The following is a 144,179-nucleotide window of genomic DNA, read 5'->3' as shown; positions in this document are numbered from 1 at the left end:
GAAGAAAAGGTGGCAACCCTAGTAATAGGTCATCCCTGTACAGTATAATGAACTGCTGCTCTGCTAGTGTTATATGCAGGACGGAGCTGTCGATTTGACAGCCATTCTACAGTGAGTGCCAAGTGTGAGAAGTCTGTGAAAGCCCATTCACTGATCTCCTCTGAGTACTTTAAGGTTCTTACCTTCAGTCTGCCAGTGCACTGAGCTGGCTACGATTCAGATGGAGGACTCTCTGTTTCCAGCCTGTATCTGAATGTCACAGAGGGGGCATCAGTGGTCTAATAGATGATTTTTTATAAAGAGTACTTTTCAGCCACAGAAAAAGCTAATACTGCTAATACTCTCTCACACCCCACCTGCACACACTGCACCATGTCAGACCTTCTGCACTCCTCCTCAGTCTATACTGTCTACCCTCAGCACTCCTCTCCTGTACATACAGTGCCATCTCACACCCTGCACATTCCTATACTATACATACTGACCCCCATCATACCCTCCACATTCTTGTACTTACTACTCACTGCCATACGTAAGACCCTCCACACTCCTCTCCTGCCCAGAATGTTTTTTGTCATACATTCTGCATTTGGTCGCTGCAGATACTGCCTGATGTAATACCCCCACACACACACACCTCTCCTACAGATGCTGCCTGCCTGCACTCTCCTCCAGCACATTTTGTCTGCTGTTATGTCTTCCTACTTCTCTCCTGCACGTTCTGACCCACTTTGGAGACTCTGCACTACATTTCTGCACATATTGCCTGCCATCATGTCCACTTTACTCCTCTCCTGCACATATTACCTGCCGTCATGTCCTCTTTACTCCTCTCCTGCACATATTGCCTGCCGTCATGTCCTCTTTACTCCTCTCCTGCACATATTGCCTGCCGTCATGTCCTCTTTACTCCTCTCCTGCACATATTACCTGCCGTCATGTCCTCTTTACTCCTCTCCTGCACATATTGCCTGCCATCATGTCCACTTTACTCCTCTCCTGCACATATTGCCTGCCGTCATGTCCTCTTTACTCCTCTCCTGCACATATTGTCTGCCATCATGTCCTCTTTACTCCTCTCCTGCACATATTACCTGCCGTCATGTCCTCTTTACTCCTCTCCTGCACATATTGCCTGCCATCATGTCCACTTTACTCCTCTCCTGCACATATTGCCTGCCATCATGTCCACTTTACTCCTCTCCTGCACATATTGCCTGCCGTCATGTCCTCTTTACTCCTCTCCTGCACATATTGTCTGCCGTCATGTCCTCTTTACTCCTCTCCTGCATATATTGCCTGCCGTCATGTCCTCTTTACTCCTCTCCTGCACATATTCCCTGCCATCATGTCCTCTTTACACCTCTCCTGCACATATTGCCTGTCGTGCCGTCATGTCCTCTGTACTCCTCTCCTGCACATACTGCCTGCCGTGCCGTCATGTCCTCTGTACTCCTCTCCTGCACATACTGCCTGCCACCATGTCCTCTGTACTCCTCTCCTCCACATACTGCCTGCCATCATGTCCTCTGTACTCCTCTCCTGCACATACTGCCTGTCGTGCCATCATGTCCTCTGTACTCCTCTCCTGCACATACTGCCTGCCATGCCGTCATGTCCTCTGTACTCCTCTCCTGCACAAACTGCCAACTACCATGTCCTCTGTACTCCTCTCCTGCACATACTGCCTACTATTATGTCTTCTGTACTCCTCTCCTGCACATACTGCCTACCATCATATCCTCTGTACTCCTCTCCTGCACATACAGCCTGTCATCATGTCCTCTGTATTCCTCTCCTGCACATACTACCTGCCATCATGTCCTCTGTACTCCTCTCCTGCACTTACTGCCTGCCATGCCGTCATGTCCTCTGTACTCCTCTCCTGCAGATACTGCCTACCACTATGTCCTCTGTACTCCTCTCCTGCACATACTGCCTTTCGTGCCATCATGTCCTCTGTACTCCTCTCCTGCACATACTGCCTATCACTATGTCCTCTGTACTCCTCTCCTGCACATACTGCCTACTATTATGTCTTCTGTACTCCTCTCCTGCACATACTGCCTACCATCATATCCTCTGTACTCCTCTCCTGCACATACTGCCTATCACCATGTCCTCTGTACTCCTCTCCTGCACATACTGCCTGCCATCATGTTATCTGTACTCCTCTCCTGCACATACTGCCTGTCATCATGTCATCTGTACTCCTTTCCTGCACATACTGCCTGTCATCATGTCATCTGTACTCCTCTCCTGCACATACTGCCTGTCATCATGTCATCTGTACTCCTCTCCTGCACATACTGCCTGCCATCATGTCATCTGTACTCCTCTCCTGCACATACTGCCTACCATCATATCCTCTGTACTCCTCTCCTGCACATACAGCCTGTCATCATGTCCTCTGTATTCCTCTCCTGCACATACTACCTGCCATCATGTCCTCTGTACTCCTCTCCTGCACATACTGCCTGCCATGCCGTCATGTCCTCTGTACTCCTCTTCTGCAGATACTGCCTACCACTATGTCCTCTGTACTCCTCTCCTGCACATACTGCCTTTCGTGCCACCATGTCCTCTGTACTCCTCTCCTGCACATACTGCCTATCACTATGTCCTCTGTACTCCTCTCCTGCACATACTGCCTACTATTATGTCTTCTGTACTCCTCTCCTGCACATACTGCCTACCATCATATCCTCTGTACTCCTCTCCTGCACATACTGCCTATCACCATGTCCTCTGTACTCCTCTCCTGCACATACTGCCTGCCATCATGTTATCTGTACTCCTCTCCTGCACATACTGCTTTCCATCATGTCCTCTGCACTCCTCTCCTGCACATACTGCCTGCCATCATGTCCTCTGTACTCCTCTCCTGCACATACTGCCTGCCATCATGTCCTCTGTACTCCTCTCCTGCACATACAGCCTGTCATCATGTCCTCTGTATTCCTCTCCTGCACATACTACCTGCCATCATGTCCTCTGTACTCCTCTCCTGCACATACTGCCTGCCATGCCGTCATGTCCTCTGTACTCCTCTCCTGCAGATACTGCCTACCACTATGTCCTCTGTACTCCTCTCCTGCACATACTGCCTTTCGTGCCACCATGTCCTCTGTACTCCTCTCCTGCACATACTGCCTATCACTATGTCCTCTGTACTCCTCTCCTGCACATACTGCCTACTATTATGTCTTCTGTACTCCTCTCCTGCACATACTGCCTACCATCATATCCTCTGTACTCCTCTCCTGCACATACTGCCTATCACCATGTCCTCTGTACTCCTTTCCTGCACATACTGCCTGCCATCATGTTATCTGTACTCCTCTCCTGCACATACTGCTTTCCATCATGTCCTCTGCACTCCTCTCCTGCACATACTGCCTGCCATCATGTCCTCTGTACTCCTCTCCTGCACATACTGCCTGCCATCATGTCATCTGTACTCCTCTCCTGCACATACTGCCTGTCATCATGTCATCTGTACTCCTTTCCTGCACATACTGCCTGTCATCATGTCATCTGTACTCCTCTCCTGCACATACTGCCTGCCATCATGTCATCTGTACTCCTCTCCTGCACATACTGCCTGCCATCATGTCATCTGTACTCCTCTCCTGCACATACTGCCTACCATCATATCCTCTGTACTCCTCTCCTGCACATACAGCCTGTCATCATGTCCTCTGTATTCCTCTCCTGCACATACTGCCTGTCATCATGTCCTCTGTACTCCTCTCCTGCACATACTGCCTGCCATCATGTCATCTGTACTCCTCTCCTGCACATACTGCCTACCATCATATCCTCTGTACTCCTCTCCTGCACATACAGCCTGTCATCATGTCCTCTGTACTCCTCTCCTGCACATACAGCCTGCCATCATGTCCTCTGTACTCCTCTCCTGCACATACTGCCTGCCATGCCGTCATGTCCTCTGTACTCCTCTCCTGCAGATACTGCCTACCACTATGTCCTCTGTACTCCTCTCCTGCACATACTGCCTTTCGTGCCACCATGTCCTCTGTACTCCTCTCCTGCACATACTGCCTATCACTATGTCCTCTGTACTCCTCTCCTGCACATACTGCCTACTATTATGTCTTCTGTACTCCTCTCCTGCACATACTGCCTACCATCATATCCTCTGTACTCCTCTCCTGCACATACTGCCTATCACCATGTCCTCTGTACTCCTCTCCTGCACATACTGCCTGCCATCATGTTATCTGTACTCCTCTCCTGCACATACTGCTTTCCATCATGTCCTCTGCACTCCTCTCCTGCACATACTGCCTGCCATCATGTCCTCTGTACTCCTCTCCTGCACATACTGCCTGTCATCATGTCATCTGTACTCCTCTCCTGCACATACTGCCTGCCATCATGTCATCTGTACTCCTCTCCTGCACATACTGCCTGTCATCATGTCATCTGTACTCCTCTCCTGCACATACTGCCTGTCATCATGTCATCTGTACTCCTCTCCTGCACATACTGCCTGTCATCATGTCATCTGTACTCCTCTCCTGCACATACTGCCTGCCATCATGTCCTCTGTACTCCTCTCCTGCACATACTGCCTGCCATAATGCATACCTCCCAACATTTTGAGATGGTAATGAGGGACATCTACTAACAAATGTATGTAGGCATAAGACACGCCCCCTGCCACACCCCCTTAAAGGAGAATTGACAAAAAAAAAGGTTAATTAAATAAACAAGGACTTTTTCTTCACCACTATTATTTCATTATATTGGCTTTTAAAATGTACAAATGCAGCAATTTAGAAATTGGATAAATAGTTTAGCACTGGGAAACACTTTTTGAAAGATAAAAAGTGCATTTTATATACATGAGACAGCAGAAGTGAGTGTGCCTTGTGCTAAGCTCCCCAGCAATCCTCAGAGCCAGCCAGACAAGAGTTTCTCCCCAACCTGACATATCTGTCACAGATCTTTGTAAAAAAATGTTTTAAGCTAACATGACAAGAGTGTGGCTTGAGGTATGGCATGTTTGTTTGGTGGGGCTTAGGTTGGCGGTCTTTGTCTGGCTAAAACTTCTGTCACTGGGACAATGAATGAGGGGAAACCTCTCTAAAGATCACCATATATGTTACAATCTGATTAAACAATCTCTGTACAATTAGTCTTAGCTCCACCAAAACTATGTCATATGAGGACCTACCTAAACTATCCACTCAATGTGGCAGGCAGGCCCTTCCACCACATAGATAGCTTTAAGGGAGATTGTACATTCAGACTGTAACACATGTGGTAAGCTTAACCACTTGGCGATCGCCCACCCACAATGTACCGCGTGTGATCCGGCGCTGTAGGCAAAGCGATATATTGGTACATCACTGCCAGGTTTAGGGCGTGCGCACACGCACCTCCGGACCAGCACCTGCTGTGATTGTACACAGTGGCAGCCTATCAGCAAGTCCCGGCCAATGTTTCACGGCCAGAACCTGCTGATCGGCTATGTGCAATCACAGCCCAGAGCTCTATGTTGGTAAACAACACAGAGCTGTGTACAGAGGGAGTAATCTATCCGTTTCTCATGCCTGCAATGATTTCCGAAACGTGTCGGGACATATCCAGGCCGTATACTTGAGAAGGCTGGTCTGGTGCTCCAGTTTTATGAGTAGCAGGGTACTCTTTACTGTGATTGTACATGGTTATGTAATTTGTTTTTAACTGGTTTTGTACCCACCTTTCATATTGACTTTCAGTTGTTTTTATATTGTTTTTACATAAAGATTGGTATCTTTTATTCTATTACATATGGTTATAACTCTTTATTCTGCCTTAAAGTCCCATTGGGGTCAAATATTTTGGTTTTGTGTGCATATATAGGGATGTTGACAGAATACAACCTATAGGAACAGCACCTAGCCCCTGTTGCATTTTGATTGTATTCGGAGATGAAATCTCTTTTTCCTCAAGATATAGAGTGCCCCCTTGTCCTCTGTGATGACCTTAAAGTGAATAACTCAACACCAAGTTGACTATATGGACCACTTATGTATTTATACATGTTGATCATATCCCCCCCTTATCTCCTCTTCTCAAAAGAGAATAAATTCAGTTCCTCTAATCCAGGGGTGTCAAACTCAATTTCATTGCGGACCACATCAGCATTATGGTCACCCTCAAAGGGCCAGTGGTACAGTTTCTGTAAGAATAGATGTCCAGAGCACCCCCCCCCCCCCTTACATAGCAAGTCAAGAGTCCAACACCCTCCCTTAAATCACAGTGCACCCCCCTTACCATGTGCTGCTGCTGGGAAGAAGCTGGTGGCGCTGGGAAGAGGGCTGGAGTGAGCTGCCAGAGTCTGCTGAATGCTGAGACCGGGGGAGGTGGAGACGAGGGTGTGCTGCGGCTGCACAGAGAGGTGCAGGATCTGTAGGAGGAGTTCTGACCTCTTCTCTGCTGCTGACTGCTGAGACAAGGTGGAGACAAGGTGGAGGTGGAGATGAGGAGCATGCCACCGCTGCAAGAAAAGTGCAAGGGCCACATGAAATGGTCTGCCGTGGGCCCTGTGTTTGAAACATGTGCTTTAATCTTTCCTCATAGCTAAACTCCTCCATGCCTTTTATCAGTTTGGTTGCCCTTCTCTGCAATTTCTCTTTGGAACTTGTTATTAGAAACTATGCGATTGTCACATACCCACATGAAACTTGTCTCCATTTAATAACCCACACTAATGTAGAAGAAAGACTCCAGACTTCAAAAAGTTAGAGATCAATAGCAGCTCTTGATGACAAAGACTTGAGGGAGTTTTCCATTTCTTACTTACGGTCATCTCAGATATACTTACTCAGCTTAGGTACTTTCACAGAGTTTATTTTACACCATTCAGACTATATCAAATAAATAAACATGACATACCTGTTTGTCACAAATGTCAGAGAGCTAAAGCGTGACTGTGATTTGGAGTTGTAGCAAAGCTAAACCGTTTTGGTCAGCGGTCAAAGAGTTCATGTGTGACAACTTTTCCATCTCTAATGCCCAGTACACACGATCGGATTTTCCGATGGAAAATGTCCGATCGGAGCGTGTTGTCGGAAATTCCGACCGTGTGTGGGCTCCATCGGACATTTTCCATCGGATTTTCTGACACACAAAGTTTGAGAGCAGGATATAAAATTTTCCGACAACAAATTTCCGTTGTTGGAAATTCCGATCGTGTGTACACAAATCCGATGGACAAAGTGCCACGCATGCTCAGAATAAATAAAGAGATGAAAGCTATTGGCCACTGCCACGTTTATAGTCCTGACGTACGTGTTTTACGTCAACGCGTTCAGAACGATCGGATTTTCCGACAACTTTGTGTGACCGTGTGTATGCAAGACAAGTTTGAGCCAACATCCGTCGGAAAAAATCCTAGGATTTTGTTGTCGGAATGTCCGAACAAAGTCCGACCGTGTGTACGGGGCATAATACTTGCACTCCTGGGAGATGTTTGTTGGGTCTGCTGGGAGAAAGATGAGCTTTGCTAAAAAAGCAATGTACAGTGGTACCTTGGATTAATTTGTTCCAGAAGAATGCTTGTAATCCAAAGCACTCATATATCAAAGCGAGTTTCCCCATAGGAGTCAATGGAAACTCAGATAATTTGTTCCACAGTGACTGCTATTGTATGCAGTACCGGATGTGGCCAGAGGTGCGGGGGCGTCGGAGACACTCGGAAACACTCGGAGATGGAGTGTTTCCGAGTGTCTCTGAGCAGCTCTGAGTGTCCCCGGCGCCCCCGCACCTCTGGCCAAATGCGGTACTGCACACCCCATTGGCTTGAATCCTGCTCGTCTTGCGAGACAACGCTTGCAAACTGAGTCAGGATTTAAAAAAAATAATAGCTCGTATTGTGTAACGCTCGTAAACCGCGTTACTCGCAATCTGAGGTATTACTGTACCAGCTTACTGTACTTTAATGCAAAAAAGAAAAACTGGTGGTCTTACAATGGACCAACACTGTTCCCAATCAATCATTATTGCTATATCAGTTGACTTATAAAGCCAGAGGGTGCCCTAAGAAATTTTAGAAGATATAGTCAGAGTGGGTATCAAGAAGAACCCCTAAACTATACAACTAATAGGACTTTTAACAGTATCAGACCAGAAAAAAATTAAAAAAGAAAATTACTTTATAAAATTAAATACATTTTATTACATCATTCCAAAAAAAAATCCCTGGAACAGGGATTATGTTACACATATAATGAAATACATGTTAAAATATAAACAGTTACACCATAGGTTACATTAATCCTTCATAGTAAATCCTTCCAAAGTGTGACTCCAAAGTAGAAGGTTCCATTTATAACATCTTGGTTGTTTCTCCGACGTGTTTCGCAGGGCAGAGCTTGCTTCTTCAGGGAGATAACTTTTACATGCATAGCTGTCTGTTAAAACTGAAAGCATACAGACATATCAAAACACCACCCTGGGCTGGGTGCTGGAGAAAAGTTCCACCAAGTCCAACAAATACGGCTCAATAATACTCCATCCATCACCACCCTTGCGTGAGGATTTTAAAATGTGTTTCATTGAAACATAGTTCCAGTTACCAGGTTTTTTTATGTAATGATGTAATACATAAAAAAACCTGGGAACTGGAACTATGTTTCAATGAAACACATTTTAAAATCCTCACACAAGGGTGGTGATGGATGGAGTATTATTGAGCCGTATTTGTTGGACTTGGTGGAACTTTTCTCCAGGACCCAGCCCAGGGTGGTGTTTTGATATGTCTGTATGCTTTCAGTTTTAACAGAATTATCTTTCTGATTATCTTTCTCTTTCAAATATTTTTATTGAGAATTATACAGTACAAGTTATTTGTCAAGAACATTTGTAAGAAAACAAAGTGAGCAGGCACAGATAGCGAGGCTTCTCAATAAATATGATTCATTTTCTTTTTTCATTTTTTCTTGTCTGGTACCGTTAAAGTCCTATTGCATTGTATACTTTAGGAGTTCTTCTTTGTGCAAATGTTATTGTAAAGGATGTGCTACCAGTAACTCCATAAAACATAGGAGGAGGCATGGTAGCCATCCTACCCTCCAATTTCAATAGTTTGCAATGGTCAAAGTGGGGAGCCGTTATTAACAACTGTGAGCTCATATTACTCCTGTTACTCATTATCAAGCAGGTCTTTTTTTCTTTGCAACTTTATTTTGTAGCTCAACATAGCTCAGTGAAAATTATAAAACCTAGATAATAGAAGTAAGAATTTTCACCCATTCACAGATACCCATTGACAGAGAGCCCGACTCACTTTCAGAGTCATTGCTGCTTTAAAGCATTACTGACTTCTTTTTCCACCATTTGTTATGTTTTACTTTAGCTATTTATCATGCTTTTCTGTACTACTATCGTATAGAAAAGCATGATAAACAGCTAGAGTACACTTGTGGTTGGAGGACTTTAAACACTTAAGGGCCGAGCCTCTTTCTGAGACTTGTTGTTTACGAGTTAAAAACAGTTTTTTTTTGCTAGAAAATTACTTAGAACCCCCAAACATTATACATTTTTTTTCTAACACCCTAGAGAATAAAATGGCGGTCGTTGCAATACCTTCTGTCACACCGTATTTGTGCAGCTGTCTTACAAGCGCACTTTTTTTGAAAAAATACACTTTTTTGAAATGTGAAATGTGAAATTTTTAAAAATAAGACAACAGTAAAGTTAGTTTTTTGATATTGTGAAAGAAACTGTTCCGCCGAGTAAATTGATACCCAACACGTCACGCTTCAAAATTGCACCCGCTCGTAGAATGGCGAAAAACTTTTACCTTTATAAAATCTCCATAAGTGACGTTTAAAAAAAATCTACAGGTTGCATGTTTTGAGTTACAGAGGAGGTCTAGGGCTAGAATTATTGCTCTCACTCTACCGATCGTGGTGATACCTCAAATGTGTGGTTTGAACACCGTTTTCATATGCGGGCACTACTCACTTATGCGTTCGCTTCTGCACGCAAGCTCGTCGGGACGGGGCGCGTTTAAATTTTTTATTTTTTTTTTTCTTATTTATTATACCTTTTATTTTTTATTTTTACACTGTTCTTAAAAAAAAAGTGTCACTTTTATTCCTATTACAAGGAATGTAAACATCCCTTGTAATAGAAAAAAAGCATGACAGGACCTCTTAAATATGAGATCTGGGGTCAAAAAGACCTCAGATCTCATATTTACACTCTGTTACCCTGAAAAATCTATATTTAAGATTTTTCATATCTCATAGATATGATGTGGGTTAAATAAGAGTTCTTTTCGACCAAGAGTGAAAGCTTCAAATATAATAACATTTATTAGGAAGCAGTTGAAAGTCTAGCTATTCATTTGTAATTAACAAAGCTCTATCCAGAATGTATAGGATTCATTCTAAATGAATGGGTGTGTCTGAGTGATGGAATGCATGGGTATGAACGGTCCATGTGTAATCAAAGATTTTTTTTTTTTTGTAGGGATGTACTCACCATTTTTTGGCCATCAATAAGTGTGATCACACTAATGCGCATGCTTTGTACTGTTTATGATTATTTTAATATTTTTTTTTTCTCGTTTGTAATGAGCTCAATACTGGTACCAGTTTAAATTAATACTTTTTTTTTGGTTTACACGTATTCGCGAATAAATAACCTGTGCACAGATATGAGATCTCGATCCCTATGACTCTGAGAAACTGTAGGGATATTTTATTTTATTTTTTATTTTTTCCTTTCCTGTGGCTTAGAGTGAAGTTTCATTCACTCTGATACGTGGAAAATACATAACAATGCATTGCTTTGCACCTTGTGGCATCTTATGGATTCAGTAGGTCTGGTGTTTTGTTTTTCCTTCCAAATTGACGCATGTGCTGTTAATATGTGTAAAGGTTTTATGTCTACATGTTGTCTTCTTAAACTTTAAGTTCTTACAAACACACCAGGTTTTCCTATAACTTTTTGTTTGTCAGAGTACAGATATGTGGGTGTGTCTGTACATTTTTGACTGTACTTACTGTGGATGGACGCATTATCTCAGCTGGAAGACTGTTCCAATCATCCACTACTAGTTTAGTCCATTATGAACCTCTCAGAGAGGTACAGTGAGGTGTTATTAATTTTTGAGTTTTGTATTTTAGGAGAAATACACAGACAAGGACGAATGATTGGACCCAGACTGGACAAAGTACTTTGAAACACAGAGGACCTTAAAACATAATTTTTATTTTTGTTTTAAGGAGAAGCCTTGAATCTAATTAATTGCAGTCAGGCCCAAATAAATTCTAAAAAGAAAAAATTTAAACTTTTTTTTTTGTTAAACAGAGATCCTGCTCTCTGTAATACAAGTTCTTGTGGCCTGCTTGATTTGCACTGAGAGTCAATTAATATGTTAATCACCACCGACAGAGGGTGTTGCCTTTTGAATAGCTACAATGTTTGAAGGCAGTTTCAATGGGTTTTTTTTTACAGAATACAGATTCAATTTTTTTTTTAATTTGTTAAATTTTTTTTCTCTCATTTTTATTCTTTTTTCTTAACGGTAACTTTTTTTTTGTTTACAAAAAAACAAAGGGGGGAAGAAAGATTTTTAATTTTTTTTTTAATTCTTTTTTTTAATGTTTACTATTTTTCTTTCTTTCCTATAGTACCTTTATTTTTGTTTTATTTTTTTTATTTATTTTTTTTTTTTTGTATGGTGATTCTTGAGTTTGGTGTCACCAGGGTGAAATAAATAAATAAATAAATAAATAAAAAGAGAGGGGAGTAGGGGGAACATTATATGGAGAACATTTAAAATGGTTAGAAATGCTGATATAGAATATTAAAGCTTCCCTATAGCATTTTGGGGATGGACCAAGTTCCAACAGTTTTTCTTCTCTCTTTCGACATTGGATAATTGTTATATAAATGTATGTGATTGTAGCTATTACCAACTATGACAGTAACACCTGGGTGTTAGCAACAGTCATGTGACTATTTTCTTTATATATGTGACATACAATCCTCTCTACAGTTCTAATATTGGGCAGTCATCATATGTGGTCATTGATCAATTTTTTTTTTTTGTTTTTGGTCAGTTTTCTTTTTGTGCCATAACCAAGTTCAAAGAGCATTGCGTGAATATCATATAGATATACTGGGACTTGTGAGACTCATAGTGATTGGCAAATAGCAGGGAGTATAGTACAATTGTACTTAAGAGTAATTTAGTTTGATTGTTCCTGAAGCCACTAGTGACTGATGACATCACACTTATCCGTATTCTGAAATCAAGTTATTTTTGTCTGCGTAGGCGACACTGCCTAATCTGCACGGAGAACTCTTAAAGTGATGACCTCTTCTGTAGCCTGCTAAAGGCAGGACTCATACAGTAGCTACACACGGTAGCCAAGGACGGAGGTATATGCCCAAAGGTTTGGCACCAGCCAAGGTTGAACTGAACCCAGTTCCAGTAAAAGGGGTTAGTGGTGAGTTGCGATAGCAACAAAATTCCCCTGAACACGTGAAGAGTCATACACACACACACAACGTGGTATTCCACAGAAGGTGGGGCAGAGGTATTTGCAGGCATATGACAATGGAGGAAGAAAGATGGGGGGATGAAAATCAGACACCTGGCTGAAGGGCGTAACCATTCAAATTGTTACACATGTCACTGGGAAAGGGGTCTCATTAGTATGTCGCAGTATATCTATGGCAATTCTAATCAAAGGTCCTTATGGCTCAGACTTACCAGACAAGCATTCAGTTGAATGCATATGTCTTAAATGTACTTGTGTTTTTCTTTCTCTACCTTTGTCCACATTAATAAAGTATAATCTTAGAAAGCCAGGAAAGCAGGTCCCCAGGCCATTATTGTATGCTGTATCCACTTGGAATCACCAGTGTAGGCCGTCCCAGAAGCAAGGGCAACAGGACCAGATTCGCCTTATGGACTTTCGTACTGTTATTATCGGACTATTGTTATTATTGGACTGTTGAGAACAAGGATCCTCATGTTTTTGGTTTTTTTTTTCTCCTTATTGTTTTGTTTGGGTGCTGTTTCTCATGATTTTTATTATGAACTTATGACATCCAGAACAAGTGATGACTACTGATACTGGGATCCAGAAGTGTGAACTGTAGAGATGGAGAGTTTAAAAGTTTTTTTTTTTCTTCTCAATGAGTTTTATTTCATTTCAGAGGGTAAAGTCAAAAGGGTCAAATATTAAAGGAGATTGCACATAAACCATTATTCTAGGTGTGGCCGAGTCTCATATTCTCAACTGGCCACAAGGGGCCATCTGTTGCCTTATGAGTTTATATGAAATCTCCATTAATAACTGTAAAATATTGTAATAATGAATATATTTCATGTAGCTGGCATCTATGAAAGCCGGGCAAAAAGGGTTTCATTTAAGCTTGTGCTAAGAGCAGAGAATGTGGGCCAAGACTTGTATATACAAACAATGCAGAGCCAATTCAATTGTTTTACACCTACTCCTTTGAAAGGATCCCATGTTGGGATATGCATTGGAGGGGGCCCAACCCATAATCAACACCTAACTTCCTGGGGAAATTCAATTAACTCCTGGCCAGCATAGTCACAAAGATTTGCATGAAAAGGGGCCGACTTATGGAGTCAGTCCTCCAATCATGATCCAAGCTAGGTCAACCAATGAGACATCAGCCTGGTTTGATATACTCAGAGCCAAGGGGGAGATAACGGTCTCTTTCTGATAGACCAGCAAGCTGAAAGGAACTTTGGTAAGGATGGGTAATTATGGGAAAGGAATGCCCTTTTACTTGTAACTGAATATGTGTGCAGATTACTGTATTGAGGAATATACCCTGTATTCCTTCATGGAAATACTTTATTTCAACCTAATATTTTCTTCCTTGGTGTAAGACTATAGATAGATGATTGTGTATTAGCTAGACTTTCAACTGCTTCCTAATAAATGTTATTATATTTGAAGCTTTCACTCTTGGTCGAAAAGAACTCTTATTTAACCCACATCATATCTATGAGATATGAAAAATCTTAAATATAGATTTTTCAGGGTGACAAATGCAATAAAAAAAAAATGTTGTTATTTAAAAAAATACAAAAAAAAATGTCCCTTAAACCTCCCTGGCGGTATTCCCGAGCGTGACTCGGGGCTGATTTTCTCTGCCAGGAGCGGTAACCCCGAGTCATGCTCTGGGTAACATTGCAGAGCTGTCAGCGGAGTCCCCTTACCTTCTCCTGGCGATCCAGCTACGTCCTCCGCTGTGATCGCCGGCGAGATCACCGGCGAGAGCGCCGACCGGCATCTGACTTCCTGGTTCCGTTCCCTGCGAGCAGCAGCGGTGCATGGAAGCGGAACTGGGTGGGTAATTCAAAAGTGACACACACATTCAAAAGTGACACACACATAAAAGAGGTTGTAATCTGAGAGGATTACACTGTATCATCTCAGATCTGACACTTGATCACTGTACAGTGCCCCTTGCCTGCCATTTTACTGTCATTTGTGCCCATAAAATATTTATAACATGGCATCAAAAAAGCGGCACTTTACTACAAAAGCACTTTTGGACCAGTTGAGTGACAGCGACACGGAGTTGCTCGCAGAACTGAGCGATAGTGAGTCGTGGGGAGATTTGTCGTCTGACACTAATCTGGCAAGTGTCAACGGTGATGATCCTGCACCTGACCTCAGCGATGTGCGCACTTGGTGCCCTATTGACTGCGATACTGACCAGGTAGCACCCCCAAGATTCCCCTTCACTGGATCACCTCGGATGAAGGTAGATGTTGAGCGTGACAACCCTCTGGCATACCTGCAATTATTCCTCACTGAGTATGTAATTGAAAAAATTGTCACAGAGACAAATTGCTACCAAGAGCAGCAATCCGCTACGCTGCATGCCAGGTTTTCCAGAAGCAGAAAGTGGGAACCGGTGACCAAAGAGCACATCTGACAGTTTCTGGTCTGGGACTCATCATTCCTCAGGGGGTGGTGGGGAAACTGCTCCAAAAATGGTACTGGGCCACCAATAAGTTACTGGCCACTCCGTCTTTTGGCACCGTGAAGTCAGAGTACCGGTTTTCCCTCATCATGAAGTATTTCCACTTCACGAACAATGAAGAATTTGATTAGGCCACGCATCCTGCGCCCAAACTAAGAAAAATCTGGGAGGTATGGTAAAGTATTGTGACCAATTTCCAGCAGACCTACGTGCCAGAAAGGGACATCAGCGTGGATGAAAGTTTGATGGCCTACAAGGGATGCCTAAGCTGGATACAGTTTATTGCATCCAAAAGAGCGTGGTTTGGCATCAAATCCTACATGCTCTGCGAGTCATCCACTGGGTACATCTGGAATTCGGTCATTTACACCGGTAAAGGCATGAAGTTCAACCCCAGGTACAGCGGCTATGGGATGGCCACATCATCTGTCCTTACACTGCTGGAGCCATTGCTGAACCAGGGATATTGTGTGACCATGGACAATTTCTACACGTCTCCAGAACTGTATGAGGTTTTGCTACAAAAACAAGACTGATGCGTATGGTACCGTTAGGCCTAACCGACGTGACATGCCATCTATGTTTGCCAAGAAAAAACGAAAAACCGGAGAAATGGTTGCCTGGCAGAAAGGTAAGATGATAGCAATGCGATGGCGAGACAAGAAGGATGTGTGTCTCATGAGTACGGTGCACAATACCTCCACTGCCATGGTCCACACAAAAGGTGGGAAAGATGTGCTAAAGCCGCAAGTCATGATAGACTATAATAACACAATGGGAGGTGTCGACAGAGCCGATCAGGCAATGACATTTTATCCGGCTATGCGCAAACAGCAAAAAAAATATTATAAGAAGCTTTTCAAGCATCTTCTGGAACAATGCCTTTGGAATGCATATATCCTGTACAGAGCAAAGAGTGACAAGCCTCTTGTTAATTCTGATTTTATCTGGAAGGTGGCTGAGCAGATTTTTGTCAACCACCAGACGCCATCAGTAGCTGTGAACAGACCAGGACGACATGCTGTTGACGTTGCCAACCCAGAACTCCTGACTGGTCGTCACTTTATGGACTACATACCGCCAACCACAAAAAAGGCAGCACCTACCAGGATGTGCGTGGTTTGCTGTTCAAAGAGAGATGGCAATGGAAAGAGAGTCCGAAAAGAAAGCAAAGTTCCATTGTACTGATTGTGACATCGGACTTTGTGCTGTACCTTGTTTCAAAATTGATCACACTCAGGATGTTTATTGAATTTTCTTTGTTTGACAAATTTCATTATTTTGTATTACATTATTGAATAAAATTATATTATTTATTAGATTATAATTCATGATTTTGTGTTTCAAACATTATCACATCTGGGATGTCTACTAGAGTCTTGTTTGGTCAGGTTTAAGTAAGTAATTACTAAGAATTGCAGGCCTACAATACATAACACCAAATTTCCATGCAAAAAATTGTACCGCGTTTGGTACAAAATTCCTGACATAATCATACCGCCAGGGAGGTTAAGAGTTATGGGCGGAAGTGATGTTTTGACGTCGCTTCCGCCCTGCAATGATATGGAGATGGGTGAGGGTGAATCCGCCGCATAGACCACTTTTATCTTGAAGCGGACCGCCCGCTGAAGAAGAGGATACCAGGGTTATGGCAGCTAGCTGCTGCCATAACAACGATACTCCTCTTCAAAGTGCCGACGTATAATGACGATAGCCATCCGGAAGTGGTTAAAGACATGCGACTGGGCCATCCAAATGAAATTTGGAGTGAAGCTCTAAGCTGAGACAGAGATCTCCCCACCGGGTTGCAGTGAAGGGAGCTGGTGTCAGTGCACCAGGGCTTGGTGAGCGGCGGCAAAACATGTCAGGGAGGTGTGGCTGGAGCAGTGCTGGCTGAGGCCACATTCATCTACATACCAATACACTGGGTTGGTGAGCAGGGTCCGTTCTTCTCGTTGATAATGTGGTTGAGCCATGTTTTTACTGCCCGCCCCCAACCGCTCTCCCATAGGCTGCAAATGCAGCAGCCATGTGGCATGACATGCCACGGCAGCAATTAAACTCCATGTTTCATTTGGCAGGCACTACCACCTACTGAATGTGACCCATTTAAGTGAATGGTGCCATGCTGCAACTGCTTCTCAATTGCATGTAATTTTCAAAGGTGCAGCAGTCCTTGCCATTAATGTTAAGCAAAATTTCCACCTTGGAGGGGTATAGACAGGTTGGAAAATGTACACAGTTTAGCTATTCAGCAGCCTGCCCAGGCTGGGGAAAGGGTTAAGTGTTTCTTGCTTAGTTCCCAGGCTTTTGGTCCTAGCCAGCCCACCTGTGTTATAAAAAAAGGGATGGCTGAGGTCCAAGAAAGGCAGTTTGTGGTGGGTCCAGGAGCTCCAGCATCACCTGTAAAAGCGATCTTTGGCGCTACCAATTAACTGGGATTGTGGAGGACATCCAAGTCATAGACAATGCCGTAATGGATTCTTACCTCATGGAGGTATGCCTGGGCCACTACATTATTCTAATTAGAATTAGGGAAAGGACATTGTTCATATTGAACTGTATGCCGCATTATGTTCAGTGAAGTTATACGAGCTAGCCTGGTCTGAAGTTATTCAAAGGGGTGCATGTTAGTTCTGGTGTATTCCAAAAGAACCTGGGTATGTAAAGCCCTTTGGGGTATGAAGTAATACTGCTATGTGTTACTAAGTGAAGGAACAAGCTATAAGCAACCAGTCGTTAAGCGTAGTACCTGGTAAAGGTGACAGGTCCTCTGGTAGCAAGGGGGTTAATGTTCTGGCTCCCCCCTAGTGGTCAGTATCCAATGGCAACTGGATCCAAACCCACTTTACGGAGATCTATTGCTTGGTCATAAGGTACGGGAAGAGTTTAGTGAGAGCATGCATGAGGTCTACATTATGTGCTCGCCAGGACCGATTCTGTTAGTGGGAGTGAGGTAAAAGAGGTACACTGGACTGGTGGAGTGGGCGCAGACAAAGCACGTCCCTCCTAATGCAAACATACAAGTTACAGTGTGTAGTGACATGGGACAAGTCGCTTTTCACAGGAACTCTGCACTTTATTACTGCACCCATCTCTATGTCTGGGAAATGCCTTAATGTTAGATTAAGGCCAGACATACACAGTTCAAATCTCGGCCAGTTCAACAACTGGCCGAGATTCAAACCGTTAATGGGCAGGCTGAATGTGCCAAGTTGATTGATCAATCAACTTGGGTACAACCAGCCTGCCGGATTCGCTTCTGATTATTGCAAGCGGGTGCTATAGCCACTAGCGCTAATCACTGTCTTCCCCCGCCCTCCCCCCCAGACAATTGGTCGGCAGGAGGGATTCCCCTGTCAGCACTATCTGTGTTGATGGAGGAATCTTGCAAATTTCTTTCCTGGAAAGAAAATTTGCAGCAAAGAAATTTGCACCATCTATGGGCTGCCTAAGGCAGTTAGATCTTCACATGACCGCAGTCTCCACCTGGTTCCGGGCATTGATGAGCACACTCCGTGCAAGAGGTACCCCCATGTGCATGTGTGCAGGTGACCCCACCCAAAACAGTGATAAAGATATGCCAACTCGACTTAGCTGTGCCGATGCCGTAAGCCTAATCTTTAAATAACAGAAGTTTGCAGAACGGGATAATTCCTACTTGCTCCTAAAGTCTTCAAGGAATTGGAAGGCACCATTTTCATACAATTGGGACGGGTATTTAACCCATATCTAGCCCAAAATTGTCCCTTGCCGCTAGTGTAAATGAGCCCTTACAATGTCCAGAAGGTGTCTTCAGCGCTGCTTATACCTCTGTACATGCTAGATTGCTGCAATAAAAATACTCAAAAAAAGTTATTCCATGCACTGGTTACCTAGAAGTAAATATATAGCAAGTTCCTGGTAAACCCAGGGTCAAGAATACCAGTAATTTATGGTGACATCAGTACTAGCTGCTGTTTTCTCAGGTGATACACATGAGCCAATAATGGATATTATGAAAAAAAGCCTATAGCCAGCATTTGTTGTTGTCTGTGAACACAGGATTTCCCTCTTCCTCTGATGGTTTTTTTATCCACTCAGCCGACAGTTTTTAGTTTCCTGGAACAGTCTCAGGTTATGGTGCCATACGAGTATGTATATGTGTGAAGGGCCAGCTGTCACATAACAGGCAAGGTTAAACTGAATCGCTCCTCTAGCATGTACCTATAGTTGTAGCTTCACTGATCCAATAGCTGCTAGAAAATGCAGAGAAACAAGATTTAAATGCATTTTTAAGAATGTGCTAATTTTGACTTTTTGTCACCTCCATCTCTAACTACTCCTAGTGGCCACAGGCAGCAGTGACACAAAGGTGTCCCAGAAGGGACAGAGGTGTTTGTGACAATGCCGAGCAAGAGAATGGATGATGGCACCCATTGAGGGAATAACTGTATCCCTGGTGAGAGTTTATGTCCCTGTGAGTTGTTAATAAGCTGAATACTTTATATTTGGTAGCACTTTCTATAAATAAAGGCAACAGTTGCTTTAGAGGTTTTTTTTTATTTAGAAGGAATATATTGGAGAATGTTAGTTAATATTTATTATATTATACCATTACATCTACAGTATAACATTAAAATATTTTATTCGCTCATAATGTTGCAAACTTGTAGTACAGACATAAAAACCATACACTACAAACAAGACATATTAGCAAGTTCTGCAGACACTGCACATTTTATATGATAGAAAACATTTCTTCCTGGAAGAAACCTATGGTGGCGGTGGCCTTGCAAGACATATGAATGTGCTGCTTGTAAATGAGAAACTTTCCATCTGTATCCTCAATGACTTATAACTACAATTCCTCAAAGTCTGGAAGCCCTGGCTTTGATATGCGTTTACTACCTTGAATCTACATAGCCTCAGGTGCCTATAATTGTTTTGTCTCTTGACCTAGGCCCTTGAGGGCCGTTAGATCTTTTCTACTATTTATTTATATAACTACCCCTTTCCATTCCCCTCTCTATTTCCTTTGCCACCATGGGCCCCTACATACATACAAGTTGGTATATGGGTCGTACCACTGTTCCAGTGCCTGGTATACTGCAGTTTTCCATATACTCTGTATGTTCTTGACAGTTCAATACAAACCCTTTGGCAGGCGATACTGTTGATCAGAATTTTTCTCTAAAATGCAATAAAACAGAAAAAAAAATTCTTGCATGACAAGATGGTCAAAAAGTAGTGAGGTTAACACATAATTGAAGGTCACAGATGCAATATAGAAAGACAAGACAACACATGATTGCAACAAAGCACCTCAATTTCTATGGCTACAATAGGGGTGTAATACTTGTTTGCTATAATAAGACTGTAATTCTTGACAGTTCTGTCAGATCGGGGACCATGGGGTGACATTAGAAAAATTGGAACGTAAAGTCCTATTGAAGTTTTCTGTTTAATTGTGTAAATGCAAAGCTCACCTTCTCCGTGCTAATTGGAGGACTCTAGTACTGATTCACCTGGGGGAGGGGGGTGTCGGACCACTACAGAGAGATCACTGCTTCCACTAGATAGCAGTGGTCCTCCCTGCAGCCTCCTGCCTATGAGCACAGTGGCTAAGTGGTTAGCACTTCCACCTAGCAGCACTAAGGTTGTTGGTTCAAAATCCCAACCACCGCACTACCTGCCTGGAGTTTGCACGTTCTCCCTGTGCCTGTGTGGGTTTCCTCTGGGTACTCTGGTTTCCTCCCACACTCCAAAGACATGCTGGTAGGTTAATTGGCTACTGTCTAAATTGTGTATCTATGAATGTGATTTAGGGACCTTAGATTGTAAGCTCCTTGAGGGCAAAGACTGATGTGAATGTAATATATATATATATATATATATATATATATATATATATATATATATACACACACACACATACACATACAGTATCTCACAAAAGTGCGTACACCCCTCACATTTTTGTAAATATTTTTATCATATCTTTTCATGTGACAACACTGAAGAAATGGCACTTTGCTACAATGTAAAGTAGTGTGTGTACAGCTTGTATAACCATGTAAATTTGCTGTCCCCTCAAAATAACTCAACACAGCTATTAATGTCTAAACCACTGGCAACAAAAGTGAGTACACCCCCTAAGTGAAAATGTCCAAATTGGGCCCAATTAGCCATTTTCCCTCCCCGGTGTCATGTGACTCAGTAGTGTTAGAAGGTCTCAGGTGTGAATGGGGAGCAGGTGTGTTAAATTTGGTGTCATCGCTCTCACTCTCATACTGGTCACTGGAAGTTCAACATGGCACCTCATGGCAAAGAACTCTCTGAGGATCTGAAAAAAAGAATTGTTGCTCTACACAAAGATGGCCTAGGCTATAAGAAGATTTCCAAGACCATGAAACTGAGCTGCAGCATGGTGGCTAAGACCATACAGTGGTTTAACAAGACCACTCAGAACAGGCCTCACCATGGTCGACCAAAGAAGTTGAGTGCATGTGCTCAGCTTTATATCCAGAGGTTGTCTTTGTGAAATAGACGTATGAGAGCTGCCAGCATTGCTGCAGGGGTTGAAAGGGTGGGGGGTCAGCCTTTCAGTGCTCAGACCATACGCTGCACGCTGCATCAAATTGGTCTGCATGGCTGTCATCTCGGAAGGAAGCCTCTTCTAAAGATGATGCACAAGAAAGCCCGCAAACAGTTTGCTGAAGACAAGCAGATCAAGGACATTGATTACTGAAACCATGTCCTGTGGTCTGATGAGACTAAGATAAACTTATTTGGTTAAGATGGTGTCAAGCGTGTGTGGTGGCAACCAGGTGAGGAGTACAAAGACAAGTGTGTCTTGCCTACAGTCAAGCATGATGGTGGGAGTGTCATGGTCTGGGGCTGCATGTGTGCTGCCGGCACTGGGGAGCAACAGTTCATTGAGGGAACCATGAATGCCAACATGTGCTGTGACATACTGAAGCAGAGCATGGTCTGCTCTTTTCAGAGACTGGGCCACAGGGCGGTATTTTAACATGGTAACGACCCCAAACACACCTCCAAGATAACCACTACCTTGCTAAAGAAGCTGAGGGTAAAGGTGATAGACTGGCTAAGCAGACCTAAACCCTATTGAGCATTTGTGGGGCAGCCTCAAACGGAAGGTGAAGGAGCGCAAGGTCTCTAACGTCCACCAGCTCTGTGATGTCATCATGGAGGAGTGGAAGAGGACTCCAGTGGCAACCTGTGAAGCTCTGGTGAACTCCATGCCCAAGAGGGTTAAGGCAGGGCTGGAAAATAATGGTGGCCACACAAAATATTGACACTTTGGGTCCAATTTGGACATTTTCACTTAGGGGTGTACTCACTTTTATTGCCAGCGGTTTAGACATTAATGGCTGTGTGTTGAGTTATTTTGAGGGGACAGCAAATTTACACCGTTATACAAGCTGTACACTCACTACTTTACATTGTAGCAAAGTGTCATTTCTTCAGTGTTGTCACATGAAAAGATATAATAAAATATTTACAAAAATGTGAGGGGGTACTCACTTTTGTGAGATACTGTATATATATATATATATATATATATATATATATATATATATGTAAATTGACTGTGCTATATAAGTACTTGTAATAAATGAAAGTAAGACTTGTATATACCACAACTTTTCTGCACACTTTAGCTGAATATTCAAGAAAAATGTAGCTTCAAATAATACACTTTTTACCACAATTAGGGTTTTTTACTTACTTTTTATAAACAGATTTCCAGATAAAACATACTTCTTACATACTGTACATATATAAAAAATACTCCACTTTTCACAACAAAATGAATCTACGCCCTGGTGGGAATGACAGCGGCAGGAATTGCTGCTGATTTTGCCACTTGTGTGCAGCTACCTGTGGCCGCAGAGCCCTTTACATTTTAATGAGGGTTCACCCGTGGCCACAGCTATCCATGACTGTCCGCACAGCTAGCAATTAACTGGGGTGAACTTTGTGTGCATCCAGCAATGATTCCTACAGTTAATTGCTGGCTGTGCAGGCAGTCGAGGATATCTGCAACTACAGTAGTTCATGTATTGGGTTGACATTGGTCAACACGGTACCAGCACAGGGTTATATTCTGAGTCAATTATTCAGGGATACATGCACTTCATTCTTTACAGGTCTAATAACTCTGCACAATGCCTAACACAATGGTATGTCCAGTTGGCATAGCCACGTGAAATTGTCAAGACTGTGAAAATGTTTGCAGCTCTACATGATGGCGCCAAGATGTCAGTCTTTGATTTTTACATAATAAGTACTGGTTGTTAAGTGGTTCTCAGCAGAAGGCCATTAACCTAACACTCTGATGAAAGTTTCACCGTTTATTAATTACCACCTCTTAGCTCTTTGCTTGTCACAAAAGGTGAAAGACTTTAGAAAAGGACCTCAAATAAACAAGCTTTAGGCTACTATTAGCCCTACACTACATTTCTCTTTTAAATTACTGCAAGGGTGCCTCCTTTCAGAAGTTCTATTTGCTTGAAGCCAAGTTTTTGTTCTTTCCCTGGAAAAACCACCACTAGCGGCTGGGAGACTGTCCAGGGCATATGAGGTCCTGGCTCGATTACCAAATAATTCTGCTTCGACTTGTAAACAAGAAAAAAATGATTACATGATGATAAACACAATTATATCACATGTGCTGCGTAATGGGACTGCAGTTATTTGCTAACGAAGGTTATCTATGAGTCACATTGGCAGTAATCGAGTAAACGTTAAAACATAGATGGATTTAGTGTCATTAACTTTAATGCCAATAAAAAGTAGGGCAATTTGCGAATTTTTGTAGGAGTCTCATATTAACCTCCTCGTGCCAGATGCACTTTTTAGGCATGTTTTAATGCATATTACTGTTTTGCAGCAGAATACAAAAAGGTGCGAGACTTTTTGCAGGTTTCTTTAACTGCCCTAGTATACTTTGTTATTCATCTGATCACTGGGCTATATGTGTACATTTTATTAAAGAGACCAGATTGTCAGCCCATTCACTTCAACAAAAAATTGCGGGCAGAATCTGCAGACCACAGTGGTGCTGCTGGAAGCAGATACATAAAAAAAAAATGCCCACTCTACAAAGCTCTTGAGACCAGCCTGGGTAATATCAGTGACTTGTACCTGTGGAACCGCCACATAGATTAAGATAGCTGCTCCTGTTAGTCTTGTGCAAGCTGCCCCTGTTCCTTGACAAAATCCTCCCTCGCTGCTGTCCTGCCTCCCCCTCAGAACTTTCCTTCTCTCCAATCAGTGGTACCCACAGATGATTTGCAAACTCATCATCCAACCCCTCCACATTGCTGGAACCAACTTTGCAGTGAGCTTCAGCTGTTGGAATGTCACTGCCTCTGGCTGCTCCCTGACTGCTGTGTGGCTGAATCCTCCTCTCGTTCTATGTTTTTATCCTAATATAAGATAATCCTTTTGCAGCAAGTCCACAATCGCATGATCAAATAGTTACCCTGACACCTCTAAGCCAATTTGTGTAGCTACAACAGGCTTAGCAGAAGAGGAAGAGGAGGAAGAGCATGCGTTAGGAGGAGTGCTTGCAGACAACCAGTTGCGCTGTGTCTGGGAAGAGGAAGAAGAGGAAGGTTTTAGAAGCCACCAACTACCTTCTGCATGTGCTCTGTTTCTATAGCATGGCCACACTGGGCTAGAAAATGCAGATGTGGCATGCCTCTAGATGATGTGACCCAACCACTGCTTTGTCTTGCAGAACCTGCTTGCCCCTTCTACCTCCATGTGCAGAACCTCTAGCTTAGGTATGCTTGACAGTATAAAAGGGATTGCCTAATTTTAATGGCAGCTATGGGAATAGGTAGAATAAATATGTGGTGCTTTGGTGCACATTACTTTACCTTTCAATTATGTGGTAATATGTTGCAAATAAAGGGCAGCTTTGTGCCTGTGCTGACACACACAAAAAGGTAGTCCTAAAGGGGACTGTTGGGTCTCTGAACTGTAAACATAGTGTACACAAGAATATGTAGCTCACCACAGTGCAAACCACAGTAAATGTGTGCAGTATAGCACAGTATAGCACATGACCAGTGTAGTCCAAATGTCACCTACATTCCATTTCTGCCATTCCCCCTTTTACACTCCAGACCCCAAAACTTAACAACCCCACCTAAAATGATGAGACCACACTTTTTATTTATGGAGTAACATGGCCACAACAGCCTCTTTTATTAAAACAACTCCAAATAAATAACTCCAATAAATAACCAATAAATAACCAATAAACAAACAATGACATATTAATAACGTAACTGTTAACCCCAGTCTGATGGTCTCTGACGGTGACCCACCTTTCCTAAATATATATAAAATATATAACTGTATAACCACGGATAACCAACGCACTGCGGGATTTTCCAAACTAATAGGCCTCCAGTTGTAGCCGCTCGGAGACAACCGCTTCTCGCAGCGTCACCAAACCCAGTATTCCCTCCACCGTTCAGGAATACACCGGAGGGGAACATGCTAATGATGCGCCCCCCACCCCTTTAAATCCATCCGTTTACCGCCCCCGTCAAAGACCGCCAGAATAAAACAGCCCCCAAACCAAAATGGCCACTTCTGCTGTCATGACGACCTGTTCCGTTCCTGCAAGAAAGAAAAAACACCACAACAACTACTCACACACATTGCACGTATATCTATATAACATTATAGGGAGGGAGGGTGGGAAAACTGCCTCCTCTGTTGCACTCTCCTCACACTGACCCCCCTTTACTCCCCCCCTTTAAATACCACCACTCCCCTTTCTCACAATATTACCTATCTTACCTCCCCTTTACCCATACTACCTTTTTCCTCAACTTTTTAACCCCTTCTGTGTCTCCCTTGGGCACACTGTCATGCCCAGCCCTACACTACCCCTCCTTTTAGTCATTCTCGTTCCGGGCCTCACTTGACCAGTGTAGTCCAAATGTCACCTACATTCCATTTCTGCCATTCCCCCTTTTACACTCCAGACCCCAGAAATTAACAACCCCACCTAAAATGATGAGACCACACTTTTTATTTATGGAGTAACATGGCCACAACAGCCTCTTTTATTAAAACAACTCCAAATAAATAACGCCAATAAATAACCAATAAACAAACAATGACATATTAATAACGTAACTGTTAACCCCAGTCTAATGGTCTCTGACGGTGACCCACCTTTCCAAAATATATATAAAATATATAACTGTATAACCACGGATAACCAACGCACTGCGGGATTTTCCAAACTAATAGGCCTCCAGCTGTAGCCGCTCGGAGACAACCGCTTCCCGCAGCGCCACCAAACCCAGTATTCCCTCCACCGTTCAGGAATACACCGGAGGGGAACATGCTAATGATGTGCCCCCCATCCCTTTAAATCCATCCGTTTACCCCCCCCCCCCCCCCGTCAAAGACCACCAGAATAAAACAGCCACAGCCTGAAAGCGTGACCACCTTACGTTTGAGGGCACCTCCACACCCTCAGGGCCTGTTGTATCCCCTCCTGCAAGCCCAAGGACCATAAGTCAATCCCTACATCAGAGAGATGAACACCATCCCTCCTCAGGTACAATCCCACATTCGTCTCCAACTCTCTGTGTCGAATAACAATACCACCATTCTGTCTGACAAATCTCCCCACCACCTTATTAATTCTAATACGTGTCTTATTAATGCTCGCCACTGATCTAGCCCAGCGCCATGCTGTGCGAGCCACTATGTCCGACCAAACTAACAGGGTGCCCGGGAATTTTACCCGTTACTGCGTAAAATCTGTTTTGATGTCCGCCATCAGATCCCTGACTGACCGACCCCCAAGTCATTCCCACCCGCATGAATCACCAAAACGTCAGGGGGTCTGTCCAACCGAACATACCTCTCCACTTCGCCCATTACTCTACCCTACAACATCCCCGGTCTACCTAACCAGCGTATGTAAGCCTCCCTTCTGGAAATCCTCAGTTGTCTACCCTCCGGACGTACGTCACCTCTCCTGGCCCCCCCAGCAAACATAGGAGTGACCTACGATCCAGACAAGGCGTACCGGGCTTCCATCTGCAATGAAACAAAACACAAAATTGCGACACCCTCTTACTCTCAACACTACCAACTAACCAACTATTAACTGGAACACCTCTCCCTTGTATATTACGTGTCCTATTTGTTTTTTTTGTTTTTTTTTTTAATATTCAATAACCAAATTAGGTCTTATATAAGACCTGAATCTCCTAGACTCCCATCTCCTGAGCCTGCGCACAGCAGCCTCATCCAACCCGCATCTGGCAGCTTCAGTAGCTGCCCCTATGCGGAAGGAGTGTGAAGCATACTCTAAACCAACCAAACCAGCCCTTTGTAAACATTTTCTAAAAAACGCTATAAATTGAAACCCGTGACAGATAAGATCCATCCTCATGCCTCAGGAACGGCCCCGCCCCATCACACCTGACCGACCTAAATTCCCGGACCGCCTCCACTGGGCACACCCTTGACCCTGGTAAGGCAAACGGACACAACCACCCCTTTACCTTGCTGGTCAGTTTTAGACCTCCGCAGCCGCAAACATACCTTGTCTACTTCCAACCGCATGTCCTGATCCAACAACCCCCCCCAACATGCTTAGACAGGCTAATCAACTCCCCTATACGAAAAGCCCCATAAAAAGCCAGTGAAAACGCCGCTGTAAACATTCGCATTTCATAATGCGATAAACAAACGAACCTCAACATTTCACATATGGAAACCAGGTTCGCAAAAGTAACAGGCCTTCTCGCATCCCTTTGTTTATGCTGTTTTCGATAGCCTTTTAAGGCCTGCCGAACCCAAAAATCCTTAGTCCAATCTTCACCCCTCATTAATTTAAACAAGAACAACAAGCCTGCCAGTTTACGATCAATCGAAGAAATTGCGCAACCACTTTCCATGTTCCTAGCCACTAAGTACAACACCAATAATCTTCCTTCCGATCGAAGCGTCACCACACCAGCCTCCTGCACCAGCATTGACCACTCCTTCCATACCTTACTGTAGGCCGTCCAAGTGGAATCACTTACTGACTGCCTAATCCATCCCGCGGTGACTCCGAAGGCAGCTCCCACATCCAATCCGGGCAAGGAACTCCTTCCTTGTCTGCACCTGGCGCCAGCTCCCTGAACTTGTCCCACTGAAAATGAGACAAGGAGTCAGCCAACGCATTATCAACACCCGGAATGTGAACCGCATAAATAAAAATGTTTAGACTTAAACACCTAAACACCAGCTGTCTCAACAGCCGTATGACCGGCTGCGAAGATGCTGACATACGGTTCACCACCTGCACTACACCCATGTTGTCACAATTGATCCTCAGCTTCAAATTCCGGCATGCCTCCCCCCATAATTCCAAGGCTAACACCACTGGAAACAATTCCAGCAGCACCAAATTTCCGAGGAATCCCGCCTTCTCCCACGACTGTGGCCAGGGCTCTGCGCTCCATCTCCCTTGAAAATATGCACCAAAACCTGTGGAGCCCGCCGCGTCAGTAACCAATTCCACATCGAAATTGCTCACCGGGCCAGACATCCACACTGCCCTCTCGTTGTATGTGGCTAAAAACTCATACCAAACTTTCAAATCCTCTCTATGCTCCTTTGTCAGTCTAATAAAGTGAGTTCGTATTTTTACCCCCGCTGTGGCCGCCGACAGCCGTCTGCAAAAAACCCGCCCCATGGGTATAATTCTGCAAGCGAAATTCAACTTACCCAACAACGACTTCAGGGCTCTCAACTGCACCTTCCGCAATCCGTGGATATCCCGAATTTCCTTCTGCAGCTCCTCCAACTTACCTCTGGGCAACCAGCATTCCATAGCTATCGAGTCTATCACTATCCCCAAAAAACTAACGTGGGGCCTACCGTTTTCTCAGCCGCCAATGGCACTCCAAACCTGCCTGCGATGTGTTGCAACGTGGAAAGTAGAATCGCACACACAGCGGAAGCAGGGGGGCCTATACACAGAAAATCATCCAAATAGTGTATAACTGAGTCTAGGCCCGAAACCTCCCTAACTACCCATTCTAAAAATGAGCTAAACGCCTCAAACATGGCGCATGAAACTGAACAGCCCATGGGCAAACATTTGTCAACGTAAAACTGTTCTCGCCAGTGACATCCCAACAGCCGGAAGCTCTCCGGATGCACCGGCAACAACCGGAAAGCCGATTCTATATCCGCTTTTGCCATGAGGGCCCCTTTTCCGTAGCGCCTCACCCATTTGACCGCCGCATCGAATGACGTGTAAGACACTGTACACTCTTCCGGGTCAATGAAATCATTGACTGAACCCCCTTTTGGGAAGGAGAAGTGGTGTATCAAACGAAACTTGTTAGGTTCCTTCTTGGGTAGCACCCCCAACGGTGATACCACTAAGTCCGGCCATGGTTTGGTGGCAAACGGCCCCCCATGCGCCCTAACGCCACTTCTTTTTGCAATTTTACCCCAACTACTTCCTGATTCAGTAATGCCGATTTCAGATTCCTTGCCATAGGCAGAACCGTCGCCAATGAACATGGAATCTTAAAGCCCTCCTTAAACCCTGACTCCAACAACCGAGCTGCTCCCCGATCCGGATACTTACTTAGAAAAGGTAGCATTTTTTCCACCCTCACCGGCGTCATCCCTCTTCGGAGTAGAGTCACTGGCACGCTTCCCTCTCTTAAAACATCTCGACAACGTGTGGGCGCCCCCACACCCTGAGCATTCATGCTTGAACTTACATGCCCCCCCAAATTTACAGGCACCCTCATTATACTGCCAGCACACTCCCCACTTTCTTCTGGCCGACGGTCCTGAGGACTGTGTACCCCCGGCCCCCCCTTGAAAAGGCTGAGGTGGGGTCCTCGCAGATGACATAAGCCGCATCCAGAGGCTAATATCTTTATGATCCCAACGTAAGGATGATCGGACTGCCTTCCGCTGTCTGAACTGCTCGTCATATCTCAGCCAAGCAGAACCCCCGTACACCCTATGCGCCTCTCCAATAGCGTCCATGTAACAGAACAACGCCGAGCAATGCTCGGGGCTCTTCTCGCCAATGACGCTCGCCATGATGGCGAAGGCTTGTAGCCAATTAACAAATGTACGCGGTATCAGCCGGTACCTCCATTTTTCTTCATCCTCCTTCTTTGAGGAATCGGGTTTCACCCTGTCCAGGTTAAATTTCTCCAACGGTAGCAGGGAAAAAATCTCTACATACTCACCTTTATGAACCTTTTCCCGGACCTCCTGCTTCAGATGTGCTCCCAAGGGGCCCTCGAAGCAGACGTAAATCTCACACCTCGCAGCGTCCGCTAACCTGACCACGTCTGACCTTTTAGCCTTCTCTGAGGACCCTTTTTCTCCTGACTCCTCCGCAACTACTGCGGCCCCTGATTGGCTTGGGGGAGGAATCGTCGGGGGTACCACTACCCCCCAACCCCGTTACTCCTGTCCCCTGACTCAGTTACCGGTGCCGTCCATGGGGCCACTTGAGGTGGCTGCCCGTGTCCCCCTTCAAACCTACCAATTAAGTCCCGCAGACCCTGCAAGAAAACCGTCAGCTGCTGACCAGACCCAACACTGGCAGGATTGTTCCCCGCCAAATGCTGTTCTGGCCGGTCCCCCCCGACTGCATCCCAGAAACCCCAGGCACTACCACACCTGCTCCATCCACCCTTGTCAAATCCTGTAATGCCCCAGACAATGATAAGGAAGTATTAGACTTACCAGGCTGACCAGGCACTCTCCCCACAGCCGTCGCGGCGTGCTCCCTCGCTGGCACTTCTGGTTCATCTTCCTCTGACACCTCACCTTCCGACCGATTGTCAGACTCCACGCTTGGTTGACTGGGAAGCCGCCCGGGTGGGGACGCCCCAGAGGCCGTAGCGTGAGTTGGTGATGGGGCCCTCCTCACCCCCGAAGGTCCGCTGCCGTCAGACAGGCGTCGCTGACCTGTCCTGACCACCTGTGCTCTTACACGCTTGTGCCCTCCTCCATCATTCCTTCTGCCCTTCTAGCTAGTATTCACCCGACCATCTCCAGCACTGACTCCAGCAGCCCGCTCTGCCGATAAGCTCCGCCCCTTCCCGATCATCACTGCTTGTCTTGAGTCACCTGCCTGGGCACTGACCGGCTCTCTGTCCCTCCTCGCTGCTCTCTTCGGATATCCACCTCGTGCTGTGGATGCACTGTGTTGTCCTCTGTGATCGCCTGGTGGGGAACCAGCGCCATGTTGGCCCGTGGCCCCGCCTCCCGAGTGCGGCCGGCGGCGTGTAGACCGCCCGGGAGCCGCATCGACCTGTAGCTGCCTCCTTTTCCCTGGGGGGACCGACCGATCCTCCCTCGGGCTCCTGGGTACACGCGCGGGCTGAGATGCAGGCCCTGGCGAAAAACGCGCCAGAGGCCGCGACCTCCGCGCGCGGTAAGACACCTCACCCGACGCTGATTCCACCGGCTCTTCCTCCCTAATGTCTCCTATTTGCTTCTGCAGCCACTCTGGTCCCTTCTGTTCAGCTGCTTTCCTCAGTCTCTCTAAAAGCTCTTCAATGGCGGCCATTGTGGAGGAGCAGATGTGTAAAACTGCCTCCTCTGTTGCACTCTCCTCACACTGACCCGACTTTACTCCCTCCCTCCTTTAAATACCACCACTCCCCTTTCTCACAATATTACCTATCTTACCTCCCCTTTACCCATACTACCTTTTTCCTCAACTTTTTAACCCCTTCCGTGTCTCCCTTGGGCACACTGTCATGCCCGGCCCTACACTACCCCTCCTTTCAGTCCTTCTCGTTCCGTGCCTCACTGTATAGCACCATATAGCAACTAACTCTCTCAAGACAAGATACACTGACAAATAGCTGCTGGGAACCTACCCTTTTATAGTGAAGGGACTAGCAGTCAGCAAAGCCCTAGTATTATGAACACTCTTAGGTCCCATGGTCAATTTGGTTGTTTTGTAGGCTGGTCAGTAAGTGTGCTGGGAAATCTTTTCTTTGTCTGTGATGTGCATTTCTCTTCCGTGTCCACCTTGTCGCAAAGGCCAGTTATAGATTGGGGAGGTTGCCACTTTTTTGTACAGTTGGACGAATTGGGTGACGGGATGCACAGGATGCCTTTGCTGCCATTGTGCTCTTGCTGAGTGTCACGTGCGTCCCTGTGCATTTAAGGAGGAGTGGACTCCCTCCAGGCATACCTGCCCTTAATCTATCCATTCCTGAATGTGCTCCTACTATAAAGGCTCTGAAAATTTAGTGTTAGGACCAAAGTGTATACAAAGGTCCCTTGGCGTAGGAACTGTGGCTCTGTTGTGTGCATTGCCCTTCCATGTGCACCTTGATACAAAGGCCAGTTAGAGATTGGGGTGGTTGCCACTTTTTTGTACACTAGCATTGTCCAACTCTGCTGCCGGCAGCCTGCTAAACTCTATGGGAGGCTAAAAGCTTATTTTACTGGATGGGGCTAGATGGTGCACTGAGTTCTAAACAATTAGGGTACCCTGCGCCCTGGAATAAATGAATGCCTGGAGTGCAGATTTCTTGCATTTTGTCCAGCCATCCCTCTACCCTACAGGTCCTGCCCTAAACGTTGGTAGAACTTGATGCACCGTCCAGCCCCATCCAGCCACAGTAGCTTTCAGTCTCACATAGGGGGTTATTTACTAAAGGCAAATCCACTTTGCACTACAAGTGCACTTGGAAGTGCAGTCGCTGTAGATCTGAGGGGGACATGCAAGGAAAATAATAAACAGCATTCTTGCTTGCACATGATTGGATGATAAAATCAGCAGAGCTTCCCCTCACTTCAGACATTCCCCTCAGATCTACAGCAACTGCACTTCCAAGTGCACTTCCAAATGCACTTGTAGTGCAGAGTGGTTTTGCCTTTAGTAAATGAACACCATAGAGTTTAACTGGCTGCAGGAAGTGGGACTGGACAGTGCATCTGTGCCATCCACCTGCATCTAAATGGCAGAACCTCTTGCACTTAGCCCCGGTTCACACAGGGGCGGCACGACTTGCAGGTCGCCTCAGCGAGGCGACCTGCAAACTACTTCCGAGGCGACTTGCAAAACGACTTCTGCATAGAAGTCTATGCAAGTCGCCCCCAAAGTAGTACAGGAACCTTTTTCTACTTGCGTCGCTCCTATTAGAACGGTTCCGTAGCACAGAACGGGAGGCGACTTGTCGGGTGACTAGGTCGCCTGACAAGTCGCCCCTGTGTGAACCGGCACTTAGGGTTGCCACATCATCCCTTTAATCCAGGACACATGTTAATTACACAGGTTCTGAGGCTGATTTCATGCAGATAAGGCACCAAATGAGTTTAATTACCACCTTAATCAGCCGCAGAACCTGTGTAATTATTGGGTGTCCTGTATTAAAGGGATGATGTGGCAACCCTACTTGCACTGGGGCCTAACCCTGCTGACCACAGTGGAAAGGTCTGGCAGGACATTATGGGGTTGATTTACTAAAGGCAAATAGACTGTGCACTTTGCAAAATGCAGCTGCTCCAGAGCTTAGTAAATGAGGTAAAGCTTCATTTTGCAAAGAATACCCAATCACATGCAAGGAAAAAAAAAAAAAAACAGCATTTTTGCTTGCACATGATTGGATGATCAAAGTCAGCAGAGCTTCTGCTCATTTAATAAGCTCTGGAGCAACTTAATTTGCAGAGTGCACAGTCTATTTGCCTTTAGTAAATCAACTCCTGTGTCCTTAGAATTCGATGGGCCATTTCACCATGAATTAAAATCCCCCAGATTCAAAGAACCCACAAACCCACCGTGGTCAAACCTTATCTCTAGTCAGCAGCCCTAGCAGACTGTCACTCAGGTTACCCTGGCAGCTACATAAAAGTTAATGTAGGGAAGTGAAAGGAGGTGCGGAACAGCATAGAGAGAGAGAAGAGGGTTATGAAGTTCATGGGGAGGTGCCAGGGAATTGAATCTTCTTGGATTAATTCAATTTGCTTGCAAGTTCAAAGGCACGTTTGTAAGAGAATAAAAATATTTTCTAGTATGGAAAAAGCACTGCAGGTATGCATTTCAAATACTTTTCTGTTATCTGCAGTTGCTGACAGGGTCTCCTTAATTTGTAAACAACGGCATTCTTTTAGCACTATAAGGCTGGCTGATCATATACACACAAATGATTTATGTGTAACATTTCATATTTACTTGACTAAAAAAAAAATGTTTTATTGTTCTTTATAGTCTTGTTGGGAACACAATAAAGGGAGTAAATTTATCCCCACTATGCATTTCCTTGAAAGGCTGCCAGCATGGTCCAAGAGAAAGCTAGAAGCTGGGGATATGCTGCTGGAGACAATGGGGTTGATTTACTGAAAGCAAATCCACTTTGCACTGCAAGTGCACTTGTATTGCAAAGGGGATTTGCCTTTAGTAAAAAAAACCCCAAAGACTGTGGTTTTTAACTAGAGCTTATCTTGTTGCCCACTACTAGACTGTTTTTCTTATCTGCTCTTAGTCCTTACTTCCATGTCCTGCACAAAAAATTGCTTTGTCTTGACCTTGTGCAGTGACCTGTGTCTCCAAAGCATTGGTAGGAGATACAGATTTGAGTGCTCCATTCTAGGTGGCCTGATGTTTTTGTGTTCCAGGGGCAGTGAGGGTCAGGATGATGTACCAATCAATGAACATCCTTAAACATTTTGATATAACCACTGGGTGTCAGGTTACATCGGTTACATGGTAAGGACTGTAGGGACCGGTTGGGGATCAGGTCATTTAAATTATCTTGCAATCGGATTGGTAGCTTTAGGTTTGAATTTGGACTAGTGTAAGTAACTCTTTAGCTTTGTCCATTATTTGCTTTAAATTTGCTGCTCTAAGCATTCTCATAATAGGGCATAGTTTCTCAAAGTTATAAATAAAAACTGGTTTAATATTCAGAGTTAAATGGGAACTAAGGTAAGCAGCACAAATATAGACTACTATGAGTAAACATGATTAAGACATTCCACTGCACCTACAGCACAAAGTCTACAAGTAGAGGTAGATTTAGGTCTGGACTTTGACTGGGCCATTCTAACACATGAATATGCTTTGATCTAAACCATTCTATTGTAGCTCTGGCTGTATGTTTAGGGTCATTGTCCTGCTGGAAGGTGAACCTCCGCCCCAGTCTCAAGTCTTTTGCAGACTAGCAGGTTTTCTTCTAATGCCGCGTACACACGATTAGACTTTACAGCATACTTGGTCCGGCGTACCGGATTTCGTCAGACAATTCGATCGTGTGTGGGCTCCAGCTGACTTTGTTTTCTCAAAAGTTTGACGGACTTAGATTTGAAACATGTTTCAAATCTGTCCGCCGGACTCGAGTCCAGTCGAAAAGTCCATTCGTCTGTATGCTAGTCTGACGGACAAAAACCAATGCTAGGGCAGCTATTGGCTACTGGCTATGAACTTCCTTGTTTTAGTCCGGTCGTACGTCATCACGTACGAATCCATTGGACTTTGGTTGATCGTGTGTAGGCAAGTCCGTTCATTCGGAAAGTCCGTCGTAAAGTCCGTTGAAAAGTCCACCGGGCAAAGTATGCCGTAAAGTCCGGTCGTGTGTACGCGGCATAAGATTGCCCTGTATTTGGCTCCATCCATCTTCCCATCAACTCTGACCAGCTTCCCTGTCCCTGCTGAAGAACAGCATCCCCACAACATAATGCTGCCACCACCATGTTTCACATTGGGGATGGTGTGTTCAGAGTGATGTGCAGTGTTAGTTTTCTACTACACATAGCATTTTGCTTTTAGGCCAAAAAGTTCACCTTCTTCCACATGTTTTCTGTGTCCCCCACATGGCTTCTCGCAAACTGTAAATGGGACTTCTTATGGCTTTCTTTCAACAATGGCTTTCTTCTTGCCACACTTCTATAAAGACCAGATTTGTGGAGTGCACGACTAATAGTTGTCCTGTGGACAGATTCTCCCACCTGAGCTGTGGATCTCTGCAGCTCCTCCAGAGTTACCATGGGCCTCTTGGCTGCTTCTCTGATTAATGCTCTCCTTGCCCAGCCTGTCAGTTTAGGTGGATGGTCATGTCTTGGTAGGTTTGCAGTTGTGCCATACTCTTTCCATTTTTGAATGATGGATTGAACAGTGTTCCGTGAGATGTTCAAAGCTTGGGATGTTTTTTTATAACCTATCCCTGCTTTAAACTTCTCCACAACTTTATCCCTGAAATGTCTGGTGTGTTCCTTGGCCTTCATGATGCTGTTTGTTCACTAAGGTTCTCTAACAAACCTCAAAGGGCTTCACAGAACAGCTGTATTTACTCTGAGATTAAATTACACATAGGTGGACTGTATCATTTTCCTTCCACTTCACAATTATGTGCCACTTTGTGTTGGTCTATCACATAAAATCCCAATAAAATACATTACGTTTTTGGTTGTAACATGACAACGTGTAGAAAATTTAAAGGGTTATGAATACTTTTTCAAGGCACTGTATGTGAGTGAACTACTCAAGCCATGACTGTTTTTGTGTCTGGGGTGCCCTTTAGCTTTCCACAGTGAGCAATTTACCTATAAGTAAAACTGGCAATACCAATATGGCACTAAATAGGCTGCAGCATTATAATGAAGGCATCTAGCAGTGACTCTACATACCTTCACATGCCCTTGGGTGCCCACTCGATGCCCTGAATCCAGACACACTATAATATTCAGATGTCAGCATTTCTTATTAGTGTCTATACCCGGCTTGCCTCTTCATGCCCATTCCTGTTGTACAATAAGACTACCATAGTGAGGGACCAATAGGTAGGTGTGGGAGGAAGGAGAAGAAGGGCCATCTTTTGACACCTCAAGGATACATTTTAAATAATAGTTTTCATTAAGACCCTGAGTTATGTGAAGGTACTGCTATATGCCTTCCTTGCAGTTCTGCAGCCTGTTTAGTACTATGAAGCAGCAAAAAAAAAATAAAACAAAAAAAAAAAAAAACACAATGCAAATATCAACGAGGGGTAATAAAAATGGCAACAAATAATGGGCAATGAAAAAATCCTGGCATGGAACTTCAGGAACAGCTGTATAGTGTTTTAGACAAACCAAAGCCAGTAATCAGCACTTATTGTGATCTATTACTGTGACTGATAATGGAAAGACCACAAGTTTTTATTTGGCAAAAAATTCCTTTGAAACAGATCTCTTGAAAACTGAAAACAGTTACGTACACATTCAGAATAGATATACAGTATGTGTGCTGTTTTTCTTACAAAGGATTCTGTTCAGCATATGTGGGAACTTTCAAAAATCATAATTCCTGATAATAAGGGCAGAGTAAGTGACAGAGCTAAGTGCATCCTGTTGAATGATGGATGTTGCTAAATTGCAATAAAAGTGGAATGCTAAAATGAAAACAGTGGGTGTGGCCTCACTATGCTGACAGTGGGAGAGACTAAAAGGAGCATACCTAAAAGAACCTGCGCCTGCACACTGTATGCATAGCACACATATTCCACAGTCCTTATACCCCCAAAATATGCTTTTATTATTTTGCCAGAAGCACATTATGACATTACCTTGCAGGGATTTATTTTTTACTTTTTTAAATAACCTGCGGTTTACAACCACTTTAAAACAGACTACTTTGAAACCTGCAACTGTTGAGACAATAAAAACTTTGGCCAGGAGTATGTAATTACAATATACCATATAGCATTCACGGATCAGGAGTAAATAATGTACAAAGTGCAGTGGTCAGGTGTATGTCATATACAGCCCAGTGTACAGAGTGCGGTGGTCTGTAATGTACAGTAAACCATGCAGAAACCATAAGTATGTGAAATACAATAAATGTCCTTACTATGCACCATATAGTAAGGAGTATGTAATATACACTAGACACTACATAATCCTGATTGCTACAACTTGTTTGCTGTGTTGTATGTTGCATATCCCTGCCTCCTTCCATAGCTGTCACCGCTGCATCCCCCTTCCTCCCTCCATAGCTGTCACCCCTGCATCCCCCTTCCTCCTTCCACAGCTGTCACCTCTGCATCCCCCTCTCTCCTTCCATAGCTGCCACCGCTGCATATCCCTGCCTCCTTTCATAGCTGTCACCGCTGCATCCCCTTTTCTCCTTTCATAGCTGTCACCGCTGCATCCCCCTTCCTCCTTCCATAGCTGTCTTCGCTGCATCCCCCTTCCTCCTTCCATAGCTGTCACCGCTGCATCCCCTTTTCTCCTTCCATAGCTGTCACCTCTGCATCCCCCTTCCTCCTTCCATAGCTGTCACCGCTGCATCCCCCTTCCTCCTTCCACAGCTGTCACCGCTGCATCCCCCTTCCTCCTTCCATAGCTGTCACCTCTGCATCCCCCTTCCTCCTTCCATAGCTGTCTTTGCTGCATCCCCCTTCCTCCTTCCATAGCTGTCACCGCTGCATCCCCCTTCCTCCTTCCACAGCTGTAAACGCTGCATCCCCCTTCCTACTTCCATAGCTGTCACCGCTGCATCCCCCTTCCTCCTTCCATAGCTGCCCCCGCTGCATCCCCCTTCCTCCTCCCATAGCTGTCACCGCTGCATCCCCCTTCCTCCTTCCATAGTTGTCACCTCTGCATCCCCCTCTCTCCTTCCATAGCTGTCACCGCTGCATCCCCCTTCCTCCTTTCATAGCTGTCACCGCTGCATCCCCCTTCCTCCTTCCACAGCTGTAAACGCTGCATTCCCCTTCCTCCTTCCATAGCTGTCACCGCTGCATCCCCCTTCCTCCTTCCACAGCTGTCACCGCAGCATACCCCTTCCTACTTCCATAGCTGTCACCGCTGCATCCCCCTTCCTCCTTCCATAGCTGTCACGGCTGCATCCCCCTTCCTCCTTCCATAGCTGTAAACGCTGCATCCCCCTTCCTCCTTCCATAGCTGTCACCGCTGCATTCCTCTTCCTCCTTCCATAGCTGTCACCGCTGCATCCCCCTTCCTCCTTCCATAGCTGTCACCTCTGCATCCCCCTCTCTCCTTCCATAGCTATCACCGCTGCATTCCCCTTCCTCCTTCCATAGCTGTCACCGCTGCATCCCCCTTCCTCCTTCCATAGCTGTCACCGCTGCATCCCCTTCTTCCTTCCATAGCTGTCACCGCTGCATCCCCCTTCCTCCTTCCATAGCTGTCACCACTGCATGCCCCTTCCTACTTCTATGGCTGTCACCGCTGCATCCCCCTTCCTCCTTCCATAGCTGTTACCTCTGCATCCCCCTTCCTCCTTCCATAGCTGTCCCCGCTGCATCCCCCTTCCTCCTTCCATAGCTGTCACCGCTGCATCCCCCTTCCTCCTTCCATAGCTGTCACCGCTGCATCCCCCTTCCTCCTTCTACAGCTGTAAAGGCTGCATCCCCTTCCTCCTTCCATAGCTGTCACCGCTGCATCCTCCTTCCTCCTTCCATAGCTGTCACCGCTGCATCCCCCTTCCTCCTTCCATAGCTGTAACCGTTGTATCCCCCTTCCTCCTTCCACAGCTGTCAATGCTGCATCCCCCTTCCTCCTTCCATAGCTGTAACCGTTGTATCCCCCTTCCTCCTTCCACAGCTGTCACCGCTGCATCCCCCTTCCTCCTTCCACAGCTGTCACCGCTGCATCCCCCTTTCTTCTTCCACAGCTGTCACCGCTGCATCCCCCTTCCTCCTTCCATAGCTGTCACCGCTGCATCCCCCTTCCTCCTTCCATAGCTGTCACCTCTACATCCCCCTCTCTCCTTCCATAGCTGTCACCGCTGCATCCCCCTTCCTCCTTCCATAGCTGTCACCTCTGCATCCCCCTCTCTCCTTCCATAGCTGTCACCGCTGCATCCCCCTTCCCCCTTCCATAGCTATCACCCCTGCATCCCCCTTCCTCCTTCCACAGCTGTCACCGCTGCATCCCCCTTCCTCCTTCCACAGCTGTCACCGCTGCATCCCCCTTCCTCCTTCCATAGCTGTTACCGCTGCATCCCCCTTCCTCCTTCCATAGCTGTCCTCGCTGCATCCCCCTTCCTCCTTCCATAGCTGTCACCGCTTCATCCCCCTTCCTCCTTCTACAGCTGTAAACGCTGCATCCCCCTTCCTCCTTCCATAGCTGTCACCGCTGCACACCCCTTCCTCCTTCCATAGCTGTAACCGCTGCATACCCCTTCCTCCTTCCATAGATGTCACCGCTGCATTCCCCTTCCTCCTTCCACAGCTGTCACCACTGCATCCCCCTTCCTCCTTCCATAGCTGTCACCGCTGCATCCCCCTTCCTCCTTCCATAGCTGTCACCTCTGCATCCCCCTCTCGCCTTCCATAGCTGTCACCGCTGCATCCCCCTTCCTCCTTCCACAGCTGTCACCGCTGTATCCGCCTTCCTCCTTCCATAGCTGTCACCGCTGCATCCCCCTTCCTCCTTCCACAGCTGTCACCGCTGTATCCGCCTTCCTCCTTCCACAGCTGTCACCGCTGTATCCGACTTCCTCCTTCCACAGCTGTCACCGCTGCATCCCCCTTTCTTCTTCCACAGCTGTCACCGCTGCATCCCCCTTCCTCCTTCCATAGCTGTCACCGCTGCATCCCCCTTCCTCCTTCCATAGCTGTCACCTCTGCATCCCCCTCTCTCCTTCCATAGCTGTCACCGCTGCATCCCCCTTCCTCCTTCCATAGCTGTCACCTCTGCATCCCCCTCTCTCCTTCCATAGCTGTCACCGCTGCATCCCCCTTCCCCCTTCCATAGCTATCACCCCTGCATCCCCCTTCCTCCTTCCACAGCTGTCACCGCTGCATCCCCCTTCCTCCTTCCACAGCTGTCACCGCTGCATCCCCCTTCCTCCTTCCATAGCTGTTACCGCTGCATCCCCTTCCTCCTTCCATAGCTGTCCTCGCTGCATCCCCCTTCCTCCTTCCATAGCTGTCACCGCTTCATCCCCCTTCCTCCTTCTACAGCTGAAAACGCTGCATCCCCCTTCCTCCTTCCATAGCTGTCACCGCTGCACTCCCCTTCCTCCTTCCATAGCTGTAACCGCTGCATACCCCTTCCTCCTTCCATAGCTGTCACCGCTGCATTCCCCTTCCTCCTTCCACAGCTGTCACCACTGCATCCCCCTTCCTCCTTCCATAGCTGTCACCGCTGCATCCCCCTTCCTCCTTCCATAGCTGTCACCTCTGCATCCCCCTCTCGCCTTCCATAGCTGTCACCGCTGCATCCCCCTTCCTCCTTCCACAGCTGTCACCGCTGTATCCGCCTTCCTCCTTCCATAGCTGTCACCGCTGCATTCCCCTTCCTCCTTCCATAGCTGTCACCGCTGTATACCCCTTCCTCCTTCCATAGCTGTCACCGCTGCATACCCCTTCCTCCTTCCATAGCTGTCACCGCTGCATCCCCCTTCCTCCTCCCATAGCTGTCATGGCTGCATCCCCCTTCCTCCTTCCATAGCTGTAACCGCTGCATCCCCCTTCCTCCTTCCATAGCTGCCCCCGCTGCACCCCCCTTCCTCCTTCCATAGCGGTCCCCGCTGCATCCCCCGTCCTCCTTCCTTAGCTGTCACCGCTGCATCCCCCTTCCTTCTTCCATAGCTGTTCCCGCTGCATCTCCCTTCCTCCTTCCATAGCTGTCACCGCTGCAACCCCCTTCCTCCTTCCACAGCTGTCACCGCTGCATACCCCTTCCTCCTTCCATAGCTGTCACGGCTGCATCCCCCTTCCTCCTTCCATAGCTGTCACGGCTGCATCCCCCTTCCTCCTTCCATAGCTGTAAACGCTGCATCCCCCTTCCTCCTTCCATAGCTGTCACCGCTGCATTCCCCTTCCTCCTTCCACAGCTGTCACCGCTGCATCCCCCTTCCTCCTTCCATAGCTGTCACCGCTGCATCCCCCTTCCTCCTTCCATAGCTGTCACCGCTGCATCCCCCTTCCTACTTCTATGGCTGTCACCGCTGCATCCCCCTTCCTCCTTCCATAGCTGTCACCACTGCATCCCCCTTCCTCCTTCTACAGCTGTAAACGCTGCATCCCCCTTCCTCCTTCCATAGCTGTCACCGCTGCATCCCCCTTCCTCCTTCTACAGCTGTAAATGCTGCATCCCCCTTCCTCCTTCCATAGCTGTCACCGCTGCATCCCCCCTCCTCCTTCCATAGCTGTCACCGCTGCATCCCCCTTCCGCCTTCCATAGCTGTAACCGTTGTATCCCCCTTCCTCCTTCCACAGCTGTCACCGCTGCATCCCCCTTCCTCCTTCCACAGCTGTCACCGCTGCATCCCCCTTTCTTCTTCCACAGCTGTCACCGCTGCATCCCCCTTCCTGCTTCCATAGCTGTCACCGCTGCATCCCCCTTCCTCCTTCCATAGCTGTCACCGCTGCATCCCCCTTCCTCCTTCCATAGCTGTCACCACTGCATCCCCTTCCTCCTTCCATAGCTGTCACCGCTGCATCCCCCTTCCTCCTTCCATAGCTGTCACCGCTGCATCCCCTTCTTCCTTCCATAGCTGTCACTGCTGCGTCCCCCTTCCTCCTTCCATAGCTGTCACCGCTGCATCCCCCTTCCTCCTTCCATAGTTGTCACCGCTGCATCCCCCTTCCTCCTTCCACAGCTGTAAACGCTGCATCCCCCTTCCTCCTTCCATAGCTGTCACCGCTGCATCCCCCTTCCTCCTTCCATAGCTGTAACTGTTGTATCCCCCTTCCTCCTTCCATAGCTGTCACCACTGCATCCCCCTTCCTCCTTCCACAGCTGTAAACGCTGCATCCCCCTTCCTCCTTCCATAGCTGTCACCGCTGCATCCCCCTTCCTCCTTCCATAGCTGTCACCGCTGCATCCCCCTTCCTCCTTCCACAGCTGTCACCGCTGCATCCCCCTGTCTCCTTCCATAGCGGTCACCGCTGCATCCCCCTTCCTCCTTCCATAGCTGTCACCGCTGCATCCCCCTTCCTCCTTCCATAGCTGTCACCTCTGCATCCCCCTCTCTCCTTCCATAGCTGTCACCGCTGCATCCCCCTTCCCCCCTTCCATAGCTGTCACCGCTGCATCCCCTTCCTCCTTCCATAGCTGTCACCGCTGCATCCCCTTCCTCCTTCCATAGCTGTCACCGCTGCATCCCCCTTCCTCCTTCCATAGCTGTCACCGCTGCATCCCCCTTCCTACTTCCATAGCTGTCACCGCTGCATCCCCCTTCCATAGCTGTCACTGCTGCATCCCCCTTCCTCCTTCCATAGCTGTCACTGCTGCATCCCCCTTCCATAGCTGTCACCGCTGCATCCCCCTTCCTCCTTCCATAGTTGTCACCGCTGCATCCCCCTTCCTCCTTCCACAGCTGTCACCGCTGCATCCTCATTCCTCCCTTCACAGTTGTCACCTCTGCACCCCCTTTCCTACATCCACAAATGTCACCTTTGTATCCCCTGTCATTCATCAACAGTGGTCACCTCTGCGCTCCCTTCATCCACAGTTGTCAACATTGCACCCTCTTCCCCCATTCACACCCATCAACTCTGCAGTCCCCTTCCTCCATCCACAGTTGTCCTCTCTGTAAGTAAATGTATGCCTCAAAATAGTTGGATCTCTACAAGGTACCATCATGTTGATAGCAATATTGGTATAGCCAGGGTTTATCCCCACAAGACCCCCAGCTTGAGGAAAATGGACTATCTTGGTACCCAGAAAATAACGCAGATTTATATAAATAAAGTTTTTACATTTTATCTGTACAAAAATTGGTAAAAAGGGACACATATCCATACATATAAAACAAACAATGCTTGCAACAACATTTGTATTATGTAGGCATTGCTGGTGGTATAGTATCCCCAGGTAAGTCCTGAGGACACAAGGTGTAATTAAAGTGATACTAAAGTCTCGTTTTTTTTTTTTTTTTTCTAAATAACAAACATGTTATACTTACCTGCTCTATGCAGTGGATTTGCACAGGGCAGCCTGGATCCTCCTCTTCTCAGGTCCCTCTTCGCTGCTCCTGGCCCCTCCCTCCTGTCGAGTGCACCCAGAGTAAGCAGCTTGCTATGGGGGAATCCGAGCCGAGCCGCAGCTCTGTGTGTCCATTTAGACACACGGACGAAGAGTGAGATGCCATTAAAATTCATGTGTATGTAAAGGCATGTGTCCCAATAGGTAATATAGTGTATGTGTTTTACTTTAGGAAAGCATTATGCTGCTCTTGGTGCTACATAGCAATGCATGCGGGGGGGGGATAAAAAAAAAAAAAAATTGGCTTTTGATAAACTGTTAGCATAACCTTTAAGTTGGGTTGGTGAGGGCACATTAGCATGATGGCAATGGCAATATTGTGTTAATTTCTGTGAGCATTTGCTTTAAGAGTATACAGATCATCCAACATCATTTCTTGGTTACCTGAAACAGATTCTTTCACACTGATAAAATTACTCTTTGACCTAGGGGGACATCTAGTGGTCAAGTAAAGATACTGTTTTATTTATACAGGATGGGATGGCATTGACTATAATAGTCAACATTACATACAGTTTTCCACTTACTTGCCACTTTAACCTATTGTGTCACATATGAAAAAAAAAATGAAAATTTGGACAATCCCCTGTCCTTAATACAGCGCTTGCTCCCAGATGCTCTCTCCTGTAATGGATTTCCTCTTTCTTTACACTCTGTCCACTTTTTCATAACACAATAAAGTGTGATGTTTGATAAAGTTGTGGAAATAACTAAAGTTTATGTGCAACCAAAGAGATTAAAGGATTAGAACCCCTGTTGCATTTTACCACTATCCAGCACTCTATAAGAAGAGTGACATAGAATGACAGAAGAGTGACGGCAGAAAAAATTGGTCCATTGAGTCTGCACTATTCATATATACTATATAGAGTATATAAAGTAAATATATAGATAACGAGGAAAAGACTATAACCCCTGTCTTCTTTTTATTACTGTCTCTGCTCCTGTTTCAGGGGCTGCACCTGCTGCAAGTTTTCTCCTTTCCAGGTGCAGAGGCCAAGGTTATGTCTGTGAGACTTGTGCTTGTGGCACAGTAAGTAGGCATATTTTGTGGGCACCGAAGGAAGGTGGTATAAGTGTGGTACGCATACAGTGAGAAGGCCAAGTTTTAATTGCTGCAGTAAGTCATAAGCTTGTGCTCATTTTGTTCAGCTGGCTCCTGGCTGTAAAGTAAAACCCATCAGCACCTCCCTCCATGGTTCCCAGGCTCTCTTGCTCTATCCAGGAGCCTGGACCACATCAAAGGGCTTCAGGATGGTGAGGGGGAGGGAACTTCCAGTTTCAGATCTGTCATTCCTTGGCTGATACAACTAGGGAAGCATCTAACCAAGCACATTCTGTGTTTGGTTAGCTGCTTTAGAGGGCAGGGGAGCCATTGGGAGTCTAATAGACCCCTGATGTCTTCATAAGGAGAGCCTGTCATCTGCCCAGTGCTATCACATGGGGGTTTGTTAGCCCCTTGTGACAGCAATAAAGTTAAATAAAAATAAATGTAAAAATTATGTAATAAAATGTATAAAAAAAAATGTAACCCCCATTGCCCTGCACATACCCACAACTATACTATATATATAATATAGCGTAAAGAGCTGTGTAAAATTTTCGCCACAATATTAATACCTGCAATAAAGTTATACGATAGATGCAAAAGAAAGCAAAGAGTGCACACATGTATGTATAGTAAATTGCCAGAATGACAGCAATACTTCTAGTGCCATATCTCATTGTTAACTCTAAACTGCTAAACTGATGAGCAGTAAAAGCTTTTAAAGTCACGCACCAATATTTTTGGGTACCACCGTTTTTTGCAAGATCATGGATGCATGCAATATTAAGACTTGACTAGTTTACTCGACACAACCCCATCTTTTATATTTTACCAAAAAGTGTGTAGGCAGGTTCTGTGTTCCAGTTTTTCATATCTGTGCTCATGTCCCCAAGTTAACTGAGCCAGCCAGGAGCAAATTGTTACAATGTAGATGTGTGGTGTATAGTAATGTTCTGGGGGATTTAAGTAATTTTATGGCCAAAAATGCAGATTTTTACAAAAAATTAAAACAATTGCTGTAGAGTCGAACTAGTAAAGTCACTTCCACTGTTCGCACTATGAAGTCCACCAACCATTCACCAAGTCACACTGTACAACATTTCTTTTCTCAGGGTGCGAAGTGTACCCCAGGGTTTTACACCCCTGGCTGGACATACACTTTAAAGACTTAGCTATCCTTTATGGTAACAGTGTATACCAACAAATTAGAAGAAAAGTGGTGATACATATCAGCTGTAAAACCGCCACTTTAGGTGCCATACATTTCCCTAAATTAGTAGCAGAAAAAGCACCACATTAGCAAATGTGGTAGAGTACAGTAGGTTATTATAAATATGGACAAGCTATACTGTATGTGTTATAGATTCGTGAAAAATGATGTACTGTATGTGGTATATTTAATTATGTGTTGTAGCTGCAAAGTGTGATATGTGGGTTGTGCCACTGGTATGCTAAAATAAAGATAAGAGAACCCAGAAACACTTATGGGACAATTCAGACACAATATATCCATCTAATGCATCAAAACATTTTAACTGTCGTGGTGGCGATACATCAGACTTTGTGTTTAAGGCATAAAAAAAAATTTTATTCTACTTCCAGGGGTGGAAATTAGTAACACATGAGGTTTCTGTCTTATTCCTTTGGATACATGATTTCCAAAAGATTATTCATTTATTTGTTTTGTGGCTACCTTCCATATGCATCTGGATTACCAGTTGAGTTGCATAGAGCTGAATGAAGTGTCATTTTCTGATACCAAAAAAAGAAAATGTAAACAGTTGTTGTTGGGAGGTTGGGAGTTGTGGCTCACATGTCACCCCCTGGGGGCACCTGTTATTACTGCATGTCACTGCACCTTGTACTTGATAGTTGTTTACTACCTGCCCTCACTGCTCCTACACAACATACAGCAGGATGCAACGTCTGTTAAACGCCCCATGTAAAAAATTACATTATAATCCAGGATAATGTGCTAACACATCATCACTTCACTCAGATCTGCAATGAATGTTTAAAAATACCAAATTTTTCCCCTCACAATCGCTTTTTCCCCACGCTAGCAAAGAAGGCCATCTCCCTTTCACTCCCGTTTTCTAGTTACTGTACAAGCAGTGCACATGTATTGGGGTCACGTGCATGCTCTCCTGAGACTACAAATCCCAGGAACTAATGTCCCTTCCTTTTCTAATGCACATGTCCCCATTTTCATTCATTAATCCTGCTAGAAATTGGAGGTGCATTTACGTGACGGCACTGGATGCATAAGCACTTATAAATATAGTCCTTCTTGGAATGCACAGAGGATGGTGGATACATTTTCACATACAGATGGACCATGTAGACAGAACATGACCACCCCCATAATGGAAGTTTGGTGAATGTATAAGCAGGTGCAAATTGTTCCCTGTTTTAAATATTTTTTTCATGTTTTATTCTTCTGGGTGTAGCACCCTTAGTGTACAGAGAAGGCACATTTAGTTGGCTCCTCTGTAGGCAGAGGAGCTGGGGTATATTTGGCTTGTGTTGGTGCACAGAGCTTCAAGGGCTGGATCTCTGTTACCTCCCCCTGGCTTCCAGAATGTGCTGGATAGTTCTGGAAGTTATAGGAACAGTGACAAAGCCTGAATATTTATGGAGTTTCCTCCCAATCCCTCAGATGTAGGTGAGGAGGTAGGTCATAGATGTTCTGGAGCCTGGCCACGTGGGAGTAGAGTCTGGGGTCCAGTTGCCAGGAGGAGATCCCTGTTCTGGGGGGGCTCTGTCCCTGGGCAAAAGGATGAAGCTAGTGGAAGAGAGAGAAATAGAGAGAGCTGAAGACTCATACCCCTTTCGAGCCTAGTCTAGGCTTAGATGGAGCTACCCTGACAGTCAGGAGCTGGGCCTGTTCAGCGGAAGCCTGTGCAGCAGCCATCTGGACCTCAGGATTAATTTAATAGGGACTGAGTGAGAAAATTTAATTCTTCACACCCCAAGCTGGGACAGCAAGGTGCAGTACTTTGTCCATAACTAAGGGACAGCTTAGTGACAGTTCACCACTAAGAAAGTCACCCTACACCTCTAGCTGGGGATTCAAGAGCAGCCAGGTGCATTGCTGTATTCAGCAGTTGGAACTTTTTGCTATCTGTTTTGCTGTACCATCAACCCTACAGGAGGACAGCTTTGCAACATTAATTCCTAGCAGCCAGAAAGTTAGCAAGTCCTCAAGTTTCCCTTTAGGTTCTACAGTTCTGGGCATTCCATGTTTCCACTCCCATCCAAGTTTTAACCTCCTTAAATAAACAAAACAAACATTTCCTGGACTGATTCTTGAGTCTGCATGAAATCGGCAAAAGTTCCTGTTGCCTGGCTGCGTGCTCAAGGGAGGACCCAAGAATCCAGCGGCCCTTGCAGGGGTAGTGCTACATGGGTTTGGTTACTCAGTCTGCATGTCTGTAAGAAAACTGTGTATTCTAATGTGAGTTGATTATACTGTAAATTGTGGCTGCCCTTCTGAGCTAGTAAACCCTGAGCGGGTTATCTCTGCTGGCTGGGTTTTCCTGTGATTTTCAGGAGTGTACCCTTTTTCAACAAGGGTGCCCAGACACCCTGGGGTACCTGCAGGTTTCTTGCCTAAAAATTACCCAGAAAATTGTATACAAGCCAGCGGATGGATGAAGCCTGCCTTTTAGATACACTAAGCCACAGGTTTTCATTGTGCACCATTAAAGCTTTACAGCTGCTGGCATCCTAACAGCCAATGATATAATTGTATTCTCATGGGAGGGTCTCGCTTTTAAGTTAGAGCCCTGCCTTAATGCTGATTTCCTGTACCTGCAGCCCAAGCCTGCAACAGGCGGCACTAGCAAGACTTTGCTCTGGGTTCCCCAAATGGGCATGCTAAGCACCGCCCCCATACACACTTTATAAAGGTATATTTCTGGATGTACGAACCAAACTTTCTCTAACACGGTATACGGAAGCATGGAATAGAATATATAATATAGTAAAAATAATATAGCTGGCACAGAAATGCATATTCTATACTGCCACGCAGCATCACTTTTTATCAGGGATCAGTGGACATATTCCCTGCTGAGCAAGTGGTGGAGTCCACTCCGTGTGAAAGGAGACTTTAGCTGACCTTACATTATACAATTTTCTTATTCAATTCCCTTTACACACGATTGGATTTTCCGACAACAAATGTTGGATGTGAGCTTGTTGGCAGAAAGTCTGACCGTGTGTATGCTCCATAGAACATTTGTTGTCTGACTTTCCTCCAACAAATGTTGGCTAGCAGGTTCTCAAATTTTCCACCAACAAAACTTTGCTGTCGGAATTTCCGATCGTGTGTACACAAGTCCGACGCACAAAAGTACACGCATGCTCGGAATCAAGCAGAAGGAGTCGCACTGGCTAATGAACTTCCTTTTTCTCGGCTCGTCGTATGTGTTGTACATCACCACGTTCCCACGTTCGTAATTGTTGGCCAACATTTGTGTGACCGTGTGTATGCAAGACAAGTTGGAGCCAACAACCTTCTAACAAAAATCTACATTTTTTTTTGTCGGAAAGTCCGATCGTGTGTACGGGGCATTAGATTTACCTTCAACTATGTAGTGCAAGGGTCTGCCTGACTGCATACAAATTGAACGTGTTTAGATTTGACCTCATATTATATGGTTTTGGTAAATCTAAAGGAAAATTTTACAGTATATTGTATACTGTATGGCCAGCCTTAGGTGTGAATTTAGGGGTCAAACATCACACACATTTGTGCCCACTGGATGAGTTTTCCTATTTTTTTTGGAATAGATTAATGCCTATGATTGTCAGCGCCATCTAATGACCAAAATGCAGTACCGAACCAACTCAATCAGAAAACGTACTACATTTAAGCCACTAGATGGAGCTGGTGATCATAGAAATGAATGTAGACAATGCAGGGAAAACTGTCCTGAGCCTGCACAAAGGTGTTTGACATTTGTCCAACAAATCTCATAACAACAGACCTTAAGATCCCATACACACTATTAGATTTTCTGCAGATTTTTGTCTTCAGATTTACCAAAATCATATAATATGACGTCAAACCTTAAGAGTTTCAATTTGTATGCAATCAGGCATGCCCTTGCACTACATGGTCTTGGTAAATCTGAAGACAAAAATCTGCAGAAAATCTAATAGCATGTATGGGATTAAGGCCCGTACACACGATACGAAAATCTGAAGTAAAATGACGTCCGACGATCGATCTGCCGATTTTCGGATCGTTAGTACGGTGTTTTCAAAAGCCGACTCCGGTTTTTCCACCGACAAAAGCTGGATGTGCAGACCAGAGCCGATCCGTCCTATACACTCACTACGCAAGCTGCATAGGGCTCCGCAAGTAACAAGAGTAAAGAGTAAAGGTCAAAAGAGATTCTTCAAAGAGGAACACTCAGGTTTAAAAAGGTACAAAAAACGGTATACTTTATTAAATGCTATAAATACCGGACAAGTGATACATGAAAGAATACATTTTCCTCCACCAATATTAAAAATAAAATATGTCTCAACAGACACACCATCAAAAACACTCCTCATTCACTCCAATTTACCCCATAAAACGGCAAAAAAGCCTAGATACTATTCCCGGGCTGAAAAATAGAAAACGTCCTGAGTAATCTTTATGTATCAAAAGTAGATGTGATGAAAATGTAGCAAGTTTACCACGTAGCGGCCGTTTAGGTAATAGCATTTAATAAAGTATACCGTTTTGTACCTTTTTAAACCTGAGTGTTCCTCTTTGAAGAATCTCTTTTGACCTTTAGTCTTTTGTTACTACCTTATAATTTGATTCAGAGGAACTGGTTTGTCTGCTGAGTTTTTTACAATCAGCACACAGACAATAGGTCTGTGAGTGTCCCCTAGCAGATTGCTAGTTCTAGGTGTGGTTACACACAGATTTTGACACTCTTATGCCCCGTACACACGGTCGGACTTTGTTCGGACATTCCGACAACAAAATCCTAGGATTTTTTCCGACGGATGTTGGCTCAAACTTGTCTTGCATACACACAGTCACACAAAGTTGTCGGAAAATCCTGAAAAATTCTTAACGCGGTGATGTAAAACACGTACGTCGGGACTATAAACGGGGCAGTAGCCAATAGCTTTCATCTCTTTATTTATTCTGAGCATGCGTGGCACTTTGTCTGTCGGATTTGTGTACACACGATCGGAATTTCCGACAACGGATTTTGTTGTCGGAAAATTTTATATCCTGCTCTCAAACTTTGTGTGTCTGAAAATCCGATGGAAATTGTGTGATGGAGCCTACACATGGTCGGAATTTCCGACAACAAGGTCCTATCACACATTTTCCGTCGGAAAATCCGACCGTGTGTACGGGGCATTATTGTTAGGTGAGACCAGACTAATTTCCTTTTTCATTATTAGGCCCTGCAAGCTGCGTGGGGCCCCCAAGACCCAGCATCCCCCCTGCACCACTGACTGGCCGTTTAGAGTGCAGGAGGGAGAGGTGGGAGGAGGTGGAAGGTGGGGATCGGCAGCTCTATGGTGCCTGTGTGGGTGGCGGGATCTCCCTGGGGCTTGTAGTACTCTCTCGAGTGTCAGTGTATACAGTGGAGAGGAGAAGGGAGGGGCCTCTGACCTGATGTTCTGATGAGAAGTGTCCCCCCATTGGATAGTGTCCGCTCCATACTGTGCAGGCGCAGCGCTTGTGCAGTATGGAGGACAAAGGAGACACCGAAAGTCTCCTAAGAAGAACAGCTGGTTTACACGGCGCCTGCGCAATTAATATTACATTCTGTCACACGCTCCCGCACGCTCCTGATGCTCGAGGGGGTGGATTTGTGAAATGGGCGGATGTTTGCAGGACGTGTTTACTGAACTGAGGGGTGGGTTTAGCAATGTTTTTGGGCGGGTTTGCTGGACCTATTGTAAAATTGAAGTACCCGCCGTTATCACCGCCCTAGCTGTGGGCATTGTGTAGGCACACTGCCCCTTGCAAAGTTTACGAGCATCGGGAGCGTGCTGGAGCGTGTGACAGAATGTGGTATTAAGTGCGCATGCACCGTGTAGAGCTCATAATCAGCTGTTGATGTTCGTAGATTTTCGGAGTCTCCTCAGCACCTGTGCACTACAGGGTGGACACTATCCGATGGGGGACTATTTTCGATAGGACACCAGCTGTATACATTCAGAGATAGAACTATTAGCCCCAGGGAGATCCCCCTGCCTGTGGACACCATAGAGCTGCCGATTGCCGCCTCCAACCTCCCCCAGCCAGGTACAGGGGAACCTCTGCAAGGGGGGGAGTCAGCTGTTTGGGGACCCTGATGTAAGGGGGGGGGCATTCTGGGGACACTAATGTAAGGAAGGGGCCCTTTGGGGACACTGATGTAAGATGGGGGCCTCTGGGGACACTAATGTAAGGAAGGGGCCCTCTGGGGACACTGATGTAAGAGGGGGGCCTCTGGGGACACTAATGTAAGAGGGGGGCTCTCTGGGGACACTAATATAAGGACAGAGCCCTCTGGGGACACTGATGTAAGAGCGGGCCCTCTGGGGACACTGATATAAGAGGGGGCCCTCTGGGGACACTGATATAAGAGGGGGCCCTCTGGGGACACTGATGTAAGAGGGGGCCCTCTGGGGACACTGATGTAAGAGGGGGCCCTCTGGGGACACTGATGTAAGAGGGGGCCCTCTGGGGACACTGATGTAAGAGGGGGGTTCTCTGGGGACCCTGTGTAAGGAGGGGCTCTCTGGGGACACTAGTGTAAGAGGGAAGGCTCTCTGGGGACACTAATGTAAGGGGGCTCTCGGGGGATCCTGGTGTAAGGGGAGGATCTCTGGGGACCCTGGTGTAAGGGGGGGCTCTCTGGGGACCCTGGTATAAGGGGGGCTCTCTGGGGACCCTGGTATAAGGGGGGGGGGCTCTCTGGGGATCCTGATGTAAGGGGAGGTTCTCTGGGGACCCTGGTGTAAGGGGGGGCTTTCTGAGGACCCTGGTGTAAGGGGAGGCTCTCTGGGGAACCTGGTGTAAGTAGGGAGGCTCTCTGGGGACCCTGATGTAAGGAGGGGCTCTCTGAGGACACTGATGTAAGGGGGGCTCTCTGGGGACCCTGATGTAAGGAGAAGCTCTCTGGGGACCCTAATGTAGGGGGAGGCTCTCTGGGGACCATAATTGTAGGGGGAGACTCTTTGGGAACCCTGATGTAGGGGAAGACTCTCTGGTGACCCTGATGAAAGGAGGGGCTCTCTGAGGACACTGATGTAAGGGGGGCTCTCTGGGGACCCTGATTTAAGGGGAGGCTCTCTGGGGACCCTGAAAAAAAGGGGAGGCTCTCTGGGGACCCTGATATAAGGGGAGGCTCTCTGGGGACCCTAATGTAAGGGGAGGCTCTCTGGGGACCCTGATGTAGGGGGCGACTCTCTGAGGATACTGATTTAACCGCTTCAATACCGGGCCAATTCTGACACTTTGCTCCTACATGTAAAAATCATCATTTTTTTGCTAGAAAATAATATAGAACCCCCAAACATTATATATGTTTTTTTAGCAAAGACCCTAGAGAATACAATGGCGGTTGTTGCAACTTTTTATCTCACACAGTATTTGCGCAGGAATTTTTCGAACGCGTTTTTTTTGGGGAAAAAAACTGTTTTGTGTTTAAAAAAAAAACAAAACAGTAAAGTTAGCCCAATGTTTTTGCATTTTGTGAAAGATGAAGTTACGACGAGTAAATAGATACCTAACATGTCACGCTTCAAAATTGCACACGCTCGTGGAATGGCGCCAATGTTCGGTACTTAAAAATCCCCATAGGCGACGCTTGAAATTTTTTTACTGGTTACATGTTTTGAGTTACAGAGGAGGTCTAGGGCCAAAATTATTGCTCTCGCTACAACGTTCGCGGCGATACCTCACATGTATGGTTTGAACACCGTTTTCATATGTGGGCGGGACTTACGTATGCGTTCGCTTCTGCGTGCGAGCACACGGGGACAGCGGCGCTTTAAAAATTTTTTTTTTTTTTTTATTGTTAATTATATATTTTTTTTTTTATTTTGACACTTTTTTGAAAAAAAAAAAAAAATGATCACTTTTATTCCTATTACAAGGAATGTAAACATACATACAAAACCATTCAACACATTACATCACTTCTGACGTTGTATTCTATCGTATGAAAATTTTCATATGGTGAGTAACCTCTTCACTTTCGACATGAGACTAGCATGCCTAAAAAAACGGATGAATGGTCATCCGAAAATGTAAGCGTGTGTACGAGGCTCTAGTGTTTCATTTTCCGCATCGCACCCGACTCACACGGCAGTTCACACTGCCCTATGCGAACTGCTGGGAGTGGCAATACATTGCTAATGACACCCCAATTTCAGCTTGCATATCGCACTGCGAACTGACAGTTCAGACACAAAACGGATCGCATAGGTGTGAACGCCCATGCAATCCGATTCTGGTGCGAACCAAAAAAAGGGTCCTCTGCGAGTTTTGTCCGAATGCGATATCAGCCATACTATCTGTATGGCTGAAATCACATTGCACGGACATTGCATGTGATTTGTACTGCTGTGCGGTGTGAATCACATGCGATCTCGCCGAACGCACCTATGTGAACCAGCACTAAGGCTCGGTTCACACCTAAACCAGCCGCGGATCGCACAGTAATGCTGTCCGTCCCTGTTCTCCATTTCAGGGAAGAATCAGGGCAGAATCTTTGCCTGAATTCGGCCCTGAAACGGAGCCAAAGACGCACAGTGTTTCTATGCAGTGCGCTCCGCAGCCACAACGGAGATATGTGAACCGGCTCCATAGGGAGCCAGTCACATTCTCCTGCTATGCGAATTAGATGCGGGGAAACCCGCATCTAATTCGCATAGGTGTGAACCTGGCCTAAAACTCTCATTCAAACTGTCACTAAACAAAAGGTTCACATATTCATATTACAGTGAACCTAGCAAAATATATCATTTTTCAAGCTAAAAGCATATCTAGTCTCGAAGCCTTCGCTAATATATGACTCGTGTTTGTGATATTTTTCTACTTTTGTATGAAAATTCTTAATAAATATATTTAAAAAAAAAAAAGGCATATCTAAACTCAAAAGCAAAAATGGAATATGTCGCAGTTTACTAACCCTTAAAAGAGGTGGCTGCATTGGTTTTCTTGTTTCAGGCTTTTTTTGTTTATTTTCACTTGGTAATCCTGTAAATAACACTGTCTCTTTGTGACTATGCTCCTTCACTATGGAGGGGGTCACGATTGTCATGGTTGCACTACAAACATGACACAAACCAATCAACCTTTTTCTATCTTCATTACATGGTGGATTGATGGGACTAGTGACTTATACAAGCAATAAAAGGATGCTCGTGCTTTCTTTTTCCGCTCACAGGAAATAACAAAGACATTGTGGGGGATTTACTAAAACTGGTGCAGTTGTGCATAGTAACCAGAGCATAGTGACCAATCAGCTTCTAACTTCAGCTTGTTCAATTAATCTCTTGACAATGAAACCTAAAAGCTGATTGGTTAATATGCACGGCTGCACCAGATTCTGTGTGAACCAGTTTTCCTAAATCTCCCCCCACTGTATTTCTGGCAAGATCAACACGTATTTCTCTACTACAATATTGTAAATTATATTTCAGTTTTGGGTTTTAGATACAGTAGTCTTTCAGTGCATGCATACTAAATAATATGTGAGCGCAACATTTAAAAAATCAAATCTGAGTCCCAGAATGGAGCCCAGTGCTGGAAAAAGTTCTGGCCCTTGGTTCCAGTGATTTGTCTGGCAGGGGCACGCTAGCATGGGCACTGGGTGCCTCTGCCCAGCAACTTGTGCGGGGCGTATGCATACCTACCAACATTTTGAGATGGGAACGAGGGACACCTACTATCAAACGTATGTAGGCATAGGACACGCCCCCTGTCACACCCCCTTAAAGGACAATTAACCCCAGAAAAAAGGTTAATTAAATCCACAAGTGCTTTTTTTTACCACTACTGTTCCTTCATATTGGTTTTTAAAATGTACAAATGCAGCAATTTAGAAATTAGATGAAAGTTTTAGCACTGGGAAACACTTTTTGAAAAAAAAAAACAGTGCATTTTATATACAACTATATAAATCAGACCAAAATGAGGGACAGAGGGACACTGCTCCAAATCAGGGACAGTCCCTCGAAATCAGGGACAGTTGGGAGCTATGCGTATGGGATAACGCACACTGCTATCCAGTTTCTGTATTGCAGCAGACATCTCCTCATCATCCGCTGCCTGTCACTGCAAGTTACGGTGACATGCAGCCAGCGGGGAGATGATGATTGCAATACAGAGAATGGATCGCGGTGTGTGGTATCACTAGGGCCAGCACTATGTGGCGGCAGGAATGTCGGCGATCGCTAGCACCGAGCATTTGCACACATCTCCTGATCGGTGTCCCCAGGTCTCCAGCACAGTGATCAGAGTGCCAAGGGAAGTTTCCCATAGGTTCCTCCTCAATTTTGACAGGACAGGTGGAGGAGCATGGGAAGGAGATCTCCCGGCGCTGAGGTCCCATTAACTGAAGTCTGTGCTTGGGGCAGGAAGAAGAGGAAGGGGGAGATTTATCCTGAGAAGGATTCAGAGGACTTTTCTTTTTTTTTTTTTTTGCTGCATGGGCATTTGTATTGGGGGTTGTGCTTGTAGGGGCATTTGGTGGGGAGGTGTTAAATAAGAGATTTGTGCTGAGGGGGGCTTGGGGTGGTAAGTTAATTTGTGTAAGAAGGAGGGGTTTGGGGAGAATTTATGCTGAAAGGAGGGATATGGGGGGATCTGTGCTGGGAGGGAGATGTGGGGGATGATTTGTGCTGAGAGGGGGGATTTGGGGAGGGGGGATAAGAGAATTTGTATAAGGAGAGGTTTGGGGAGTTTATGCTGAAAGGAGGGATATGGGGGGCATTTTGTGCTGGGAGGGGATATGAGAGGATGACGGTTTGTGCTCAGATGGGGTTTTTTTACTGGGAGGGGGAGATGGAGAGTCAGGTTTGTACTGAAAGGGGGGTTTTGTGCTGGAAGGGGGTATATGGGGCTGAGGATTTTTGCTGAGAGGTTGAATATGGGGGTGGGGGGGCGGGGTTAGTGCTGTGAGGGGGGATTTAGGGGAGGGTAAGAGGATTTTACCTAGGAGGTTTTTGAGGGGGAGGAGGATTTATACTGGAAGGGGAGGTTGGGGGGGAGGGATTTATGCTTGCAGGGGGAAGTTAGGTAAGGGAGATAAAATGTTTTATTTTTTTTGGGGGGGGGATTTGTGCTGTGGGGTTAGTCATGAGGGGAGAAAATTATTTATACCAGAAGCTGTATTTGAAGGAGGGAATTGTGCTGGGAGGGTATAAGGATTCATGCTGGGGGACTGGGATGGAGAAGATCCCATGCTACAAGGTGGGAGAGGATTTGTGCTGGGAGGGGGATTGGGAGAAGAGGACTTGTTCTGGGAAGGATGTGTGTACAGATTAGTGAATCCTGGGTTTTGTTTAACCACTCCCCGTAAAGTGGTTGTAAACCTAGTTACACTGCTTGTACCTACAGGTAAGCCTATAATAAGGCTTACCTGTAGGTACTGAAAATATCTCCTAAACTTGCACAGTTTACCATGCTTGCACCCACGTCATCAGCACATGCGCACTGAGAAATGTCTCTCTCGTGCAGTTTCTTCAGCAGCTCTCGCCAATCACATCGCTGGAGCCCGTGAACCCGGAAATAACTCCGGGAGGCATGTCGCCGGTCACAGCAGTGTGCAGGGACCACTGCAACAGCATCGATCTAAGGTAAGTATTTCATAATAAGCTAGTATGCGATGCATACTAGCTCATTATGCCTTTGTCTTACAGGGCTTGTTTTTTTTTTTTTTGTTTTGTTTTCTTAGGGTTTACAACCTCTTTAAAGCCTCGTACACACGATCGGATTTTCCACAGACAAAACCTTGGACTTTTGTCCGAAGGCGTGTGCCTGGATTTTGTCTTGCATACAAACGGCAAGGACTTGTCGGCCAACAAACACAAACATAATAACGTACTACGTGGTTTTTCAGCTCTATATCGCCACCCTTTAGGCTCCATCTGCTAATTACCTGTTAGTAGAAGTTTGGTGAGTGTTGATTTGTGCTTTTCATTTAGCACTTTTCAGTTTGTTTCTGAACGGCTGTTCGTCAACCAGCCACGTTGCAGAATCCCAGGAGATAACGTGTTATTTATTATTGGCCTTGGAGTTATTGCTTTGACCCAAGTCCAGTCCAGCAACAGGAGGAGGAGGAGTTCTTGGACCAAAAATTGGTTGCTTTATTAATCGTGACCAATTATGTCATATGCCTTTGCTACGGGAGCTCCAGGAAAATAATTTCAGATGTTTTTCGGAATTATCTCCGGATGACGGACCCCTGCTTTCACAAACTCTTGGCATTGTTGACCCCTACATTAAGAAGCATGACACATGCATGAGGCTTTTATTTTATTTTTTGGTTGAATAATAATAATTTGGTTTGTTATATTTTCTATATTTTTGGATGCATAGAATGCACTTTTTGGTTAAGTTCTATTGGCAGATAGCATGTCTAATTTTATTTTCTTTTTTTAATGCGCATAAAAAAAAGTGTAGAATAATACTTGGCTATGTGTTTTACTTCAAATGACAATTTGGGAGTAGGCAGTTACATATAAAAAAATACAACGTAAAAGTGACAAGGAATACCAACAAAAAAAAAAAAAAGCCTTTGAAAATTTGTTTGCAATAACTCCATCAGTATCACCAGCGAAGCAGCTTCATTATTATCTCATTATAGAAGAAGAGAATGTGCTCTGCATTTCAAGATTTCATCATTTGCCACGTCACGAATGTTAATTCTCCATTACGAACGCTAGTTTACAAGACCGACCGCTTCTGGCTCGTCCTTGCTTCCGAGCATGCGTGTTTGTACTTTGGTCTTTTGCCCGACGGACTTGTGAACACACACTCGGAAAATCCGACAACAGACATTTGTCTGCAGAAAATTTTAATACCCGCCATTCAACATTTGCCTGCGGAAAATCTGACAATTGTCCGATGGAGCGTACAAATGGTCGGATTTTCCGCCAACAGCCTGTCATCACACATTTCCCGTCGGAAAATTCAAAACTTGTGTGTGCGGCTTAAGGTTGGGCGGAATGGCAGAAAGTTCTGAGACTCTGGTTTTTAAACCAAACATGGAATGTTCTTGGGTACACCAATGAACGGCTACAAGGTTACCTCTTATACCCCTGATAAAGGAGCCACATAATCTCTGAAAACACATCAGTTGGAGGATACCAGATTGTATCATCATCTTGCTGTTTTAGTTGGTGTATTTTTAGTTGTTCATATAATGTATTATTTCACGTTTCCTGTCTTTTACTGATGATTCATAATACATATTTGTTTTTATCAATTTATCTGTTATGTGTTTGAAGTGCCTATAAAGTCCCACAACCGTGGAACCTCTATGTCTATTTGTATTTAGGGATGTGGCACATCCTGGAGTCTAATCACTGATACCCCCTTAAGGATGACAAAACTATCATGACTATGGGTCTTCTTCAGCGACACTACAGTATGTGCAGTGGACTAACTAGCTAAAATTTATATTCCTGTTTTTGGAGACTGCCAATACAAACCAGAACATTTTTAATGAAAGAGTGAGCAAAGATCTAACAAAAACAAAAAAAAAACAACTTTGGTAATAAGGGAACACAGTTCCTCTGCCTGATGAATACAAATGACTTCAGAAAATCATCAGCACTGAGCAACAATATGAAAGGCTTTCTTTCTACTTGTTTTCTATGTTCCTTCTTATTATGAACAACTTATCTTCTTCATCATCTGTTCTCAGTAGAAATATTTCAGACTGACAAAACCTGAATTCTCTCTAAGGCTGGATTCACACCTATGCAGTTTTAGTGCATTTTGCAGATTTGCACTACAGAACATGTTCCATAGGAAACCATGTTAAGTGGACTGTAGTGCAAATCTGCAAAATGCAAAAAGCACTAAAACTGCATAAGTGTGAATCCAGCCTAAGGCCCCATTCACACTAGCGCGTTTTTTGATGCATTTTGCATTTTGCAGAAATGCACGGGAATTTTTTAACATGGGTTCCTATGGAACATGTTCACATCAATGCTTTTTTGTATCTCCGCGTTTTTGGAAAGGGTCGGGGACTTTTTCTCATGCAAAATGCAGCGTTTTGCATGTAATGGTTTTCAATGGACAAGCATCAAAAACGCAAGTGCACCTTTTTTGCAGCGTTTTTGATGCGTTTTTGGTGCGTTTTTGGTGCGTTTTTGCCGTTTTTTTTTTTTTTTTTTTTTATTTTTTTTTTTTTTTGTAATTTTTTTGTAAGACTGTAAAAAAAAAATGAAAAAAAAAAAAAAAAAAAAAAAAAAACGCAAAACGCAAATCGCGGCAAAAACGCGGCAAAAACGCGGCAAAAACGCGGCTCAAAAACGCGGCAAGCATGAAAAAAAAACCTCCAAAAACGCTCAAAAGCAACATGCATAGGTGTGAATCGAGCCTTAGGCCTGATTCACACCTATGCGTTTTTAGTGCTTTTTACATTTTGCAGATTTGCACTACAGAACGTGTTCCATAGGAAACCATGTTAAATGGACTGTAGTACAAATCTGCAAAATGCAAAAAGCACTAAAATGCATAGGTGTGAATCCAGCCTAAGGCTCCATTCACACTAGCGCGTTTTTTGATGCATTTTGCATTTTGCAGAAATGCACGGGAATTTTTTAACATGGGTTCCTATGGAACATGTTCACATCAATGCCTTTTTGTTTCTCTGCATTTTTGGAAAGGGTCAGGGACTTTTTTTCATGCAAAATACAGCGTTTTGCATGTAATAGAATTCAATGGACAAGCATCAAAAACGCAAGTGCACCGTTTTTGCAGCGTTTTTGCAGCGTTTTTGATGCGTTTTTGATGCGTTTTTGCCGTTTTTTTTTTGTTTTTTTTTTTAATTTCTTTTTAATTTTTTTTTTTTAGACTGTAAAAAAAAACTGTAAAAAAAAAAAAAAAAAAACGCAAAATGCAAATCGCGGCAAAAACGCCGCAAAAACGCCGCAAAAACGCTGCTCAAAAACGTGGCAAGCATGAAAAAAAAACCTCCAAAAATGCCCAAAAGCAACATGCATAGGTGTGAATCCAGCCTAAAGCTGGCCATACACCATACAATTTTCCTGTTCAATTTTCTTTAGATTTACCTTCAACTATGTAGTACAAGGGCCTGCCTGATTGCATCCAAATTGAAAGTGTTTAGGTTTGACCTCCTATTATATGGTTTTGGTAAATCTAAAGGAAAGTTGAACAGGAAAATTGAATAGTGTATGGCCAGCCTTAGGCTCCATTCACACTAGCGCGTTTTTTGATGCATTTTGCATTTTGAAGAAATGCACGGGAATTTTTTAACATGGGTTCCTATGGAACATGTTCACATCAATGCCTTTTTGTTTCTCTGCATTTTTGGAAAGGGTCAGGGACTTTTTTTCATGCAAAATGCAGCGTTTTGCATGTAATAGAATTCAATGGACAAGCATCAAAAACGCAAATGCACCGTTTTTGCAGCGTTTTTGATGCGTTTTTGCCGTTTTTTTTTTTTTTTAATTTTTTTTAAGACTGTAAAAAAAAAACTGTAAAAAAAAAAAAAAAAAAAAAAAAAAAAACACAAAACGCAAATCGCGGCAAAATCGCGGCAAAATCGCGGCAAAAACGCTGCAAGCATGAAAAAAAAACCTCCAAAAACGCTCAAAAGCAACATGCATAGGTGTGAATCGAGCCTTAGGCTCGATTCACACCTATGCATTTTTTGTGCTTTTTGCATTTTGCAGATTTGCACTACAGAACATGTTCCATAGGAAACCATGTTAAATGGACTGTAGTGCAAATCTGCAAAATGCAAAAAGCACTAAAAATGCATAGGTGTGAATCCAGCCTTAGACCCTTCACACTGAACTGCTGCAAAAAATGCAGATAAACGCCGGTCGTACTTGCGGTGCTTTAGTGGCGTGCTTTTTTTTAAGGTCACGTAACCATTTTGAAGCGCTGCCCATTCTTTTCAATGGGCAGGGGCGTTTTTGAGGTGCTTTTTAAAACTTTCCAAACATGCCCCAAAGATGCTGCTTGCAGGACTTTTTTCAACGTCAAGTTTGAGCAATATAATCAACAGCTGGGGCCACAAGAAAGCAAAATAATTCCACCACTGTTATTTGTACCTACAATTATAGACATTTCCTATTATAAATGTTTTTCTGGTCTATATACCTTTTTTCCTGGTGCCTATCCATGGCAGCATAACTGTGACAAGCTCTGCCTTGGCTCCTCCCTCAGGACCAGTGAATATTATAAAAGAAAAGGATTAGTGCACTCCCAGCAGTCTCTTTTTTTTTTTTTTTTCCCCCCTCATGGTCAGTGAATGGTGGTCGAACATCCCTTACCTCTGCAGTTGGCAGCTTTCAGCTGGGTTCAAGCCTCCCCCAGGTGCAGTCCCTATTCTTGGGCAGCTAAATGCGCTGATACGATTGGGAGTCCCTTCTGTGGGTCTTTTGGGACAGCAGTTGTCTCTTAACTAAGAGTTCCTATCTGCATTTATATACTGGCATTTGCTCAAGCCTGCAGCAGAGAAAGCAGCTATATCTATTTTTCACTTAGCCTTATCCTTCCATTTCTCCCTCCTGTCATCCATTCTCTCTCGGTTTCTTTGCGTTCCTCTCTCTCTTTTTCGCTTTCTTCCTCCACCACCTTCCCCCCTTGTGATATTGTACCTTTTATTCCTGGTTACGATAGTGGGCAGCGCGCACCTCGTGCCGGGTTTTCTGAGTCCCTCAGCGTCTTCCTGCCCGCTCTGCGCATGCGTGGACGTCAGGAGCTGGCTCGGTGGGCCGGGCAGGCCACATAGGTCCTAGTGCCGCCGGCTTTGAACGTGCGGTCTGGCCTGAGGTTGTGGTGGCCATCTTGATAGGGGCAAATTTTACATTTTTTTTGCCCTTGTTTGTCAAAATAATTTCTTAGAGGGTTGTATCTTCCACAGATGTCCCTCCCCTTTCCATTGTTTATTACTGGGAGCTTTCAGCCTGGCAGCCTATTGTCATCTGATGAGGTTGCCTATGCGGGGAGCTCCTGGAGGGGACCCTGTTTTTGCCAACGGTAAATGTAATTTCTTTCTTTTCCTTTACTCTGGAATACCGTCTCCTTGCACCAGCTGAAATACCAGTCGCTAACTGCTTTATCTTTCTCTCTAGCTGCTTTTTCTGTCTGTTGCCTAAAATAAGCAGTACACCACCCAGACAAGACCCTCCTCAACATTTAAGGTAGGGACTGTCGTCCAAGTGATAAAAAAAAGAGCGCACTTATGCTGGTACGTTTTATGTATTTCAGCCTTGTACGCCAGAAGAAGTGCAAGCGGACATCAAGGCAACATAAACACACCTATGAAGGCCCCAACCAGATCAGGCTACCATGCAAGTAGCGAGGGTTCATCCGTGAAAAGATATAGTTCTTCACATTCACCAACTCTCAAATCCCTAAATGGCGAGCACGCGGTGTCATCCCATTACCAGCCAAGTGGTCTGCAAAAGCTGTTTTAGAGTCTATGCAGCAGACAGAGAGTCAGAGGTTTAACTATTAGATTGTAAGCTCTTCTGAGCAGGGCCCTCTTAATCCTCTTGTATTTTATTGCATTATAACTGTATTGTCTCCCTTTTATATTGTAAAGCGCTGCGTAAACTGTTGGCGCTATATAAATCATGAATAATAATAACAGGTAAGCTGTCCTACTCAAAAGATGGGCAGGGGATACATAGGGGAATGAGCAACAGCAGTTCTATTGCAGCAATTAGCTCAATCTCCTCCAGAGAAGTTAACTCTTCCTGGCTGATCCTTGAGAGAATCCTCTCACCATGCAGCAAGTATCCCTCTTAGACGTCTGAATGATGGTGGGCCATCTGAGGATACCGCAGAAGAGCTCGGCCACCACACGTCAACTTTTTCTTAGTGCAGTCCTATGTCCAGGCTGTAAAGCCAACTATTGGCTGGGAGAAAGCCGATACTACATCTGAGTAGTCAAAAGATGTACTTCCCATTTCTAAAGAAGCAGGTTTCCTTCTTTCAGCTCGGTTTCCACTAGTGCAACTTGTCATGCGACTTTGCAGTACCAAGTCGCATGACAAGTCATACCCCATGATTTCCAATGAATACCGTTTATATCTGTGCGATTTCAGGTCGCAGCGACTTCAAAGTAGTCCCTGCACTACTTTGGTCCCACTTTGATGTGACTTGAGGTCCATAGACCTCAAGAATACACAGGCATTGTTTCAAGTCGCATCAAAACAGCACGACTTTCAGGTCGCAATAGTGAAAACGTAGGCTTACTCTGATGGATGATATCAGAGACATTGTTGAAAAGGGAAGAAAAAAAATATGTTTTCCTCTCAGTTGTCTAGGAAAAAACTTTATCCACGGTCGGAACAAAATTCTGCAATGGCAGACGGTCCCCGCCGGAGGTAGACGTGGCAGTGGTTCGTATAACAAAGAATTTCATCTCACCAATCGATAATTCAGCCTCAGTTGAGGATCCTTTAGACCAGGGATATGTAATTAGCGGACCTCCAGCTGTTGCAGAACTACAAGTCCCATGAGGCATAGCAAGACTCTGACAGCCACAAGCATGACACCCAGAGACAGAGGCATGATGGGACTTGTAGTTTTGCAACAGCTGGAGGTCCGCTAATTGCATATCTCTGCTTTAGACAGATGAATAGACCCCAACTTAAAGGAGCTTACCAAATGACGGGTAAACGTCTGGAAGTCAGAAATTGCCTTATCTGTATCCAAAGCCCTGTGGGCATGGACCAAAAACATGGAAACAGTGATTCATCAAAATGTTCCTAGAGAAAATATAGTCAAGGCTTTGGACGAATTATGGCTCTCAGCAGACATCACCGGTCAGACGGCGATGGATACAATTCGTTACTTCGCAAGATCAACATCACTACTTGTGATAACCATATGGGTATTGTGGTCAGAACTACGGGCAGCTGACACTGTGTCAAAACAAAATTAGTATAAATACCCTTTTTTTGATTGTAAATCACTCTTTGCAGAAAGGTTACAGAAAGCCATTTCCCGCATCACAGGAGGAAAGTCAGACTTGATTCCCCAGAACTGCAGAATTAGATGTACCCGGAGATTCAGGGATACTTACTTGCACGCACCCATACAACTGTTAGAAGTATGAGATTTTCGGTCAACCAAGCCCACCTACAATTCGAGTCTCCCCTTCGGACCCTGCACTTCCCTCAGAGCCATTACGAGGGCTTGGATCACTATCCAAGCTTCTTTATGAGAACTGGTTCTCAGTTCTTATCACTAACCAGACGATATCTTCCTTTTATCAAAAGATCCAGCCCAGATAGTGGAACACAGGTGGACGCTGTGGCCTACACTATCAAGATACGGTTTGATGGTAAATCAAACGAGTCATCTTTTCTCCAGTTTAGGCGCCTTATTCAATACCGCAAAAGGGACGGTGTCCCTGCCATCTCAGAAAGTGTGGGCAATCATTCAGAAAGTAAGGAGAGTGAGGACATGGTACTACATAACAGCCTCGAGCTAACAACTTAATAGGGATTTTTTTCTTTTTGTATCCAGATGGTCCCATGGACCCATGGATACCTCAGGTACCTTTTAGCTCAAATTCCCGAAGCATTGGAACAAACCGTCTATCCCAGTCCATATATCAAACAAGTTTGATGCACAGGGGTCCCTGCTGCAGAAAAGTGCTTGACATTTTGCGACCCGACTTTGGGGCCCCGTATCTCTGGGCCACTTGGTGGCCTACACTATCAAGATACGGTTGGATGCACTAGTGGACAAAGAGGGAGATGCCTGTAACGCTTCATGCACATGAGACGCCAGTGCAAACTCTGCTGAACACATGTTTTTAAAAGCTGAAACCGGCATTTAGAAATGCCCGTTTTGCCGTGTTTGCATGCTGCATTTTACCGCGTTTGTGTCTAGAAGTGTCTGCAGAGCAGATAATGACATTTTGCGACCCAACTTTGGGGCCCTGTATCTCAGGGCCACTTGGTGCTAGGAACCCCAAATTTGGTGTGCTTACACAGTGGAACTAACACTTCAAAGTGTGCCCGTCAAACGAAGGCACTCTGGCATGGAGGAGCAGGCTACCACAAGTAGTGCTGTGGCATCAACCAGCAGCTCCGTGGCATCCACCAGAAATGCAGTGGCATCAACTAGCAGCTCAGTGCCATCCACCAGTAGCACAGTAGAAATGAAGTACCACTGCAGCAAAGGCCAAGAACTAGCGGGGTGTCATCTCGGCCCCAAAGCGTTAGGACCCATGCCGGCCTTCCCTATGCCCTTGAAAACCCTCTGTGGCTTCTCCCTAATTCAAGAGCATCAAACATCCCCCCTTTTACCGCCCAGCCAGGTGTTTAGGTGAACACAGAGAATTTTGCCCCTATTGATATTTTTAATTTAATTTTTACCCAAGACCTATTATCCTCCATCGTGGCCCAGTGCAACCTCTATGCACAACAATTTATAACAAGCAACCCTGGTTCAAGTTATGCCCGTCCCTATGAGTGGAGAGCATTGACAGTGGAGGAATTTAAATTATTTTTAGGCCTAACATTTAATATGGAACTCACAAAAAAAATGAACTATACTCCTATTGGTCCACCAACCCCACCCACCATATGCTAATCTATTCATCCATTATGCGAAGATCAAGATACCTCATGATAATGCGTTTCCTCCATTACAATGACAACACCCAGTGCCCTCCCCGAAATTACCCATCACATGACAAATTATTTAAAATTCGGCCACTTCTAAATTTTTTCTCTGAGAAATTCACCCAGTTATTCATCCCCGACCAAAATATCTCCGTGGATGAGTCATTGGTCCACTTCATAGGCAGGCTTGGCTTCAAGCAGTTTATCCCCAGCAAAAGGGCCCGATATGGAGTTAAGCTCTACAAGCTATGTGACCGAGAAACAGGGTATATCTACACCTTCCGGGTGTACGAAGGGAAGGACACCCAACTGCAACCCCCTGAATGTCCAGAGTACATCAGAGCCAGCGGAAAGGTTGTTTGGGAGCTTGTATATCCACTCCTTGGAAAGGGTTACCACCTTTATGTGGATAACTACAATACAAGCTTGCCCCTCTTCCGCAATCTTTACCGCAAGGACACTCCAGCGTGTGGTACAGTGCGAGCCAAAAGGAAGGGATTCCCGCAAAGGCTCATTACTGAAAGACTACGACAAGGGGGAGACGGCGTCTTTGCGGAATGAAGAGATATTGGCTCTCAGGAGGAGGGACAGACGAAACGTCCACATGCTCACAACGATCCACAACGACACCTACGTGGAAATCCCCCGAAGAAACGGCCCAATCCAGAAACCAAAATGTGTCCATGACTATAATTTGTTTATGGGGGAGTCGACTTCAATGATCAGATGATCGAACCCTACCTTCCCACAAGAAAAAGCCGCTTTTGGTATAAAAAAAAAGTCTCCATATATCTTTTCAGTTTGGCCATTTACAATAGTTTTGTTATTTACCGTAAATCTACAGAGAGCCCTGTATCTTATCTTCAGTACCAAGAAGAAATTATCTCCACCCTTTTGTACCCTGAAGGCAAACCAGAAAGCATTCGCTCAAATTCAGTGAGAAGACTCCACGAACACCACTTTCCTAAAAGATTCCCCCACCATGAAACAGGCTGGAAACGTCAGAAGAAATGCCGGGTGTGCACCAAAGGAGGAACTAGAAGAGACACCATGGGGTTTATTTACTAAAACTAGAGAGTGCACTATCTGGTGCAATTCTGCACAGAAACCAATCAGCTTCCAGGTTTTATAGCCAAAGCTTAATTGAACACACTGAAGTTAGAAGCTGATTGGCTACCATGCGCAGCTGCACCAGATTTTGAGTGCTCTTGAGTGTATTATTGTCCTGATTGTCCTTCCCAACCAGGCCTTTGTATTGATGAATGTTTCTGCCGTTACCATACTTCTCTACATTATTAAGGAAGTATGGTAAACGTAATTGTCATTTACCGCCACACCCCTTTATGCCACTGTATATACCCCTGCCTTCTCCGGAACTGATCCTGGCCTGCTAAACGACCACGCTTCTGCCTAATGCTAAACTGTACCTACCTGCTCTGGAACTGACCCTGGACTGTTTGACCACGTTTTTTGTCTGCCTCTTAGATTGATCTTTTACCCTGCTATGCTAGTGGGAACACAGGGGTCTCACATGTGAGGGGCTCCAGAATTGTTTTTCTGGATGAAGAAAACTAATATTTTAGTTTTCTCATTCCCGATTAGGGTCTGGAGACTCGGAGGCTTCAAAGAGTTTTGGGTGGGAGAAGCCTCTACCCCTGTCCCCATTCTTTCCTGGCCTGCTACTTGGACCATGTTCCTGCTTACCACCAGGACCAATATTTTGGCACTGCTGGTAATGTCTCTACTTGCACTGACCCTGGTATGTATATGGACAGTAACCCTGCCTGTACTGACTATGGACAATATTCCTGCCTGCTGCCAGGACAATTCCATTCACTGTGGCTGACCACGTCCCTGCCTGCTGCCTGGATCAGGGCTCTCCTCCTGTGGACAACCGCACTACTAAAACCACAGGTAATCTTTTGTTTACCCTTTGCTCAGAAGAATGTATTTTAGGGTGTAATTCTTGGTATGTTCATGCTATGTGTTAGAAATATGAAGGACCTTCAAAAATGTGATAGATTGTAAGGAAATTAGATGTGTAATTTATGCGCCTGAATGTGCTACTTAAATGTTGGGCCTCTGTTTGTGGCCAGGCTTGTAAAAGTCTCACACATGTGGTATTGCCATACTCAGGAGTAGCAGAATATATTTCAGGGTGTCATTTTTTCTATGTACATGCTATGTGTTGGAAATATCTTAGAAATTGACAACTTTGTGTAAAAAAAAAAAAAAAAAAAAAAAAAATGCGTTTTCATTTTTTTCCACATTTTCCAAAAGCTTCTGGAAAAAAATGAACCGTTCAAAAGACTCATTATGCCTCATAGATTATACGTTGGGGTGTTTGCTTTCCAAAATGGGGTCACTTTGTGGGCGTTACCACTGTCCCGGTGCTCCAGGGCCTTCAAAAGTGTAATAGGTGGTTGAGAGATTAGATATGTAATTTATGCTCCTAGAACGCCTGAATGTGCTACTTCAATGTCGGGCCTCTGTATGTGGCCAGGCTGTGTAAAAGTCTCACACATGTGGTATCACAATACTCAGGAGGAGTAGCAGAATATATTTTGGGGTTTCATTTGTGGAATGTACATGCCATGTGAGAGAAATAACCTGTTATATTGACAATTTGGTGTGAACAAAAAAAAAAAAAAAACAACTTTAATTTTGCAAAGAATTTGTGGGAAAAAATGACAACAAAAAACTCACCATGCCTCTTACTAAATACCTTGGAATGTCTACTTTCCAAAAAGGGGTCATTTTGTGGGTATTTGTACTTTCCTGGCTTGTTAGGGTCTCAAGAAATGAGTACATCAGATGTGATCAATTTTCAGTGATTGGCACCATAGCTTGTAGACTCTAACTTTCACACAGACTAAATAATATCTACTAATTTGGGTTATTTTTACCAAAGATATGTAGCAGTATAAATTATGAAGAAAAATTTTATAATAGAAATCATTCATTTTTTTACAAAATTTTCGGTCTTTTTTCATTTATAGCACAGAAAATAAAAAACCCAGAGGTGATCAAATACCACCAAAAGAAAGCTCTATTTGTGTGAAAAAAGGACGAAAATCTCATATGGGTAAAGTGTTGCATGACTGAGTAATTGTCATTAAAAGTGTGAGAGCACCGAAAGCTTAAAATTGGTCTGGTTAGGAAGGGGGTTAAAGTGCCCAGTGGTTAAAAACACTTATAAACGTAAACGCAGTATCGGCGTTTAGCGTCTGAAACATTGAAAACTTTTGCGTCTGAACCCATTTTTTTTGCTTCTGGAAAAACGAGGTTAAACACAACTGCCTAAAAACGCCAAAAAACTAGACTGTGTACATGAACACGTAGGATAACATTGAATGAGTTCAGGGGCAGTTGAAAAAAGTGTCCAAATGCCTCTGAACGCGTGTTTAACAGCTTCTCGTGTGCATGAGGCCTTAAGCCACGTCAATTAAGGCATGTCTTCTGGCCCACAGTTACCACAGACGCCAATGCAATAGGCTAGGAGGCACATTGCAACCAGATGTTGGTTCAAGAGAGATGGGTGTTCAATGCAGCAGACATCATCGCAAATATCCTGGAAATCCAGGCAGGTTATCTCGCATTGACAGCATTTGCTCTCTCAGATCAAGGACAAATCAGTTCTGATTCGGATAGACAATAGAGCTGCAATATCATACATGCATTACCAAGGCAGAACCAAAAACAGGGAAGTGGAACCCATCTTCATTTGGGCAGAGGGGAATCTGAAGGACCTAAAAGTAGTCTATTTTCCAGCCCACATAAACACAGAGGCTGATCACCTATCTCAAGGATTCCTGGATCCCAACAAATGGTCCCTACAACCAAAGTTATTCAATTGGATTGTGGGCCAGTGGACCTTTTCTGAACTGCATCCTTTTACTACAGCAAGCAATACCAAGCTGCGGATGTTTATTTCTCATCTACCTCACCCTTGGGCAGAAACAATAGATGCCCTGTCAAGTCCTTGGGCATGCAATATAATTTAGGCCTCCTCTGGCCTCCTACCTCAAATTCTCTTGAGACTTGCAATATCAACAATAAATGGTGATAACAGTTCTGTCATATTTGCAGGGAGACCCATGATTCCCTAGGGCAATATTTTTTAGTGTCAAGCCTCCGGTAAATATTCCTCTGATACCCTTTCTTCTGGCTCGAGGCATCACACCCATCAGAATCCTCACAGATTGAACCTTCACATTAGAATGTTAAAACAGAGGCTTTACGAGTGCCCGGCGATCGCTCGGGGCACACAGAGAACCGGGATCTGTGTGTGTAAACACACAGTTTCCGGTTCTCTGAGGGGAGAACTGACAGTCGATCTGTTAGTTTCCCTGCACAGTCCACATCCCCCTTCAGTTAGAACACTTCCTGGGACATGCATTAACCTCTTCACTGCCCCCTAGTGTTAACCCCTTCACTGCCAGTGACATTTTTACAGTAATCAGTGCATTTTTAATCGCACTGATCGCTGTAATAATGGCAATGGTACCAAAAATGTGTCAAAATTGTCCGACGTGTCCACCATAATGTCACAGTCACGTCAAAAATCGCTGATCGCCACCATTACTAGTTAGAAAAAAAAAATATTGGGGGGGGGCGAATGCGTGGCGGCGTCCAAGATGGCCGCTTAGACCGGGAGCTCTGCGCCGCTCCGTTCTAGCGCCCGCCACAGCGGCAGTCTAGGCCCTCGTCCCGGCACAACTCTCTGCCGACCGGGGACACGCCAGACAACAGCCAGATGTCCTCAAGTGCGGCACGGAGGAACCTCACAGCCGCACTGAACGCTTCCACAGCACGGCCCGGTCCTCCCAAAATGGCGGACGCCTCCTCACGAGGCCTGCCTGGCCTGACGGAATCTATTGCAGACCAGGACCAGGATGCTCCCCCATCCTCCCAGTCATCGGATGCCACAGTGAGTGACCTCCCTGGGGCCCCTTCACCAGCTTCCACAGAATCTCTGCTAGGGAGGACACTGGGAGGGGGAGCTCTCACTCCTCAGCAGGACCTGCTACACAGCCCGGATCCATGGGACACTCAGGCCAGGGACTCCTTCCTCCCCCCCACTGACTTTCCCTCCATGATGGCTGCATTCTCCCAGATGCTTTCAAAAGGCCTATCCCAAACGGCAGCTCAGATTACAGCCTCCATACACACTGACATGCAACAGATTGGTGCCAGGATAGAGGTGATTGAACAAAAATCTGACCAAGCTATTCTGCGAATCAATCAAAATACTGCTAGGATCCAGGAGCTCCAGGACCAACTTGAGACTGCCACCTCTAAAATAGACGACCTCGAAAACAGGTCTAGACGCTACAACTTCCGCATTAGAGGTCTCCCTGAAACCGTAAAGGACACCCGCATGGCAGTCCAGGACTTTATTAAAAGTTTAATTCCTGACATTCCGGCACATCGTTTGGAGCTGGACAGGGCTCACAGGGCTTTACAACCCCCCCCGCTCTGACGGTTTCCCGAGGGACATGATAGAGAAACCACATTTCTACGCGGTAAAGGAAGAAGTGATGAAACATTCCAGATCGGCGGAAAAACTGACGGGACACCAGATTCAAGTCTTCACAGACCTATCCCCTTACACAGTGCAAAAGCGACGGGCCCTGAAACCGCTCCTGCAAGTCCTGGCGGGCAAAGAGATCACTTATAGATGAGCCTTCCCGCTGCGACTGAATTTCTCGTACCGCAACAAACCGTATTGCTTCTCCTCCTTCCAAGAAGGGGAACGACTTCTCCTACACTTCGGTTTGATAGCCCAGGAAATTCCACCGATGTCATCGTCCCGAGGAGCTTCGTCATCCAAAAGACCATCACCTACCAGCCCCGTGTCTCCAGTGTGGCAGAAACAACTTCCCAAACGATCGAAAGAATGCTTCCCACCATGACCAAGACTGCAGACTGCTCTCAACCTGTCTATGGACTTCCTTTTGGTCTGAGTCGGTAACCCGACTCATGCCATTCTAATGGCAACTCACTTTACCGAGTTGCTCTATTACATGCCCCGTAGATCCTTAGACATTTAATTTTCATTCCCCCCCCCCCCCCCCCCTTTTATTTTTTTTTTTCCCTTTAGGCTGTGTGATCATTTCCACTAAACGCAAGCAGGGCTTAGACTGCACTATTTATATACCGCCATAGGTGTGCTACAAGGCGGCGTTGACCGGAGTGGTCATAGTGCACCTCCCTCTGACCCCGATAGTTGAACACCCGTTCTTCTGTCGGAGCCAGATGCTTTTGACCCTCGGGTCGCTGTACATTTCATTTGGGCACCGGTCCAGGCAGGGATGGGTCCCTCACTGGTCCGAGGGGGTTGTGGTTGTTACTATTTGATGCACTATCTAATGTCTCCTTTTTTCACTCCTCTGTCTGTCGCTATATTCTTTCTCTTTTTCACTCTCCTTTCCTCCCCCCACCTCCTCCCCCTCTCCCCTTCAGATGCAGGATCTCACTGGATCTCCCTTTTTCTGGATTGCAGATCAAGTCTACAACTCTGCTAGGGTCACCACCTATCTGCCAGGGACAGCAATGAGGTCAGGTAAGACTCCCCTGCACGTAGTACAACACTTTTTACTACCCCATGTCTGACACCACACTGAAGGCCGGGACACTCAAGATATTCTCCCACAACGTACAGGGTCTTAATTCCCCCGTGAAAAGACGCAAAATACTGCAACAGTTCCATACACTGAAGGCAGACGTAGTACTGCTCCAAGAGACTCATTTCCCGGCTACCTACCACCCCAAGTTTCTTCACAAAAACTTCCCGCAGTTTAATTTAGCTAACGCCGATAACAAAACGAGAGGAGTGGCAGTCTGCTTCTCCAACAGAACTCACTTTTCCCACTCGAACACCGTCACGGATCCCGAGGGTCGTTACATATTAGTAACCGGTATGATTAACGGAGAGGCTTACACGTTTGTCTCTTATTATACACCAAACACGCACCAAGACCTATTCTTTGATGCCACTCTGAAGCTCTTAAAACCTCACTTCGTGGGCACAGTGGTAGTGGGGGGTGACTCTAACATCCCATTCGACTACTCCTCAGACAAATCTGACCCCCTGAAACCGAGATCCAAACGGCCCCCTAAACGCAGTCTTCGTGTAGCTTAGATCGTCCAATCCTTCGGCCTGATTGATATCTGGAGGGAAATGAATCCCCATTCAAGAGATTATACGCACTATTCCGCCCCCCCACCATACCTTCTCTAGGATAGACCACATCTTTGTCCCAACTCACGTAATCCCGAGGGTGGTAGTCTCCAAAATCTATGACACGCCGCTGTCCAACCACTCTATAATGACACTGACGCTAAAGGGAGGGACGGTTGAGAAGGGACCCTTTAGATGGCGCCTCAACGAAACCTTCCTGAGTAACCTAATACATTGCAAAATCCTAGAAACAGCTTTAACGGATTACTTCCGTGAAAACGACACGGAGCCTACTTCGCCAGGCGTTTTGTGGGCAGCACACAAGGCGGTGATGCGGGGTAGGCTTTTACAACTCTCCTCTCAACACAAGAAGTAGAGCAGGGCAGAAGTCTCACGACTCACCGAGGACTTTCGCCTGGTGATTAAGAGACATAAACAGAATCCCACACCAGACAATCTGGCCAAACTTGACTCGGCCCGAGTGAAACTTAATCTTTCTCTCACCACTTCGGCTGAGAAACACTTGAGGTGTTCGGGAGCACGTTTCTACTACCAATCAGATAAGATAGGCTCCAAGCTTGCGGCCAAACTGAGCCCACGGGTTCGCACCTCGGTATTCCCCAAAATTCGTACAACAGGCAACCTAACATAGAATCCAGCGAGCATTATGGAATCATTCATGATTTCTACTCACACCTTTATGAGAGGCCCCCTCACACCCATCTCAAGGCCAGAGAGCTGTTCCTCCAGGATATTGACCTATCTCTACTGCAGCAACCGCATCGAGAGCTTCTCGACGCTCCCTTCTCATCAGAGGAAATTTTGGCGGTCATTAAATCTTTTAAACCATCCTCAGCTCCTGGCCCGGACGGGTTCTCGTTTTTTTTATTACAAGAAGTGTGGCCCAAAGTTGGCTCCCTACATGGCCCGGTTCTTCAACTCCCTCCGGGATGGAGCCCCCCTCTCAAGCGATTTGAACGCAGCTTTTATATCGGTCATTCCCAAACAGGGTAAAGATCCCAGCGAGGTCGGTAGCTACCACCCCATCTCGTTAATCAATAACGATCTTAAAATTATGACAAAAATTCTCGCTAATTGGATGTCTAACTTCATAGCAAGTTACATTTACAGAGACCAAGTGAGCTTCATCCCGGGGAGACAAGGTCCGGAGAGCAATTCATTTGATTTCCCTTCTGCAGACTCAGTGGGATGGAGGCCCCACTCAAGAGGGTTTCCTGTTGTCACTGGATCTGCAGAAGGCCTTTGACTCGGTGTCATGGTCCTATCTTTTCGATAATCTGGAACGCTGGCGGTTCGGGGACGGATTTCTTACTATAATATGTGCACTATACTCATCACCCTCAGCACAGGTACGATTAATGGGTCACTACTCCCAGTCCTTTGACATTCGCAAGGGGACCAGACAGGGTTGCCCTCTCTCACCTTTAATTTTCGATATAGCGATTGAAACGCTGGCCATAGCCATGAGAACATCATGGGGTTAAATGCGGACTTGAGGAACACAAGTGTGCCCTCTTTGCTGACGACAAGTTATTGTTCTTGACTGCTCCCCTTATATCCGCCACAAATGTCTTCCGCCTTCTCCGTGACTTTGGTACCATCTTGGGGCTTCAGGTGAATGTGACCAAATAGCCCTCAACGTCTCGGACCATGCACCACTTCTCAATCAACTCAAACAACATTTTCCCTTCACGTGGGCGGAACTCAATCCCCTATCTGGGCATAAGGCTGACTAAAAGCATTGGCGACTTATTCACGGCCAACTACCCCCCCCCCCCCATGTTCCACTCACTAGAGTTGGACCTACAGAAATGGTGAAAGGAGGGCCTGTCCTGGCTAGGTAGACTCAACGCAGTCAAAATGAATCTTCTGCCCTGCCTATTGTACCTGTTCCGTTCCCTCCCTATCCCAATCAAAAAATCTATTCTATCGAAATTTCAATCCAGGGTGGTCAGATTTGTTTGGGGAGACACTGGGGTCACTGCTTTGCAAGGGATATCCTGTTCTGACTTAAGACTCAGGGTGGTCTAGGCCTACCGAACTTATGGCTTTATTACCAGGCAGCACAGCTTGCTCAGTTTTCTGTCATCTATGCCAAAAACCGTAGGCCGGACTGGATCTCCCTTGAGAGGCAGGCCGCACCACATTACACTCTAAATTTTTTAGCATGGCGACCCTCGAAACATAGACCGGCCATTTTAGCCCCTACCTTGTCTCACTCCTTGACACTCTGTGATCAATTACATAAAAATATACACTTGATCTCCCCGTTAAGGCCCCTCACACACCTATTTCATAATCCCGACTTCCCCCCAGAAATGAATATACATGCATTACACTGGTGGCTGAACAAAGGCCTCTTCAGGATAGGCCATTTTCTTACACCTAATGGTCCTATCTCCTTAAGCCATTGCCTAAACACACTAAAAATGCCTCCTTCGGAAACATTTAGACTTTCGCAGATCAGGCACTTCCTCTGCACGCTCTGGACTGACAAGCTGAGCGACCCTAAGGCCACGATTTACGAGCAATGTTTCTCTTCAAAAGGACCTCAAAAAGGCAGGATCTCTATTATTTATGCTTCCCTGGCAGATAGGACAGACGCCCCGGCATACGCCGATGCTGGGAAGCGGATCTGGACATCCAGTGGGATCCCGACACGTGGTTTCAGGCCTTCAGCAGATCGTCCAAAGGTATCTTAAATATTGCTTTGATAGAAGCTAACATTAAGGTCTTCACCAAATGGTACTATGTCCCCGCCAGGCTCTCCAAGATCTTTCCGGATGCCTCCCCTCTTTGTTACAGAGGATGTGGCCATATGGGCACAATGCTTCATATTTGGTGGGTTTGCCCCCGCATACGGAGCTACTGGAACAAATTTCTCCACCTTCTACGGAAGGTGACCGGGATTGACGTTCCGCAGGATCCCACATACATCCTACTAAACCGCAGAGTACACAACACACCTAAGTCCACACAACAGCTCATCTTCTTTATGTGTTTGGGAGCCAAGATCACATTGGCGAAAGCCTGGAAAACTCCCACGGTGTCCATCATGGCCGCCAAACGGAAAATTTCATGGATCATGTCACAGAAACAAACAGTGGCGAAACTGCGAGACACGGTTCAGCGTTTTGAAGGGATCTGGGAACCTTGGGCCACACATGTCGGGGCTCCACTTTACCCAGGCCACTTACTGAAGTAGGGGGCGGTCCAGCGAGTCCATACTTCATTACCTCATACCCCACCTCCTTAATCACTTCCTTTTCTCTATTCTGTCCCTTCTTCTTTCCTACGATCTTTACCAGATACTGGATTTACAGGGTGTATACCTTCTCGTGGGCCCCAAGCGGGTTGTCCTCAAAAGTATGTTGAATAACCCAGCACAGAGAACAGTCACTCACTTTTGGTCATCCGAACTAGACATTGGTACTATCGGCCCCTTCACAGGGAGCTCACGGCCTGGGGAACTTCCCGGCGGGAGTGTCCTCCAGTGGGAGCCGAAGGGTGTTAGACGGGGTTTTCCTACCGGGAGTGGTCTTCGAGCTACCTCACTCCACAGTATGTTCCATTGGGGTGGAGTGTGGTTCTCGGGGGCTCGCTTTGGGGGACGTCCCTGTCAAAACTTCTCTCACGCTGCGGCAGAACGCTGGAATGACCCGCTGGGCTGGGCGGCAGGCGAGGGGGGGGGGGGTCAGATCTTTCAAGGGTGTCTACTCTACGTTGCTTAACACGTCTTACATAGTTGAAAGTCTGCATATGGGAAACAATTATATCCTGAGATATACTGTTATCCCTAGTTGTTATTTCACTACCTCTGAAGGTTTTTTTTCCTTTTTTTTACTCTTGGCTCCTATCTTGAGAGCTATAGTTTCCCAGTTTCAAGAAGGGATTGTTCCTATTTAGAAATACAGTGTCATTTTGCAGACTTATCAGTGCTTTAACCACTTCAGCCCCGGACCATTATGCTGCATAAGGACCAGAGGACTTTTTCCAATTTGGCACTGCGTCGCTTTAACTGCTAATTGCGCGGTCATGCAATGCTGTACCCAAACGAAATTTGCGTCCTTTTCTTCCCACAAATAGAGCTTTCTTTTGATGGTATTTAATCACCTCTGCCGTTTTTATCTTTTGCGCTATAAACGGAAAAAGACCGAAAATTTTGAAAAAAAATGATATTTTCTACTTTTTGTTATAAAAAAAATCCAATAAACTCAATTTTAGTCATACATTTAGGCCAAAATGTATCCGGCCACGTCTTTCGTAAAAAAAATGTCAATAAGCTTATATTTATTGGTTTGCGCAAAAGTTATAGCGTCTACAAACTAGGGTACATTTTCTGGAATTTACACAGCTTTTAGTTTATGACTGCCTATGTCATTTCTTGAGGTGCTAAAATGGCAGGGCGGTACAGGGTGGGGTCATTTGGGGGGGGGGGTTTGTGCCACCTGGGCATTCCATGGCCTCCGAAACTGTGATAGGCAGTGAAGAGTGAAATCAAAAATTTACGCACTTAGAAAGCCTGAAGGCGGTGCTTGGTTTTTGGGGTCCCGTACGCGGCTAGGTTCCCAAAAAGTCTCACACATGTGGTATCCCCGTACTCAGGAGAAGCAATAGAATGTATTTTGGGGTGTAATTTCACATATTCCCATGGCATGTTTGAGCAATATATCATTTAGTGACAACTTTGTGCAAAAAAAAATTTGTCTCTTTCCCGCAACTTGTGTCACAATATAAAATATTCCATGGACTCGACATGCCTCTCAGCAAATAGCTTGGAGTGTCTACTTTCCAAAATGGGGGCATTTGGGGGGGTTTTGAACTGTCCTGGCATTTTATGCACAACATTTAGAAGCTTATGTCACACATCACCCACTCTTCTAACCACTTGAAGACAAAGCCCTTTCTGACACTTTTTGTTTACATGAAAAAAATTTTTTTTTTTGCAAGAAAATTACTTTGAACCCCCAAACATTATATATTTTTTTAAAGCAAATGCCCTACAGATTAAAATGGTGGGTGTTTCATTTTTTTTTTCACACAGTATTTGCGCAGCGATTTTTGGGGAAAAAACACACTTTTTAAAATTTTAATGCACTAAAACACACTATATTGCCCAAATGTTTGATGAAATAAAAAAGATGATCTTAGGCCGAGTACATGGATACCAAACATGACATGCTTTAAAATTGCGCACAAACGTGCAGTGGCAACAAAATAAATACATTTTTAAAAGCCTTTACAGGTTACCACTTTAGATTTACAGAGGAGGTCTACTGTTAAAATTACTGCCCTCGATCTGACCTTCGCGGTGATACCTCACATGCATGGTACAATTGCTGTTTACATTTGACGCCAGACCGACGCTTGCGTTCGCCTTAGCGCGAGAGCAGGGGGGGACAGGGGTGCTTTATTATTTTTTTGATTTTTTATCTTATTTTTAAACTGTTCCTTTCATTTTTTTTTTTTTAAATCATTTTTATTGTTATCTCAGGGAATGTAAATATCCCCTATGATAGCAATAGGTAGTGACAGGTACTCTTTTTTGAAAAAATTGGGGTCTATTAGGCCCTAGATCTCTCCTCTGCCCTCAAAGCATCTGACCACACCAAGATCGGTGTGATAAAATGCTTTCCCAATTTCCCAATGGCGCTGTTTACATCCGGCGAAATCTAAGTCATAAAATGCTCGTAGCTTCCGGTTTCTTAGGCCATAGAAATATTTGGAGCCACTCTGGTCTCTGATCAGCTCTATGGTCAGCTGGCTGAATCACCGGCTGCATTCTCAGGTTCCCTGTTGAGACAGGAGATCCAGAGAAAAACACGGAAGACAATGGGGGGGGGGCATTACCTCCCACTGCTTGTAAAAGCAGTCTAGAGGCTAATTAGCCGCTAGGATTGCTTTTACATGAAAGCCGACCGCTGGCTGAAAAGAATGATACCAAGATGATACCTAAACCTGCAGGCATCATTCTGGTGTAACCACTCAAAGTCGTGAATGGCGTACCTGAAGACAAAAAAATGGTTAACAATAAAGCACAGTAAACAGTAAAGTATAAAAAATTGCATACCTGAAAAGCAAACATGATAAAACATAATAACAATAAAACATTGCAGAATAGAATACAGTAAAAAAGAGCAGAACAATAGAGAGAGAACAATAAAACTACAACTATTTTTTTTTTTTTTTTTTGTGTGTGTTTTTTTTTTACACTGTTTTTGTAACTGTAACTTTTATAACTGTAACCGGTTCCAGGTTCGGGTCTCTCAAAATGCGATGGCATCTTGGGAGACCCTGTGAAAGTGTGCCTAGTCTGTGCAATGCTGTACCCTACGCTAATACTCAACTAGTGTATGGTAGCGTTCAAAACATTCACCAATGCAAAGACCAGGATTGTCAGGACAGGAGGGACAATAATAGCGGGTGTCACGCCTATATCCGTGCTTGCTGTAGACACAACATCTTTTTTGGGGGGGTTCGTTGCGTAGGGGTACTCGGGAGGACATAAAGAAAATGCCTCTCATGCAGCCGACTGCATTTGGTTGGGGATGTGAATGGGGGAAGTACGGGTGCTGCAGAAGTGGTGGGTTCCCAATTAGGATTGGCGAATGCAGCAGGAAGGGCACTATGGGCACCATGGGCCTGTGTTTGTCTTCTTGGTGGCAGCGGGACACTACTTGTGCTTGCCCCCTCACCAGCTTGAACTGCACTTATGGGACTCGCCACATCACCAAGTGTTACTGCAGTGCTGATTTGACTACGACCGGGGTGTACTAGGCCACTGGTGCTTGCCAGTTCACCAAAACGCTACCAAAAAAAACTGTTAGCGATCGCAGGGATCAGGCCTGACTCTGCAGTTATGCGTTTAGTGTTTTGTAAGTGACAGTGATCGATCGATACTGCACTTGGTTGGGGTGGGCTGGGCTGGGCTGGGCCGGGCGGAGGGGCAAAACGCAGGTCCTAGCAGGTATCTGGGCTGATCCCGCTAACACTGCGTTTTTGGGAACCCTAAACTGCTGGGGATAGGTCTGATCGGATCAGATATTGATCCGTTCAGATACTATACCACTAAGGGAGGCACATGCTGCATGCGTGGGTGTTAGCGGTACTGGCGCTAACCTGACGCTGCTTGGGGCTGGTGCTTGCCAATTCACCAAAACGCTACCAAAAAAAAACTGTTAGCGATAGCAGGGATCAGGCCTGACTCTGCGAACGCTGCAGTTATGCGTTTAGTAAGTGACAGTGATCGATCGATACTGCACTTGGGTGGGCTGGGACGGGCCGGGCGGAGGGGCAAAACGCAGGTGCTAGCAGGTATCTGGGCTGATCCCGCTAACACTGCGTTTTTGGGAACCCTAAACAGCTGGGGACGCTAGTATAGATCTGATCGGATCAGATATTGATCCGTTCAGATACTATACCACTAAGGGAGGTGTACGGTGCGTGCGCGGGTGTTGGCGCTACTGGCGCTAACCTGACGCTGCTTGGGGCTGGTGCTTGCCAGTTCACCAAAACGCTACCAAAAAAACTGTTAGTGATTCGCAGGGATCAGGCCTGACTCTGCGAACGCTGCAGTTATGCGTTTAGTGTTTTGTGACAGTGATCGATCGATACTGCACTTGGGTGGGCTGGGCCGGGAGGAGGGGCAAAACGCAGGTGCTAGCAGGTATCTGGGCTGATCCCCCTAACACTGCGTTTTTGGGAACCCTAAACTGCTGGGGACGCTAGTATAGATCTGATCGGATCAGATATTGATCCGTTCAGATACTATACCACTAAGGGAGGCGTATGCTGCGTGCGTGGGTGTTAGCGGTACTGGCACTAATCTGACGCTGCCTGGGGCGACGCATATAACCGCTGGGCGATCAGGGAGCTAAACCTTTATTAGGTAATAAATGGCGGGTGCCCTGACACTATAAAAAATAAATGAACTAACCAGCGTCACCCGTAACGGTTATACGGTGATCAGTGGTGAAAGGGTTAACTAGGGGGCAATCAAGGGGTTAAAACATTTATTAGATAGTATATGGGGGTCCCTGTCGCTATAAAATGCTGACGGCGAACCTAAATATTTACGTCCCTAACTAGCGTCACCAGCGACACTAATACAGCAATCAGAAAAATGATTGCTTAGCGACACTGGCGACAGGGGGTGATCAAGGGGTTAAAACTTTATTAGGGGGTACCCTAGACCTAAAGGGGGCTAATACTAACTGCCCTAACACAGTAACTGTCACAAACTGACACCATGCAGTAATCAGAAAAAAAAAAAAAACTGCTTGGTGTCAGTGTTACAGGGAGGGGTGATCGGGGGGCGATCGGGGGTGTAAAGTGTGCCTGGCATGTTCTACTGTGTGTGTTTGTGCACTTACATTACAGTCTTCTCTCCTCGGCGCCGGAACGGAAACTGCCGAGCCGAGGAGAGATGACATCATTTCCTCTGCCTGTGTGTACTACACACAGGCAGGGGAGGATTCTCATTGGCTGGGAGCGATCGCGAGGGGGGGGCCACGATCGGATGGCCTCCCCTCATCTCTGATCGCTGCCAGACCAACGGCGACCGCCTCAGGCACCGGGGGGGGGGGGTCCAATCGGACCCCCCGCCCGCGGGAAGGCAATCACGTACCAGGTACGTGATTTTGCCTGCCCGTGCCATTCTGCTGACGTACATCAGCGTGAGGCGGTCGTCAAGTGGTTAATGCTATATTACCACTGTAATACATAACTTGTAAGTTTTCTGATTTCACCTCTTCTGGCCGCTCTGGTCAGCGAGGAGTCTTTTTATGTCTGATATGTCAATGTATCTTTTTCTTTGCAAAATTTCAATAAAAAATATTGAACGAGAAAAAAAAAAAAATATAATAAAAATGCCATAAAACTATCTCCTATTTTGTAGACGCCATAACTTTTGCGCAAACAAATCAATATACGCTTATTGTGATTTTTTTTTACCAAAAATATGTAGAAGAATATGTATTGGCCTAAACTGAGGGAAAAAAATTATATATTTTTTGGGGATATTTATTATAGCAAAAAGTAAAAAATGCGTTTTTTCCAAAAGCAAAAAAATAAAAACCGCAGATGTGATCAAATACCACCAAAAGAAAGCTCTATTTGTGGGGACAAAAAATTTCTATTTTGTTTGGGAGCCACGTCGCATGACGCGCAATTGTCAGTTAAAGCGACGCAGTGCCGAATCAAAAAGTGCTCTGGTCTTTGGCCAGCCAAATGATCCGGGGGCTGAAGCGGTTAATCATTAGGCTGTTCCTCCACAGTTGTTTCAACTCTGCTCAAAGCACAGGAGCCTTCAAGGAACAATATGTGTGACAAGGTTTGGAATAAGTTTAGATCTTTCGCGAACAGCAAAACTTCAATCCTGATGTACTCTCTTCCTCCCAACTCCTTGACTTACTGCAAGCAGACCTTGATTTAGGATTAAGCAATCTAAAAGTTGCAGCTGGTGGCAATCTCTGCTGTGACAAGAGATGGGCCGAAGATCCTTAAATAATCAAATTCTTCAAGACAGTCAAGAAGATAAGCCCACCCATTAAAACAAATCTTTCTCACTTGGGATCTATCCATCACTCTGGAGCCCTTATCCAAACAGCCTTTTCCCCAATCTGATTGAGCATCCTTGTGGAATCTCACTTGGAAACTATTTTTCTTTGTGGCGATGGCATCGGGCTGGGGAGTATCAGAACTTCAGGCTCTGGGATCAGAAGACAATAGTATTATTTTTTTTGTACTCGGATAGAGTGGAACTTAGAATGGTACATGGATTCATCCCTAAGTTCTCCTCTTCCTCTATTATCTCTGTGCCTTGGGCCCTGCCAATCTTTTCAGATCCAATTTTGACCTTCTTCACAAAGACAATATTACTTCGGTACTAAGACACTATCTTCAAGCCACAACTCCCTTCAGACTTTCATCTAACCTATTTGTAATACTCCAAAAAAGAAAGACAGGGGCAAAGAAGCATCATCTCAGGCCCTCCAGCCATTCCGGAACTTCAGTATCCAACTTTCCCAAGCATGTCTGTGAATATCAGAGCTTTACAATACCTTATGGGACATGTGGTTTTGCGGCAGCTGGGGAGCCATAGTTTGCAGATCCCTGCTCTAGTACAATAGTTTCATGGATAACCAAGTTGGTTAAGGAGGTGAACAGGGATAGGGGGCTGGAACCCCCTCTTCAGTTGGGCTGTATGCCACCTGGTTGTTTTCTGCTTCTCGGACTGCCAGAGCAGACGTATCCATCAAAATGATCTATAGGGTAGCAACATGTCATCGCAACATGTGTTTATGAAACGTTACAGAGTAGACCCGGCAGCTTTCTCATCTGTAGAAACTGGCAGACAGGCTATGAGGCCAGAATTTGCCTATTTTAAATTTAAAAAAAAAAAAATCTTTTACTATGCATCATCCCACCCATTTCAGCTAGTTATTTGTCACAGGTATGCTGCCATGGAGGCAACAGAAAATGGTTTCATACTTACCGTAATTTGCTTTTCCTGGTGCCTATCAATGGCAGCATACAATCCCACCCTCGGTATGCTATATTACGTAGAATGCTGAGAGTGTACTAATCCTTTTCTTTTAAAATATTCACTGGTCCTGAGGGAGGAGCCAAGGTGGTGCTTGTCACAGGTATGCTGCCATGGATAGGCAACAGGAAAAGAAAATTATGGTATGAAACAATTTTCTGTTTTTAAGCTGTAAAGTGGTGGTCACATGATTTGTTGAGACCTCTTTTAGTACACAGGACCAAACACGGAGGAGAGACCATTATACTCAAACTTATCTCCACTATGTAACTTTTGTTCCTCTGTTGAAACTACATTTCCATGCATTTCGTATTCTTACACAGCATGTGCTGCTCTGATGGCAATATGTTAAGGAGGGGAGGGAGGCTGCAATACAAAAGGAGAGTGGGCAAGAACTAGGGAGGGGGGGAATGACAGGAGATGTAAACATAACCAGCCAGGCTGTAGATGAAAAATATTGTAATACTAAAGCCTAGTACACACTAACAGCTCCAGTCAGAGCCGCTGTACTAAGAATTCAATGTTAGTAAAGCAATCTTCCCTGTTGAGCTGTTGCATTTTGACAAGGGGTGTGGCTGAAAACCATACACCTCCCCCCGAACACTCTGGTCAGTGCTCTCAGCCATTGACTGGTTGGCTGCTGGTCTCCTCGGCTTCTATCAGACCAGCTGACATACACACTGGACGAATGTCAGCTGTTTTTTTTTAATCAGCCGATGTCTCTCGGCCTGTGTACGAGGCTTTAAGGCAGAGATCACATAGAGTAGACTGCATGCCCTACAGAATCACAGATAAGAAGAAAAGAATAAACTGGAGAATTTCTTTAATTATCCATAAAGTTTCTTCTGGGTTCCAGTATGCATTTTGCAACAATTTTGTCTTCAAGTCTGAACACTAGCTTGGTTATTCTTGACCGTACTTACTGACAAGGACGGTTCAATTGCTGTTTAATTACCACCTTCAGCCTAGATTCACATGCTGAATCAGAGTCTACTGCAGGCCACAGCACAGTCTGAAACGGTGCAACGCCGCACCGATTCCCAAAAGTAGTTCCTACACTACTTTTGGCGATTTCAATAGACATCTATGCGTGAACCCGCACACGTCTCTCAAATCAACCCCCAAGTCAGACTGAAATGCTGGTTTTCCAACCCCCCGTCAGTGTGAACATGGGCTCACACTGTTTCTGGAAACCACATAATTTACATGAACAGATCATGCATTTTGCGCAAATACACTATAGAAGCATGCAGAAATACATCAAACTACCAAAACAGAATGTTTTATTCTGAACGAAATAAGGATAGAATGCAGTGAAAAAAAAAAAAAAAAAAAATTACAAAAATAGTTTGCGGTCGGTAACCCTTAGTTCTTTTCTTGCCACTTGCACACAATTTCTACATCTTTTTACAGTATGGACGTTGCATTCCTTCCAATCATTACTGCTATAAAAACTGCAAAGTATGGATGATAGGCGTCTTCAGCTCATCAAGTATCCTCTGTAAGAAAAAAAAAAAAACAAATATTCTTGCATCATTAGAGTGTGTAAACGTGAAGCTAAGAGTTTGCAAGCAAAACTCACTGCACACCTAGAATGTGAGTCTATGACGTACCAACATAATATTCATTTAAGGGTTAGTTCACCTTTATAAAAAAATGCCTATGCAGATAAGTGGTACCGAAAATAAAAAACAAACTGTGCAGCTTTACCTAAAGTTGAATAATGGTCTTGCTATAGGTGTAGGTCATTTACATACCTTCTGAAGCCTGACTGTAAAACTCCTAGGACATTGCCAAGAAAGGCTTTGCCATTACTGCTCAACTCAACCAAAGCGAGTGAGCTCTCAAACAAAGCTGAGCTCAGATCTACTGCATCAGGAGAAAGCAAGAGAGGGGGTTTGAATCAGAGAAACAACTTCCTCCTGTAATGAGGAAGGTAAACAGTAATGACTAGGCCTCGCTTAGCAACGTTCTGACAGAGTATTCCAGTCAGGCTTCAGGAGGTATATAAATGGCCTACACCTATTCAAGGGCATTAGTCAACTATAGTTAAGGAGGAAGTAAACTGCCCTATTTTGTTTTTACCTATCGGTAAGCCTATAATAAGGCGTACCTGTAGGTACTGTAAATATCTAGTAAACTTGCACCGTTTAGGAGATACTTACTGTATACACCAGCTATTATGTCATCGTCACATACGCTCTTAAACATTCGCCCGTGCTATTTCTGCAGGGCCCGTGCCCTGACCGGCAGCTCCCGCGCACATGCGCAGGAGTGATGTTATTGCGGCTCAAGCCAATCACAATGCCAGAGAAACACCAGGAAGGATGTCAGCTGTGTCATGGCACCACTGCAGGGCTTTGTTCTAAGGCAAGTATTTCATAATGATGTGATGCACACCAGCTCATAATGCCTTTGTCTTACAGGTTTGTTTTCTTTTTTTTTAACATTGGGGTTTACAACCTCTTTAAAGCTGCACAGCTTGTTTTCATCTACAGACACCCCTTATCTGTATAGGCAATATTCTTTTGGTAAAGGTGAACGAACATGTTTTAATATACAGAAGCAAAACTTCCATCCATTACAAATACTCTCAAGGCCTTGGTTACAGGGGCTTTGACTTATATAAGAGCATTGTGCACAGTACAAGTTTTAACCAAGCATTTGCAGATCTTTAAGCCAGCTTCAAACATTACTTTTGAAGACTTCAACCTTCAGGTCTGGTTTAGAGCTGCTAAGCACAAATCCTTATACGAGTGCTTCCTTTAAGCAATCTACCAGCAGGCTTCAGTACTCGTTTAACTGCATGCCGACCAGCCGCCGCAGTTGTACTGTGGTAACATGGCTCGGCTGCGCGAATGGCCGCTATGTTACGTCGGTAACAGGCGGCCACTAAGGGGCGCGTGCGCCCCCCGCTCGCCATTGAGCCGATGCGAGTGTCTGGCGGTTGCGATCACCGCTGGGCTCCCGCGATCGCTCGGGGCACATGGAGAACTGGGATCTGTGTGTGTGTAAACACAGTTTCCGGTTCTCTGAGGGGAGAACAGACAGATCGTCTGTTCATACAGAGTATGAACAGACGATCTGTCATCATCCCTGCACAGTCCCATCCCCCCTTCAGTTAGAACACGTACTAGGACACACTTAACCCCTTCACTGCCCCTTAGTGGTTAACCCCTTCACTGACAGTGACATTTTTACAGTAATCAATGCAATTTTATAGCATTGATCGCTGTAAAAATGCCAATGGTCCCAAAAATGTGTCAAAATTGTCTGACGTGTCCACCATAATGTTGCAGTCCCAATAAGTCGCCGCCATTACTAGTAAAAAAAAAAAAAGCCAATAATAAAAAAGCCATAAAACTATCCCCTATTTTATAGACGATATAACTTTTGAGCAAACCAATCAATATACGCTTATTGCGATTTTTTTTTTTTTACCAAAAATATGTCGAAGAATACAAATCGGCCTAAACTGAGGAAAATAAAAAGTTTTTTTATATATTTTTGGGGGATATTTATTATAGTAAAAAGTAAAAAATAGTTTTTTTCAAAATTGTCGCTCTTTGTTTTATAGGGCAACAAATAAAAACCGCAGAGGCGATCAAATACCACCGAAAGAAAGCTCTATTTGTGGGATAAAAAAAAAAAAAAAAAAAAAAAAAAGAGGACGTCAATTTTGTTTGGGTACAACTTCGCAATTGTCAGTTAAAGCGAAGCAGTGCCAAATCGCAAAAAGTGCTCTGGTCAGGAAGGAGGTAAAATCTTCTGGGGCTGAAGCGGTTAAGATTAGATTAAGTCAAGCTTCATCTAACTTGACTAAAGCCTGGTAGAGGCGTGTGTAAAGTGACAGCGAGCTGTTCCATTTAGATCTGTGTTTTACATCCTAAAACTGGGGCTGAAAGTGCTTAGAAACTTTAAAAAGCTGCCTAAATCTTGGTGAAAAGCTTTGCAAGTCTGTGCTATTCACTGCTCTTATACAAATTAAGTTTGATTGTACATAAACCAAGTAAGAACCTTTCATGTTCCAAAAGCCTGCCTTGGAGCTAAAAACTAATAATGTTTAGGAAAATTAGCTATGGCTTTACTTATTGTGTTAATGACCCAGAATAAGCATGTGATAAATATGCATTAAAGACATACAAAGCAAGGCGGTGACAGTATTTATTATGATTGAAAGGTGCTTAATGCATCCTTGTTAAACATTTTGCTATCAAGGCACCTTCTGATTAAATCAAATATGCAAAAACTTACATACATAATTTTCAAACAACTCAGTTTTTGCCTATTAAAACACAACAGGAAAGCTTTGTATCTTGAAGGCCAGGATCCTTTTAACCACTTCAGCCCCAGAAGGTTTTAAACCCTTCCTCACCAGAGCACTTTTTTACAATTTGGCACTGCGTTGCTTTAACTGGTAATTGCGTGGTCATGCAATGCTGTACCCAAACAAAATTTGCATTCTTTTTTCCACAAATAGAGCTTTTGGTACTTTATTTTTTGCGCTATACACAAAAAAAAAAAAAAAAAAAAAAAGACAATTTAAAAAAAAATAAAATATTTTTTATTTTGCTATAATAAAATATCCCCAAAAATGTTTTTAAAAACACAAATTTCTTCAGTCAAAAAAACAAAATCACAATAAGCGTATATTGATTGGTTTGCGCAAAAGTTATAGCGTCTACAAACTATGGAAAAGATTTATGGCATTTTTATTTAATTTTTTTTTTTTAACTAGTAATGGCGGTGATCTGCGATTTTTAGCGGTATTTCGGTGGACAGATCGGACACTTGATACATTTTTGGGATCATTGACATTTATACAGTATTATAAAAATGCACAGATTACTGTGTAAATCTCACCGATAGGGAAGGGGTTAACACTTGGGGGCGATCAAGGGGTTAAGTGTGTATTCCCTCAGTGTGTTCTAACTGTATGGGGATGGGACTAAGTAGGAGAGGAGACATTTTGCTGTTCCTGCTAACTAGGAACAAACGATACGTTCTCCTGCACAGGGATTTGTTAGTTTACACACACACACACAACCCGTGCTGACGCTCGTGCATTGGGTCCCCTGCCGTGTAGCGGGCGCGTGCACCCTTGTGGCTCTTAAAGGAACCCAATACCTGTACGGGGTTTCGTGCAGCGGTGCCATTGTGCTGCAGTATATGTACGCGAGCCGGTCAGCACCTGCTCACAGTGTATGCTTTCAAACAGAAGCACATGTACTTGTTTATAAGAAAAACAAAAGTTGACTGTTTCTGCTTCACGAGGCTTCCTATTGCTGCACCCAGTGATGGGCAGACTGACTAAAAAGAAAGCACTTTGGCTAAGCTAACTTTCAGAGAATGGAAATCTGAATCTCACTGGGACAAGCAGACAACCAGTATCTGAGGCACATTGACAAATTAGGGCCATGACCGTGTATTATTATTATTATTATTATGATGATACAGGATTTATATAGCGCCGACAGTTTGCGCAGCGCTTTACAACATTAGGGCAGACAGTACAAGTACAATACAATTCAATACAGGAGGAATCAGAGGGCCCTGCTCATTAGAGCTTACAATCTAGGAGGGAGGGTCAAGTGATACAAAAGGGTAATAGCTGTGGGGGATGAGCTAATGGAGAAAATAGTGCAGTTGTTAGATGGAGGCAGGATAGGCTTCTCTGAAGAGGAAAGTTTTCAGGGATCGCCTAAAAGTGGATAAAGTTGGAGACAGTCTGACAGATTGGGGTAGGGAATTCCAGAGGATGGGCGAGGCTCGGGAGAAGTCCTGGAGGCGGATATGGGAGGAGGTGATGAGGGAGCTAGAGAGCAGGAGGTCTTGGGAGGAACGGAGATGGCGATTAGGTTGGTATTTTGAGACTAGGTTAGTGATGTAGCTGGGGGCAGAGTTGTGGATGGCTTTGTAACTTATTGTTAGTATTTTGAATTTAATTCGTTGGGCGAGTGGTAGCCAATGGAGGGATTGGCAGAGAGGGGTAGCAGACACTGAGCGGTTTGTAAGGTGGATGAGTCTGGCAGCAGCATTCATGATGGACTGAAGGGGGGATAGTCTGTTTAAAGGTAAGCCAATGAGGAGTGAGTTGCAGTAGTCAAGGCGAGAGATAACCAGGGAGTGAATCAGGAGCTTTGTGGTTTCATTGGTTAGAAAGGGACGTAGTTTAGAGATGTTTAGATGCAGACAAGCAAAGAGGGTGTTTCCACCGCTCAGGCTGACACTGACCCAGGTGTAAGTAGAAATTTCAGAGCAGAAGAGCTCCAGGTGCTGGCTGAATGCTAGGCAAAGTAGGCTTGAATGGAGGAGAAGATTTGGAAGCCGCACACCGGATGTAGTCAAAAAAACTTCACTTTATTGAAAAAATGGGATCATCAAAATAACAAGACTATCATGCAGAAAGTACAGGTTGGCTGACGCGTTTCGCACTCAGGACTGAGGCGGCAAGCTTTGGAGAGTGATTGGATGTGGGGCTGAAAGGAGAGTTCAGAATCCAGGATAACACCTAGTACCCTGACATGTGGGGACGGGTGGATGGTTTTGCCATAGCTCTTGACAGAGAAGTCGGGGGGAAGAGGAACGTGGGGGAGGAAATATTATAAGCTCGGTTTTGGACAAGTTGAGTTTGAGGAAGTGGTGTGACATCCATACAGATATGTCGGTTAGTAAGTTAGTGATGCGTGAGGAGACTGATGGAGTAAGTTGAGGGGTGGAGAGATAGATTTGTGTGTCATCAGCATAGAAATGATATTGAAAGCCGTGAGAGGCTATCAGCTGACCCAGGGAAGAGGTGTAGATTGAAAATAAAAGAGGTCCAAGAACAGAATCTTGGGTGATCCCCGATAGAGAAGGGAAGAGGAGTGGAGGAAGTAGAATTGTAAGTGACACTGAAGGTGCGTTGGTGTACTTTAGTACAGTGTACTTTATATCTTACCCGTGAAAAGAACTGAAAAACATGCTCTATTAGCCGGCCTTTAGAATGGTAACAAATTATTTTAATCGTGGGCATGAAATGACAGAAAACGGTAAACAGACTCAGAGGACATTCATTGTATGGTAACATGATGCACGTAGCTGAAAACTTACGGCAACTTCATTCTCATGAAGACTCTCGCCATGAAGAAGCTGAGCAGAACACAAACAAATCCAATAAAAAGCAGCAAAAATCTGTTCAGCTTTGGAATATTTGGTGCATTGGATCGATCCAGGATAATGAATCCTAAACCTCCCATGGTAAAAAGGAAGCTTGATGCCAGTCCTTCCATGATATACTGACCGTTCACTCTGTGGAGACATTACAAATATAAAATGTATACACAATTTTCCTAAAGCAATAAAGTGCAATATATTATACCACTCATACCGAAGCATACATTACAGGAATTACTTGAAAAGCCTCTACAATAATTATTGTGATGTAAAATTATAAAAACACAAGGCATCTCCAACAAGCGCTAACACTTTTAATCTTATAAAGTACAAACATAGCTTGAGGCTGGCAAGCAACCGGGGGGGGGGGGGGGGGGCGATTGGTTGGCAGTACATTTGTAACAGGTTATACCCTGAATATATGTGCAACATGTTACAAAAGATGAATTTAGCCTTAAAAACAAAACAAATAAATAAATACACAGTGGGGGTGACGTGAACCTGTCACATTGGCCATGTACTAAGAACTGGTTAATTTAAGGTGTTGCAGTAGTTAGGCAGAGTATGTACATTTTTGATCAATGTGCCAAGCATCTGGATTCAGTGGACGGACAGTTAAATGTGTTGTAATTGGCATCATACCTGTATATTTAAATCTCTGTAAACTATCCCTGATGTTCAACATTCAAATATAAAATATTGGTCACTGAGGTCATTCTGACAAATTAGAAATGGCTACTGTGGCAGATGGTCAAATTGTAATATCTACTCCAAATTTAGGTTGGGGACCCATATTAGCACAGCAAGCACCTACCATGAGTAGATGGAGACAATATTTACTTTGTGTTGACAGGATTGTCTATGAAAATTACCAGTGGAAATTGGAAATGATGCCTACGATATTCCTTCCACTCTGTGTAGATGGAAGTACAAAGACATCCTGGAAAACTACAATCTTGTATAGTTTGCATTATTTTCCATATTTTACAATAAGGCACCCAATATTTGGTTTCATTATACATAGAGCAACATTTAATGTATGCAAGAATTAAATTTAATAACTAAATGAATAACTGCACATTATGTAGGTGGCCCATTATGTAGGTGGCCTTGCTTGGGCAGCCTGGGAAAAAAAAAAAAAGGTCACTAGAAGCTGTAGCATCTCAGATATGATTTTACCCCTGTAATGTGGAGGATTCACTTTTTGCCCCCGCAAAAGTCAGCTGCTCATTTTATTACAGTCCCTATACTATCTTCAAAAGTGCCTTCTAGTGGAGGCCAGTAAGAGTGTCCTCTGAAGTAAAGAAGGCTGCAGGCCACAGGGTGTCTAATGTTCTATCCGTTTTTTTTTTTTTTTTTCCAGCTGCAGCGACAAGGCCACTTAGGATGTGTACTGTAAATGAAGTAAATTTGGCCTTGCTTTACATTTGTTTTCAGAATATAAATTTACTAAATAAATAAAAAATTAATCAGGAAACTCTAACAAGCATGGTTTCCTGGAACAGAGTTTGGAAAGTATAGATTCAAAAAATGTTTTTTTACTCTATGTAGATTGACTGAGCCATATCTTGTGGTACTCATGGGCTTTATCCACTGCGGGTCAGAAAAACCAACATCAATAAAGACTTAGGGGGCATGAAGAGTAATGCAGTACCCACTCTCCTCCTCTTGCTCCAGGCATTCCCAACTGCTGACATTGCCCTTTAAAGGATAACTTCACGTAAAAAAAAAAACAAAAAAAACAAAAAAACAAAAAACACAGCTTTTTGCGGGGATGGGGGGGTGGTGTGGATTTGTAACATGTTACACCCATATTCAGGGTGTAATCTGTTACAAAAGGTGAACTTATCCTTTAACCACTTGCCTACTGGATACTTCCACCCCCTTCCTGTCCAGGCCAATTTTTAGCGCTGTCGCATATTGAATGACAATTGCGCGGTCTAGCAACACTGTATCCATCTGAAATCTTTATCATTTTTTTGAGACAGGTAGATCTTTCTTTTGGTGGTATTTAATCACCACTGGGTTTTTTTTATTTTTTTGCTAAACAAGAAAAAAAAAAAAACTGAATGATTTGAAAAAAAACAAAAAAAACAAAAAAAAAAAACCTTTTCTTTGTTTTGGTTATAAAATGTTGCAAAAAAGTAACTTTTCTTCTTCATTAATGTGTGCTGATGAGGCTGCACTGATCAGGTGGCACAGATGGGCACTGAAGATCAGGGCACCGTAAATGTCCCCTGTCACAGGATAACTGGTCATAGGCTTTCCTTTCCTCAGACAGTGACAGCGCTGAGGAAAGGAAATGCAGATAACCGGCATTTGTTTACATGTGATTGGACATAGCTGATCACATGGTAAAGTGCCGCTGTGATTGGCCCTCTACCTCTGTGATCAGCTGTGTCTGAAGGACACAGCAATCACAAAGCGTGTCCGATCCGAACTGGACGATTACGCTGTAGCGGTCATTCAGCTATAGCGCGGTTGGCAAGTGGTTAAAAAGATAACCAGAAGCCAAGTTAAAAAGGTTTACACATCTTGTGCTCTCTCACCTGTAGGCCAGGAAAGCTACCGGTCTTTGGTGTCCATGTTCATCTGTCATGGATCCGACACTAGGTGGCTCCACAATGACATCATAAATGATCCCTATAGGTGCACAGACACAAAGATAAGGAAGAAAAAAAAAACAATGTAAAAAAACAAAAAAAACAAAATATATATATATTTATATTTATATTCATATTCCTAACTGAATAGAGAGAACATCTTACACAATCAAAATGGGAAAAAAAAAAAAACACACACACTAAAAAGAAAAGATAAAACAATCTTGCATCCTCTGAACCTTTAACCTGTAGTCGATCCAAGCAAAAAAGCCTTATAAAGTTTGGTCCCATCTGCTCTTGTAGTGAAGAAAGCTCCTGACCCTCAAAGTCAATGGGATAAACTCCCTGAAACAACATCCATCCATTTTTTTTTTTTTATTAAAAGTTTATAGTTTGTACTTTTACATAGTTATATACTTTTTCAAACTATTAATTATTTTAATGCCAATTTATTTGAAAAACTATTCCATGTTTTCACAACTCTTACCATAAAAAAACACTTCACATATCCAAATATTAAAGCTGAACTCCAGACACACAAACACTGACAGAGCTGTGTGCTATTAGTACATCGAAGACCAAACAGTAAACACTTTAAACTTACTCTAAAGTATGGATAGAGTGGAGAGTAATTAGAGCACCTGTCAGGCTTTTATTTCTGTCTGTGCCCCCTCTTTATTAATGTGAAAGAAATCCCAAATTTAGGGTTGTTACCAGAAAACGCACCTTCTAATGGGGGAATGCTGATTCTGGCGTCAACCAGGGAGTCTCTCACTTTTTGGGGGGGAAATCGCTGTCACTTCCTGCTTTTACTACGGGACAGAAAGTGAAGAGAAATCTCCACAATGGGACACAGATGGCAAAAAACAGAGGGGTTATAGCCCCCTCTTACTCTATCCATAATGAAAAAAAGTTTTGACTTTATTTCTATTTTAAATACTTTACTGTCTGCTTCCAAATAAAAGTCAAGTGATTTGATCTTGTACTTCACTTCAGGGCTGCATGCCATTTACCATCACAACGTGACTGCCAATACATGTCTCTGCGTTCCACACCGTCCATCAATAGGGAAAGAAGTGGCAAGTTAAGGTCAACGTCATTCACAACTTTACACAGCTTGTAATGACATCATCGGGGCCCCAGAGTCACCACAAGTTGCATTTTGTAAATGTGTAAGCATACATGGAGCTTGAAACATTGGTGTTAGCAAGGACTGTAGGTAACGCTACAAAAGAAACACCTAACCAACTGCTCTGAAAGAAAGGCTCTCGCCCATTTTGGATTTTCCTAAGGCCCTTTTCACACTAATATGTTTTTCCTTGCAAGAAAAATGTTTCCCTTTAAATCCTATGGGACTTTAAACACCACTGCGCTGTGGGTGCGGTGCATTTTCAAAAGTCCTGCATGCTGCATCTTCGGTGCCATTTTGAAAAACGGCACCAAAAACGCAGCCTCCCACTGAAACTAATAGAAAAAGCGGCATGCATGCACACAGGAGACGATTCATCCTGGCACCCAACAGAGGCTGCAGCTGTCCGCTGAGCTGTGCGTCCGCAGTTCAGTGTATAAATCGCCAAAGAGATTGCAAACAGACTGGAAAGAAAACAATAAAAAGCCTACAACAGAGCACATTCTACATTTATAGGTAACGTTCCAGATTATAGAAGGAGCTGCAATCAGAGCACATATAACTGGTTATGGAATCCATGTCATTGTCACCTCCTATTAGTGCTTTGCAGCATCTGGAAGAGCAGAAGATATCGGATACATACAGATATACAGTATTCATTTTATAGAAATGCCTGTAATACATACAATATATCTCAATCAGGGCTTGGCAATGGCAGCATGTGTTGTACTGAGCCCTGTATAAAGCCCAGGTTCTCTCGTCTCCCACTATGCCCAGGTACATGGTATGATTATGGCAGTGTGTCCCATAGGATGAATGACAAGTACAGAGATCAGTAGCTGTACTCACCTCCAGTGATGAGGAAGTAGGAGACCACCACCGCGGCGTACACCGTCATAGCTGAGGGCATATGGAGCCAGGACGGCTTCTTCAGCTTCAGGTTGGGACATTCCAGCACTGTGTACGGGATTCGGAAGAGCGTCTCCATCCTTCACCCCCTGCACACAACACAGACACGTCATTCACTGACCACACACAGCGAACACACCCACACCATTCCCTGTACCGACCACTCACCACCTACCTCTGTGTACCGGGAAGGGGAGGGCAGCGCTGGACTGACGTGGCGAAGTTCCTGAACTGGATGCAGAATCTCGACCGCGTCACTTCCTGTGCGGCTAGGTCGCAACACAGCTGAACGCGGACCTCCACTGCGCATGCTCAGACTCCCCTTTTCAGTCGAGGAAAATGTAAGACTCGAGCGAGCGGGCGGAGTCGGTGCGAGTACCTTAAAGTGGTTGTATACTTATTTTTTAAACTTTTACCTACAGGTAAGCCTATAATAAGGGTTTCCTGTAGGTAAAAAAAAAATATCTCCTAAACCTGTACGGTTTAGGAGATATTCCCCTCACAATGAGCCGCTGACTGCAGCGGCGCATGCGCGTGGGGGATTCTCAGCTGAAAGCAGATGCGGGAAAGAAGTCTCCCGCGCACATGTGCTGGAGTGACGACATCGTGGCTCTGGCCACTCACAGCGCCGGAGCCACGATACCCGGAAGACACGCCGAGCGGAAATGTCAGCTCCCTCAGCGTGGACTGGGTGAGATGCCGGCACCTCGTTCTAAGGTAAGTATCTCATAATGAGCTAGTATGCGGTGCATACTAGCTTATTATGGCTTTTCCCTTACAGGTGTAGGGAAAAAAAAAAAAAAGTCAGCGGGTTTACTACCGCTTTAATTACATTATCTTCAGCACCGCCTCCAGCCCTGCCCCTATCCTGCCCTGAAGAAGGGGGGCGAGCCCACTTGATAGCACTTTGTATAGTAGTGGGACCCGAGGTCGAGAAAAAATATAGAGCTGCACTGCATCCAACCCCGCCCCGCCCCTAGCCTGCTCTGGTGAAGGGGGCGGGCCCCATGCATAATAGCACTGTGTGTGTGTGTGTGGAGATTGAGGAAAAACATAGAGCTTCACCCACCCATCATATGTAGCCACTGTGCCAATCAAACGCAGCCACTTGTGCCCCATCATATGCAGCCACATGTGCCAATCAAACGCAGCCACTTGTGCCAACCATATGCAACCACTTATGCCAATCATATGCAGCCGCTGTGCCCCATCATGTGCAGCCACTTATGCCAATCAGATGCAGCCACTTGTGCCAATCAAATGCAGCCACTGTGCCCATCATATGCAGCCACTGTGCCCATCATATGCAGCTACTTGTGCCAAACGCAGCCACTGTGCCCAATATATGCAGCCACTTGTGCCAATCAAATGTAGCCACTGTGCCCCATCAAATGCAGCCACTGTGCCCATCATATGCAGCCACTGTGCCCATCATATGCAGCTACTTGTGCCAATCAAACGCAGCCACTTGTGCCAATCATATGCCGCCACTTGTGCCAATCATATGCCGCCACTTGTGCCAATCAAACGCAGCCACTTGTGCCAATCAAACGCAGCCACTGTGCCCCATCATATGCAGCTACTTGTGCCAATCATATGCAGGCCACTTGTGCCAATGAAACACAGCCACTTGTGCCAATCATGTGCAGCCACTTGTGCCAATGAAACAGCCACTTGTGCCAATCATGTGCAGCCACTTGTGCCAATCAAATGCAGCCACTGTGCCCCATCATATGCAGCCACTGTACCCCATCATATGCAGCCACTTGTGCCAAACAAATGCAGCCACTGTGCCCATCATATGCAGTTACTTGTGCCAAACAAATGCAGCCACTTGTGCCAATCATATGCAGCCACTGTGCCCCATCAAATGCAGCCACTGTGCCCATTAAATGCAGCCACTGTGCCCATCATATGCAGCCACTTGTGCCAATCAAATGCTGCCACTGAACCATCATATGCAGAAACTGTGCCCCATCATATGCAGCCACTTGTGCCAATCAAATGCAGCCACTGTGCCCAGTATATGCAGCCACTTGTGCCAATCAAATGCAGTCACTTGTGCCAATTAAATGGAGCCACTGTGCCCCATCATATGCAGCCACTTGTGCCTGTTAAATGCAGCCACTTGTGCCTGTCAAATGCAGCCACTTGTGCCCAGTATATGTAGCCACTTGTGCCCATAAAATGCAGCCACTTGTGCCCATCATATGCAGCCATTTGTGCCTGTCAGATGCAGCCACTTGTGCCCATCAAATGCAGCCACGTGTGCCCATCAAATGCAGCCAGGCGCTTCCCCAGTATATGCAACCACTTGTGCCCATCAATTGCAGCCACTTGTGTCCATCAAATGCACCCAGGCGCGTCCCCTCGGCTCGGCTTTCTCTTCACTAACACCTCCCCCCCCCCCCGTGCGCGGCCAGTCCGGCGGCACTTACCGAGTGATGGGGCTTCTTCCTCCTCTTCTGTAGCGGCGGCTGCGGCAACTGTGTCTGCTCGGCTCCTCAGTCTTCCGCCGCCGTGTCTTCTCTCCCGCCAAAGCCTTAGGCATCCAATAGGATCGCCTAACGCTTTGGCCAATTGGGAGACAAGTCTCACTGACCTGCCTGCTGATTGGCAGGGAGGAACGTTAGTGTGAAAATAGTGAATATTCGTTCGCTATGCCACACAACAGGGAGGGATCGGGATGCAGTGCTCTGCGCCCCGATCCCACCCTATTTTGAAGCCTATTAGAGCCTCTGGTTCTAATCACGTGCTTCAAAATACACCCCCCTAGCTATCCCCGCCGTAGTATTTCATGTGTCCGGCGTCCTGAAAGGGGCCGGGCACATGAATAGGGAGGGCGGCAGAGGTGATAGAAGGGGCGGCGCCTGTGCGCCCACAATGCACGGGCCGCCACTGGTCTTTGATCTCTGTCAAGTGCTGGGGGCTGGATCACCTCCGCTGCTTTTCCTCCAATCAGGGGCCAAAGAAGCTAAGTGCAAGTTTACCTGTAGCTCTCACTTTGGAGACTTGTACACCATCATCATGGCGACCCAGGACGGTGGGTACTGGGTCCCCTGAGGCAGAGCACATGTGTGAGCCGCTTTGGGGTCACTGGTGGCTTAGGGAAAAGGAGAGGGCCTCTGGGTGGACGTGGAAGAAGGAGATTGCTCCTGGGTGGACGTGGGAGAAGGAGAGTGCTCCTGGGTGGACGTGGGAGAAGGAGAGTGCTCCTGGGTGGACGTGTGAGAAGGAGAATGCTCCTGGGTGGACGTGTGAGAAGGAGAGGGCTCCTGGGTGGACGTGGGAGAAGGAGAGGGCTCCTGGGTGGACGTGGGAGAAGGAGAGGGCTCCTGGGTGGATGTGGGAGAAGGAGAGTGCTTTTGGGTCACCAGTGGAGAAGAGAGAGCCCCTGGGTAGCCGGTAGAGAAGGAGAGGGCCCCTGGGTGGCCGGTGGAGAAGAAAAGAGCCCCTGGGTGGCCAGTGGAGAAGGAGAGAGCACCTGGGTGTTTGGAAGAGGAGAGGGCCCCTGGGTGGCCATTTATTCAACAAGAGGGCCCCTGGGAAGAGGGCCCCTTGGGTGGCCATGGGAGGAGGAGAGGGCCCCTGGGTGGCCATTTAGTGAAGAAGAGGGCCCCTGGGTGGCCAGGGGAGAAGGAGAGGGCACCTGGGTGGTTGGCAGAGAAGGAGTGGGCCCCTGGCTGTTTGAAGAAGAAGGAGATGGCCCCAGGGTTGGCCAAAATTGGAAGAGCTGGTCCTTGGGTGGTTGGAGGAGGAGAGGGTGCCACCCTTCTCCCCTGAGGATGGGGACACCCTTCTCTCCCCCGGAGGACAAAGGACACCCTTCTCCCCCGGAGGACAGAGGACACACTTCTCCCCTGGAGGACAGAGGACACCCTTCCCCCCCCAGAGGACTTGGTAGCTGACTTTATCAAGCAATGTGAAGACAACAGTCTGCCATGAGCAGTATTGACATAAGGGTTGGCTGTCATTGATTGGGTGACATCAGACATCACTAGGAAAGATTGTGTTGGCTAAGTCTGTAAACATCTGATCAGCCTTGGCTCTTCAACTTGGATGAAAAGAAGCGATGGCAGGGTCAGATGACAAGAATGTGAATTAGAAGTGATGATTTCTGTGCCTGGGTGTTTGTGTCTAACAATCTACATAATGTGTAAAGTGAGAGCAGCAACATAAGTGTTTATTGTCCATCAGAACATCTCCACATATATGAGACTCGATGTCAGAGAAGAAATTAATTTAATTTAATTTCACAACTTACTGAGACACAACTGAGCGAGGCGTTGCTACAGGAGCGGCGCCTATAAGTACAGTCCTTGATAGTTGTGTAAGGAAAGCACACAGAGGGGTTAGTTCTGATAAGAGCTGTCACAGGAGGGTCCTCACACAATACACATGGCAGGCAGGGCGGTGAGGTTGGCACACTCAGGGTGATCAGGCAGGGTGGTGAGGTTGACACACAGGGTGATCAGGCAGGGCGGTGATGTTGGCACACTTAGGGTGATCAGGTTCCTGTTCTTAGGGGAGGTGGGGTCCTGGTCCCCAGGGGAGATGGGGTCCCTAGGTGAGATGTGCCCGGCCCCTTTCAGGACGCCGGACACATGAATTACTATGGTGGGGATAGGCACATGATTAGAGCCAGAGGCTCTAATAGGCTTCAAAATAGGGTGGGCTCAGGGCGCAGAGCACTGCGTCCCGATCCCACCCTGTTGTGTGGCATAGCGACTGAATTTTTCGCTATTTTCACACTAACGTTCCTCCCTGCCAATCAGCAGGCAGGTCAGTGAGACCTGTCTCCCAATTGGCCAAAGCATTAGGCGATCCTATTGGATGCCTAACTCTTTGGCGGAAGAGGAGACACGGCGGAGGAAGACTGAGGAGCCCAGCGGACACAGGAGGCGCAGCCGCCGCTACAGAAGAGTAGGAGGAAGCTCCGTCACTCGGTAAGTGCCACCGGACTGGCTGCACATGGGGGGGTTAGTGAAGTGACAGCCGGGCTGGGGGGGACGTGCCTGGCTGCATTTGATGGACACAAGTGGCTGCATTTGATGGGCACAAGTGGCTGCATATACTGGGGACGCGCCTGGCTGCATTTGATGGGCACAAGTGGTTGCATTTGATGGGCACAAATGGCTGCATATGATGGGCACAAATGGCTGCATATGATGGGCACAAATGGCTGCATATGATGGGCACAAGTGGCTACAATTTATGGGCACAAGTGGCTACATATACTGGGCACAAGTGGCTGCATTTGATTGGCACAAGTGGCTGCATATGATAGGGCACAGTAGCTGCATATGATGGGCATAGTGGCGGCAGATGATGGGGCACAGTGGATGGATATGATGGGGCACATTGGTTGCATTTGATTGGCACAAGTGACTGCATTTGATTGGCACAAGTGGCTGCATATACTGGGCACAATGGCTGCATTTTGTTATACCTGAAGGGCTCCACATGTACTGTAACTTTAAGGCTAGATCCACCCAGGAGTGATGACAAGGGTCAAGGGGTATAGTAGCCATCTTAGAGACATGTAAGGAAGCATAATAAGATTGTTGGAGTGTACAGTGAGTACTGAAATAAACATCAGTTCCAGACCAGAGTCTTGTGTCTCACAACTCAGAGGATATAACACATTTGATTGGCACAAGTGGCTGCATATGATTGGGCACAATGGCTGCGTTTGATTGGCACAAGTGGCTGCATATGATGGAGCACAGTGGCTTCATTTGATTGGCACAAGTGGCTGTATATGATGGTTCACAGTGGCTGCATTTGATTGGCACAGTGGCTGCATATGATGGGGCACAGTGGCTGCATTTGATTAGCACAAGTAGCTGCATATGATGGGCACAGTGGCTGCATATGATGGGCACAGTGGCTGCATTTGATTGGTACAAGTGGCTGGCTGCATATGATGGGGCACAATGGCTGCATTTGATTGGCACAAGTGGCTGCATATGATTGGCACAAGTGGCTGCATATGATTGGCACAAGTGGCTGCATATGATTGGCACAAGTGGCTGCATATGATTGGCACAAGTGGCTGCATTTGATTGGCACAAGTGGCTGCATTTGATTGGCACAAGTGGCTGCATATGATGGGGCACAAGTGGCTGCGTTTGATTGGCACAAGTGGCTGCATATGATGGGCACAGTGGCTGCATTTGATTGGCACAAGTGTCTGCATATGATGGGCGCAGTGACTGCATATGATGGGGCGCAGTGGATGCATATGATGCGGCACAGTGGCTGCATTTGATTGGCACAAGTGGCTGCATATACTGGGCACAGTGGCTGCATTTGCATGGCACAAGTGGCTGCATATGATGGGCACAAGTGGCTGCGTTTGATTGGCACAAGTGGCTGCATATGATGGGCACAGTGGCTGCATATGATGGGCACAGTGGCTGCATATGATGGACACAGTGGCTGCATATGATGGGGCACAGTGGATGCATATGATGCGGCACAGTGGATGCATATGATGCGGCACAGTGGATGCATATGATGCGGCACAGTGGATGCATATGATGCGGCACAGTGGATGCATATGATGGGGCACAGTGGCTACATTTGATTGGCACAAGTGGCTGCATATATTGGGCACAGTGGCTGCGTTTGGCACAAGTAGCTGCATATGATGGGCACAGTGGCTGCATTTGATTGGCACAAGTGGCTGCATATGATGGGGCACAGTGTCTGTATTTGATTGGCACAGGTGGGTGCATATGATTGGCACAAATGGCTGCGTTTGATTGGCACAAGTGGCTGCATATGATGGAGCACAGTGGCTTCATTTGATTGGCACAAGTGGCTGCGTATGATGGGCACAGTGGCTGCCTTTGATGGGCGCAGTGGCTGCATATGATGGGGCACAGTGGATGCATTAGATTAGCACAAGTAGCTGCATATGATGGGCACAAGTGGCTGCATTTGATTGGTACAAGTGGCTGCATATGATGGGGCACAATGGCTGCATTTGATTGGCACAAGTGGCTGCGTTTGATTGGCACAAGTGGCTGCGTTTGATTGGCACAAGTGGCTGCATATGATTGGCACAAGTGGCTGCATATGATGGGGCACAAGTGGCTGCATATGATGGGGCACAAGTGGCTGCATATGATGGGGCACAAGTGGCTGCATATGATGGGCACAGTGGCTGCATTTGATTGGCACAAGTGTCTGCATATGATGGGCGCAGTGACTGCATATGATGGGGCGCAGTGGATGCATATGATGCGGCACAGTGGCTGCATTTGATTGGCACAAGTGGCTGCATTTGATTGGCACAAGTGGCTGCATTTGATTGGCACAAGTGGCTGCATTTGCATGGCACAAGTGGCTGCATATGATGGGCACAATTGGCTGCGTTTGATTGGCACAAGTGGCTGCATATGATGGGGCACAGTGGATGCATATGATGCGGCACAGTGGCTGCATTTGATTGGCACAAGTAGCTGCATTTGATTGGCACAAGTGGCTGCATTTGATTGGCACAAGTGGCTGCATCTGATGGGCACAAGTAGCTGCATATGATTGGCACAAGTGGCTGCATATGATTGGCACAAGTGGCTGCGTTTGATTGGCACAAGTGGCTGCATATGATGGACACAGTGGCTGCATTAGATTGGCACAAGTGTCTGCATAGGATGGGCACAGTGATTGCATATGATGGGCACAGTGGCTGCATATGATGGGGCGCAGTGGAAGCATATGATGCGGCACAGTGGCTGCATTTGATTGGCACAAGTGGCTGCATATACTGGGCACAGTGGCTGCATTTGCATGGCACAAGTGGCTGCATATGATGGGCACAAGTGGCTGCGTTTGATTGGCACAAGTGGCTGCATATGATGGGCACAGTGGCTGCATATGATGGGGCACAGTGGATGCATATGATGCGCCACAGTGGCTGCATTTGATTGGCTCAAGTGGCTGCATTTGATTGGCACAAGTGGCTGCATATATTGGGCACAGTGGCTGCATTTGATTGGCACAAGTGGCTGCATATGATGGGCACAAGTGGCTGCGTTTGATTGGTACAAGTGGCTGCATATGATGGGGCACAGTGGCTGCATATGATGGGGGGCGTGTTTTTTCTCGACCTCCCCATACACACACACAGTGCTGTTGTGCACGGGGCCCGCCCCCCTTCACCAGAGCAGGCTAGGGACGGGGCAGGGCTGGATGTGGTGCTGCTCTATATTTTTTCTTGACCTCGGTCCCACTGATATACACAGTGCTAGCAAGGGGGCTCACTCCCCTTCTCCAGAGCAGGCTAGGGGCATGTCAGGGGCGGGGCTGGAGGCGCTGCTGCCGATAATGTAATTAAGGAACTCGCACCGCCTCTGCCCGCCCGCTCGAGTCTAAAATTTTCCTAAGCTGAAAAGGGGAGTCAGTTTTTTACAACACCTGAATAAGCGCTCAGCTGATGTTGGGGCGGGGCAAGTGTTAAAGCGGCCGCTGCACAGAGCTCCGAAGGGACAGCACGTTATGCCATTCCTTCAGAGTGCATGCGCCGGGGTTCCACCTGCTGGATGCAGTGTGAATATCCCCTAAATGGTGCACGTTCAGGAGATATTCACTGTACTTACAGGGAAGCCTTAAGAGAAAATGGTACTGGTGGCTGTGGCATGGCAAATGGAAAACAGAGCTGTCATCTCTGAAACAATGTTAACAGAGTAGTAAGTTTGCCATAATGTGCAAATATGCTGTGTACAATATATTGTAATTCACATTACCAGTGTAGTCGTTAAAGATAAACCATAATGTATTTTGTATGTCGACACACTTTGAGTTTTTATTGTAAAGTTTACTTTAAAGTTGTTTTTTTTTATTTTGGTTTGCCTTTCATTTATTTACTTAGCTTCTGTTTCAAATCATTTTCATAAGGGGATCTCTTGAAAATATTTGCATATCTCCCCATCCTCCTCCAGTGTCTATATATGTATATTTAACCACCTCAATACAGTGCATTTTCGCCCCCTTCCTGCCCAAGCCATTTTTCAGCTTTCAGCGCTGTCACATTTTGAATGACAATTGCGCGGTCATACAACACTGTACCCAAATGAAATTGTTATCATTTTTTCCCCACAAATAGAGTTTTCTTTTAGTGGTATTTGATCACCTCTGCGGTTTTTATTTTTTGCGCTATAAACAAAAGAAGAGTGACAAGTTTTAAAAAAAACACAATCATTTTTACCTTTTGCGATAATAAATATCCAATTTTTTTTTCTTTAAAACAAATTTTTTCTCAGTTTAGGCCGATATGTATTCTTGTACATATTTTTGGTAAAAAAAAAAAAATCGCAATAAGCGTATATAGATTGGTTTGCGCAAAAGTTATAGCGTCTACAAAATAGGGGATAGATTTATAAAATTTTTATTTTTTTTAAATTTTTTTACTAGTAATGGTGGCGATCTGCGATTTTTATCGTGACTGCGATATTGCGGCGGACACATCGGACACTTTTGACACATATTTGGGACCATTCACATTTATACAGCGATCCGTGCTATAAAAATGCATTGATTACTGTATAAATGTGACAGGCAGGGAAGGGGTTAACACTAGGTGGTGATTGAGGGGTTAACTGTGTTGCTAGGGAGTGATTCTAACTGTAGGGGGCGGGGACTCACTAGGGGAGGAGACCGATCGGTGTTCCTCTGTACTGGGAACACACCATCGGTCTCCTCTCCTCTGACAAGACCGTGGATCTGGGTGTTTACACACCCAGATCCACGGTCCTGCTGTGTTACCGGTAATCGCAGGTGCCCGGCGGACATCGCGGCCGCCGGGCACGCGCACCGGGTGCCTAGTGACACGGCGCGTGATCGCCGGCGGCGGCGCGCGCCCCCTGGTGGCCTAGGAAAGCGAGGGCGTCATATGACGCCCGCCCGCCACGAGAGCTGCGCCGCCTGGCCGTCAATTGACGGCCGGCGGTCGGCAATCAGTTAAAGTGAGATAAAACTTGACAAACAGAGAAAAACTTTGTCAAATCCTCCCCCTTGCTGTGAGGGACAGGTGATTTATATTTCGTGCACTAGCCTAAGAGACATGCAGTATTTTTTAATTCCCTCCCACTCCTTTCTTCAGCAGCTCTGCAAGGATTGGCTGTTCCACAACTCACCATGATTTGGCATGCTGAAGTCATGTGGTTACTTTCCTGTCTTTTCAGTGGATGTTAGAGATCATAGCAGAAGTTCAGTGTAAGAAACACACTGCAGAAAATGCATATTGACAAGGGGAGCGTAGAGGTGGGCGGGGAGTCTACTGACATCACGACTCCACCCACCGAGCTCCAGACAACAGACCCACCCACAGAATATGCAGTTTTTTGGCTCTCATAACAGAGGGGAGACATTTGCCAGGTAAAGATACATGCAGGAGCAGTGGCGTAGCGTGGGTTGTCAGCACCCGGGCAAGGCAAGTAATTTGCGCCCCCTAACCTGTGGACTTTTAGCACCTAAGAAGGATGGCTCAGGGACTGCTCTGCTGCTGCTTACGTGCTGTGGCTGTTGAAACACAAAGGGTTTCCCCACTCACAGCCTGAGCCTCTGATTGGCTGCCTAATAATAACCCAGATTTAAGGGTTGTGCATAATATTTAGTGCTAGACATGATACAGGAGATGGTCAGAGACTGCAGACATGATACAGGAGATGGTCAGAGACTGCAGACATAGTACAGGAGATGATCAGAGATGATCAGAGACTGTAGACATAGTACAGGAGATGGTCAGAGACTGCAGACATAGTACAGGAGATGATCAGAGACTGCAGACATAGTACAGGGATGATCAGAGACTGCAGACATAACACAGGAGATGATCAGAGACTGCAGACATACAACAGGAGATGATCAGAGACTCCAGACATGGTACAGGAGATGATCAGAGACTGCAGACATAGTACAGGAGATGATCAGAGACTGCAGACATAATACAGGAGATGGTCAGAGACTGCAGACATGATACAGGACATGGTCAGAGACTGCAGACATGATACAGGAGATGGCCAGAGACTGCAGACATGATACAGGAGATGGCCAGAGACTGCAGACATGATACAGGAGATGGTCAGAGACTGCAGACATAATACAGGAGATGGCCAGAGACTGCAGACATGATACAGGAGATGGTAGAGACTGCTGACATGCTACAGGAGATACAGTGAAAGACTGCAGACATACTATATGCAGGGCTATTTTCCTCAGATAATAGGTGCAGGAACTTAACCATGCCGCAACCACCACCTAACAGTGGGAAAGTCTTAATGGGGCATTGTTAAATACCACTTATGCATTCTGCACAGAGTGAAGAGTTCAGGAGTTTGCTACGTACAGAATGCAAAGATCAGGAGTGTGCTATATACAAAATGCAAAGATCAAGATTGTACTACGTGCAGAGTTCATGATTGTGCTACGTACAGATTGCAGGGATCAGGAATGCATACCTCACAGGACAGTTTACCACCCCCCTTCCAGTACAGAGCTCTCCTTCCACTCCCAAATCATCTCTTCCCCACCAAAAGCAACTACAACTTACAGTATAGGAGTGCAATGTTAAGTGGAGAGAGAGGTCATTAGTGCAAAGAGAGGGGATAGGGGATGACATTGGTGCTAAGTTAATGGGGCATTGGTGCTAAATGGGGGGGGGGGGGCAATGTGCTAATTTCTAACTTGGGGGAGAGTGTGAACATTGTTGCTAAGTGGGGGGGAAATGAGGGACATTTGGAATAAGTGGGAGAAGCGGAACATTGGGGATGCGTAAACGAGGAAGGGGGACATTGGGGATAAGTGGGGGATATATGGGAGGAGAGGAGGGACATTTGGGATAAGTGGGGGAAAGGAGGGACATTGGGGATAAGCGGGTGGAGAGGAGGGACATTTTGGATAAGTGGGGGGAGAGGAGGGACATTGGGGATAAGTGGGGGGAGAGGAGGGACATTGGGGATAAGTGGGGGGAGAGGTGGGATATTGGGATAAGTGGGGGGAGAGGAGGGACATTGGGGATAAGTGAGGGGCGAGGTGGGATATTGGGATAAGTGGGGGGAGAGGAGGGACATTGGGGATAAGTGGGAGGAGAGGTGGGACATTGGGGATAAGTGGGAGGAGAGGTGGGACATTGGGATAAGTGGGAGGAGAGGTGGGACATTGGGGATAAGTGGGAGGAGAGGTGGGACATTGGGGATAAGTGGGAGGAGAGGTGGGACATTGGGATAAGTGGGAGGAGAGGTGGGACATTGGGATAAGTGGGGGGAGAGGAGGGACATTGGGGATAAGTGGGAGGAGAGGTGGGACATTGGGATAAGTGGGGGGAGAGGAGGGACATTGGGGATAAGTGGGAGGAGAGGTGGGACATTGGGGATAAGTGGGAGGAGAGGTGGGACATTGGGATAAGTGGGGGGAGAGGAGGGACATTGGGGATAAGTGGGAGGAGAGGAGGGACATTGGGATAAGTGGGGGGAGAGGAGGGACATTGGGGATAAGTGGGAGGAGAGGTGGGACATTGGGGATAAGTGGGAGGAGAGGGTGATGCTCTGTGTATGTGTGTAGCGTAGACTGTGAGTGTAGCTTGTCCTATGTGACTGTGTTAAACATGCTGAGTGTCACATACCACAGTGAGTGACCCAGAGATGTCCATGTCATTACATGTTGGATACAGCAGCACACATGTCCATGGAACAGCAGAGGAGCTCTGAGCAGTATGCTGCATGGACTCATTGGACTGGAAGCAGCTCAGTGTCCCGAGTCTCACAGCCAATAGGAAGCCAGGAAAGTATACATGCACTTCTTGTGAGGAGAGAGGCAGAACTCACAGTGCTGGCTTTGCCTTGGAGAGGATGATTGGCTGCAGTAACGGCTGCTCCCTCGTCTCACCTGCTTTTTTTTTTTTGGCTCACCATCGATCTGACCTCTGTCTGCCACACTCACTGGCTGTCTGCCACAACCAACGGGGAATGATTCAAGTCCCAGATGCTGCGGTCAGGAGGAGAGGAGGAGGAAAAGAAGATAGCAGACGCGGGACTCCAGGAGCATTAAGGACAGGTCAGCTCCATGCCTCACATGACCCCCTTCACCCAATCACAGGGCGCCGGCCGCCCAGCTGACAATAAACATGGCGGCCGGATCGCAGGGGACACAGTAAATAGAAATTAGGATGACAGAGCCAGAGTGACACACACTGACATGGGATTGCGCCCCCCCAAAAGTTGCGCCCGGGGCCTCCGCCCCCCTCACGCTACGCCACTGGGCCCACTACACCACTGTGCCGCCCCACTACACCACTGTGCCCGCCCACTACACCACTGTGCCCGCCCTACTTTAGTATCACTTTAATGCATAGAATGCCCTAAGGTGAAAAATCTTGAGGCTTTAGGCTCCTTTCACAGAAAGTCGCACGACTTTGTTGCGATTTTGACGCGACTTGAAGCAATGCCTGTGTCTATGGACCTCATGTCGGATCAAAGTAGTGCAGGGACTACTTTGAAGTTGCACCGATATGAATGGTGCTCATTGGAACTCGAGGGGTACGACTTGTCATGCGACTTTGAAGTCCCGAGTCGCAGGACAAGTCTCACAAGTGTGAAAGGGGCCTTAGAACCACTTTAAGTAATTAAAAGGTTCTATATTTTTGCATTCTAATTGTATTTATTGTTTGTGGTATACATATCCTTTTGTGAGGTGTCAGAGTTCCGATATGGTAGTTGTATGTTGTAATGGACATAGAGAGGCACACGTGTTCAGTAGCGGTGTGTTCTGAGGAGAACACGTGGTCACATCACATCACCACTTCCTCCTATAACCAGCACTTTCACCTTCACTTCCTGTGTGCATTGCTCTCTTCCTTATGTGCCAATACACAGGAGGCAGACAGGCAGGGGGAAGGTATTTCCTGCTGCACACACTGCTATACGGAGCGGTGTCACACGTTGGATTCCCCCTGAGAGTGATGGATCATACAACACAGTGGCGTTACTATGGGGGTGCGGGGGGGGGCGGCCCGCACCAGGTGACACCCGCCAGAGGGGTGACACCGGGGCCACCGCTAAACACTGTACTGTATTGCTTTGTATTACTGTATTGTAGCGCAGCGGTGCGAGCACGGCATCCAGCCGTGAGGGGTAGGCTGCCTGTAACACTCCTCACTCAGTCTAATATCCCCAAGTGAGCCGAAGTTGGTGGGCGGAGCTGGGGGTGTGGCTGCCTCCTCCACTCCTCCCACAGACTCCTTCACTATGGCTGATCCCGCAGCTGAAGCACATAGAGGCGAGGACACAGTAGCCCCGCCTGAGTCTTCATCTGCAGGCATGAGGCATGCTATGTACAGTAAGTTACTCAGCACACTGCACAGTGTCACTACATAGAGTTATACCTGCCCTATACCACCCCAGCCTGCCCTGTACCACCCCAGCTTGCCCTGTACCACCCCAGCCTGCCCTGTACCACCCCAACCTGTACCACCCCAGCTTGCCCTGTACCACCCCAGCTTGCCCTGTACCACCCCAGCTTGCCCTGTACCACCCCAGCCTGCCCTGTACCCCCCCCGGCCTGCCCTGTACCACCCCGACCTGCTTGTACCACCCCAGCTTGCCCTGTACCACCCCAGCCTGCCCTATACCACCCCAGGCCGCCCTGTGCCACCCCAACCTGCCCTATATCATCCTAACTTGTCCTGTGCCACCCCAACCTGCCCTGTACTAGCCCAACATGCCCTATACCACCTTAACCTGCCCTGTGCCACCCCAGCCTGCCCTGTCCCACCCCAACCTGCCCTGTGCCACCCCAGCCTGCCCTGTGCCACCCCAACCTGCCCTGTGCCACCCCAACATGCCCTATACCACCTTAACCTGCCCTGTGCCACCCCAACCTGCCCTATACCACCCCAACCTGTACCACCCCAACCTGCCCTGTGCCACCCCAACCTGCCCAATACCACCCCAACCTGCCCTGTGCCACCCCAACCTGCCCTGTACTACCCCAACATGCCCTATACCACCTTAACCTGCCCTGTAACATCCTAACCTGCCATATACTACCTCAACCTGCCACTATACCACCCTATACTATCATTTACAGGGGCTGGTTTGGGGTGCGCCCCATGACCGTGCTCTGCCTGCATGGTGCTGGACAGGAGGGGGGGGTGACACCATGTTTTACTGCACCAGGTGACACCAACCATAGTGACGCCACTGATACAACATACACTTAGTTATGAGGACTTGATCAGGGTTTCTTCTACTTGTTATCACTGACAAAGCAAAGACTTTATTATAAAAAAGGGGGCGGGGTTGTGTGAGAAGACGTTGTGGTGATTTACATGACACGGGGAAGTTGGGATGTTCTGAGGTTTTTTTTATGTCGGGATAGCGATTTAATGGTGAATTGTGCGTCTCCGCCCCTCCAGGTGATCTCTTGTCCCGTACACTGTGTGTCTCCGCCCCTCTAGGTGATCTCTTGTCCCGTACATTGTGTGTCTCCGCCCCTCTAGGTGATCTCTTTCCCTGTACATTGTGTGTCTCCGCCCCTCTAGGTGATCTCTTGCCCCGTACACTGTGTGTCTCCGCCCCTCTAGGTGATCTCTTGTCCCATACATTGTGTGTCTCCGCCCCTCTAGGTGATCTCTTGCCCCGTACACTGTGTGTCTCCGCCCCTCTAGGTGATCTCTTCTCCCGTACATTGTGTGTCTCCGCCCCTCTAGGTGATCTCTTGCCCTGTACATTGTGTGTCTCCGCCCCTCTAGGTGATCTCTTGCCCCGTACACTGTGTGTCTCCGCCCCTCTAGGTGATCTCTTGCCCCGTACATTGTGTGTCTCCGCCCCTCTAGGTGATCTCTTGCCCCATACATTGTGTCTCCGCCCCTCTAGGTGATCTCTTGTCCCATACATTGTGTGTCTCCGCCCCTCTAGGTGATCTCTTGTCCCATACATTGTGTGTCTCCGCCCCTCTAGGTGAACTCTTACCCCATACATTGTGTCTCTGCCCCTCTAGGTGATCTCTTGCCCCATACATTGTGTGTCTCCGCCCCTCTAGGTGATCTCTTGCCCCATACATTGTATGTATCCGCCCCTCTAGGTGATCTCTTGCCCCATACATTGTGTCTCCGCCCCTCTAGATGATCTCTTGTCCCGTACATTGTGTGTCTCCGCCCCTGCAGGTGATCTCTTGCCCCATACATTGTGTGTCCCTGCCCCTCCAGGTGATCTCTTGCCCCATACATTGTGTGTCCCTGCCCCTCCAGGTGATCTCTTGCCCCATACATTGTGTGTCTCCGCCCCTCTAGGTGATCTCTTGTCCCGTACATTGTGTGTCTCCGCCCCTGCAGGTGATCTCTTGTCCCGTACATTGTGTGTCTCTGCCCCTCCAGGTGATCTCTTGTCCCTTACACTGTGTGTCTCCGCCCCTCCATGATGATGTCTCTACTAAAGTTTCTCTTTCTCTTCTCTTCTCCCCTGCAGGTGGTAAACTTGCAGTACAGTGAAGTCCAGGACCGGGTCATGCTCACCGGCCGTCACATGGTGCGGGACGTCAGCTGCAAAAACTGCAACAGCAAGCTGGGCTGGATCTATGAATTTGCCACGGAGGACAGCCAGCGCTACAAAGAGGGGCGTGTCATCCTGGAGTGCGCTCTGGTGCGGGAGAGCGAAGGCTTCGAGGAACACGTCCCGTCCGACAATTCCTGAACTCCATCATTCCATTTCCACGTCAAACTCTCTACGACGTCTTTGCATACAATGTTACCTTCGTCTCCAAGTCGCATTGATAAGATGGAGGAACTGAGAAAGGCCTGCTCAATTATTTCACGTTTTAAGTTATCTGCCACCTCCAGCAAATCTTTCTACGAATGCTGACAGTTTGATTTCACCCCAATAACCCCCCCGAGGGGGAGGGGGGCCCTCACCCCCTCTCTGCCAATCTGGCAAATGCCTTATATTATCGATTGTTTGCTCCGATTCTGGACACTCCGTAATTCAGAAACATTAGGGGTGCACCGAATGGAAATTTGAGTGCCGAAACTGAAAATGACATTTTAAAAAAATATTCATATTTTTATATACAATTGTATTATATTTGAATTATTACATTTAATTGAGGAAATTAATGTGAATTTATTGTTGGCCATTATTGGCACCTTTTAGTGCAAAAAAAGCTCAGGAAAAATGCAGTCTCTGACCGTCTCTTGTATCATGTCCTCATTCTCTGACTGTCTCTTGTATCATGTCCTCACGCTCTGACCGTCTCTTGTATCATGTCCTTACGCTCTGACCGTCTCTTGCATCATGTCCTCGGTCTCTGACCGTCTCTTGCATCATGTCCTCGGTCTCTGACCGTCTCTTGCATCATGTCCTCGGTCTCTGACCGTCTCTTGCATCATGTCCTCGGTCTCTGACCATCTCTTGTATCATGTCCTCACGCTCTGACTGTCTCTTGTATTATGTCCTCACGCTCTGACCGTCTCTTGTATCATGTCCTCATGCTCTGACCGTCGCTTGTATCATGTCCTCAGTCTGACCATCTCTTGTATCATGTCCTCACGCTCTGACTGTCTCTTGTATCATGTCTGCAGCCTTAGGCCTCATGTACACTGCTGTTGGTAAACGATTGTTCAGAGGTAGTTGGATGCTTTTTTTCAGCTGCCCCTGAACTCCTCCAGTGTTCTCTTATGTGTACACAGGTTTGTTTAATGTCGTTTTTAGGCAGTTGCGTTTAGAGGCTTTTCTTTGAAGACAAAAAAATAATTTTAGACGCCGAAGTTTCCGATGTTTCAGACACTAAACGTGGTAGCTCACGTGTCGTTTACAGCCTTTTTTTTTTTTTTTATATTTAAAAAAAAAAAAAAAAAAAAAAAAAAAAAAAATTCATTTTTGCCTAACGCTTCTAAACGTAAACGCGGAAAAACGGATGTTTTAAACGTGGGTTACTATCTGTCAAGTTAAATCGTTCAGGAGAGGTTGTAAAAATGTCCCGTGTACATGAAGCCTATCAGTGTCCGGATCACACAGAGCGCCGATCTCCCGCTGTGTCCCGGGGCTGGGTTGGAATTCCTCGGGCCGCATTAACAAAGCCCCGCCTCCTATGATGGACGTCACACTGCTTCAACTTCCCGCCACTGGATCAGTGTTCTGTCTATCACAGGGGGCTACCGAATGATTTAGCTCAGTGACACAGAGAGAGATCGCCGCTCTGCGTGACAAGGAGGGAGGGCTCTCACTGGGGATGACACCCCCGCCATGTGCGCCCCCCAGGACGGACCACCCTGTTTTCGATGCCATTATTGGCACATTTTTTCTTTCGGCCGAATGTAAAAAAAACACCATTTTCAAACAATGTGTTTCAGTGGCCAAAAATTGGGTCCGCCTCTAAAATGTCACTGTCATACCCTCTGCACTCCTCTCCTGTACATACAGTATCTGACAAAAGTAAGTACACCCCTCAGTGACATTTGTGTAAATCTTTTCTTCTATCTTTTCATGTGACAACACTGAAGAAATGACACTTTGCTACAATGTAAAGTAGTGAGTGTACAGCTTGTGTAACAGTGTAAATTTGCTGTCCCCTCAAAATAACTCAACACACAGCCATTAATGTCTAAACCGCTGGCAACAAAAGTCAGTACACCCCTAAGTGAAAATCTCCAAATTGGGCCCAATTAGCCATTTTCCCTCCCCGGTGTCATGGGACTCGTTAGTGTTACAAGGTCTCAGGTGTGAATGTGGAGCAGGTGTGTTAAATTAGGTGCCCCCTCAATATAACTCAACACACAGCCATTAGGGTAAAGGTGATGGACTGGACAAGCATGTCTCCAGACCTAAACCCTATTGATCATCTGTGGGACATCCCCAAACGGAAGGTGCAGGAGCGCAAGGTCTCTAACATCCACCAGCTCTGTGATGTCGTCATGGAGGAGTGGAAGAGGACTCCAGTGGCAACCTGTGAAGCTCTGGTGACCTCCATGCCCAAGAGGGTTAAGGCAGTGCTGGAAAATAATGGTGGCCACACAAAATATTGACACTTTGGGCCCAATTTTCACTTAGGGGTGTACTGACTTTTGTTTCCAGCGGTTTAGACATTAACCACTTGCTTACCGGGCACTTAAACCCCCCTCCTATCCAGACCAATTTTCAGCTTTCGGCGCTGACGCACTTTGAATGACAATTGCGTGGTCATACAACACTGTACCCAAATGAAATTTTTATCATTTTTTCACCACAAATAGAGCTTTCTTTTGGTGGTATTTGATCACCTCTGCGGTTTTTACTTTTTATTAAAAAAATGTAAAAACTGAATTTTTTTTTAAAAAAAAAGTTTATTTTTTTATATTTTGTTTTAAAAAATTTTAAACGGGTAATTTTTCTCCTTCATTGATGTACGCTGATGAGGCGGCAGTGATGGGCACTGATAGGCGGCAGTGATGGGCACTGATGGGTGGCAGTGATGGGCACTGATGGGTGGCAGTGATGGGCACTGATGGGTGGCAGTGATGGGCAGCACTGGCAGGTGGCACTGATTGGCACTACAGGTGGGCATTGATAGGTGGTACTTGTGGGCACTGATAGGTGGTACTTGTGGGCACTGTTAGGTGGCACTGTGGGCACTGTTAGGTGGCACTTTTATTGGGCACTGATGAGGCAGATGTGCCTCTTCCACTTGGGGACCGATGTCCCTCACATCCGATCCGGTGATCGGCTTTTTTTTCTACTCGCGCTGTCAGCGTGAGTAAAAAAAAAAAACGATAACCGATCTTTTGTTTACATCATGTGATCAGCTGTCATTGGCTGACAGCTGATCACATGGTAAGGGGCCGGGACCGGCCCCTTACACAGATCGGTGATCAGCCGAGTCTCAGTGACTCGGTGATCACAACGCACCCGGCGCGCGCCCTGTAGGGCGCGCGCAGGGAGCGTGCACAGGGGAGGACGTCATATGATGCCAAGCGGTTAATGGCTGCGTGTTGAGTTATTTTGAGGGGACAGCAAATTTACACTGTTATACAAGCTGTACACTCACTACTTTACATTGTAGCAAAGTGTCATTTCTTCAGCGTTGTCACATGAAAAGATAGAAGAAAAGATTTACACACATGTGACTGAGGGGTGTACTTACTTTTGTCAGATGCTGTATATATACTGTACACTCACCGGCCACTTTATTATTTCCCCCTTGCTAGTAGCGGGTCGGACCCCCTTTATTAGATCCCCCATAGAAATCCGGGGTACGGTACCCCACACATCACGGGGTGCTTCATAAATCTCCCTATAAATCCTGTGCTGGACCGACACCAATTATTCCCATCACAATGACGATGATAAACGATTATTGATTGAATGGATTCTATGATGAAATATTGGAAATCAAACCATTTTGTTTTTTTACTTCTAAATACCCCCCCCCCAGTGATCATTACACCCCTCCTCCCCCCAGTGATCATTACACCCCCCCTCCCCCAGTGATCATTACACCCCCCTCCCCCAGTGATCATTACACCCCTCCTCCCCCCAGTGATCATTACACCCCCCCTTCCCCCCCAGTGATTATACAGACAGATGTAGCTTTCTTATGGGGGGTGTAATAAAGTGACATTTATTATATGGAGGGGTGATTGATAGTTCTATTGACAATCATGAGGTGTGTATGGTGAGGAATGGTCGGGTAATGGATATATACTATATACCAGAAATAAACAATATAAAGAACAGTGTAGCGCTGGACTAGTAAAGAAGAGCACCTATGTTGGTATATGTAAATAAATGTGTCAGGACCCACAGAATTATCATGGGTCAGTAAATAATATAAAACAATAAATCAGTGTAGCACTAGTTTAAAGTAATAAAGTGCACATATATGTGATAGGGTTTCTAGGGGGATAGGGGGACCCTGAAGAAACCCATGTCACAAGTGGGTGAAACATGTTGGTGTGTGCGCGCCTACACATGCTCTCTGCCGGTAGCCAACTTGGGCTTTTCATCACTCTTTAGCCCTCATCCTATCTCCGCAAACTGGAAATCCACAAACAACCGAAAACTGGAAGTAAATGGGCAGGCGGCCCCATGCTGGTTTTGAGTGGATAATATCCTGTGCGTGTCACCAGGACTAGGAATACAGAGATTTGCATCCTGCATACCTGTGGACCCCTGCAAAGGACTCTGGATTCACCACCTTGTCTCTGCAATTTAGGACCAATCTAATATCGTCTAAACAGATTTGTGGCTTATTCATGCCTGGCCCTTTCGGGAAGGAGTATTAAAGGAATCCATGGGAGCACCTCTTCCATATCGGAGTCCCCGTTGCTGAGGACCATTTGTTTGGTGAGGAGAGCGGGAGAACAGTCCAGGGAACACATCATCCTCAGATACATCCACTACTAAGCCTGTTTTGACCCCCCTGAGTAAGGGCGGTCACAGGCTTTCTGGTAAGCCTTTAATTTTACCATCTGGTGGCGGGCTGCACTAAAGGTGGATCATGCAACCCTGAACTCTGCAATAGCTTTTTCTGGATTTTTTTTTTTGGATTAATTTTCTCACTGGCGACACTTATGAACTTTATTGTTTATTTTTTGTACTTTTTCTTTGTATATACCCTTCAGGGTATGGACTCACATGTATACGGATTACCACTTATATGATTTTTTACATTAATTTATGATGATAAGTTTTAGATGAACAGTTCACATGTGTTCTTATTACATATATGTGCACCTTATCACTTTAAACTAGTGCTACACTGATTTATTGTTTTATATTACTTATCGTCCTTATCACATATATGTGCACTGTATTACTTTAAACTAGTGCTACACTGATTTATTGTTTTATATTATTTACTGACCCATGATAATTCTGTGGGTCCTGACACATTTACATATACCAACATATGTGCTCTTCTTTACTAGTCCAGCGCTACACTGTTCTTTATATTGTTTACTCCATGTGCCCTTGTATTGGGGTTATTGTGTTTTAGCTGCAGGATTTCCTTCACGGTTCTTTATTTCAGTTTTTTATCATTTACATTGAGCACCGAGCGCAATTTCTTTTTCATATACCAGAAATAGGTGACCCCCTCCCCTCCCAATCACTGATATATGATGGTAATTGTACCATCCCCCCCAGCAATATAAATCATAGAAATAATGGGGTACAGGGCGCTATAATATCCAATCCTCCAATCCAAAATTGATCAATAAATTAAACAACTCATCATCGTTCATAACATATTTACCCCCCCCCCCCAATATATATATATATCATTAATATTGGGGTGATTATATATATATATATCCAATAATATATATATAACCCCAATCATTTATATTTATAATATATCTCTCTATCTATCATGGGGGTGATATATATACATATACACACACACACACACACACACACACACACCTCCCCCTACTGCCTTATATGGACTTGTTTACTCCTAATATGCAAATGAGGCAGCTGGCTGGGGCTGCGTCGCCATGACAATAACTGACATGACTACACTAGACCTCCTATGGGAAGGATTGTGTATGTGACGTTTCTATGGTAATATCTCCATCCCATAATAATATCATCCATTCCTTCCTGTCTAAAGACTTCATTCACAAGGCTGGAAGAGTCGGACATTGTGATCCCCCAATAAATTATTGGGGTTATATATATATATATACACACACACACACACACACACACACACACACACACACACATCTATATTATTGGGGTGATATTGATGAGATATTAGTTATGAATGTGCAATCATTGTGTTTTGGGGGAGATAACTGATCAGTATGACTCCTTCCCCTCCCCCATTAATAAAAAGTTTTTTTTGCTGCAGTGGACAAGAAATCCAAATAAAAAATAAAATAAAGAAATGTTCTCTTTGTGGGGTGCCGAGGTGACATTTGGGGGAAGTCTTTAGACAGGAAGGAATGGATGATATTATTATGGGATGGAAATATTACCATAGAAACGTCACATACACACACACAGACTGTGATAGAGATCGGAGGGAGAAGGAAGGAGTTTTGTATTCTCTGCAGTTTTGCTCATTATTTGATAATATAATAATGGGGATGATTTGGATAAAGAATGTTTATCAGATACAGAATCTTCTGAACACCAACAAAGAAGGAAATGTATTTGTTATACTGGGAGTCTGGATCTTCCAGCACCTGAAAGTCCCACCGAGCTTCGCTATTGGTGTGTGTGTGTGTATATATATATATATATATATATATATATATATATATATATATATATATATATATATATATATATATATATATATATATATATAGTGTGGGGGGGGGGGGAGGGGGTGACATGCGTTGTGATATATATACACACATACATATATCACATGTGTGTGTGTGTGTGGGGGGTCACATGCGTTGTGATATATGTGTGTATATATATATATATATATATAGGGGAGGGGTGACATGCATTGTGATATATATATATATATATATAATATAAACACACATACATATATCACAATGCATGTCACACCCCCCCCCCCACACACACACACACACACACACACACACACACACACACACACACACACACACACACACACACACTAGGGCTGCAACTAACGATTATATTCATAATCGATTAGTTGGCTGATTATTGTTTAGATTAATCGATTAATGACCTTAAAAAGGAGTGATATATAATTTAGTTAATATGTAAAGTTTTATTAAAAAAAAAAAAGGCCATTTATTCTGAAATCTCTCTATATAATGATTAATATAAAGAACCGATACAGGAGATCTCCGGGATACAAACGGAAGGAGACAACAGAAAGTGAGAGAAATCCTACCAAAGTGACATCATCCCTGGGTGTCACCAGAACTAGTGTCCCCATTGGAGGATTTCCCCTCTAATTCCTGTTCTGGTGACAACCCAAAATCTGGAATGTTTCTTTCACTTTTGTTGGTAAATAGAGAGAATGAAGCTCCCTAAAGGGGGCGCAGACAGCAATAAAAACCTGACAGGGGTTCTAATCCCTCTCCACTCCATCTTACACCAACAATAAAAACATTTTCCTTTATTTATAATGTAACATATGGGGGAGAAATGAAAAAAAAATGATTTGGCAGTGAAAGTGGCAGTTAAAATGTGTGTGTAGGGGGAGGGGAGGGGGAGGGGTTACTTGGTTTGACAGTTAAAGGGTTGAAACAAATGAACAATATAGTTTGGTAGTAAAAGGGTTAAAAACTGAAAGAATTTGGCAGTTGAAGAGAATGAATCTTCCTAAAGGGGGCGCAGACAGCAATAAAAACCTGACAGGGGCTCTAATCCCTCTCCACTCCATCCAACACTAACAATAAACAAGTTTTCCTTTAGTGATAATTTTACATTTGGGCAAGAAATGTAAAAAACACATTTTGGTTTTGTCTGTAAAAGGGTTAAAAATGGGGGGAGGGGAGGGTATAAAAAAAAAAAAAGAAAAGAAGTTGGTTTGGCACTGAAAGGGAAAAAAAAAAAAAAAAAAAAAAAAAAAAAAAACTTACAAAAATCTGTGTTTTGAAAAAAAAAATGGTTCATAGAAAGGGTTAAAAATGAAAAAAATTATTAATTTGTAGTGCAAGGGTTAAAAACAAAAGGGGAGGGGAATTGGTTTCATAAATGAAAGGGAAAAACATTTGGCAGTGAAAGGGTTAAAAATGGAGAAATAATTGGTGTGTAATAATGATAAAATAAAAGAAAAGATTTGATGGAGGATTTCTATAGCTCCATTCACAATGTTATCATAAGAATATAGATCTTTATTTCAGCCATGGGACTGTAAGGGTTAAATCTCATTCACAATAACATGTTCTTCCAGGAGCCGTATATCCCTATTAGATCCGTATACTGATCCTACAGGCTGAATTCACAAAGCTCATAAATAAGCACGTGGCTCCTTTAAGAAAAAACGTCAGTTATTTTTCAAAAAAAAAAAAAAAAAGGTCACCTGACTGCACTCTGCGATCTGATTGGTCCCTCTGCCTATGATGTCATCGGCTGAGTCTTCTATAGCCAGACGCAGGTCAGTGAGCTCTCAGAAGCTCAGAGATCACTGACCCGTGAACACGTGCTTCTTATCTCTCCTGAGATATTTCTTGCGATTTTATTGGATTTGATTTCGTTCGATTCAATTTCATTGCGATTTCTATTGTCATACATTTAAAGCGAGTTTATTTATTCCTAATAATGAACCGATTTAAATGTAATCGGCTTCTTTCTCTGAAAAACACCAAAGAGAAAGCCAGCAAAGGAGGGGCAATGGTAGGAGGTATCAGTGACCAGCCTGCAGATACCCCAACCAAAAAGCCCCCCAAAATGAAGAGGTTTGTGCGCGGCTGTTTCAGAGCCGTTGTTGGAGGTTTCGGTTCCGGCTGTACAGCCAATAAACATCACCGAGATACAGACACCAAAATTGGTAAGTGTTATGGATAGTGATAGATACAAAAAGTACTCTGGATAAGTCACCTACACTAATCGATCACCTTCATCCCAAAATGATTTGTTTTCATAGAATTGTAGAACAGAAGGGATATTAAAGTGATTGATAAGCCACAATCTGATCTTTATATTATCTCCTCTGTCAGATAAAAATCTGCATCCTCGTGCCTGTGCGTTATTTATAAATAAAACGCTTTCTACTTGTATTAAAGAGGAAGGAATCCCATCGATTTAACACTTTCAAAAAACATTTCTATTTCTGGCATGTTGGGAATGCTAACTGTCACATTGGTTGTGCTCTCAACCAAACTGTCAAACCATCCAATGGCTGGTGTCATAACGGATCACATGTGCAGCATTATGGCAGTTGAAGATTCACCACTTCAATACCGGCACTTCCCCCCCTTCCTGCCCAGGACAATTTTCAGCTTTCAGCGCTGTCTCACTTTGAATGACAATTACGCGGTCATACAACACTGTACCCAAACTACATTTTTATCATTTTCTTCCCACAAATAGAGCTTTCTTTTGTTGGTATTTCATTACCTCTGGGGGGGGGGTTATTTTTTGCTAAACAAACTAAAAAAGACCCAATTTTTGACCAAAAATCTTTTTTCTTATTTTGTCATAAAATTTTGTTTTCTCCTTCACTGATGTGCACTGATGAGTTGGCACTGATATGCAGCACTGATGGGCACTTATAGGCACTGTGGTGGGGACTGTGATGGGCACTGAGAGACTTTGAGGGGGCACTGCTGGCAGTTGTTGGGCACCTCTCATGGGGGCTGCACTGATAATCAATGTGCTGATCATCAGCACAGACCCCCCTCTGACAGAGAGAGCTGCCGATTGGCTCTCCCTGTCAGCGCGAACCGAGGAATGCCGTTTACTGGCACTTCCAGGTTCACGCGATGATCACGTGGTAAGAAGCCTCTGTCAGGACTCCGGTGTCAGGACTCTGCAGCCCTGATACATGGGAGTCAGCGCAGAGGGGGAAGGGTAGAAACTGGTAGGATCAGCCAGCTATTTCATACACAGCACAAGCACTGTGCTCTATAACAGGCTTTAAAGGAACAGGATCTTCTTTAATGGTGCCAAAACACACAAAAATTTATTTTGTTATAAAAACATTGTTATTGGAGTCCAAAGTTTTAAAAGAAACGGGGGGACAATGAATGTTGTCCACATTTCATAAAGACAATTCAGTACACATGTACAATATACACATAAAGTAGTTACTGTAACCAGCGTGATGCTTGTTGCTTGACATGTTTCACTTTTCAGCTTCTTCAGGAGCTTATAAAGCAGTATGTAGCTACAAAAAGATAAATACAATCAAAATAAAAAATAAACAACAATTCCAAAAATTTGCATAAAGAATTTTTAGTAAGTATGCATGACCGTAAATTAACATTTCTGTTATCAAAGTAAATGTGTATCAAAAAGATATAACTACATAAATATGTTCAATGAATATTAGGGGTGCAACGGATCGTCATTGATCCGTACGGATCAACCACCCGCGATGCGCTCTGTGGCCTCGGCCATAGGAAAGGCCGCGGCTTCGGCCTAGCTCCGGAGCAGCAGCCATCTTGGTACACCCGGCGGCCGTTTACCACATGATCGCTCCGTCAAATGACGGAGCGATCACTTGTAACAAACCGGCGTTATGTCATGACGCCGGTTCCTCTCTCCCCTCTGTGCACTGATCTGTACAGTGGAGGGGAGAGTTCGGATGGCAGCAGTGCCAATACTCTGCAATGCCCTGCCAATACTCTGCCATTATACCCGGCAATACCCTGCAATACTCTGCCATACCCTGCTAATATATTGCAGTGAGGGAGATTGTGGATATTACAGTGGGGAGATTTTTTTTTGTTGATCCGAACCGTGACTCCTGCCAATACTCTGCAATGCCCTGACAATACTCTGCAATGCCCTGCCATACCCTGCCAATACCCTGCTAATATATTACAGTGGGGGAGATTTTTTTTTTGTTGATCCGAACCGTGACTCCTGCCAATACTCTGCAATGCCCTGACAATTCTCTGCAATGCGCCCTGACAATGCCCTGCCAATACCCTTCCATACCCTGCCAATATACCCACCAATACTCTGCCATACCCTGCTAATATATTACAGTGGGGGAGATTGTGGATATTACAGTGGGGGAGATTTTTTTTGTTGATCCGAACCGTGACTCCTGCCAATACTCTGCAATTCCCTGACAATACTCTGCCATGCCCTGCCATACCCTGCTAATATATTACAGTGGGGGAGATTGTGGATATTACAGTGGGGGAGATTTTTTTTTGTTGATCCGAACCGTGACTCCTGATCTGAGAAACAATCTGAACCGTGAGTTTTTTGATCCGTTGCACCCCTAATGAACATCCATGAGGGTCAGCACGATACAGAGAAGCACACAACATGAACATAAAACTCACCATGTATATAGAATGTAATCAAGCTAATGCACACTACTAAAGGGTCCAAAACTGATGTAAGAAGAGGTACCCAGGCCACCTACAGTGTCCCATCTGATAACAAATAGAGATCATGCACCCATCACCAAGACCAACATACACATAAGGGCCTGAAGATCAAACCTACCAAGCGTATCCTCAAAACTCACCGTATCTGTCAGAACAAAGACATAGTGGCCACCAGGCCAGACGGGACTGGTGGCCCCAGCCACAGAGCCGGCCATGGAGCAGGAGGTGGCTGCTATGTCTTTGTTCTGACAGATACGGTGAGTTTTGAGGATACGCATGGTAGGTTTGATCTTCAGGCCCTTCTTATGTGTATGTTGGTCATGCTGATGGGTGTATGATCTCTGTTATCAGATGGGACACTGTAGGTGTCCTGGGGGATGCTATTTGTTAAATATGTCCGCATTCATCATCACGGGTGTTTAATAATAAGAAACAGAAGCACTGCAGATTACTCCACTGCACCCGAAAGTGAAGATTCAGACCCCTTTTTCATTTTAGTCGGTCGGCATAACTGCCAGGCAACCAAAATTTTTATATGAAGGCCATTAGTCATCCCTGTCATGTTGGGATTATTTATTGTCCCTTGCACTGGAATTTTGAACTTTTCTCTCCATAATTTTATGGTATGTGTGTGTGTGTGTGTGTGTATATATATATATATATATATATATATATATATATATATATATATATATATATATATATATATATATATATATATATATATATATATATATATATATATATATATATATATATATATTATTTATGGTGAAGGTGCTAAATCTGATTCTTCCTTTTTATTGCAGATGTACGCGGTATTTACTGCAGACACAGCTCACAAGGCAGGACTACCCCAGTGAGCGAGACAGAATATGAAAGCTACATTGAGACTCCACCAGCATGTGTAGTTCACACGGAGCCTCCACCAGCATGTGTAGTTCACACGGAGCCTCCACCAGCATGTGTAGTTCACACGGAGCCTCCACCTGAATGTCACATTCATGTTGAGACTACAGCACAATGTGAGGTTCATGTTGGGAATCCACCAAAATACCAGGGCAGCCATTTGAAAATCTCCTCCCATGAAGATGAGGGCAAGCTTAAAGAAAAGGCTAGGCAGATCCTGGTGATAGGGGACTCTGTTATTAGAGGGACAGAGAGGGCAATCTGTCAGAATGACCGCGATCAACTAACAGTATATTGTTTCCCAGTCGCAAGAGTTCGGGACATTGCAGATCGGATGGACGGATTGTTGGATGGGGCTGGGGAGGATCCAGTTGTCATGGTACATATTGGAACCAATGACAACATTAGAAGAAAATGGACCACCCTACAAAATGATTTCAGGGACTTAGGGGCTATATTGAAGAAAAGGACCTCCAAGGCAGCATTTTCAGAAATACTGCCTGTACCTCGAGCCACACCAAGGAGGCAACAGGAGCTTAGGGAGCTTAGCAAGTGGCTGAAGAACTGGTGCAGGAAGGAGGGGTTTGGCTTCATGGAGACCTGGACTGACTTTTCAATTGGTCACTTGCTCTACAGCAGGGATGGACTGCACTTAAATGAGCAGGGGGCAGCTCTGTTGGGAAAGAAAATAACCAAAAGGGTGGAAAAAATGTTAAATCCACCACCAGCATGTGACGTTCACACGGAGACTTCACCAGCATGGGATGTTCACATGGAGATTCCACTAGCATGTGACGTTCACACAGATACTCCACCAGCATGTGACATTCACATTGAGACACCACCTGAATGTCACATTCATGTTGAGACTACAGCACAATGTGAGGTTCATGTTGAGAACCCACCAAAATACCAGGGCAGCCATTTGAATATCTCCTCCCATGAAGATGAGGGCAAGCTTAAAGAAAAGGATAGGCAGATCCTGGTGGTAGGGGACTCCGTTATTAGAGGGACAGAGAGGGCAATCTGTCAGAATGACCGCGATCAACGAACAGTATATCGTTTCCCAGTCGCACGAGTTCGGGACACTGCAGATCGATGGACGGATTGTTGGATGGGGCTGGGGAGGATCCTGTTGTCATGTTACCTATTGGAACCAATGACAACATTAGAAAAAAATGAACCACCCTACAAAATGGTTTCAGGGACTTAGGGGCTATATTGAAGAAAAGGACCTCCAAGGCAGCATTTTCAGAAATACTGCCTGTACCTCGAGCCACACCAAGGAGGCAACAGGAGCTTAGGGAGCTTAGCAAGTGGCTGAAGAATTGGTGCAGGAAGGAGGGGTTTGGCTTCATAGAGACCTGGACTGACTTTTCAATTGGTCACTTGCTCTGCAGCAGGGATGGACTGCACTTAAATGAGCAGGGTGCAGCTCTGTTGGGAAAGAAAATAACCAAAAGGGTGGAAAAAATGTTAAATCAACCACGTGTCATTCACATCGAGACTCCTCCAGCATGCAACGATTCTGTTGAGACTCGGGCAGAATGTAACTTTCCCACTAAGACACCGGCAGATTGTGGCGTTACCACTGAGACTCTGGCAGAATGTGACGTTCATCAGCAGCTTCTGAATCACAGACTCAACTAAAAGTCTGAGGAACCCTCCCAGGGACCAGGTACGGCTTTACCAACACAGGTCCCTACACTGGTTGCGGCTGCCACTCCAGTATCCAGAGGGCCTTCCCATCAGCCCTCTATTTCCCTTTTTGGAGCTTCTGAATCACCAACTATGAAGGTAAATAGACAAACAAGATGATTGACTGTTCCTAGAAGAAGACTCAACAAAAATTCTGAGGAACCCTCCCGAGGGACCAGGTATGGCTGTACCAACACAGGTCCCTACACTGGTGGCTGACACTTCAGTAACCAGAGGGTTTTCCCATCAGCCCTCCATTTTCGTTTTTGGAACTTCTGAATCACCAACTATCAATGCAGCTGGACAAACAAGACAATTGCCTGTTCCTAGAAGAAGACTCAACAAAAAGTCTGAGGAAGCCTCCCTGGGACCAGGTACGGCTGTACCAACACAGGTCCCTACACTGGTGCAAGCTGCCACTCCAGTAACCGGAGGGTCTTCCCATCAGCCCTCTATTTACCTTTCTGCAGCTTCTGCAGAAGCTTTAAGGTTCGACAATACATCGCCAAAACATAATCACCTGAAGAACAAGGGGGAGTATGGAAGAGGGAGAGAGGGAGGAAAAGGGGGGGGGGGGGAGGTTGGAGAAAGAAGGGGGTGAGGGTTGGGGGGAACCCCCACACCCCTTCCTTACCCCTAACCTCTCCCCCCCCCCTCCTTTCCTCCCTCTCTCCCATACTCCCCCTCAGGCGTGTGTTGGACCGGCTGAGGGGAGGTTGGAGGCCGGTATTCTTTGGGTGTGTTATACACATAGACTGCAGTTTAGGATAAGTTTGGATTTCTTCTGGAGGCGCTTTGAGTGGACATAATTGATGAACTCCGTTCAGCGGGGGCGGGCCTTAGAGAACAGAGGCCGCATACAGGCAGCACAGAGGCTTAGGGGTTAGCCTTGCAGCACTGGGGTCCATGGTTCAAATCCTGACCAGGACACTATCTGCATGGAGTTTGCATGTTCTCCCTGTGCTTGCGTGGGTTTCCTCCGGGTACTCCGGTTTCCTCCCACACTAAAAAGACATGCTACCTTGCGTTGGTGGTGCAGTGGTGAGCATAGCTGCCTTTCAAGCAGCTGACCTGGATTCGATTCCCGGCCAACGCCTTCTCCAATACTTGGAGTCCTCAGAGAGAAAAGCGCTATACAAGGGTGGAATGAAGAATTAAGCGAATGTGTGGAATGTTTGAGGAAGAAAATGTTCCCCCAGAATCTATAGAAGGTGAACCCAGCAACTGATAGAAGACGCTTAGGCTGCGATCACACCTAGGCCTTCCGGATCGCGGGCGGAACTACTGCGATTCCAGATTGGCACCCCAATCATGGGACAATATTGTCACCTGACAAATCACACAAAAAAAAAAAAAAAAAAATTGCGGGACGCCTATTTCCCATAGGCCGTGCGGCAAAATCACGCCTCGATTGGGATGATATTGAAAGTAAAGGGATCGCAAGTGTGTGCTGCGCTTTGCACCGATTCGGGAATCCAGAACACCTAGGTGTGACAAAATCCTCACCGTGTCCATCATACACCAACACCAACTTCCTGCACAAACGTCCCCCCAACATGCTTAATACACCCATACCCCCCCCAACATGAATATTACACCCATACTCCCCCATCAGGTATATTACACCGACAAGCCCCAACATGAATATTACACCCATACCCACCCAACATGAATATTACACCGACACCCTCCCAGCAGGAATATTACACACATACCCCCCCAACATGAATATTACACCCATACCCCCCAGCAGGAATATTACACCCATACCCCCCAGCAGGAATATTACACCCATACCCCCTAGCAGGAATATTACACCCATACCCCCCAGCAGGAATATTACACCCATATCCCCCAGCAGGAATATTACACCCATATCCCCCAGCAGGAATATTACACCGACACCCCCCCATCCTGACAATGACGTCCCCCCAGCAGGAATATTACACCGACACCCCCCATCCTGACAATGACGTCCCCCCAGCAGGAATATTACACCGACACCCCCCATCCTGACAATGACGTCCCCCCAGCAGGAATATTACACCGACACCCCCCATCCTGACACTGACATCCCCCCAGGAATATTACACCACACCCCCCATCCTGACACTGACATCCCCCCAGCAGGAATACGAAAATAAGGATGATCCTCAGCTTCATCTAGTGGTCGTAATGCAGTACATGTATGACAGGAAGCTACACAGACCAATAGGGTGGTTAGAGGGTTAGAAAGGGGAGGGCACAGCGTGTCCATGCCCAGTAAGTGCCAAAATATTTCCTCTGCTCGGGGGTCCACACTTAAGGCAAGGTGATTTCCATTCTAGCAGCAGCTTTGATAGAAAATAAAGTGTGTCGCTGTGGTGAAGCAGGGGCTGTTATCTGCTAGTACTTACCCTTGGAGGATCTTAGGCAGGCTTTGGCACACAGCGCTCTTTGTTGCTCCACTTCATCTTTCTCTTGATATTCACTTAACAAGGAGCTGAGGTATTCTTCCTGTGACAAGAAGAAGGGAAGACGTAAGAGTCCCTATCCTGGACAAGAAGAGCTCAGCAATCAAGGCTTCATAGCAGGACTCCAGGCAGACCTTAAAGTGGACCTCTCAGCAACTTTACAAGTCTGAATGAAGAAATAGAATATACCGTATTCTTCTATCCCTTCTACAAGTGCAAAAATGTCACTTTTCATCCTGCCGGAAATATACAGAGCTCAGAACTTTCTGCTCTCGTTTTCTCTGGACTGTTTTCAGTCCCAGTTCTCTATGTGGACTACAAAACATCACTTCACTATGTTATAGACAGGGGGGGGAGTATTCTGTAGTCCAAACACACTTTCTGTCCTACGGTGACAACACAACGTCTCCATAGATTCAGTACAGTGAGTGTTGTCACCCTAGGACAGGAAGTTACTGGCAGGATCAAAGACAAAGGGAAAAGAAAACGAATGCAGCCACCATATCTAAGGACTGGTCAGCTGAAGTATAGTACATTTTTGTATTTAGGATTCCCCCATAAATCAGTTGGCCCCATCCGTGTACCTCCACAAATCACTTACCCCATCAGAGTGCCCCAATAGATCAGTTACCTAATCAGAATGTCCTCTTAGATTAGCTGCACCCATCAGAGTACACATAGAGATCAGTTGCCCCATTACAGTGTCCCTATAGATTAATTGCCCCATCAAACTGCCCCCATAGATTAGTTGCCTCATCATCGTGCCCCCATAGATCAGTTGCCCCATCACAGAGCTCAGTGTACCTGTAGGAGAACTCCCTATAGCCTGGCAGGAAGAAGGTGGGAGCTGGCAAGAGAAATGTGCTGCAGGGCACACAGCAGGCACGTGAAGTCATTGGTTGCTAGGCATGCCGGCATCTCTAGCAACCAATGACTGCTGCTCAATGGACCAGGACTTGTGGGCGGTCCGCCATGTTAGTGAAGGCTCCATGAACCTATCAGCCTGTGCAGGAGGTGGAGCCAGGGACTTTATGTGGGAGGAGACTCATCTAATCTCTCGGTGTAGGCGAATTCAGACTGAGGAGTGGGTGGAGCAGAATAGGTAGGGGCAGGGCGAAGGAGTATGACGTAATGTTGTGGGGGAGGTGCTAGGAGAGGGAGCCTGTCACCTGTCACCCCCCACCCCCCCCCCAGAGATTCAGCGATGTCCCCTGGTATCCCCCCCATCCATACTTGTCAGGCTCCATGATGAATCAGACAGCCTCAGGTGACGCTGACCAAAAAAGTACACAATGGATTCCATCTGCTTCTGGTGGTCACAAATCTGCAGAATCAGAGAGCTGAACCTCCAGGAGAGGAAGTCCTTCACCTTCTGGGGGGGCGGAGACACTGCATGAAAGGGGGGGGGGGGGAATACAAAACCACATCAGGAAGTAAATTGATAATATTCCCTATATATATATATATATCATTATTATTCACAATAAATATACATTTTATATGGATGTGAAACCATTTCCAGGTTTGTCAATGTCCCAGAGACACCCCCCCGAGACACCCCCCCAAAAGACACCCCCCAGAGACGTATCTAGTGAAAATGGCGCCTATGGCAAGCACTGAAACTGCACCCCTGTCAAAACATTTGAAACTCATCTTTCAGATAACCTAAAGGGGGTGTCGTTAGAGTCTCAGATGAAAGAAGGAGAAGGGAAAGAAAGGATAGAAGGATAGCAGGCCCAGATCCTAGACCACAATAGCAATACAGTATGTGTATTCCAGAAAGTTTAATAATCAGCAGATAAAGATACTCCAAACACCATCCCCCTAGACAGATCCCATCAGATACAAGAGATGTTTAGAGAATGTGCAGACATGGTGCAGGAGACAGTCAGATACTGCAGACATTAAACAGGAGATCAGAGACTGCAGTTTCTGTCTTACTAACAGTCCATTTGCCAAGCATAGTTAGTAAGACCATAAATGGTTAATAAGTCTGTGAAGATCCAAGCCTGACCAGCCTAAATTCTGAAAGTCAATATAAAAACAAACAAATCATGCAGAGCACACTGGACTTTGGCACCAATAGCTCTTTAGAAACAGCTGCAAATCATGATGAACACTGTCACACTTTTGGGTCTTCCAGAAGTCTAATCATTATCAGTGTGCTCACCTGTCCTGTGTGCAGTGTAAAGAGAAGAGCAAAGGGAATCATTTCCTAACCAGTGTGAGCATTGGCTGATCTGCATATAGGACAAGAGAGCTGCTGCTTAGACATCTGCAGCTGGCATTTTGTGTGTGTGACATAGTGTGTGATAAAGAGGATGGAGGAGCGCTGATTCTCTCTAGGTGTCACATAAACAATGGAAGCCCCTCCTTTTATCAGCTCTATAATGAGCTCCCACCTTCTCCAGCCATCACATTATCTAGCAGAGCTCCATCCCTTCCTCCCTCTTACAGTCAGCCTGTATTGCTCACCCTTTCTTCTGCTTGATGGTGTCAGGTGTCCTTCAGTGCAGCCCAGGATACAGCGTCCCCCCCTCCTCCTGGGCACAGTGCTGATGCTCCCAGAGAGCGTTCTCTGAGTAATAGACACATGAGGGCTGAGGGAACCAGCAGCATACAGCAGGTGGTGGCCATCTTTCTTGTCATGTGATGGCAGTCAGCTGACACCTGTGAGGGCGGAACCTTCTGTATCCCGGGCACTGCTATCTTTTTAGCTTGTAGCTGGCTGTTAGCATACTGTGTGGGCGGCGCCAGGTGATGACGAGCCGGAGCAGTTCATGTTTTTTAGAGGGGGGGGGGGGATCTGACAACTCGACCCAGTCCATCCTTGCCTGGGACAAAAACAATTTTTAGGGAAACTACCCAGGATGGCCACAGCCCAGAAATGTCCTAGCAAAATTTTGACTGTTGGCAGGTATGCCCTGGAAAGTGCCTTGCTGCCCAGCCACTCACCAGTGCCCCCAGCAGGTGGCACCCATGGCACTTGCCATATCTGCCATACCCTAGATACCCCACTGTGCAGGAGGTATGTATATCCTTATAGATAACCCCTATGGCAGTAGTTTAGAAAGGATGCCATTGGGTTTACATCCACTTTAACAAATTTATTCAGAACCATTACTTAACCACTTGCTTACTGGGCACTTAAACCCCCCTCCTGCCCAGACCATTTTTCAGCTTTTAGCACTGTCACTCTTTGAATGACAATTGCGCGGTCATACAACACTGTACCCAAATGACATTTTTATCATTTTTTTTTCCTGTTTCCTGTTAAAAAAAATGTAAAAAGACCAAATTTTTTTTTTTACATTTGAGTATATTTTGTTATTCGGTTTTGCAAACAGGTAATTTTTCTCCTTCATTGATGTACGCTGATGAGGCTGCACTGATGGGCACTGATAAGGCGGCACTGATAGGTGGCATTGGTGGGCACTGAGAGGTGGCACTGATGGGCACTGATAGGTGGCAGTGATCGGAACTGATGGGTGGCAGTAATGGGCACTGATGGGTGGCACTGATTGGCACCACTGGTGGTCATTGATAGGTGGCACTCATGGGCATTAATAGGTGGCACTGATTGCTGGCACTGTTATGCACTGGTGGGCACAGATGAGATGGCCGTACCTCTTCCTCTTCGGGACCGATGTCCCTTGCACAGAAGTCATGATCATCTTTCTTTTCTCCTTGCACTGTTAGCGTAAGGAGAAAAAAAATGATTACCGATCTTCTGTTTACAACACATGATCAGCTGTCATTGGCTGACAGCTGATCACGTGGTAAGGGGCCGGGATCTCATTGACTCGGTGATCACAGCTCGCACCCTGCAGGGGGAGCGTGCAGAGAGGAGGACATCTATTGACGGCCTCCCGGCAAAGTAGGTCCGCGCTGTAGTCATTCGGCTATAGCGCGGATCTGAAGGGGTTAATAAGCTTACCTGTAGGTACAAGAAAAAAAAAAAGGACTCGAAAGACACACCCTTTATGTAAATATGTGATGTCTTGCCTTCTTCCTATGGATACGGACCTGACATTATTTGTAGACTCTTTGCTGCCCCCCGCTGGTAACTGAGCCATGATCTGAGTGGGTACACTGCACATAGATGGGCCTTGTCCCTCTATGTATCAATTATAGATGGTCATTTTTCAGTATAGCAGGGTGACAGACAAAACCTGGTGGGTAGTTACTGACTATTAACTACTTCCAGCCCAAGCATACTCTGGCACTCCTTTTCTACGTGTATTTTTGCTAGAAAATTACTCAGAACCTCCAAATATATAAATATATATATATATATATATATATATATATATATATATATATATATATATATTTAACAGAGACCCTAGGGAATTAAATGGTGGTCATTGCAATTTTTTACATCACACAGCAATTTTTTTTAAACACATTCATGAAAGAAAAAAAAAAAAAAAAAAAAAACACTAAAGTTACCCCAATTTTTTTTTTTTTAATAATGTGAAAGATGGTGTTACGCCAAGTAAATAGATACCGAACATGACACGCATTAAAATTGAGCGCACTCGTGGAATGGCGCTAAAGCTTCTTCGGTACTTAAAAATCTCTGGTTTTAAAATGTTTACAGGTTACCAGTCTAGAGTTACAGAGGATGCCTAGTGCTAAAATTATTGCTCTCCGTCTAGCGATCGCAGCGATACCTCACATGTGTGGTTTGAACGCTGTTTACAAAAGCGGGCGCGACCTATGTATGCGTGATGGAGATGCTCTCCACAATACTTCCGAGTATCGTGGGGAGCATACACCTCTCCCACCAAGGTGCGTGCTCTCCACAATACCCGGAAGTGACGTGTGTGGGTCACCAACAGCTGAATACCCAGGAAGTAACCAGGCGCAGCGGTCCCCGTTAACGCAGGTGTTCCCTCGGTACTGGCAGTTGGCGTCTCCATCACGGTTTACGTTTATTTTGTAAGGGGGCCATGTTAAAGATTTAAATAAATGGGACTATGCTACAGTATGTGAACCTTATTTTCTCTACATGACCCTGCTACCTTTGGAGCTGCTCTTACCTTACATAAACACAGTTAACCAGTGGATGTTCTTAAAGGGGTTGTAAAGGTTCATGTTTTTTCACCTTAATGCATCCTATGCATTAAGGTGAAAAAACATCCGACAATACCGGCCACCCCGGGCCCCCCATTTTACTTACCTGAGCCCGTTCACCTGCTGCGCTCGCCCCCGATTTCCTGTTCGCCGCTCAGCCTGGCCGTTGATTGGCTAGAGTGGATGGATTAAAAGCAGCGCAGCCATTGGCTCGCGCTGCTGTCAATCACATCCAATGACGCGGCGCACCGGGGGCAGGGCCGAGTGATACAGTCAGCGGCTATAGCCCCCGGCTGTATCACGGGAGCGCGCCCGCAAGAACTAAACACCATGCGAGAGAGCTCCCATGAAGGCACTTAGTTCTTGTGGGGAGGAGCTGAGACAGCCGCTGAGGGACCCCAGGAGACCAGGTTCTGGGCCACTCTGTGCAAAACGAGCTGCACAGTGGAGGTAAGTATAACATGTTTGTTATTTAAAAAAAATAAAAAAATTACCTTTACAACCCCTTTAAGAAGTGGAGGCATAAAGCTATATTCTGAATCCTCAATTTTACCAGTTTTATGGTAAGTTTATCCCCAAAGGGGACTGTTTCTTTTCACGTGGTGACGATCTTGGGGTTTTGGTGTATGGATTGATGAACTTTCTTATCTCCATCCTAAGAAAACTTGTGTTCTTCTCACTTGAAACCACTTCTATGGACTATTTTTGTTCATTCACATATCCTAATACTTAATGTGTACAAGAAATTGTTTCTAAATGTCATAAGAAATTTAAAGTGACATAAGCGCTGCTATGATGTTTTAACGGTTGCAATTTTTTTGCATTTTTTATTTTCATCATTTGTTTTAAATATTTTATTCTTTTTTATTTCTTTATTCTTATTAATCTTTTCATGTGACACTGAAGAAATGACACTTTGCTACAATGTAAAGTAGTGAGTGTACAGCTTGTATAACAGTGTAAGTTTGCTGTCCCCTCAAAATAACTCAACACACAGCCATTAATGTCTAAACCGCTGGCAACAAAAGTGAGTACACCCCTAAGTGAAAATGTCCAAATTGGGCCCAATTAGCCATTTTCCCTCCCGGTGTCATGTAACTTGTTAGTGTTACAAGGTCTCAGGTGTGAATGGGGAGCAGGTGTGTTAAATTTGGTGTTATCGCTCTCACTCTCTCATACTGGTCACTGGAAGTTCAACATGGCACCTCGTGGCAAAGAACTCTCTGAGGATCTGAAAAAAAGAATTGTTGCTCTACATAAAGATGGCCTAGGCCAGTGATGGCGAACCTTGGCACCCCAGATGTTTTGGAACTACATTTCCCATGATGTTTAAATACACTGCAGAGTGCATGAGCATCATGGGAAATGTAGTTCCAAAACATCTGGGGTGCCAAGGTTGACCATTACTGGCCTAGGCTATAAGAAGATTGCCAAGACCCTGAAACTGAGCTGCAGCACAGTGGCCAAGACCATACAGCGGTTTAACAGGACAGGTTCCGCTCAGAACAGGCCTCGCCGTGGTCGACCAAAGAGGTTGAGTGCACGTGCTCAGCATCATATCCAGAGGTTGTCTTTGGGAAATAGACGTATGAGTGCTGCCAGTCTGTGTCATTTCAAAATAAGAATATAGTTAGAACAATACAAATTAAGTTAAGTTTAATTTGATAATTTAATATGCAATAATAAACCACAGCATTTGCATCAGTTTCTGCAACAATAATCCCCAGCAATGTTGTTAGCTTATGTAATAACCCCCAGCATTGATGGGATTGTCTGCAATCCCCATTATGAACTAGCTGGCGTGCTTAACTCTCTGAGTTGAGGCTAATTAACCATTTGAGCTCTAAAATATTTTATCCCCTTCATGGCCAGTCCATTTTTTGCTATATAGAATTGCGCTACTTTAACTTGTGTAGTATGGCCCCTCGGGGACTGCTTGGATTTACCTGCTCATCTGCATCGCCATGACCCTGCAAACATTCCAACCCACCTGACACTCTGGGTTCAGACATCATTGCAACACCTTTAAGTAATAAGACAACGCTCAGTGTTTATATTCTATTAACGTTTACTGGAATACTTCAGTTAAGATATTGTTGTAAGAAAGGTAATGGTTCTACTGAGCTTTGAATAACAGCATAAGCTCAGTAGAATGCTTCCACAAGAAATGCCAGTTAAGACAATTGGCAAACACAGAATACTATATACACATATGTACAATGGCGCAACACTAAGTCATAACCTTAAAAGGATAAGTAAAGTTAAGCATCATTTCTGACAATACTTCTAGACAGAGAAACCCAGGCCGGCCTGTTTAAACTGTGTTCCTAATGAGAGATTAAGCTAAACATGGATGGTGTAAGGGCCCCTTAAGCAGAAATGACAGAATGTCCCCGTTTCAAATCTGTTGGTCTTCACCGGCAGTCGGAGGTCATTACTATTTCCAATAAAGTGTAGAGGCAGAGTGGTGTTGTATCTTGTGATGACTGTGGCTACAGATGCCCATGTAGTGTTCAGGTAGAAGTGCAGTGAAGTGTTCCCAAAGTAAAGCTGTCTGTACATAATGTCCCAGTAAACAACCAACGAAAGGTTTGCAAAGGTGGGCAATTGCCCTCTCACCAATGACCAGGCCAATTCAGCACCTTCCAGATACCGATTTACGGATAGATATCCTGGCTGCAGACCCGCTAGTGATGATCACCCGATACAGAGCCAATAACGTGGGTTGCTACACTGTCGAGTTGGTGTTGTTCAGATGTATGCTAATTCTGGATACTGCGTGGTAGGCCGCGACCTCACTCTCCGTATACGGAGAGGTCCATCCACACACAAGACCCACGAGGAAGACAGAGTGGGGTGGGTCTCTGGTTTCTTTTATAGCTCTTCCCAGCAATCTCCTTGATGGTAGCAAAGATCCCTGGGATATGTGGTCTGGGTGTATAGTCATGCAAGGGAACAGCCATCTGAAAGAACTACCAATCCCACAATCCCTTTGGCTAGGCTCACAAATATGATGTCAGTTTAGTAACGCTGGGCACTAGGGGGATAAATCATATACAGATAAGGTATGGAATAACTATTCATTGCAATTGTGGTCCACATTGCTACACTTGTAATTGAGCGTTTTTTTATACTAGTATTGGCTGCGATCAGTGACTTATAGTGGGACTGTGATAGTGACACTTTGTGGGAACTGACTAACTGCCACTGACATCACCAGTGACACTTATCAGTGCTAATAATATACACGCTCATTGTAAAAATGACACTGTCTGGGAAGGGGTTAACATCAGGGACAATCAAGGGGTTAATTGTGTGCCTAACAATATGTAATGTGCGCTGCTTTTTACAACTGATAGATCTGTTTCTTATTGCTGCTTTGCATGGAAAAGAAAAAAAAGCTATTTTTCCCTCTGTACAGAGCTCTGTGTTGATTGTCAACCCAGGGCTCTGGGCTGTGATTTGACACAGCCGGTCAGCAGGTCCCAGCCATGAATCATTGGCTGGGATCTGCTGACAGACGCCCACTGTGTACAATCACAGGGGAGTAAATAATTTGAACACTTGTGCTACTAATGCTGCACAAAGGGGTTAATTAGCTGCCACTAGTCACTAATGCATCAGTGACAGTACATAAACCATCATGCTGCATATTACAGAAATACCATTTGTGATTGATTAACCTCCCCTTAGCCCCATTCAAAGAGTTCATTAACTACTCTTCAGATGGCAATCTGCTTACTTGTGTAATCTGTGATGCACTGCTTGGTTCCTCCTCCTCTAGTTCGCAGCTCCTCTGTGCTCTCCTCAGTGACGTCACTAGGGTTGGTGTCACCTGGTGTGGTAAAACATGGTGTCACCCCCCCTTAATAATTAAATAACCTACCCCCTCGCCACAGTGCTCTGACCTGATGCTGTGGAGTGACAGCAGTAGACACTGGGCAAGCTAGCGGATCAGGATCTCTTCTGTCTAGCCTGCCACAGTACCCTGCAGGGTGTTGGGCAGGCTAGTTTTGGGCCGGCAGCGCATGGTCACGGTGCGCACCCTATATACACGTGCTGTCAATGATGGGGGTGACACCATCGCGGTCGGATATCAAAGTAGATGGAATCCCTGTACCCAGAGGAGATGGCGGTCCTTGTCCCCAGGGAATATGGGGTCCCTGTCCCCAGAGGAGATGGTGGTCCCTGTCCCCATGAAATATGGGGTTCCTGCTCCCAGGGGGGCTGGTGATCCCTGTCCCCAGGGTATATAGGGGCTCCTGTCCCCAGGGAATTTGGGGCTCCTGTCCCCAGAGGAGATGGGGTTCCTGTCCCTAGAGGAGATGGGGTTCCTGTCCCTAGAGGAGATAATGGTCCCTGTCCCTAGAGGAGATAGTGGTCCCTGTCCCCAGAGGAGATGGGGTGGGGTATGGAATGGTGTATGGGGGAGATGGGGTTGTCTCACTCAGGTTGATGCAGTGCAGTGCTAGATCTCGGCCAGCATAGTCTAGCTGCCCTCCAAGCACTTGTTCATGGTTGCTTCTGTTACCTCCAGCAGCACAGAGAGGACGATCAGCATTGGAAGCTGCTTCTTCACTCCATGGGCTCTCTGAGAGAGTTCTCTGCCTGAAGGGGTGGGGGGACTGGGAGACAAGCCTGTGATGTCCTCCAGTAAGCCTGCTCACACAGGGCTGCACTAGTGTGCTGGAAGTTTGTCCGGCACAGGAGGGCTCTGTCTAAAAGAGGAAATGGATGTGACTTGGTGGGTCCCAGGACTGGGAAAGACACTAGACTAAGCAGCATTCTATAGGGCAGGAGAGAGGGGCCAGCCGAGGATTCTGATGGAGACTGAATAGTGGCTGCTGAAAGCTAGAGGAGTGCCTGTCAGTATACCCTGCTTGTTAGGACATGTGGGACTGGTGTCACCCGGGGGCCCACCCCCCATTCCCCCATAGCGACGCCACTGGCTCCTCTCCCATACCATCTCCCGGCCGGCCTCTCAGTGATATCATGCTGACCGGGACTAGGAAGCGACTGTCGGGCGGAGATTACTCCACCTGACAGGGAGGTGAAGGGCGGGGCTAGTCTTAGGCTTGTGCCGGGTACAGGAGCGCACTTGGCACATTGCAGCTATTAGCTCTGTAGCGTGGCTGATGTGTGCAGACAGTCAGTGTACTCTTTCATTCCAGTTTTAGCAGCACACTGTCAGGAACTTCTCCTGTGCCCCTCTTCCTCCTGTAAATGGTGCCGCCCAGGGCATACGCCCCTTCTGCCCCCCTTGTACTGTTCCTGGGAGAGAGAGCGCACAGGCTCTGGTGCAACACCTTTATTAAAGGAGAGGCATGTTGAGTGTTTTTCAGAGCTCGCTTTTTGTCACAAAGTTTTAAAAATTGAAAAAATAAAAATAAAATTTTAAAAAATGTCCTTGTCTTTCTTCATTTTCCAAAACAAACTAGAGCTGCAAAATTCTCACCATGCTTCTTGGCAAATACCTTGGTGTCTACTTTCCATAATGGGGTCATTTGGAGGGTTGTGCTATCTTGACATTTCAGGGCCTCCGAAACTGTGATAGGTAGTGAGGAAGTGAAATCACCATTTTACGCCCTCAGAAATCCTGAAGGCGGTGATTGGTTTTCGGGGTCCCGTACGCGGCTAGGCTCCCAAAAAGTCTCACACATGTGGTATCCCCATACTCAGGAGAAGCAGCTGAATGTATTTTGGGGTGTAATTCCACATATATCCATGGTATGTTAGAGCAATATATCATTTAGTGACAACTTTGTAAAAAAATAAAAAAACAATAAATAAAAAAGAAAATAAATAAAAGGCTTGTCATTTTCCCGAAACTTGTGGCAAAGTATAAAATATTGCATGGACTCAACCTGCCTCTCAGCACATAGCGTGGTGTGTCTACGTCCAAAAATGGGGCCATTTGGGGCGGGGGGGGGGGGGGGGGGGGGTTGTGCTATCTGAGCATTTCATGGCCTCCGAAACTGTGATAGGTAGTGAGGAAGGGAAATCACCATTTTACGCCCTTAGAAAGCATGAATGCGGTAATGGTCTGGGAGCCTCTGTCACGGATTACACACGCCCACGGCGACTAGGTAACCACGACGTGTGTTCCGTTACGGGGGTATATGAGGAACTAAGGGAATAAGGGGGAACTTATGCTGAGCATGTAAGACTGGCTGTGGTACTTTCACAGCCTGCACTACCTTTGGCCACCACTAGAGGGAGACTCCACTCTAATCCAGCTAGCTGACCACACACAGGCAGATACGAATCTTACATACAATCTGGTGCACTGTAAGGGTTTGGGAGCAGTCTAGCAATTACTATACACTTCTAGGGTTCCTCCAGCTATCTTGTAAGCTTGAACCCCTGTGTTAATCACTCTTCCCACTGTCCCCACACCCACACACGACACACAATAAACGATAGCCTGCCACCACCCAACAGTTTGTCCGCAGACTGGTCTGCTGAGCCACCACACACACAGATCTCCGTCTGGCAGATCTGTTAGCGTACAATCTGCATGCAATCTGCCAACACACAGTGCAATTGCATACCAATTGGTACGTAACTTAGACCGAGTATTTAGGCACTAAAATACAACAACCTCTCCAGAGATATGAGTCCTAGCTTAGTACACAGAAGTCACTTATTAATTTTATCATTTAATATCCCGAAAGTGGGTAGTGCATAAAACATATACAAAGAAAAAGAAGTTACCAAAAAAGATAAAAAAGTAAAGAAAGACACACAAATTGGCAATTTGCTATGAAAATAAAAAGGGATAAAAACAGAAATAAACTTTACCCAAGTCTATCCTCTTTGTAGAAGCATACTGGAACATGTGGGAACTCCCCAGTTTCGAACTGGCTTCAGGGAAGAACGATGTCCATATCTCAGGCTACCCTATTTATTGAAATATGGATGTGGGCTGGATTTTAGCCCCTGGCCAATCAACCCTGGGGGGTGTTCCTGTCTCAGCCCACAGAATGTTTTGTATTCTGAATTTACTAGAGTGGAATTAGCCCAGAACGGCGCTGATTACTGGGTTATGGACAGGATTTCCGATACCAGCGCATCAGTCCGATTGCGACAGTACCAATCACTGCCTGCCTGCCGCAATCAGGCGCCATATAACAGTTTTGTGTGGTTCTCCAGGATTCCACACCTGCTAAACATACAGAGTTACATGTACACGTAACCCATCATGTGTACGATCAAAAGGAATTATTTTAATCTCTCTGACGCTAATATTTTAACTTTTATGAGAGATAAACTAGGTTCCTTAGATCTGTTGATATTAATCAAAGATTACAGACTGACTGGGGCCTTGCACATGCCCCCTGCGGATCAGTGTAGCCAAAATGACTAGAAGTTTTCTTTGTAAGCCTCAGGATGGTGGCAATCTGTTTACTCTAATGGGAACTTTTATTGGCATCTAGTGTCACTTCATCCAAGAAAAAACTGTCTCTGTCATTTTCAAATGCTAATGAAAGAACATATGTGCATGACTGGCATAGAATACTATATTTTTAATAACCCAGAATTAAACTACATCTACAATTACACTACTTCTACAGATCACACCACATCTTGTTAAGGCAAAACTATCCTACTCTTACATTTTCATTACAGCCACCACCCGCAAGCTAGAGGCCGCGTCAGGGTGAAAGGACTCCTTTTCGGTGGTAATGATCTGTGAGACTCCACCCGCGAGCTAGAGGCAGCGTCAGGGTGAAGGGACTCCTTTTTGTTGGTAATGGTCTGGGAGCTTCGAGTAAGAAATGAATTAATGAAAATAGATAACAGGTCCATTAAAAAAGGGGAAGTGTCCATTGATTTTTACTGAAAAATAAGGTCATTGTTTAGTGTTGCAACAAAAACAAAATCTGGCCTCCTCCAACCCTTATAGCCGGTCAGTGCCTCTCCTTTTTCAGTGGTAATGGTGTGGGAGCCTTCACCTGAGAGCTAGAGGTTGGCTCAGAATGAAGGGACTCCTTTTCAGTGGTAATTGTCTGGGAGCCTCCATCCGCGAGCTAGAGGCCGCGTCAGGGTGAAGGGACTCCTTTTCGCAGGTAATTGTCTGGGAGCCTCCACCCGCGAGCTAGAGGCTGCGCAGGGTGAAGGGACTCCTTTTCGGTGGTAATTGTCTGGGAGCCTCCACCCGCGAGCTTGAGGCCGCGTCAGGGTGAAGGGACTCCTTTTCGGTGGTAATTGTCTGGTAGCCTCCAACCACAATCTAGAGGCCACGTCAGGGTGAAGGGACTCCTTTTCAGTGGTATTTGTCTGGGAGCCTCCACCCACGAGCTAGAGGCCGCGTCAGGGTGAAGGGACTCCTTTTCGGTGGTAATTGTCTGGGAGCCTCAACCCACAAGCTAGAGGCTGCGTCAGGGTGAAGGGACTCCTTTTCGGTGGTAATTGTCTGGGAGCCTCCACCCGCAAGCTAGAGGCCCCGTTTAGTATTGCAACAAAAAAAAAAATCCAGCCTCCTCCACCCCTTATAGCCGGCCAATGCTTCCCCTTTTTCAGTGGTAATGGTCTGGGAGCCTTCACCTGAGAGCAAGAGGCCTCGTCAGGGTAAAGGGACTCCTTTTCGGTGGTAATTGTCTGGGAGCCTCCACCTGCAAGCTAGAGGCCGCGTCAAGGTAAAGGGACTCCTTTTCGGTGGTAATAGTCTGGGAGCCTCCACCCGCGAGCTAGAGGCCGCCTCAGGGTGAAGGGACTCCTTCTCGGTGGTAATTGTCTGGGAGCCTCCACCCACAAGCTAGAGGCACCATTTAGTGTTGCAAAAAAAAAAAATCCAGCCTCCTCCACCCCTTATAGCCGGCCTCTCCTTTTTCAGTGGTAATGGTCTGGGAGCCTTCACCTGAGAGCAAGAGGCCACGCCGGGGTGAAGGGACTCCTTTTCGGTGGTAATTGTCTAGGAGCCTCCACCGGCAATCTAGAGGTAGGATCAGGGTGATGGGACTCCTTTTCGGTGGTAATGGTCTGGGAGCCTCCAGTAAGAAATGAATTAATGAAAATAGATAACAGGTCCATTAAAAAAGGGGGAGTGTGCATTGATTTTTACTTAAAAATAAGGTCATTGTTTAGAGTTGCAGCAAAAAAAAAAAATCTACCCCTTATAGCCGGCCAATGCCTCTCCTTTTTCAGTGGTAATGGTCTGGGAGCCTTCACCCGAAAGCTAGAGGCTGGGTCAGAATGAAGGGACTCCTTTTCTGTTGTAATTGTCTGGGAGCCTCTACCCGCAAGCTAGAGGCTGCGTCAGGGTGAAGGGACTCCTTTTCGGTGGTAATTGTCTGGGAGTCTCCACCCGCGATCTAGAGGCCGCGTCAGGGTGAAGGGACTCCTTTTCGGTGGTAATTGTCTGGGAGCCTCCACCCGTAAGCTAGAGGCCGTGTCAAGGTGAAGGGGCTCCTTTTCAGTGGTAATTGTCTGGGAGCCTCCAACCGCGAGCTAGAGGCTGCGTTTAGTGTTGCAAAAAAAAAATCTGGCCTCCTCCACCCCTTATAGCCGGCCAATGCCTTTCCTTTTTCAGTGGTAATGGACTGGGAGCCTTCACCTGAGAGCAAGAAGCCACGTCAGGGTGAAGGGACTTCTTTTCGGTGGTAATTGTCTGGAAGCCTCCACCCACGAGCTAGAGGCCGCGTCAGGGTGAAGGGACTGCTTTTCGGTGGTAATTGTCTGTGAGCCTCCACCCG

General features: G+C 45.7%; 1 protein-coding gene, 1 long non-coding RNA gene and 1 other non-coding gene across 5 annotated transcripts; 1 reads left to right on the top strand and 2 right to left on the bottom strand.

The window, feature by feature from the left end:
* Positions 1-85,411: 85,411 nt before the first annotated feature.
* On the bottom strand, positions 85,412-96,721 carry OSTC (oligosaccharyltransferase complex non-catalytic subunit). 3 transcript variants are annotated; one of them, XM_073602197.1, is made up of 5 exons: positions 96,575-96,721; positions 96,340-96,488; positions 94,308-94,401; positions 91,696-91,893; positions 85,412-86,102 (listed from the first exon to the last, which is right to left on the bottom strand). In XM_073602197.1, exons 2-5 carry the CDS (start codon positions 96,476-96,478, stop codon positions 86,084-86,086), a joined length of 450 nt encoding a protein of 149 aa, XP_073458298.1. In that variant the 5' UTR covers positions 96,479-96,488; positions 96,575-96,721; the 3' UTR covers positions 85,412-86,083. The 3 variants fall into 3 exon arrangements, with proteins under 3 accessions (XP_073458298.1, XP_073458316.1, XP_073458307.1); XM_073602215.1 differs by having other exon boundaries at positions 96,568-96,642; XM_073602206.1 differs by having other exon boundaries at positions 96,561-96,579.
* A 25,860-nt stretch (positions 96,722-122,581) lies between these two features.
* LOC141110687 (uncharacterized) lies at positions 122,582-132,101 on the bottom strand. The gene is made up of 3 exons (XR_012236318.1): positions 131,881-132,101; positions 129,349-129,448; positions 122,582-123,165 (listed from the first exon to the last, which is right to left on the bottom strand). It is a non-coding gene; the product is annotated as an uncharacterized lncRNA (long non-coding RNA).
* Positions 127,977-128,048, top strand: TRNAE-UUC (transfer RNA glutamic acid (anticodon UUC)). Its single transcript has one exon. It is a non-coding gene; the product is annotated as a tRNA-Glu (tRNA).
* Positions 132,102-144,179: the final 12,078 nt, after the last annotated feature.

This window comes from Aquarana catesbeiana, linkage group LG01 (assembly GCF_042186555.1).
Source record: "Aquarana catesbeiana isolate 2022-GZ linkage group LG01, ASM4218655v1, whole genome shotgun sequence".
In the NCBI taxonomy this organism is placed as follows: domain Eukaryota; kingdom Metazoa; phylum Chordata; class Amphibia; order Anura; family Ranidae; genus Aquarana; species Aquarana catesbeiana.
This window is presented reverse-complemented; position numbering and strand designations above follow the sequence as displayed.

Bases quoted from the DNA above. Each gene is read 5' to 3' on its own strand.
- OSTC (XM_073602197.1), bottom strand. From the start codon at position 96,478: ATGGAGACGCTCTTCCGAATCCCGTACACAGTGCTGGAATGTCCCAAC. The intron at 94,402-96,339 runs GTGAGTACAGCT...GTGCACCTATAG, and splicing joins CTACTTCCTCATCACTGGAG to GGATCATTTATGATGTCATT. The intron at 91,894-94,307 runs GTGAGAGAGCAC...ATGTCTCCACAG, and splicing joins GTAGCTTTCCTGGCCTACAG to AGTGAACGGTCAGTATATCA.